The following is a 138,041-nucleotide window of genomic DNA, read 5'->3' as shown; positions in this document are numbered from 1 at the left end:
ACTGGGTCCAACCTGATTAGCTTGTAACTATTCCAGCACTTAGTACAGTGTCTGGCACATAATAAGTGCTTAACAAGTACCATCATTAGCAAAGACCTTTGAAAAGAAACAAATGGACAAAAAACAAACTTACAGTAGAGGATCAGGCCTTTTACTTGGATTGCGCTCTCTTAGTACAAGGGTAACGAGTGAATAAGTGGCTTGTCCACACAATTTGTACCAATCGTCATCCTGCCTTCCTTTCTCTTTTGCTCTGTCAGGACAAGTTCCCCCTCCACGACAGAGTGGGGAAGGATCATGGAACCATCTGGGGTTCTGTTTTTCTAGATAACGTCCCGGGAATGGGTGGTCATTCTGTTATTATGTTGGCTTGGGCCTCTCTCTATCTTAAGATGAGTGAGAGCGTCACATTAAAATGGCCAAAATATGCTCACAAAAAGGTTCTCATCTAATCAAAGCTATCACTCCCTCCCTTCTTCTCTCCCTGACCGCCATCTTCTACGGCCCACTTTTTAAAAAAAAGTCTACTTTTATTATCATTACTATAACTGGTATGGCATTTAGTAAGTGCTTTTTTATGGCATCGGTTAACTGCTTACTATGTGTCAAGCACTTTTCTAAGCACTAGGTAGATACCAGATAATCAGGTTGGACCCAATCCTTGTCTACATGAGGTTCACAGTCTAAATTGGAGGGAGGAGGATTTAATCCCCATTTTTTTTACAGTTGCGGTAACTGAGACACAGAGAAAATTTGCCCAAGGACAAACATCAAAGAAGTAGCTGAGTCAGGATTAGGGTCCAAGTCTTCTGACTCCCAGGCCCCACTGCTTCCCTTCCTTTTTCCAGCGGCTCTTTCCTCACTGGTTTCAAACATTCCTATGTTTCTCATCTTAAAAAAAACCCCTTATGACTCCATGGTTCCCTCCAGTTATCACCCCACCTCCCTCCTACCATTCTCCAAACTCTTTGAAGTGAGTTGTCTACACCAGCTGCCTCCACTTCCTCTCCTCCACTTCTCTCCTCCACCGCCGGCAATCTGACTTCTGCCCCCTCCGCTTTCAGAAACGGAACCCTTCAAGGTCACCAGTTACCTCCTCCTTGCCAAATCCAATGATCACTACTCCATCCTAATCCTCCTTGACCTTTCTACTGCCTTCGACACTGTGGACCATCCCTCCTTCTGGAAACATCATCTCACCTTGATTTAACGGACACTGTCCTCTCTTAGTTCTCCTTTGGTTGCTCTTCATCAGTCTCTTTCACAGTCTCCTCTTCCTCAGTGCACACTCCAAGTGGATTGATAAGAATCACACCATTTAAGCTTAAACTCGGAGGTTCAAACGAAATCCCCGGGAAGACTCTTGTGGATGGTGGATTCATTTAAAGTGGGAAGAATCAGTCAATTAATCAATCAGTGGTACTTTGTGCAGCACCGTCCTAAGCATTTGGGTAAGTGCAATACAATAAAGTTGGTACATACAATCCCTGCCTACAAGGAGCTCACACTCTACAAGGGGATTATGGAATTAAAATTAAATGTACATTTTAGGTTAGTAAGCATTTTGGAGGTGATGTACAGTCATATTACACTGTCAATGTCACTGTATAGAGAAGCAGCTTGGATTAGTGGAAAGAGCCCGGGTTTGGGTGTCAGAGGTTATGGGTTCTAATCCCGGCTCCGCCACTTATCAGCTGTGTGACTTGGGGCAAGTCACTTAACTTCTCTGTGCCTCAGTTATCTCATCTGTAAAACGGGGATTAAGATTGTGAGCCCAAGAGGGACATCCTAATAACCTTGTATCTACTGCAGTGCTTAGAACAGTGCTTAGCACATAGTAAGCGCTTAGCAAATATCATCATCATCATCGACCTATAGAGTAAGCTCTCTGTCAGATAAACATATTAAAAGCTCATTCATTCATGCAACCGATCATATTTATCGAGTGCTTACTGTGTGCAGCGCATTGTACTAAAAGCTTGGGAAAGTACAATGTAACATTAAATGGACACGTTCTCTGCCCATGGACACGTTCTCTGCCCACAGCGAGCTGAGTCTAGAGCGGGAGACAGGCATTAGTAACCATGATGTGTCAGTATTTCTGTCAATCATAATAATAATAATAATAATAACGTTGGTATTTGTTAAGCGCTTACTATGTGCAGAGCACTGTTCTAAGCACTGGGGGTAGATACAGGGTAATCAGGTTCTCCCACGTGAGGCTCACAGTCTTAATCCCCATTTGACAGATGAGGTCACCGAGGCACAGAGAAGTGAAGTGACTTGCCCACAGACACACAGCTGACAAGTGGCAGAGCAGGGATTCGAACCCTTGACCTCTGACTTCCAAGCACGGGCTCTTTCCACATAATGGCAGGATCAGCAGGTCATTTCAGATGTTCTCCCTCCTACTCAGACTGCGAGCCCCATGTGGGACGGGAACTGTGTTCGACCTAATTAGCTTGTACCTACCCCAGCACTCCGAACTATGTCTGACACACAGTAAGCGCTGAAGAAGTGCCATTAAAAAATGATAGATCCAACATGTTATAAGGACTCGAGATACAGAACTTCTTATAGTACTTAGACAGTGAGCCCCATGTGGGACACGGACTGTAACCCACCTGATTAACACATATTTGTTCCAGGGTTTAGAAAAGTGCTTGGCACCTGGTAAATACTTAACAAATACCATGAGTATAACTATCATCATTATTATTATTTCATATTATGCACTGGAACAGATCGGAATTCAGTTGTGATTGGTAACTGGGAGGACCTCCTGGAGGCTATGGAGGAAAAAACTGGAGGAATGTTATTGTTTGAGAAAGATGATTTGTCTGCTGTGTGTCCTTGGGCCAGTCACCTAACTTCTGTGTGCCTTAGTTACTTCATCTGGGTAGAATGAAGATTAAGACTGTGAACCCCACGTGGGATAAGGCCTGTCTCCACCCTGATTAGTTTATATCTACCCTAGTGCAAAGTACAGTGCCTGGCATATAGTAAGCACCTAATGAATACCATAAAAAAAAGGTGGTTCTGAATACGGCTAGATCGATATGTGCTCACCAAATCAGTGAGGCATATTTTACCTCTAAAATCAGACTTGATCCCAAACTGAATGACACCTTTTGACATTTCCCACTGTAGCTGATGTATGAATTAAAAGGGAGGAGGCAGAAATTGAGTCATTTTCTCTTGGATGGCAAGTCTTTCTGAATATTTTGGAAGGGAGACTATTGTGAACTCCTAAGGGCAGATCAGTGGCGGAGCTGGGCTTAGAATCCAGGTCCTCTGACTCCCAAGCCCAGGCCCATGGAAGACAAATGTACTAATCCTGCCTCTGCCACTTGTCTGCTGTGTGCTCTTGACCAAGTCACTTTTTTCTGGGCCTCTCTCTTCTCATGGGGAATCAATACCTGTTTTTCCTCCTTCTTACACTGGGAGCCCAGTGGGACAGGGATTGAGTCCGGAGGAGCGATTGATTGAAATGACCACTATAGGAGGAAAATGGCAACGAACAGTTCTTTTCATCCCCAGATTGACAAGAAACTTTATCCTACTATCTGTCATGTTAGAAAGAATTGACTGGGAAATTGACAATACGCGATTTACACAAATACCTCTCTGAGCAATCTTGAACACATTGCAAACACTTCACTCCAGGTGCAAACACGACTGGGAAAACTGCCCATTTCTTTGCTTTTGAAACAGGGAACAGAGATTTGGCCAAAAGCCCAGGAAGAAGGTGGGTCATCAACCCCAGCCCCACCCTTCCCCTCCAAAGACACTGAAGAGTTGTTCAACTCGCTCGCATCACAAAGCATGACACTGAATACATATTTTACTGCTAATAACATTCAGGTTAGAAAACAGTCTATATTCTTGATTGGTTTAATGGTATCTGTTAAATGCTTACTAAGTGTCAAGCACCGTACTAAGGGCTGGGATAGATACAAGCTAGTTAGGTTGGACACAGTCCATGTCCCATGTGCGGCTCACAATTTTAATCCCCACTTTACAGATGGGGTAACTGAGGCATACAAGGTCACACAGCCGACAAGTGGCAGAGCAGGGATTAGAATCCAGATCCTCTGACTCTCAGGCCTTAGCTCTTTCGCTAGGCCACGCTGACTTTCCTCAGGAGCATGGCTGTCCCTCTCTGAAGAGGTTAAATCTTCGAACAGAGCCCATGTCGGCAGGGGCAGCCATGTCAGAGTTACTGACTCAGGGATCGTGTTCTCTGTCCATTTACAGCGAGGCCTAGTGGTTCTGTGTCCACTCATCGCGTGCCTAGTGGAAAGCACACGGGTCTGGGAATCCGAGGACCTGGGTACTAATCCTGGCTCTGCCACTTGTCTGCTGTGTGACCTGGGACAAGTCACTTCACTTCTCTGTGCCTCAGTTACCTCATTTGCCAACTGGGGATGAACACCTGTGAAGCCCAGGTGGGACAGGGAATGTCCAACCGGACTACCTTATATCTACTCCAGCACTTAGAACAGTGCCTGGCACATAGTAAGCACTTAACAAATGCCACTGAACAAAATAAAAAACTCTGGAAGAGACAGGGTCCGGAGGTGGGTTTTTTCTTTGGCTTTACTGATTCCTCGTGGAAAGAAGGACTTTCTAGGTCAGCTAAGTCAACGGGGTTGACCGTGGCTCAAAGCTGGCATTAAGCAACCAAATAATTCATCGATCTATTTATTGAGAAGCCGCGTGGCTTTAGTGGAAAGCAAATGGGCCCGAGAGTTAATGATTTTTCTGTGGCCAATTTAACTTGTCAATTGTCAGCAGCGCCCAAGGCAGCCCCTGGTACTCCGGGTATAGAGAACAAAGACTTCACTCAGCAGCTTCGTAGGTGGTGATGGCATGTAAAAGTCTAAAATGACCAGTAACTTCAGATCCTAATGCATCTGCCAAGTCTGTTGTATCGTAATCTCCCAAGTTCTTAGTACAGTGCTCTGCACGTAGTGTTTCCTAAATACCATAGATCGATTGGTCTAACTGTCCCCTCAGTGCCACCCTAGAAGAAATAGGGAAGCAGTGTAGCTTTGTGAAAAGAGCACGGGCCTGGGAGTCAGAGGATCAGGGTTCTGATCCCATCTCTGCCACTTGACTACTGTGTGACCTTGGGCAAGTCATTTAACTTCTCTGTGCCTCAATTTCCCACATCTGCAAAATGAGGATTCAATACCCTGATCTACCCCTGATTTTCCCATCACTGTAGACAGCACCATCATCTTCCCTGTTTCACAAGCCTATAACCTTGGCGTTATTCTCGACTCATTTCTCTCATTCAATGCACATATTCAATTTCTCACTAAATCCTGTCTGTTCAACCTTTACCACATCATGACAATCTGCCCTTTCCTCTCCATCCAAGCTACTACCATGTTGATCCAACCATTTATCCTATCCCACCTTGATTACTGCATCAGCCTCCTTGCTGACCACCCTTTTCATTCATTCAATAGTATTTATTGAGCGCTTACTATGTGCAGAGCACTGTACTAAGCGCTCGGAATGTACGAATCGATAACAGATAGAGTCAGTCCCTGACCTTTGATGGGCTTACAGTTTAATCGGGGGAGACAGGCGGACAAGAACAATGGCAATAAATAGAATCAAGATGGCAATAAATTCCGTCTCTCCTGACCAGTCTACACTTCACTCTCCTGCCTGGACCCTTTAGTCCAATATTCAGTCCAAGGAGGGGAATTCACTCTCTGGGGACTGGATTGCTTTAAAATCCTAATTTGAAGCACCCCTAATGGCAACAAAAATCCAAATCAAAACAGTGGGGATTGAAAAAATACCCAGCTGCCAGCCTGATTTCTGTGACAGTAACTAGATCTAACTCATTAAATGGAGAACTGTAACTTTTTGGAATTTTCTGATCTTGGTTTGCAGTTGGAGACCCAGGAAAACAAATGTTTCCCAAAGAAAGGCAAATCCAAAGTGTCAACACTAGACTGGCCAGGTTGTTGTTGAGATCGGTGGTTCTAACGTTTCTAGGCAAATTCTATCCAGGTTCCCCAGAGAGATTAAGGGAGCAAATATGGAGGCTTTTGTCAACAGGAAATAAGTCCTCTCCAGGCTGAAGAATTGGGAATCTCCTTGACTAAAGCAATATCCCATGGAACATTAAATACCTCCAGTCTTTACGCAGCAGTAACCATTAACTCCTCAAATACCTGAATGCTCTCTCACTGCCAAACCGCCTAAGCCCTTAAATATAACCAAGCACTTTTGCACAAGACTAACTGGGCAGTGGAACGGATTCCACACTGCAAACATCTCTAAAGTTCTGCCACCTCCGATGCAACGAATATAGTAACCACACTCACCAGAAGCAAATTGCACCTGGGGTTGAAAATGAAAAGAAAGCGATAGTCCACAAGTACTTTACCTATCAATCAATCAATCGTATTTATTGAGAGCTTACTAAGGGCGGAGCAGTCAGTCAAACATATCTAATGAGTGCTAACTGTGTGCAGAGTTTGGTACTAAGCACCTGGGAGGGTATAATATAACAATAAGCAGACACATTCCCTGCCCACAGCGTGCTTACACTCTAGAGGGGAGACAGACATTAATATTAATAAATAAAGTACAGATATTTACGTAAGCGCTGTGGGGCTGGGGCTGGGGATGAATAAAGGGAGCAAGATAGGGCAATGTTGAAGGCAGTGGGATAAGGCTTAGTCAGGGAGGGCCTCTTGGAGGAGACGGGCCTTCAATAAGGCTTTGAAGGTGGGGAGAGTCGTCGTCTGTTGGCTATGAAGAGGGAGAACATGCCATGTCAAAGGCAGGATGTGGGCAGGGGGTCAGCAGTGGTCAGCAGTGGTCAGCAGGAGGTCGAGATCGAGGTAAAGTGAGAAGGTTGGGATTAGAGAAGCGAAGTGTGCAGGCTAGCTGGTGTCGTGAAGTGAGGTAGGAGTGGGCAAGGCGATTGATCGTAAAGAATGGTACAGTACTGTTCATACAGTGCTCTGCACACAGTAAGCGCTCAGTAAATAACATTAATTGATTGAGAGAAGCAGGGAGGAGAGAAGAGAAAAAGAGAATGTTGAAGGGAAACCTGAATGACGCCAAGTGAAGAAAGAATTTTTCCAAGGACCATAAGGATTATCAGTTTTTCCATTGAGTGACCTCAAAAAAGCCATTTGGCTTCAACTGATCATGGGGGTATTATATCAGCTAGAGGGAAGCGTTACTTATCGGCCTGCTATTCACAGGAATAGGTTACTAAAGGAAGATGCAAAAATCCCTTTCCCGTGATCTTTCAAAATAGGGTCGATTCTCGTACTCCTCTCTGAAGGCGGAGGGATAGACCTCATGACCCAGAAAAGACTCTTTCGCCTACCTAATTCTAGGACTCTGATTTTCTTAAAAGTGTTTTCACAAAGCAGAATACTTTAAAAAGCTTTTGTGGATTTACACGCCCCTTGGCACCCAACAGCTACATAATTAACCTGCAGAGGAGTTAAGCTTTTAAATATTCTGAATAATCACTTCTCCCTATAAGATCATGTTCCTTATCATGTTACTGTTCCAAACAGGACCTTATTTAAGTTTGGCTTCCTGTGCTGCTGCATAGATGTCACAGTTGCTCCTGGAAGCAAGAGGTGAGAAACGATAAAAAGGAGCAACCGATGCAACAGAGAGTGTGTATGCGTGTCTGTGTGTGTGCGCCCGTGTGCATTTGTGCAGTAAAGTGAATTTAATTTGAAAGGAGAAAAAAAGTGTTTATGGTAAGCGTGTTTAGCTTGGGAGTAGAAAGGAGTTTGTCTTTGTTTGCCCTTCAATTTTGCTTCTCCCAATTTATTTGGCCGCTTTATAGAAGAGTTTTTGAGAGTTTCTTCTTTAGGCTTCTTCTAGATGGGAGAATTGTTCTCGGACCAAAGAAATTGATGGACTCTGGCATAGAAGAGAGCTATTCTCCTTTTCCATTGCCTCAGCTCCTCTCTTTGTGTCCTGTCCTGTCCTCTTTTTTCCTCTCCTTTCCTCCTGTCCTGTCCTCTTCTTTCCTCTCCTCCTTTCTTCTTCTCTTTTCCCCCTTTCCTTTCCTCCCCTCTCTTTTCTTCTTTTTCTTCTCTTTTCTTCTCTTTCCTGTCCACAGTAAGCACCCAGTAAATATCATTGATTAATTGATGGGGAGAGCAGTGGTCTGCCGGAAGTGAAGAGAGTTCCAGGAAGAAAGGGGGATCCGAGCAATAGAAACAAGAAGGAGCAGGTTAGCTTGAGAGGATCAAAGCATGCAATCTGGGATGTAGAGGGAGAGGAGTGAGGAGGAGGAGCGGGGGAGAGAGCTGATTGAGGGCTAAGGTTCACCTTTCTGTTCGATGTGGAGAAAATCGGGCACCCATTTTGGAGGTTTTGAGGGTAGGGGAGCATTGTGCGGTTTGATGTTTAAGTAGAACACCAGGTAGCAGAAGGTTGTGCAGAGTGGAGAAGGGAAGTACTGGAAGCAGGGAGACCGGCGAGGAGGCTTTGACATAGTAGTTCACTTGGGAGGTCACAAGTGCTTGGCCCAGCATAGTGGTAAGTTTGAATGGAGAGGAATGGGCAGATTCCTGAGCTACTGTGAAGAAAGAACCAACAGGATTTGCTGATAGATTAAATTTTAGGGTTGGAAGAGAGAGAGGAGAAAGGATGAAGCCATGGTTGTGGTTTTAAGAGATGGGAAGAATGGTAGTTTTTAGAATGCTAGGGGAGGAGGGGATTTCCATTTGAAAAATGTTGCTTCCCTTATTAGCTTAAATTGTTTGAGAACAACTGTGTGCGGGGTTACCTTGGGCTAGTCATTTAGCTTCTCTGGGACTCATTGACCTCATCTGTAATCCGGGAATTAAGACTGTGAGCCTCCTGTGGGACATGGAATAAGTCCAACCTGCTTAGCTTGTATCTACTCCAGCACTTACTATAGTGCCTGGCACAAGGAATGCACTTACCGAATACCATTTTAAAAAATGAGCTTGGGAATGAATCTCACCTGAAGCAAAAATAATAGTTCCAGTGATCAAAGCAATGCACTATTTGTTACTTGTTTCCTATGTGCCATGCATTCTGCTAAACCCTGGGGTAGATGCAATACAATCAGATCAATCTAAGGGAGAGGGAGAACTGATATTTAATTCCCATTTCACAGATGAGAAAATTGAGTCACCAAAAAGTTAAGTAACTTGCCCAAGATCACAGAGCAGGAACATGGAGAACCCGGGAGTAGAACCCAGGTCTCACGCTTCCCAGTCCTTTGCTCTTTCCATTAGGCGACACTGCTTCCCCGATCATTGCTCTAAAACGATAGCTAAAATGACCTCGTGCCTACCCCAGCTTTTAATACAATGCTTGACACATAGGATAGCACTCAACAAATACCATTATTAGAATAATCACTGTTATCATTCTTATCGACGAGAAAATCCGAATGTTATTCAGCAGTATCTTTCACTTGGTTTTCTCTTCGTTCAGACCTGAGGACGAAACGCAGCCCTTTCTCAGAGGAGAAATAGGCCGAGGTTCACGAAGCCTCCAGGGGAGCCCTCCAGTCAGACACGGCTCCCACCCCCCGTCCCGCACGTCATGCCAGGGAAGGACGCTCTGCGGTTGGCGCTGTCCGTGATGCTGCTGGGGATGGTGTTGGGAGGGAATGTGTTGATCTGGCCCATGGAAGGCAGCCACTGGCTCAACGTGAAGATCGTTCTAGGCAGACTGGTGGAGAGAGAGCACAGCGTCACTGTTCTGGTCGCCTCCGGCTCCCTCTTCATCACACCCACCCCCGACTCCGCTCTCCATTTCGAGGTGTATCCCGTGGCCTTTGGGAAGGAGAGGCTCGAAGGAATGATCAAGTCGTTCGTCCTTACCTGGCTAGAGAACCGACCCACGTTGACCACCATCTGGCGATTCTACAGGGAGATGACCAAGGTCATCATGGACTTCCACGAGGTGACCAGGGAGCTCTGCGACGGCGTGCTGGCCAACCGGGAGTTGATGGAGCGGCTGAGGCGGGGCCGCTTCGACGTGTTGCTGTCGGACCCCGTGTTCCCCTGTGGGGACCTGGTGGCCCTGAAGCTGGGGATCCCTTTCATGTACTCTCTGCGGTTCTCGCCGGCCTCCACCTTGGAGAAGCACTGCGGGAAGATGCCGTTCCCCGCCTCCTACGTGCCTGCCGTGCTGTCGGAGCTGACGGATCGGATGTCCTTCGGCGAGCGGGTCAAGAACGTCCTCTCTTACCACCTGCAGGACTACATCTTCAACACTCTCTGGGCGCAGTGGGATTCCTACTACAGCCAGATTCTCGGTAAGTAAGCTCCGCTCTGGATTCAGGCCTGTTTCATTTCCGGGGCTCTACAGGGGCTCTGTGTCTGGGCCCCTCCCTCCGTTCCCGTCTTAGGTGATTCTCACAGGCTGGGAGCTGGTCTCCTTCTGTTTCTCTTGGTGCGGGTGAGCTCTTAATTTGAGTCACTGGGATTTCTTCTCTAAAATGAGGGCATCAGTGGCGCCGCCTCTGAGGGGATCAGAAGCAGCATGGCCTAGCGGATCGCGCACCGGCCTGGGAGTAGGAAGGACTTGGCTTCTCTCGGCTTCCCCACTTGTCTGCTGTGTGATCTGGGCAAGTCACTTCACATCTCTGTGCCTCAGTTTCCTCATCTTCAAAATGAGGATTAAGACTGTGAGCCAGGTGTGGGACCTGGGCTGTGTCCAATCTGATTCCCTTGTATCTACCTCAGCGCTTAGTACGGTACCTGGCACATAGTAATTGCTTAATAAGTACTATAAAAAAAGTTGGCGAAAGCCCCTGGCATTTCCACTTGTGGATCCTCTCCAAGTTTTGAGCTCAGCGGGGACCAGATAGACCCTGAGGTGATGGGGAGAGGGGAGAGAACAAAACAGAGAACAGCGTGGCTCAGTGGAAAGAGTGCGGGCTTGGGAGTCACAGGTCACGGGCTTGAATCCCGGCTCTGCCACTTGTCAGCTGTGTGACTGTGGGCAAGTCACTTCACTTCTCTGTGCCTCAGCTACCTCATCTGTAAAATGGGGATTAAGACTGTGAGCCCCATGTGGGACAACCCGCTTACCCGGTATCTCCCCCAGCGCTTAGAACAGTGCTCTGCACTTAGTAAGCGCTTAACAAATACCCAACATTAACACAAAAAGATCTGAACACCCCCAAGTAGGGGAGGAAAGAGCTGACCCCGTCAGCATTTAGACTGTAAGCCTCATGCAGGACAGGGACTGTATCCTACCTAATTGACTTGTATCTATCCCGGCGCTTAACGCAGTGTCTGACACGTAGTAAGCACTTAAATACTATATAAAAGAAATAAAAAAAAGAAAACAATATCCGGGTGTCATCTTCCTGTCCCTGAGACCAGTCCTACTCCGCTGCTGCTCCGCTTCCGGTTCTAACTGTAATTAGGGTTCTTGTTCAGTGCTTACTATGTGCCAAGCACTGTTCTAAGGACAAGGGAAGATATGAGTTAATCAGGTTGAACCCAGTCCCTGTTCCACATGGGGCACACAATCTAAGTAGGATGGAGTAGGATTGAATCCCCATTTTACAGAAGAGACAGCTGTTGTATGGAGAAGTGAATTGACTTAGAACCCAGGCCCTTTGACTCCCACGCCCGTGCTTTTTCCAACTAGGCCACGTTGCCGCTGGACCGGTTGTCCAGTCACGTCTGAAGCCAGAGAGTCACCAATGACCACCGCTGCTCCCGATCGTTATCTTGTATGTACTGAGCATTTCTGGGGTGCAGAGAACTGTGCTAAACGTTTGAAAGAGTAGGGGAGAATGAGTACACACTATCCCTGCCCTTGAGGATCTTACAGTCTCAGACAATAAAAGAATGTACCCACAGAAGGAAGGAAAATGGATATGCCCACAAGTTAGAGCTTAAGTAACAAGGGTGAAAAAGGGTGTAAGGTATATACATGCGTGCTAGGGGAAATTGTTAAATGCTTAGGTGGTTTGGAAGTGCCGAAGTTCCACTGGAGTTATATAAGATGAAGAGATTAGCAAATAATTAGGTAGGGCTTCCTGGAGGAGATGTAATTTCAGAAGGGCTTTGAATAGGGGGTGACCTGAGGTCTGCTGGGTACGAACGGGGAGGGAGCTCCAAGCCGGGAAGAAGGGTGTGAGAGAGATGTTGATGACAGGAGAGATGTGAATGAGGCCCCTTGAGAAGATGAGTTTGAGAGGAAGAAAGAGTGTGAGGTGAGATAGAGTGGGAAAAGAGAGTGGATAATTAAGATGGGAAGAGCCCATCGAGTGCCCTAAAGCGGACGGTCAGGAGTTTCTTCCCGATGTAGAGATTTCTGGAGGTTTCTGAGGTGTGGCGAGACGTGAACGGGATGTTGTTTCGGAAAAATCATCTATCGGAGTGAGGTATGGACTGGAGAGTAGAGGCTGGAGGCAGGGAAATCAGTGAGGAGGCTGATGCTGTAGTCGAGGCGGGACGTGACAGATGCTCGGACCAGCACGGCAGTAGTGTGGACAGAGAGGAAGGGGGTGGTTACAGTGGGACGTGGCCACCATTTTTCTCCCATTCCTTCTGCTACTGCCTCTTCCCATGGGGTTTTCCACTCGGTAATTGGCTTTGCATAACCTCGAGGAAGGCCGACCCAATTTGGGACCATGAAAGGACCCTCCGATTCCGTGGCATATCTCAGAGGCGTTGCCGGCAGCCTTCTTTCTCCTCCCATCTCACAGGGGCCTTGGTGGCTGCAAATTCTGGTTTGGTTTTGTTGTCTGGTGTCTCTTGGCTCTGGCTGGCTGGAGTCTGAGGAGTTTATGGAATCCTTAACAACAAGTAGGAATCCCTCTAGTTCTTATGAGCTTATCATCTGTTCTTTCTACAGTGCTCTGCACACAGTAAGGGTTCAATAAATTCGACTGAATGAATATTGAGTCCCTTGCTAATCCTCAGAGTGCATCGGTATTTTGAAATTCATTCCGGAAGTTTCTTGAAGCGTTTCAAAATTGAATAACTCCCTCTACAGAATACCCCGAGTAACAAAGCTACTCGTAGTCTTGACTTTTTTGCAAGATTTTTATAAATAGTAGTACCTGCATACTTTGCTCCCCTGATGCCCACCTTCCGACTGTACCTCCTTCTCGTCTATCTCGCCGCCGACCTCTCGTTCACGTCCGCCTCTGGCCTGGATCGCCCTCCCTCCTCGGATCCGACAGACACTGACTCGCCCATTCTTCAAAGCCTCACCGAAGGCACAACTCCTCCAAGAGGGCTTCCCTGACTACGTCCTCGTTTCCTAATCGCCCTGACTTGCTCCCTTTTTTTAATCCCCCCCCTCAGCTGCATGCCTCTTAGCTCCATATCTGTAATTTGTTTATTTATATTAATGTCTGTCTCCCCTTCTAGACAATAAGCCCATTGTGCACGGGAAATCCATCTGTTTATTGTTGCATTGTACTCTCCCCAGCGCTTAGTGCGATGCTCTGCACATAGTAAGCTCTCAATAAATACAACCGATGGACTGACTAACAGTCCAGCCTCTGTGTGGCAGCAAAACCCAAGCAAGACACAGCCTGTTGCTCACCCGGCAGGAGAAGCGTCCTTTTCCCAAGCGACTCCATTCCTCTCCTCAACCTCCTGAGGCCGCAGCTGGAAAGAGCTTCCAGGCAGGCCCCGGTCAACTCAGTGGCTGTGAAAGAAGAGACAGTGTCCCAGGTGAAGAGTCGTGTTTCTTCCTCTTTTGATGGGATGCTTCCCAGCTGCCTTTGTGGTCAATATTCTGGGGATTTCCAAAACATTCCACCTATCCCACTGGGAAGAGTCTGATTTTCAGCTGGCCTGTCCCCGTTCACGTACAGATTTGGTCACGGGTGCCTTTAGAGAGAGAGAAATAACACAGGACTGGAAGTCAGGGGGCTTGGGTTCTAAGCCTGCCCCCGCCACTTGTCTGTAGTTTGACCTTGGGCCAGTCACATAATAATAACAATAATAATAATATTACTATTATTAATATTACTTACTATGAGACAAGCACTACACTAAGCCAATGGGTAGATGCAAGGTAACCAGGTCAATCCCTGTCTCGCAAGGGCTCGGAGTCTAAGTAGCTGCTCTCAGCCTCAATTTCCTCACCTGTAAAATGGGGATCTATTATCTGTTCCCTCTCCCCCTCATATCGTCAGCCTCGTGTGGGACAGGGGTTGTCCAAAAATCATTTATTTCTATTAATGTCCGTCTCCTCCACGAGTCTGCAAACTCACTGTGGAGTGGGAACGTGTCTCCCAACTCTACTATATTGTACTCTCCCAAGCGCTTAGTACAGTGCTCTGATTGACTGAATTATTCTCACAGACAGTGTTGAATGAAGGCAAGTTGTGAAAGTGACAAGGTGTAGCGGGGAGAAGATGGGGAGTCATCCAGGCTCAACAGGAGCTGGAACTTTCCACCCTCCCATATCTATAGGATACTGAAATTGTGGGCAGGAAACATGTCCACCAACTCTGTCGTATTGTGCTCTCCAAAGTGTTTAGTACAGTGCTCTGCACACAGCAAGTGCTCAGTAAATATCATTGATGCTGATGATGAAATTGAGTTGAATTGGGTGCAGGGCAAACAGGGCTTCTGATCTCTGAATCCCTGGAGGAGCAGTGGCCCAAAGCTTCGGTTTTGGGCTGACAAAATTTTTGGTTTATTGTTTATTGTTCACTAGCAGTAGATTGCCATAGAAACTAATGTTTTGAAACCAAGAAATTATTCCTAAGGTAGATGAGGTTTCCCCGTGTCAATCGGGGGACTTGGGGACATGGGGAGGCTCTGCAGGGCATCCTGAAATAGCTGGTTAACGGAAGCAGTGAAGAGTGCCATGGCAGCTGTGGAGGTAGTCAGGGAGGGTCTGACCATGTCTGATTCCCTACTGTGGAGTAATAATAACAATAACTGTGGCATTTGTTCAGCGCTTACTATGTGCCAGGTACTGTACTAAGCGCTGGGGTGGATACAGGCAGATCGGGTTGGACACGGTCCTTGTCCCCCATGGGGCTCACAATCTGAGTCTTTCCCAGAGTGCTCTGTACAATGTTCAGCACACAATAAGTATTTAATAAAGCCTGTTACTAGTACTGCTATCACAGGACAGAAACTTGCAGCTCTAATTCTCTCTTTCTCTCTCTGTGAAAATATATATAGAGAGAGAGATCTGTATTATCGTTATTATTAAGTGCCGACAAGTCATTTCTGATTCATAGCGACTCCATAGATATACTTTCTCCAGATCGCCCTGTCCTCTGCCGTAATCCCCAACCTTTCTGCTGGTTCTTCCGTTATCACTGTTATGGTCCATATCCATCTAGCCGCCGGTCTGCCTCTTCCATGTTTTCCCTGGACTTTTCCTAGCATTAGTGTCTTCTCCAGAGAATCAGTCCTCCTGATGATGTATCCAAAATATGCTAATCTAAGTGGAGTAATTTGGCCTTCCAAAGATCACTTTGGTTTAATTTTCTAAGTGGAGTAATTTGGCCTTCCAAAGATCACTTTGGTTTAATTTGCTCTAGAATCCATTTGTTTGTCTTTCGGGCAGTCCACGTATATATCGATAAATATATATTTCCATTTCTCTCCCTTTTTCTCTCCAGCTCTCTCCCTCTCTATCTATAGGGAGGGAGACAGAGACAGAGACAGAGGTGATATGCGCTAAGCGCTTCTTATGTGCCAAGCACAAGATAATCAGGTTGGACCCAGTCCCTGTCCCACATGGGGTTCACAGTTTAAGTAGAAGGGAGATATTAACTCTGTCCTAAACAGGGGCGTAGATACAAGATAATCAAGTTGCAAACAATTTCTCTCCCAGTGGGACTCACGTGTTAAGGGCTTACTATGTGCCACACACCTGACCAAGCACTGGGGTAGATTCAGGATAATCAGATTGAACACAGCCCTTGTCCCACATGGGGTTCACAGTCTAAAGAAGTTCCTGCCCCAGAGAGAATTGCCTGCCTTCTCTCGTATCATTATCAACACAAGTTTTTGAGAGTTTAGGCTTCAGAGTAAATACGGCAATTAAAGCAGACTGACCTTTGGAGAATGGCCTCCGTTACACGATTAGAACTGTGCAGTCAAGCTTATGAAAGACCCTATTAGGATCAGAGCCACCTAAGATCGTGTTTTCCGGTCATGTTTCTCTTCCTCATAGAATCATTATTTAAGACTGATCAAACAGGCTCAGTTTTCTGATCCTGCTCAGGGTAGGAAAACTACAGGAATGCTAAGAGGTAGGAATAGTGGAACACGGTTGTATAAGATCTTCTGAAACCAATAGGGTGAAAGAAGTGACTTCACAGAATGTGTCTGCATTATGGTACTTATTACTTGTATTATGGTACTTGTTAAGCATTAACTATGTGCCAAGCACTCTTCTATGTCCTGGGGTAGATTCAAGAGGATCGAGTTGGACACAGTCCCTGTCCTACATGGGGTCCACGATCTGTTAAATGATCACCATCTTGCAGTTGAGGTAATTCAGGCGAAGAGAAGTTAGAGCAGGTGAGTTTCGGAGCTGGGTTTAGGACCCAGGCCCTTCTGACTCCTGTGCTCAATTTTCAGTAGGCCAAGCTGCATCCCTAATGAAAAACCTTATCTCAGGTCAATTTGAGACTTGACCGTTGGGATTTTCAACTTCTATTACTGCTGAGCTCTGTGAAAATGAAGGGGCCATTAAGGGGGGTCTGCTCTTTGGAAGATAACCCTAGGGTTCAATCCTTCCTTCAAATTCCGATGTCACAAGACAGTCACACGAATGGTCAACTAGCTCAGGAGGACTCCTTTTAGCTAATTGTTAACCACGAGGCCTAGCAAGATACCTTCAGAAGCACCATTTTGCAGAAGTTCATCCGAGTCAAAAAGAACCTGGAGGGCTTCTCTGTGAGGATATCTGACCGGCTCACTGGCTCTTTAGCTATTTATTGCATTTCACTCCCAGGCCTCTCTGAGCCCAGACCCCTCTTCTGAGCCGTGGGAGCTGGGACAGAGGAAAGCTAAGACTGTAAAATAAAAATTCTGGACCTTAAGGTGTCCAATGCCAAATCATATCCACGCAGGGGGCTGACCAGCTGACCACCCTATAATGGGGCAGAACTCCTGGCAGCAGGAATAAAAGCACCAAGCGGGGCTTTGAGTTGGGCAGGTTGAACTGGGGTAATTCACCTGGGCCGGAGATTCCGTCCGGTGACCAGTGGAGCCACTCGATGTGGGACGAAATCAGCCCCGGAATCAAAAACGTAGAGACTTGCTGCCAAGGGGGAATGATTTACCAGCAGAAGTCCCGGAAGATAGTGTGACCTAGGGCTGGGAATCAGGAGACCTGGGTTCTAATCTCCGCATCGCTGTTTGCTTGTCATGTGACCTTGGGAAACTCATTTGTTCTGGAGTCGAAGAGGGCTGACCATCTGGGGGACACAAGGCCCGGGTGGAGCCTACACACTCTACCAAGGGAGGAGACTTGGGTCCGGGTGCCACCCCAACTCCTTCATGACCCTCGGCCCGGAGTCCACCCACACATTAATCCGGGCCTCGAGGCACTTTGGTGCCCTTCCAGACTGCCTATTCTGCCCACTCAATTCCTGTGTCCATCCCCCTTGGTTCTCCCAGAGAACTCAGGGCTCCACCCTCTGACCTACCTCGCCTCTCCTCAGCAGCTTTCCCCAACTCCGGATGTTCCCGATCAGAGCCTCCTCTGACCTTCCTCTCTGACACCGACTCTCCCTGAGTACCCTGATGGCTCCCACCTCACCCATGGGGGGTGGGGGAGGGGACCAGAGTTGACCGTTGGAAAGGTCAGGACCAATGGGATTCCCAGACAGCAGGGGGCCACATTCCAACTGCCTGGCGGGCGTGGCCAGGAATGAAATTACAGCCCGGCCCAAGCACGGGAAAGTTGAGGCAGGTCTGAGGGAGCCAGAGATCATGTAACGTGAGATTATCCTTCTTTTCTTCTCACCCCTACTTCCCTCTCTCTTTTATCTCCAAGTGGATGTTGAGGTGCTCCCGGTTCTGGATAGGCAGAGTCAGTGGCTCCCTGTTCCTTGGTGATCGGTCACCAGAGAGCATTATCTGCACATTGGACCACTGCTTCCTCCTTGACCCCAAGCTCTAAACGCTTCTGTCCCGGCTGCCACCAGGGCTCACGGGAGCTCTCTGTCCACGGCAAAGAGATTGCTCCGGCTGATTTCCTCCTCTCCTCTGTTGCAAAATTATCAGGTAAATCTGATTTGATTTCTCAAAGAGCTGCCGTAGAGTGACTGTGGGCACAGGAGGATGGGGGGAGAAGACTGGGGGGAGAAGGCCAGAGGGAGGTGGGCCAGAGGGAAGACTCGGACACGTTCCGTCCCGCGTTGAGTTGGAAATTTGGGTTTTTGCCAGAAGTGGGATCTTCACCCACGATTGGGTCCCATGGACTTTCAGTGGAAGCCGGATTTTGAATAAGGAACTCGAGGCATTCAATAGCATGGGAAACGACCGAGGCTTCTCCAGTTGGCCCGAATGCACTCTGGAGGATGCTTGTCGTTCCCATGGAGACAGAGCAGGTGACGGGGTAGAATGGTCCATGGAATCTCTTTCAGGTGAGATTCGTCTGCCAAAGCAATATGGAGGGCAGGGTCTACTCTCTGAGGGATGCAGGTAAATCCTAAAGGACCCTGTGTGTGTGTTTCAGAGTGCCCTGGATAAAGGGGAGTCTTGCCCCAGATGGGAGAGAAAATCAATCAATCAATCAATTAATCAATTGTATTTGCCGAGCACTTACTGTGTGCAGAGCCCCCTACTATGCACTCGGAACAGTACAATATAACAGAGTTGCAAGACACGTCCCCCGCCCACAACGACCTTCCAGTCTAGGGTAAACATGGACTAAACGTAGATTCAGAGGCACAAAATCTGGATGCATTTTAGCACTGAGAGAAGCAGCATGACCTAGTGGAAAGAGCAGGGGCCTGGGAGTCAGAGGACCTGGGTTCTAATCCCAGCTCTGCCATTTACTTGCTGTGTGAACTTGGGCAGATCACTCAACTTCTCTGTGCCTCAGTTCTCCTGTTCTCCCCCCTACTTAGACTTTGAGCTCCATGTGGGTCAGGGACTGTGTTCAACCTAATTAACTTGTATCTACCCCAGCTGTTAGAACACTGTTTGACACATAATAAAGACTTAAAAATACCATAAAAATTATTATTGCTTCTTAAAAGCAGAAAACCCTTAACCTTTTAGGTACAGTTGGTTTCGAAATTACCACAGCTTGTCACCATCTTCTACGGACTGTTAATTCACATCAATAAGATCTCTTGGTTGATTACTATTGTTAACAAAAATGTACATTTTATAAAGTATAAGATAATTTTTTTTTGGTGTACTTCTAAGGTCCCCCCGCCCCGTGAAATTCATCACAGAGCAGGGTTCAAAATGCCTGGTGTAAGTCTCTGATGAAAATCAATCATCAATAGTATTTATTGAGCATTCTCTTTGGGTGCAGAGCACTGTACTAAGTGCTTTGGAGAATACAATAGCTTACAGTCTAGTGGGGGAGATGGACGTTAATATAAATCAATTATGGATATGGACATATGTGCTAAGGGGCTGAGGGTGGAGTGAAGAAAGGGTGTAAACACAAGCGCTTATAGAAGTGGGTGGGAGAAGGGAAAATGAGGGTTTAGCCTGGGAAGGCTTCTCGGAGGAGATCTGATTTTAATAAGGCATAGGAGTGGGGGAAAGCGGTGCTCTGCCAGATATGAAGGCTTGGAGGACCCAAAGCTTCATTTTATTGTATGCATCTTCCCTCATATTTCCTTCTGGGTCTTTGTCACCAAAAAGCTACGGAAGATATCTTAAACTGAGGCTCACCACGTTGGATTCAACGAATGTAGGGAGGATTTTCCTTGTCGTGAGCCCCGTGTAGGACGTGGGACTGTGTTCAATCTGATTGCCCCAGCGCTTAGAACAATGCTGAGCATTTAATAAGTTCCTAAAAAATACTACTATTACTACTATCATTATTATTACTACTACAAAATAATAACGAGATCAGACACAATCTCTGCCCCACATGACAGCTACTGACTCCCCATTTTCCAGATGAGGAAATTGAGGCATAGAGAAGTTCGGTGACTTATCCAAGACCACAGAGTGGGCAAGTGGCAAAGCAGGGATTTACCTGCTATGTCGAACTCTGTAGCAGGGTTCTACCCAGGTCTTCTGATTCCCCGGGCCTGTGCTCTTTCCGCTAGCCCGCGTGGCTTCTCCAGTCTTTGTAACAGACTGATCCTGAGGTCAGTGAAGAAATCCAAAAGTCATACGTTCTGGAAATATCATTACACAGTCAGAACCCTAGCCCTCTGTGGCCTGTCCAGCTTACTAGATTGTAAGCTCCCGAAGGGAAGAAACTGTATCTTCCAACTCTTTTGTATTATAACCAATCAACATCTGTGTGCAGAGCACTGTACTAAATACTTTGGAGAGTACAGTACAACAGAGTTAGTTGACATGTTCCCTGCCAACAAGGAGCTTGTAGTCTACAGAGGAAAACAGATTTTAAAATAAATAAATGAATTACAGGTATGTTCATAAGTGCTGTGGGGCTGACGGTGGGATGAATATCAAGTGCTGAAAGGGTACAGATTCAAGAGTATTCTCCCAAGCATTTAGTACGATGCTCTGCACAGAGTAAGCGCTCCGTAACGACCATCAGTTGATTGATTCGGTCCCTGAGAATGACTCAGTGGCAAACTGAAAGAAGAATCATCAATAATAGGATGTCATCTGGTCCTTATGGAGTGTCATCTTATTTATGCCTATTCTTTTCTCTGCTTACCACTGTTGCATGGAATTTCCCTCTTCCACGGTGTCAGTAATCCTGTCCAACTTAATATCACCTCAAAATTGAATGAACACCTTGCCCAGGAAACAATATTCAACGTGCCTGCCCCTGCTGAGGGTGCCTGCCCCTGCTGAGGCTGAAGCTGTGCTACACATTCCGACTGGGTTTCCCCCACTCCAATTGCGTTGACCCCAGTGATCGCTCGGTTTGTCGACGAGACTAATATGGCTGGGACAAAGTCAGAGGTCTTTCTTGTTTCTGGCTTTATGATATTTACTGTTTAGGTGGCCCATCAATTTATCAGGTAAAGAATGCACCCTCTAGTTCACTTGAGGTACTTCACTGTTAAACAAGATTTCCCAAATAGTTTGAATTGAGATTCCTGAGTGGCATAATGACTTATCTCCTTTTTTTTCCACTTTCTGAACCTTCCAAATTTGAACAATAAAACTGTGGCCTTACTGATCATTGACATGGTCCGCGATCCTAGACTAGAGTTCTAATTCCAGACTGTAAGCTCTTTGCTCTTTGTATCTACCAACTCTGTGGTACTCTACTCGCCCAAGGTCTTAGTACGGTGCTCTGCACGCAGTAAGCACTCAATAAATACGATTGATTGGTTGATTAATTCTAGATTCTTGACTGAGACTTTGGAGGAAAGGACTCAGCATTAAAGGATTTATTAAAGAAGTTCGATCTAGTCCTCTGTTGACTGCCAAGAACTGGGCAAGTGAGTGTGGATGATTCCCCACAAACCCTCACCACTATTGAAAACCAATTCAAGCATGTGTCCTAGTGACAATGGGTAGTGGATTTCACTGGCAGTGGTGTCACACATAACAATAATAATAATAATAATGATGTTGGTATTTGTTAAGCACCTACTACGTGCAGAGCACTGTTCTAAGTGCTGGGGTATACAGGGTAATCAGGTTGTCCCACATGAGGCTCACAGTCTTAATCCCCATTTTACAGATGAGGTAACTGAGGCACAGAGAAGTTAAGTGACTTGCCCACAGTCACACAGCTGACAAATGGCAGAGGTGGTGGGATTCGAACCTATGACCTCTGACTCCCAAGCCCGCGCTCTTTCCACTGAGCCACGCTACAACCAATACAACCACGCTGCACACATGTGACACACACCTCACTCTCTATAAAATTAGCTGAAGTCTTGCCCATCAAATCCAAGGTTTTATTAAGGGGAAAAGACGATTATTGCTTAAACTCACAGCGCTGATAAAAACGATTAAAGTTAGCGTCCCCTTTGCATTTTCTGTCTCCTTTTTAATCTAGAGAACTAAGGCCTGTCGATTGAGGTGCGAGCACCGAATAAACACGGTACCTCCTTGGAGAAAAACTAACAAACCACAGTTCACCAAGTGTCCCGGCCTAAGATCGTTGTGAAAACCCCTTTGGCCTGTAGCAGGAGAGCCGCGGCGGCTTTCACAGGGGGTGACATCATGTCACAGAAGCGTGTTCAGCTACTGGTCCTTCACCTGACTCTTGTAGGCTCGGTCCTCTGTGGGAACGTGCTGATTTGGCCCACTGAGGGAAGCCACTGGCTGAATATTAAGATCATTCTAGAAGAGCTGATTCAGAGGAACCACACTGTTACGGTGCTAGTTTCCACAGCTCCCCTCTTCATCAACTCCAGCGCCGACTCCCCCGTAACTTTCGAGCTGTTCCCGGTGCCCTTTGGCAAGCACGAAATAGATTCCGTGATCCACGATATGATCTCGCTGTGGCTGAGCCACAAGCCCACCTCCCTGACGCTCTGGAGATTCTACAAGGAGCTGGGAAAACTGTACGAAAGGTTATTTAAGATCAATATGCAGCTCTGTGACGGAGTCCTTGCCAACCAGCAGTTGCTGGCTAAACTGAGGAGGGGGCGTTTCGACGTGTTAGTGTCGGACCCCGTCACGATCTGCGGGGACCTGATTGCTTTGAACTTGGGGATCCCGTTTCTGTTCACCCTGAGATTCACCCCGGCCTCAACCGTCGAGAGACACTGCGGGAAAATCCCTTCTCCCGCCTCCTATGTGCCGGCGGCTCTGTCAGAACTCACCGACCGCATGCCCTTCGGGGACAGAGTGAAAAACGTTTTATCGTACCTTCTGCAAGACTATATCTTCCAGTCCTACTGGGGACAGTGGGATTCCTACTACAGCAAAATCCTGGGTGAGTCTGAGGATCCCTCCTTGCGTTTCTCATCCCATTTTATGTCTCGAATCCAGGACTGGAGGGTTGCACCCTAAGCAGGTGAGAGTTTTCTCACGGAGAAGGTCGACGGAGGGTTTAGCGCTTTGCTTCTTTCTGAAAGTGGTCTGGGAGGGGGCTGAGGAGATCAGGTTTAAAATAATCGGCAAATAATTGAAAACAAGAAGCCAGGCTCTGCTGAACCTGCACTTGGGGGGCTTGTGAGAAACCAGAGAAGGCTATGGGAGAGGTCTGAGAAAGATTCAGCGCCCAGCGTCTATCCTTTGGACTCCCTTTCGCTCGGTCTCGGGGGAGTCTGTCAGGGCGGAGGAAGGTCCGGGACCCGTTTCAGACACTGGGCCCCTCGGCGGTGGGGAGAAGTGGGCTGTTCCGGGTCATCTGCCGAACGACACCGTAACGGTACGATGCACGCGTTTCACCAGATACACGTTGCAACCTGATGGCATCACGCAGATTTCCACCCAAGCCCTGTGCCACTCCTGGGGGTCACCCAGACCCCCTTCTCCTTCCAGAGCCATTGCTTTACCCTCCCAAGTCTCTGTTGACACGGACAGTAACGATAACTGCGCTAACTCCCTCTCCTCCGCGTCATCTGTACACTTGGATCCGGCCCCTTTTAAGCACCCGATATCCGCCCCACCCTCGGCTCGTCAACGCTCCCGTGCCCATCTGTAATCGGTTGATTTATATCAGTGTCTGTCTCCCCCTCTAGAATGTAAGCTCGCTGAGGGCCGGGAACACATCTACTATCTCTGTTGTGTTTTCCTCTCCCAACGCACAGAGCAAGCGTTCAATGCGTACCACTGATAGATCGATCGACTAAATGTTTGTCGAACACTTACTCCGGGTCACGCGCCATGCTACGCACTAGGGTAGAGACCAGATAATCAGGGCTTTCAGGGGCTGCTTCGAGCTCGGGAAGAACGAGACTAGCACCGCCAGACTTTCAACCCTCTCTGCCCTCAGTGGCCCTTCTGAAAATTAGGGTATTTGTTAAATGCTTCCTCGGATACCGCCGCTTACTACTCTCTGTCCCACATGGGGCCAAGTAGGAGGGAGAACGGGTATTTTACTCCCATTTTACAGATGAAGGAACTGAGGCGCAGGGCAGCGACTTGCCCAAGGTCACGTGGTCTGCTGTGGGACCTTGTCTACCGTGGTCTTGACCGCCACCTGTCTGCTGGGTGACCTTGGGTAAGTCACTTCACTTCTCTGGGCCCTAGTTACCTCATCTGTAAAATGGGGATTAAGAATGAGCCCCTTGGGGGACAGGGACTACATCCAGCCTGATTCTCTCTACACCAGCGCTTAGTACAGTACACTTAACAAATACCATTAAAAAAAGAGTAGTGGAGCTGAGATTAGAACTCAGGTCCTCCAACTCCCAAGGCCTGTGCTCTTTCTATTAGGCCATGCTGCTTATGAGAAGCAGCGTGGCTCAGTGGAAAGAGCACGAGCTTAAGAGTCAGAGATCATGGGTTCGACTCCCGGCTCTGCCACTCGTCAGCTGGGTGACCGTGGGCGAGTCACTTCACTTCTCTGTGCCTCAGTTACCTCAGCTGTAAAATGGGGATGAAGACCGTGAGCCCCACTTGGGACAACCTGATGACCCTGTATCTACCCCAGCGCTTAGAACAGTGCTCTGCACATAGTAAGCGCTTAACAAATACCAACATTATTATTATTATTCTGAAATCACCTTTGGGAAAGCGAAAGGGGTAGGGGGGGGCTTTGGTGCGTTGGCTATGAAGGGTCATGGGGAGCAGTGGAAGTTGGTTAGGTTGGAGGGGAAAGAGAATCAGTGGACGAGCACATTTTCACATTTCCTCGGCCCACTGACTCGAATCGTCTCCGCACGGCTGAACGTTATAAGTACAGAGCGGGACGATTGCCCGGAGATGTTTGCTTCAGGCACTTTCAGAACTCTGCTGAAAACACTCCGAATCGGGGGCTCGGTTTTGCTCTTCCCAACGGCTAAATGCCTCAGGTTTTCCCAGCTTCCCATAACCTGGATACTTGGCATCGATACCAAAATGAGGCGGCTCAAATAACACCCCGGTGACATTTACGTAATGCCCTCCTCCACCCCTCTGGCACTTTTTCCCAGGACCTGGGTTTTTTCTATTCATTTACGGCATTCGTTAAGCGCTTCCTATACGCCGAGCGCTGATCTCGGAGCTGAGGTTGATGGAAGTTAATTAGGTTGGACGCAGTCCCCGACCCACACGGTTCGCAGCCTGAGGGAGAGAACGAGCCCCATTTTAGAGTTGAGGAGAATGAGGCACAGAGCAGTTAAGTGAGTTGCCCAAGATCTCACAGCAGCCAAGCGGCAGAGCTGGGAACCCAGGTCCTCTGACTCCCAGGCCCAGGCTCTATCCACTAGGCCACACTGCTTCTCTTTTGAGGGCAGAATATCCGGCTCGGCTGGTGTGTGTGTGTATGTTGGTGTTTGTTAAGCGCTTACTATGTGCCGAGCACTGTTCTAAGCGCTAGGGTAGACACGGGAATCAGGATGTCCCACGTGGGGCTCACAGTCTTAATCCCCATTTTACAGATGAGGTCACTGAGGCACAGAGAAGTTAAGTGACTCGCCCACAGTCACACAGCTGACAAGTGGCAGAGCTGGGATTCGAACTCATGACCTCTGACTCCAAAGCCCGGGCTCTTTCCACTGAGCCACGCTGTATGGGGGGGGGGGGGGGGGGCTCTCTGGAGTGGGAACAGAGAGTCCTAGTAGTAAATCATAACTTAAATCGAGCAAACTCACGAAGCTAAACTCAAGTTACCTGGACTAGGTTGCGTTACGGGAAGTATATTTAGAAGAGGTGAAGGAGAAGGTGGGAGGAGTAGGGGTGGTAAGTCATCACGGGTGGTAAATCTCTCGTGAACCGTAGCAAGGACATGGGTTAATTGTCAAAAATTCCCACATGTGTGTCAGGAAACCTGACCAGTCCGCAGTGTGGCCTAGCGGCAAGAGCACGGAACTCGGAGTCGGGTCCTCAGCCCGGCTCTGCCTCTGACCCGCTGTGTGAGTTTGGGCAAGTCGCTTGACACCTCTCTGGGCTTCACCTGTCGAGGAGCATAGTAATACCCCCTCTTTCTTATCTCAAAACAGTGTCCTGAGGATAAAATTCAGATAACTGCTGGGAAAACTCTTCGGAAAAATAAAATCACTCTATAAAAAACAAGGCATTACTATTTTGGATTATACTGCCTCCCCTGTCCCCGAGTGGATTCTGGGAGAAAGCCAGTCCAGTGGCTGGTTCACTCTGGCTGTGACCGCCAACACCTCCCACCCCACCCTGCCCCAGCTGACGGCACTGGGTGACCTCCCCCAGCCCCTGCTCTCACACCTCCCCCCTTATTTGTGGGGTCCCTTTGGAGACTATCCCAAGAACAAGAAGCTCCGTCCGTTTCACTCTCTTCCGTGTGCCCCTGCTAGTCTCAAGACCAATGCTCAGCACAGAGTAGGCGCTCAGTCAAGGCCGTGGATCCGATCTCGGCACTGATTCTGGAATTGATTTGGAGATTAAGGGGCCCTACTTAGTCAATAAAGGTCAGCTCTATAATTAGGCAATCTGAAACCTCTTTCGGCGAAGTTTAAAAATTCAGGACTAAAACCAAAGAGCGGGAGAAGCTTCAAGTTCCCCGCCGCCTAAAAAATGTAAATACCTTTTGAAATCAGAGTCCTTGCTACCCTCCCAGGCCAAGGAAAGCCAAACATTTTGTTTTGGTCTTTTTCTCTACCCAAACATTGGCCAATAATCATCAGTTTCCCAATTATGAGAAGCAGTGGGGCATTGTGGAAGAGCCGGGGCCTGGGAGACAGAGGACCTGGGTTCTAATCCCAGCTCTGCCACTTGTCAGCTGTGTGACTGTGGGCAAGTCACTTAACTTCTCTGGGCCTGTCACTTAACTTCTCTGGGCCTCGGTTCCCTCATCTGTAAAATGGGGATTGACCGTGAGCCTCACGTGGGACAACCCGATGACTCTGTATTTACCCCAGCGCTTAGAACAGTGCTCGGCACATAGTAAGCGCCTAACAAATACCAACATTATTATTATTATTACCTGCTTGTGACCTTGGGCAAGTCACTTCACTTCTCTTAGCCTCATCTGTGAAACGGGAATTCGATCCCTGTTCTCCCTCCTACTTAGACTGTGAGCCCCATGTGGGATCTGATGATCCCGTATTTACCGCGGGGCTTAGTACAATGCTTGATTACTAAGTGCTTAACAAATATCACAATGAAATATCACAATGGTAGTGATGATAATCCATCAACCCGCTGTGAGTTCTCCGTCAGCACAGGTGTTTTGCCCACAGGACTTTTGTCTGGAAGTGCTGGGGGAAAAAAAAAAAAATCTATTCGATCCTGGCCCCTACTTCCAGAAGGCAACACAGACGCAGCCCGACACTGAGAGCCCATACTTTAGTGCGGCAGGTATATATCATTTTCCAGCCCACGAGCACAACAGGTCCAATCATTCGTGGTGAGTTTACAGGCTGTTTCCTGCTCAGGAGGTGTTCTCCTGTGTGGGGAACAATGACCTGGGAGAGTTAACAATAATGGTATTTGTTAAGCGCTTACTATCCGCAGAGCACTGTTCTAAGCGCTGGGGGAGATACAGGGGAATCGGGTTGTCCCACGTGAGGCTCACAGTTAATCCCCATTTTACAGATGAGGTAACCGAGGCACAGAGAAGTGAAGCGACTCGCCCACAGTCACACAGCGGACGAGCGGCAGAGCCGGGAGTCGAACCCATGACCTCTGACTCCGAAGCCCAGGCTCTTTCCACTGAGCCACGCTGCTTCCCATTGAGAATATTCCCAAGAATCTAATATCACTGGTGGAGCCCCATGAGAACATCAAAGTGGCTCGGGTGGAGCGAGAAAAATCGGCCGGGGAGAACCACAGGGAGAACCACAAAAGAGACCATAAAGAAGGTTTAAATCGAGAGGATGGAGATTTACCCAGGGTCAAGGGCAGGGATCAGGTCCGACAGGTGCTACCGAAAGCAGGTGGTTTCAGATCTTCTGCAGAGAGAACGCCGCTGTCGTAGCCATTCGGAGCGGGTCCGGCTTCCCGCGGGCTTGGCCGCTGTGAAAATAACAGATGTTGCATCCTCTGCATCTCCCAGGTGACACGTTGTACCGTAGGGACTCCATGTGGAAACTTTTCTGGAAATTTACAGATGGCGCCACTGGAGGGGGAGGGCACCTGAGCCTTGAGGGGGGGATCAAAGACTTTGTCTTGGTCACGGAAGTCCATTTAGGGCTGTAGTGTCCTCTAGATCTCAAGCTCCTCCTCTAGAGGGAAAGCTCCTCTTCTAGACCGAAAGCTCCTCCTGTGGAATGTGAGCTCCTCCTCTTAGGTTGTAAGCTCGTTGTGGGCCAGGACCGTGGGGATTGTGTCCAGGCCTGCTTATCTGGTAGCCACCCCAGTGCTCAGTACAATGCTCAGCACGAAGAAAGCGCTTAACAAATGCCCCCATCAACATCCTTATGCAGAGCTCGTGTGTCAGTCGCCCAATTTATCTGGCAGCCCCGGAGACGAGTCAAGCTCAAATATCCCTTCCTTCCCGTCCTTTTATGGTAGTCACTAAGTGCTTACTCTGGGCCAGGCACTGTACTAAGCGCTGGGGTAGATATGAGCTAATCAGATTGGACACAGTCCCTGTCCCACCTGGGGGGTCCCAGTCTTCATTCCTATTTTACAGCTGAGGAAACTGAGGCCCGGAGAAGTAAACTGATTTACCTAAGGTCACACAGCAGACGAGCGGCAAAGCAGGGATTAGAACCCAGATCCTTCTGACTTCCAGGCTCTTGCTCTATCCACGAGGCCACACGGCAACCCTGGGGCCAATGTCCCCAAATCTCAGCCACAGCGGGGAAAGGCCCCTCGGGGCTCCCCCATGTCGGCGCAGGGGCCCCGGGGCCCCCTGGGTTCCGGAGGGACGTTGAGTCCCCAGCCGACTTTGCCTTTCCCGTTCGGCCGAGGCGACGGCCCAGGTCCGATCCGCTCTGCCGTCCGCTCCTTTCCACCTCTTCCCCGACCGAGTTGCCTCGTGCAATTTTAATCCCACATTCCAATACCACTCAGCGGGCGCGGCTCCCGGGGAACCCCCCGGCTCTGCCGTCCGCGTCCTCCTCGTCCTCGCCGTTCCCCTCCCTCGGCGGCGGCCACGACCGTGCCCATGGGGAGGTTCGGGGGGCCGGGGCCGCCGGTGGTGGGGATGGTGGTGGTCTCCCCGCTGGCCAGGGCCATCCCCGGCGGGAAGGTACTGGTCTGGCCGGCGGAATTCAGCCACTGGATGAGCCTGCGCCGCCTGAGCGAGGAGCTGGTCCTCAGGGGCCACAGCCTGACCGTGCTGGTCCACTCGGCCTCCCTCTAGGCCGACGCCACGCCGAAGGCCGGCCTGCTCGCCGAGTTCTCCGAGGTGGGGCTGACGGCCGAGGAGCGGCACGTGCTCCGGCAGAACTTTCTAGACTTCCGGGTGTCGGCCGAGCGGCGGGCCCCGTTCCGGCGGCGGTCCGGGGCCTGGCGGGCCCCGTCCGGGGGCGCCCGGGGGGTCCGGGACCTGCACCGGCGGATCTGCGAGGGGGCCGTGGGCAACGGGCCGCTGCTGGAGAGGCTGCGGCGGGCCCGGTTCCAGGTGCTGCTGGTCCTCCCCAGCGGGGAGCTGCTGGCGGCCGTCCCGGGGGTCCCGCTGGTGTTCGGCCTGAGGTTCTCGCCGGGCTTCGCCTTCCAGAGGCTCTGCGGGGGGGTCTCCGCCCCTCCCTCCTACGTCCCCCCGCCTGCCCGTCCCAGCTGCCGGACCGCATGGCCTTCCTGGAGCGGGCGCAGAACCTCCTGCTCTACGTCCTGCACGACCTGAGGCAGGTGCTGCTCTGGAAGGAGTGGGACGCCTACTGCAGCCGGGCGCCGGGTGAGTCTCCCCCCGCAGCCCCCTCGCCGGAGGCGGGGGCCGGCCCGAGACGGCCGGTCCACGCGAGGGCTTCGGGGAGGCTTCCCAGAGGCGAGGGGTAAATGAGGCTCGACGAGGAACGCCTTCCTCATCCGCTGCTTCTTTGGAGAAGCAGCACCGCGCAGTGGATAGATCAAGGGCCTGGGAGTCAGAAGGTCAAGGGTTCTAATCCCGGCTCCGTCGCTTGTCTGCTGTGTGGTCTCGGGCAAGTGGCTTCACTTCTCTGGCTCTCGGCGACCTCATCTGTAAAATGGGGAGTTAAACCGCGAGCCCTACTTGGGACGGGGACCGCGTCCAAACCGGTACGCTTGAATCCACCCCAGTGCTCAGTACGGCCCCTGGCCCGTGGTTAGCGCTTAACAAATACCATAATTATCATTATTATTACTCACTGCGATCCTTGAGCCCCCACTGAGAGCGGTAAAATAACATCGGTCAGCATCACCACCATCAGCATCGTAACGACCACCTTTTTTGTTAAGTGCTTATTAAATGGGGCCAAACGGTGCAGGGATTGTTTCCGATCTGATTCTGTTGCATCTCACCCAGTGTTTAGCACAGTACTGGGCAAATAATAATAATGATGACAGTGGTACCGCTAATAAAGATCACTCATTCATTCCTTCAGTTGAATTTATTGAGCACATACGGTGGGCAGAGAACTGCATTTAGCCATCGGGAGATTATGATATAACAATGAACCGACACATTCCCTACCCACAGTGAGCTTACAGTCTAGAGGAGATAATAACAATTGTCATTACATGTCTGTAATTTTCTTTACTTGTACTGAGGTCTGTCTCCCCCACTCTAGCCTGGGAGCTCACTGCGGGCAGGGAATGCGTTTAGTGTTGTATCGTACTTTCCCAAGCGCTTAGTGCAGCGCTCTGCACACAGTAAGCGCTCAACGAGGAGCGGCCTGGCTCAGCGGAAAGAGCCCGGGCTTAGGAGTCAGAGGTCATGGGTTCTAATCCCGGCTCCGCCGCTTGTCGGCTGTGTGACTTTGGGCAGGTCGCTTCACTTCTCTGTGGCTCAGTTACCTCCTCTGGAAAATGGGGATTAAGAGCGGGAGCCCCACGTGGGACCTGGTTACCCCGTAACTGCCCCAGCGCTTCGAACAGTGCTCGGCACATAGTCGGCGCTTAACGAATACCAACATCATTATTATCATTATTATAAATACGATTGAATGAATGAATGAATTTTACAGACGAGGTAACCGAGGCCCAGAGAAGTGAAGCGACTTTCCCAAGGTCACCCCATAGACCCGTGTCGGAGCCGGGATCAGAACCCAGGTCCTTCTGACTCCCAGGCCCACGCTCCATCCACTAGCAGGGGAGAGTTTCTGCGTCCTCGGGAGCCGCAGACCTGAAAGCCGGGTTCATTATTAACAGCAGAATAAATAGTCCCAGAAGCTACGACAGAAATGCCTAACCGTGTGCTCCGCACGTAGTAAGCGCTCGATAAACACTACTGAAATACGACTGAATGAATAACCTGGAATAACCTCCCTGTTCCAGGCAAACTCTCCTGCCCTCTTATCAACTCTCTTGCCCTCTAACCCTTTCCCTCCTCGTGTCTGATGGAAATCGCGATGCGGCATCCCGGCGCGAGGCCGGATCTCTCTCTCTCACGGAGCGTTTTCCTCCTGTGTTGTACGGCTGCTTCTGGGCTCCCGGCAGACTGGCGGCAGGCGGGCTGAGGGGCGCAGGCTGAGCTGCAGATGGCAAGCAGGCCGACTCCCAGACGGTCAGGAGGTCCAAGTCCTCAATCCCAGTACTGGGCCTACGTAATGATAATAATGTCGGTATTTGTTAAGCACTTACTATGTGCAGAGCATATCTGTTAAGCGCTTACTGTGTGCAGAGCACTGTTCTAAGCGCCGGGGGAGATACAGGGTGATGAGGTCGTCCCCCGTGGGGCTCACAGTTAATCCCCATTTTACAGATGAGGGAACTGAGGCACAGAGAAGTGAAGTGACTCGCCCACAGTCGCACGGCTGACAAGTGGCGGAGCCGGGATTCGACGAGCTCCTACCCCGCCTTGCAGCTGACCTCTTAAACCAGGGCACAGAGCACAGCGAGGGGGCACGGGAGGAGAAGAAAGGAGTGACTCTTCCCTCATCTGGGGCCAACTGCAGGTGTGCCTGTGGCCACGGAGAAGCAGCGTGGCCTAGTGGGTAGAGCACAGCCTGGGAGTCAGAAAGACCTGGGTTCTAATCACAGGTCTGCAACTTGTCCGTCATATGACTTTGGAAAAGTGACTTCATTTCTCTGTGCCTCAGTGACCTCATCTGTCAACTAGAGATTAAGACCGTGAGGCCCGAGTGGGACAGGGATTGGGTCCGATCCGATTGGCTTCTATTTACCTCAGCACTTAGTACGGTGCCTGGCACAGAGTAAGCGCTTAACAAACACCACAATGATCATCATCATCATAATGATCTCCTCCCCACCTCCCCTGGCCTGACTTGGCCCGAGAGATTCATGCTTCTGAGGTCACAGCCACTCAAGCCTTTCCCAAAAGTCCACTTCACCTCTGCCCTTAGTGGGCCAGAGAGACGGGTCTCCCTTAGTCAGTCATTCGTATTTACTGAGCACTTTCTGCGTGCGGAGCACCGGACTAATGTTTCGGGAGAGTACGACATAACGATAAGCAGACGCATTCCCTGCCCACAGCGAGCTTTTAGTCTAGAGGGGGAGAGAGACATCAGTAGAAAAAAATCACAAAGAAGGACATTCACGCTGTGGGGATGGGAGGGAGGATGAACAAAGGGAGCAAGTCAGGGTGACGCAGAAGGCATTGGGAGAAGGGGAAAGGAGGGTCAGTCAGGGAAGGCCGCTTGGAGGAGATGGGCCCTCAAATACAGCTTTGAAGCGGGGGAGCGTAATTGTCTGCGGGATTTGAGGAGGAAGGGCTCCCGAGGCCGGACGTGGGCTCCAAGTCGACGCCGAAATAGACAAGAGATGACCTCGGCCCGGGCATCACCAGCATTACCTGCATCGTTCTGTGGTGGGCATCCGGCCTGACCACTCAAGAGGCTCTCCGTTCCGTTGGCGGCGGCCCCGGGCGACTCCAGCCGAGCGCTCCTTGCCATTTCTGGGATTCCTTGCTGAGGGCGGCGCCGGGACCTACATCGTTCCAGCTCTCTCTCCCAGTGGCACCGGAGTCAGATCTGCAGGGGTCTGGACGGTTGGACTGATTCGGCCCGGGGTGGCCTCGAAGGCACTCTGCTCGATGGCTCTCGGGGCCAGCTTTCAGGGCCGAGGTCTCGGGCGGCCGATTCTGTCCGGAGCTCATTCGATCGCCCGCCCCTCTGTCACTTGTCAGCCGTGTGACTGTGGGCGAGTCACTTCACTTCTCTGTGCCTCAGTGACCTCATCTGTAAAATGGGGATTAACCGTGAGCCCCGCGGGGGACGACCTGATTACCCTGTATCAACCTGATTACCCTGTATCTGATTAGATGGGAGGTCTTCAAATTAACCATATTTAGAGCGGTTACAGGCTAGACTGTAAGCTTGTTGAGAGCAGGGAATGTGTGTGTTAGATTGCTGTACTCTCCCAAGCAGTGTTCTGCAGCCAGTAAGTGCTCACTAAATACAACCGAGTGACTGACTGACAAGGTATTGAATCCTCATTTTACAGAAGAGCAAACTGAGGTGCGGAGAAATTAATGACTCGCCCTAGGCCACACGACGGATAGGTGACGGAGATTTTGTTGGATTTCTGCGAGGTTGACTATGCAGACCTCGGTGTGGTCTAATTCCTCTGGATCGATCTAAGTTAGGCACTTAGCATCTAAGGGACTCTTGACCGGAGGATGGACGAGAGAACCTTTCCCGGGCTTACGGACTTTCCGAAGCCGGCGCCAGGAACCGAGTGAGGCATTCAGACCTCGTTCCGCGCACCGTTCAGGGTTGGAGAGCCCTTTTAGCCTCATCGAAGATCACCCTTTGAACTTCGGCCTTGCCTCTCTGGACCTCTCTCCTCTCAGTCCCGAGCCACAGTTTATTGATTTTTCAGCCCTCGGAGCGAAGCCTCTGCCTTTAGCCTGGCTTGTTCTAAGTTAATGGTTAGATGCGAAATAATCTTCTTCCCATGTTCCCTGAATTCTTTGCTGAATTCTAGCAGTCATTCGTATTTACTGAGGGCTTACTTACGCAGAGCACCGTACAGAGAGCTGGGCAGGGTACAGTTCGACAGAGGTGGTAGACACGGTGAGTGGCTTGCCCGAGGTCGCACAGCGGGTGAGTGGTGGAACCGAGATGAAAACTCAGGTTTTCTGACTCCCAGCCCCGTGCTCTTTCCACTTCATGACCATACCCGGTACCTTTGGCATCGTTGAACAGATCAGTATTAAGAGAAGCCGCGGTGGCGTAGCGGATAGAACCCGGGGCCCGGGAGTCAGAAGGTCATGGGTTCTGATTCCGGCATCCGCTGTGTGACCCTGGGCAAGTCACTTCTCTGGGCCTCAGTTACCTCATCTGGAAACTGGGGATTGAGACTGTGAGCCCCACATGGGACAGGGACTGTGTCCAACCCCATTTGCTTGTAACCACCCCAGCGCTTAATAAGGTGCCTGGTATTTAGTAAGCACTTAATAGCGATACCATATTTTTTAAAAAATTAATCAGTGTTCCTGTCAGGGGCAGAGTCCTGGACTGGATCAATCGATGATTTTTTTTTCCGTAATCAATCAATCAATGGTGTTTATTGAGCACTTACTATGTGCAGAGCACCGTACTAGGCGCTTGGGACAGTACAGTGCGACAGATTTAATAGACCCAATCCCAGCCTACAACAAGATTACAGTCCAGAGGGGGAGTTGGGCATTAATGCAAATAAATAACTTACAGAAGTTATATAGATGGATGGGACAGTGTTCTCACGTAGGAGGTCACTGCTATGGAATGATTGGGAGGCTGAAGTAATTGGACACTGGGGATTCTGGTTTTCCCAGGCAGCTCCAAATCCCTGTCCATTAATAATAATTATGGTATTCGTTAGGTGCTTACTATGTGCCAAGCACTGTTCTAAGTGCTGGGGTAGACACAGGTTGAACACGGTCCCCGTCCCACATGGGGCTCGCAGTTTTAATGTTCGTTTTGCAGCTGAGGCAACTGAGACACAGAGAACAATAATAATAATAATAATAATAATGGTGTTTGTTAAAGCACTTACTATGTGCCAAGCACTGTTCTAAGCACTGGGGAAGATACAAGGTAATAGGTTGCCCCACGTGGGGCTCACAGTCTTCATCCCCATTGTACAGATGAGGTCACTGAGGGCACAGAGGGGTGAAGTGACTTGCCCAAAGTCGCACAGTTGACAAGTGGCGGAGCCGGGATTGGAACCCACGCCCTCTGACTCCCGAGCCCGGGGCTCTTGCCTGGCAGGACCGAGCTACTCAAGTTGGAATTCCTATCTTCTCTCCCTACCTGGTTGAAGCCTACCGGACCTCACTCCTTAAGCTTCCCTTTGTCCTCCGAGGCTCATCTCCCCGCCACGGATCCCTTGGCATTGACCACGTGCCCGTTTCCCCGACGGATGGGTGCATTTTGTGCCACGAAAGGCCATCGGGTGAAATCCTTCAGGACCATCCCTCCGAGGGGCGGTTTTATGACGCCTCCCGGCCGGCTAGCTCCAGATTTTAAATCATCAAGTCGCCCGAACTTCCGAGCCCGGGGAGGGACGGCGGGGAAGAGGGAGGTGGGACTTTGCACCGGAGCTGACCCCTGTGGGAGGATCGGGGGGACGGAGTCCGGCCGGGGATACGTCCGGACCGTTGGAGGAGGATGTGGGGGCGGAGGGGAGCGGGAGCGGGACCCCCTTTTACAATCCCTCCCGGTGCGGGCTTACTTACACCGCCACTCTGAACTGAAAGGAGGAGGAGGAAAAACAGAAGCGGCTCTGTCCCTGTTCTGTCCCGGCCCTTTCCGTGCCCTGTCCCGGCCTTGTCCGGCCTCGTGCCGGCTCTGTACCAACTCTCGGGGAGCACAGCGTTGCTACCTTGGGAGCGGGAGCGGGACGGGACAGATCCGCTTCGATTTTCCCTCCGCCTCCTCCCGGCCCTCGCATCGCAGACGTGTGCGGGTCGGGGCCACTAGTGTACGTGGCGCGGGGAGGGCCCGGCCGGCGTCAGATCGGGGCATTCGACGGGCATAAGGGAGGTGATGCTACGATGGCTCGTAGTTCAACCCTTTCTCCTCGGAATCGGTAGAACTAACAGGGTCCCCGGGAAAACTGGGAAAAGCCGACCGAACCCCTCTCACGCACACTGCATCCGCATCGCGGATCCGATGTACGATCTCCAATTTAAGGGACCCGTCCAGAAAGATCCCTCGACGGGCAGCTCTTGGGCCGGGCAGACAGCTTTTCTGACTCCCGGCATCTTCCCCTTCTTCTCTTCCCCGTCAGAGTTAGGTGGGATCAGGAATTGTTTCGCTGGGACATTTCCGGCTCTGCCACTTGGCAGCTGTGTGACTGTGGGCAAGTCACTTCACTTCTCTGGGCCTCAGTGACCTCATCTGTAAAATGGGGATTAACCGCGAGCCTCACGTGGGACAATCTGACGACCCTGTGTCTACCCCAGCGCTTAGAACAGTGCTCGGCACATAGTAAGCGCTCAACAAATACCAACATTATCATTATTATCTCCCCTACGCAGTTAGGCAAACTCACTCAGCAATGGAAAACGTCGACCCACTCCCCTCGTCGGTCTCTAACCCAGTCCCTGAAATCTCAGGGTGTAGACTCGCTAGAGATTTTTAGAAACTTTTTTATTTCCTATAAAGTTCACTGCAGCAGGAAATCTGTGATGACTCACTTTGAGAATGAATAGCTCACGCCGGAGTTTGAAGCTCTGGTTAAGTCTGTACTTATTGATCTTTGAACCACATCTCTTTGGTGGTTATCACTGATTAACACAGAAGAGAAGAGGTTCAGGTTTACTTGTTTTTTCCTCTGTTCTTTTTAAAATGTGATCAGGAGACTGTTGTGGGACACACAGGCATCTTTAGAAAAATACCGAAGACTCACCAACAACTGAAACATCCCCAGTTCAGAGCTCTAAACGAAGAGCATCGACAACAGTCTTCCTCAGGACCGAGCACCGGCCCAGGGTCTCAAAGGTTTCCCTGTTTTTCCACAATGATGAAAATTGATCAAGGTCACATGGGTGGCTCTTTTTTTTATATCCACAGTATTGTCTAAGTGCCTAAAATGAGTCAGGCACAGAAAAGCAGCGTGGCTCAGTGGAAAGAGCCCGGGGCCCGGGAGTCAGAGGTCGTAGGTTCGAATCCCGGCTCTGCCACTTGTCAGCTGTGTGACTGTGGGCAAGTCACTCCTCTGTGCTTCAGTGACCTCATCTGGAAAATGGGGATGAAGACCGTGAGCCCGACGTGGGACAAACTGATGACCCTGTATCTCCCCCAGCGCTTAGAACAGTGCCCCGCACATAGTAAGCGCTTAACAAATACTAACATTATTATTATGACTAAGTGTAGATACAGGACAGTCAGGTCAGACACAGTCCATGTCCCATATTAGGCTCGCCATCTTAATCCCCCTTTTCCAGATTCATTTATTCATTCAATAGTCTTTATTGAGCGCTTACTATGTTCAGAGCACTGCACTAAGTGCTTGGACAAATCGGTAACAGATAGAGACAGTCCCCGCCCTTTGACGGGCTTACGGTCTAATCGGGGGAGAGGGACAGACAAGAACAATAGCAATAATAGCAGATGAGGTAACTGAGTCACAGAGGTGATAAGAGACTTGCTCAAGGTCACACGGAGTGGTGGAACTGAGATTAGAACCCAACTCCTTCTGACTCCCGGGCCCGTGCTCTCTCCACTAGGCCCCACTGCTTCTCTAAGTGATCCTAATGAGGCCCCCGACCAGGGATCCTCCCAGAGAATCCAAAGTCAGGTCATTCAGCTTCTTAAAATCATCTTCTCTTCCGGGTGATTGGCTGAATAAAACGCACCAGCTGGATGGAAATTGGCCAAGGTAGAAATCAATCTTTAACTCACCGATCGATCGTCCCCTGATAAAGTCAAGCGCTCCCTGCAGGCAGAAGGGCTCCGTTTGGGAGGTAGAGATGGTCGTGATGTTTGAAAAGTGGGTTTTGGCTCTGATCTGGCTTCAGCTGAGCTGGTCGGGTCCTGGGTCCTGTGGGAAGGTGTTGGTCTGGCCCATGGATCACAGTCACTGGATCAACTTAAAATTCATCCTGAACGAGCTCGCTTCCAGGGGCCACAATGTGACCGTCCTGGTGCCTTCCATGACGTTTCTCATCGACCCCACCGAACGGTCAGCCCTGAACTACGAGGTTTATCCTTCCACGTTCCAGAAAAATGATTGGTGGGATCTTTTCGAATCCTTCATATACTTGGTCACTAGTGAGATGCCTAGGCTTTCGTCTTGGCAGGGCACGGCCAAGCTCAATGAAATCTTCTTATATTTTGCTCAGAAGATTAGGGAGGTCTGCAGGAGTGTTGCGTTGAACCAAGAACTGAGGAAAAAGCTTCAGGAAGCAGACTTTGACGTCCTGATTACTGACCCCGCCATTCCTTGCGGTGAACTGATAGCCGAAATTTTGGAGATTCCCCTCGTGCACACTTTAAGATTCTCCCCCGGCAACAAGATGGAGAAGTACTGCGGAGGGCTTCCGTCCCCCCTATCCTACGTCCCCAGTATTCTGACGGGCTTGACGGACAGGATGTCCTTTGTCCAGAGGCTGATAAACACGCTGCTTTCCCTTTACTTTGACTTCTGGCTTGATCAGTTGGGAGAAAAGGAATGGGATCAGCTTTACAGTGAAGTGCTCGGTAAGACATGGGGAAGACGGGTGGGGGGGCAGAGGAGAGGTTGCCGGGGGGCGGGAAACTCTCCCTTCACCCCAGGGACGGAACAATCCGCTCCTAAGATCAGGAACGTGGGAAGGGAGAAGCGGCGCGGCGTAGCGGATGGAGCACGGACCGGGAAGTCGGGCGGTCACGTGTTCTAATCCCGGCTCCGCCGCCTGTCTGCTGTGTGACCTTGGGTAAGTCAGTCTTTTAAAGAAGCTTTCAATAGCTACGAGGGCCCTGATATAATAGCCCTGGATAGAAGCAGCAAGGTGTGGTGGAGAGAACGTGGGCCTGGGAGTCAGAAACCGAAATCCCAGTTCTGCCGCACCTCGGATGGATGACCTTGGGCAAGTCACTTCAGCTTTCTGGGCCTCAGTTACCTTATCTGTCAAATGGGGGTGAAGAGCGTGAGCCCCCTGTGGGACATCATGATTAACTTGTATTTACCTCAGTGCTTAGAACGGTCCTCTGCAAACGGTAAGCGCTCACTAACTACGATTGAAAGTGCTTAACGAGTACCGTGATTATTATGTTTATTGTTATTACCACGCGATATACAACCATTCCAAAGACTATCTGGATAGGTTTTTGCCTCACCCCACGATTAACGTGTATTTACCTCAGGGCTTAGAACGATCCTCTGCAAACGGTAAGCGCTCACTAAATACGATTGAATGAAAGTGCTTAACGAGTACCATGATTATTAAGTTTGTTATTATTACTACCCCCTATACAACCATTCCAAAGATTATCTGGATAGGTTTTTGTCTCACCCCATCACACACCCAAGTGCCCCAATTTTCTGGCTGTGTTGCACGTAAATAAAATCCCCGTCCACCCTGTCTTCACTGAACTGAGATGAAACAGTTGACATGCTGGAGTCTGGAGAAAGCTCTGCTCCCACTCCGTCAGATTTTCAGAGCGATAGGTGGTAGACACAAGATGATCAGGTCGGCCCCGGTCCCTGTCCCACATAGGGCTCGCAGTCTTAATGCCCATTGAGCAGATTAGGTAACCGAGGCACAGAGAAGTAAAGTGACTTGCCCAGGGTCACACACCGCAGGCGGGGCTGGAATTAGAGTTCCAGGCTCACGGGTGTTCCCCTAGCGCACACTGAGAGCTACGAACTGAGACAGAAACTAGAGAGGCAGTTTGGAAATGAAACCACGATTCCCGGCCGTCCGAAAATAGGTCGATTTGATGGTATTGCGTTGAATTTTATTAATCCCGGTGATGAGTGCGTGGAAGAGAAGGAACTGCGGGACAACCCTAAAATGGAAAAGGACACTAATTCCCAACCTCTGTTGGACGCTGTCCAGAAAAACGTGACTCTCAGCTCCCCGCACACTTTAGGAGAGCAGACTCAGCATGACGGGGCGGGGGGGGGAGGGAGGAATCCGCTACCAGATGTGATGTTGGGAAACCACTTTTGACAGGCAGAATGTGGCCGTGCCTGAAAATGGCCAACCGAGGCCTCGAAAATCCATCCGGCACCTCTGTTTCGGGTTTTACCCGGCCCACTTGGCCACTGTTCCTAACGAGCGGTTGTCATCGTAACTGGAAATGCTCGGGGTCCGTACGGGACGTACAAACACACCGTTGTCCTCAGGGCGGTGAGGAAAGAAATGGGGGGGGGGACAAAGGGAGGGAGCCACTTCCTCAGCCAAACAATCAATCAATCAAAAGTACTTATTGAGCGTTCTCTGTGTGCAGAGCACCGTGATAATGATAATGTTTGCGGTATTTGTCAAGTGCTCACTATGTGCCCGACACCGTTAAACGCTGGAGTCGATATAAGCAAATGATAAAAACAATTAATAATTACGGTATTTGTTAAGCGCTCACTATGTGCCAGGCGCTTGTCTTAGTGGAAAGAGAACGGGCTCGGGAGTCAGACGTTGTGGGTTCTAATCACCTGTCTACTGTGTGACTTTGGGCAAGTCACTTCACGTCTCTGGGCCCGTGAGCCCCACGTGGGGCAACCTGATGACCTTGTATCTACCGTAGCGCTTAGAACGGTGCCTGACACATAGTAAGCGCTTAACGGATGCCACCATCATCGCTGTGATTATTACTAAGCGCTGCGGTAGGTCCAAGAAAATCAGGTTGGACACAGTCCCCGTCCCACGTGGGGCACCCAGTCCCTGTCTCCATTTTACCGATGAGGAAACGGAGGCCCAGAGAACTGAAGTGACTTGCCCAAGGTCACATGGCAGGCAAGTGGCGGAGTGGGGATTAGAACCCAGGTCCTTCTGACTCCCAGACCCGTGCTCTAACCCCTAGGCCATGCTGCTTCTCTGCGGAAGAGAGAAGCTAAGTGACTTACCCAAGGTCACTCGGCGGGCAAGTGGCAGAACCAAGATTAGAACCCAGGTCCTTCTGACTCACAAGCTCCATCCACTAGACCGTGCTGCTTCTCTACTGAGCGCTTCCGTAGTAAGCGCCAGGAAGAGTGCAGTACGACAGAGTTGGCAGACGCAGAGATGGCTAAGGGGGAATAGATGGATCCTGGGATTTTGCACCGATTTGGGGAAAAAAAATATAGAATTTTTATAGTACCCCTGATGGTAATATAGGCCGATTTAATGGTTTATTTATTTTTGCTGAATTTACTTAGCCTCCTTTCCTCCTGCTCCTTAATGGCAACTTGTATTGGGAGGGAAAAAAGGGTCAGAGTAGCGATTTCTCCTCTGGCTAGAGGAAAACGATGCCTAAAGGAGAATGTGGATGGAAATCGTTCCAAAAATCTCCGTGTGAGATGAAAGAAACCACTTTCTCTGTCTGGATCTCCGGTCCGAAGCGGGATTCAAACCACTTCCTTTGTCCCGCTCACAAGAGTTTGACAGGCAAGATGACGCTCATGGACAGGGTGAAAAAATGAACCACCAACCCTGGTCTTTGATATCCAGTTGAAATGTTTTCTTTCCAAAATATGTGGGCTCCCCTTAGAGTGATCTGTCAGGTAAAGTAAGGTGAGAAGTCAGTCAGTCAGTTGCATTTACTGAGCGCTTACCGTGTGCGGAACACTGTACTAAGAGGTTGGGAAAGTACAATACGACAGTCAACTGACGTATTTCCTGCCCACAGTGTTTACAGTGTAGATTTTAAGGTGAGAAGTAGGGTGGCCTAGTGGAAAGAGCAAGAGCCTGGGAGTCAGAGGACCTGGGTTCTAAGCTCAGCTCTAGTACATGTCTGCTGTGTGACCTTGGACAGGTTATCTACCTTCTCTGTGCTTCAGTTATCTCATCCGTAAAATAGGGATTAAGACTGTGAGCCCCACGTGGGACGGGGACTGTGTCCAACTGGATTATCCTGTATCTACTCCACCGGTTAATACAGTGCCTGGTACATAGTAAGTGCTTAATAAATAGCATTTTTAAAAAAGCCCAACCAACCCCGCTTTATTCGACAAGATCGATCTAGGGTTGACGGCCTCTTTTTCTACTCCTATTGCTGCCGTTGCTCTTGCTCATAGAAAGTTGCCCAAGAAGTCCCAACGCAGGAAATTCTGGTCTGCCGAGATTTAGACAGAGCTCTCCTGTCGGATTTGACTTGGATAACATCAATAACAACCTTAATACCCGTGAAGCGCTCACTGTGTGCCAAACACCGTTCTGAGCACTGGGGTAGATTCAAGTTAACCCAGGCTGGACACGATCCCCGCAACTCAAGGGGCGCACGGTCTAAGGAGGAGGGAGTACGACTGAATCCCCATTTTTGAGAAGACGCAGCTGAGTGAAGTGACTCGCACAGGGTCACGCAGCGGACCCGCGGGAGAGGATCAGAAGACGCATCCTTCTGACTCCCAATCCCGTCCTCTTTCCTCTAGGCCACGCTGCTTCAGGATTGGGTTGGAGTTTGGGTGGGATTGGGTCAAAATGAGGGGTTTTGACGAGGATTTAGTTCGTGAACACAGGAGGCGAGGCGGAATGAGGGTGTTCACTAACCCCCACGATGATGATATTTACTGAGCGCTTGGTATGTGTCAAGCACTGTTCTAAGCGAGCGCTTAACAGATACCACGACAAAATGAAATGATTCCCGAGGATGCCCACGCACGGGTTTTTGTGGAAGTTAGGGGAACCTATATGGCCGTTGAGCATCCTGTCAAATACTCACCTTGCTCCAGGGTGATCCCGTTCCCTCCCCGGTCCCTGCAGACAAGGGCATCAGGTCTGAGTCACAGGCCTGCCTCCATCGGTAGTTTTTATCGAGCGCTTACTGTGCGCACAGCGTTGTTCTGTCGCGGGATCCGAGGCAGAGACACGCGAGCTCTTTCCGACAAGAACCGTATTACTACTGGACTGAGGGAGAGATCAGCTGAAAAACAAGCCAACCGGTATAAAACTGGGCGGTGGCCGTTCATTCATTCAATCGTATTTAATAATAATAATAATAATAATAATAATAATAATAATGTTGGCATCTGTTAAGCGCTTACTCTGCGCAGAGCACTGTTCCGAGCGCTGGGGGAGATACGGGGTCATCGGGTCGTCCCACGTGAGGCTCACGGTTAATCTCCATTTTACAGATGAGGTAACTGAGGCACAGAGAAGCCAACAGTCACACAGCTGACAGGTGGCAGAGCCGGGAGTCGAACCCATGACCTCTGACTCCGAAGCCCAGGCGCTCTCCACCGAGCCACGCTGCTTCCCCTGAGTTCTTTATTGAGCACTTACTCCGTGCAAAGCCCCGTAACAGTAATCGCGGTGTTTCTTAAGCTCTTAGCGGGTACCAGGCGTTGTGCTAAGATACACACAAATCAGGTCGGACCCAGGCCCCGTCCCACCTGGGGCTCACGGTCTCAATCCCCATTTTACAGAGGAGGCAACTGAGGCACAGAGAAGCGACGCGATTTGCCCGAGGCCGCAGCAAGACCTCCTTGCTGGAAAAGCCTGGCTCAGCTCTCTAGATCACTGCAAGATGAGCCGGGATAAGCGGTTGCGGTTTCTCCGCGGAAACCCGGCCAGGTTGTGATTTCTCTGTGCGTACCTGGCGAGGGCTGCTCCCTAGATACCGGGGACGGAGTCGACGAAAGGACCCGGTGACTTCAAAAACTGAATGGGTTTCAAAACGATTAACCCAGTGCCCGCGGGGTAAGTGACTTCAACAGAGGCGATAAGGAAATGCTTTCCCCTTTTTAGCGGACAGTGAACCAACTCCGAGAGTTCCGGGAAAAAAATCTAAAACGATTCTCGGCTGTGTGACTTTGGGCGAGTCACTTCACTTCTCTGGGCCTCGGTGACCTCGTCTGGAAAATGGGGATTAAGACTGTGAGCCCCACGCGGGACAACCCGATCGCCTCGTATCCACCCCCGGCGCTTAGAACAGTGCTCTGCACAGAGTAAGCGCTTTAAAAATGCCATTATTATTGTTTATTAATATGAAATGACATTTAGGGGGAAAGGAGGGCATTAAAGATTTGGACCCAAGGGTTATGGGGGGGGGGTTATTTGAGGATCCAGAGTGCTTAGGGAGGGAGAACTCAAGTGTCAAAGTCCTTCAGGAGCGGGGGAGAGAGGGAGGAGAGATGAGAGATCAGTCAGGGAAAACCGCCTGGAGGAGACGTGTTTTTAGGAGGGCTTTGAATGTGGGGAGAAGGGTGACCCGTGTGTTGGGGGAGCACAAGGGAGAGCTTATTTCAGTGTTTTGCACCCAGCAGGGGCTCCGCAGATACCCCCGAAATAAGCGCGGGCTAGTGGAAAGAGCCCGGGCCCGGGAGCGGGCAGACCTGGCTTCCGATCCCAGCTTCGCCACTCGTCAGCTGCGCGACCTCGGGCGGGCCGCTGAACCTCTCTGTGCCTGGGGGTCCTCGTCCGTGACACGGGGGTCAAGTAACCGTCCTCCCTCCTATTTAGACGGTGAGCCGAGCGTGGCGCGGGGACCGTGGCCGGCCAGAGTCTCTTTTCTCTACCCCAGAATTTAGCACGGTGCTCGGCCCGTAGTGAAAACGCTTAACGGTTACCGCTATAATTATTATCGTGGGCGCTTGTAGGTCCCGGAGCGACCCAGAATGCAGGGCGGCGAACTAGTCTTACTGATCCCGTCCCCCTCTCGCCCCACCTACGAGGTTTTATAGCCTTCCCTGACTAAGCCCTCCTTTCCTCGCCTCCCACTTCTGCGTCGCCCTCGCACTTTGAATTTGTCCCCTTTATCCACCCCACCCTCAGCCCCACAGCACTTTATGTGTCCAGATCCCTAATTTATTTATTCATATTAATATCTGCCTCCCCTCCTAGACCGCCAGCTCCTTGCGGGCAGGGAACGTGTCAACCGACTCTGTGCTTGGTGCAGTGCTCCGCGCGCGACACACACTCAACGCCGCGTGGCGTAGTGGATAGAGCACGGGCCCGGAAGTCAGAAGGTCACGGGTTCTAATTCTGCCACCCCCCCCCCCCCGGTCTGCTGGGTCACCTTGGGCAAATCGCTTCACTTCTCTGTGCCTCAGTTACCTCATCTGTGAAATGGGGATTGAGACCGTGAGGCCTGCGACGGGACAGGGACTGTGCCCAACCCCATTTGCTCGTATCATTCGTTCGACTGCATTTATTGAGCGCTTACTGTGTGCGGAGCACTGTCCTGAGCGCTTGGGAAAGTACAGCACAGCAACAGAGAGAGACAATCCCTGGTATCCATTCTGGTGTGTCGCACAGCACCAGATAATAATAATCATAATAACGTCGGTCTTCGTTAAGCGCTTACTCTGTGCGGAGCACTGTTCTAAGCGCTGGGGGAGATCCGGGGTCGTGGGGCTGTTCCACGTGAGGCTCACAGTCTCAATCCCCATTTTACAGACGAGGCGTAGAGAAGTTAAGTGACTTATCCACAGTCACACAGCTGACAGGTGGCGGAGCCGGGATTCGAACCCATCACCTCTTAGTAAGCACTTAACAAATACCCCCCTTCTGCTCCGTTCCCTTCCCTTCCCTGTCACCTTGATTCACTCCCTTTGCTCTCCCCCACCGCCCGCCCCACAGCACTTGTGTATATATATATCTATCTATAATTTCATTTATTTATACTGAGGCCTCTTTACTTGTTTTGATGTCTTTCTCCCCCTCCTCTAGACTGTGAGCCCGCTGTGGGCAGGGATTGCCTCTCTTGCTTGCTGAATTGTATTTTCCAAGAGCTTAGTAGAGCGCTCGGCACACAGTAAGCGCTCAGTCAATACGACTGGATGGGTGAATGAAATACCACGATCGTGATTCTTAAAAATAATAATTGCTATTAGAATGATTAATCGTTATAATAACGAAAATCCAGGTGAGGGAGCAGCGTGGCGCCGTGGAAAGAGCCCGGGCTTGGGAGTCAGAGGTCATGGGCTCTGCCGCTTGTCAGCCGGGTGACTGTGGGCAAGTCACTTCACTGGGCCTCAGTTCCCTCATCTGTAAAATGGGGATGAAGACTGGGAGCCTCACGTGGGACAACCTCATTACCCTGGATCTCCCCCAGCGCTTAGAACAGTGCTCTGCACAGAGTAAGCGCTTAATACCCACATGTTTTGGTCCATGCCAAGCGCTTTGTCCATTCCAAGCGCTTAGCGCGGTGCTCTGCACAGGGTAAGCGCTCAATAAATCCTATTGAATGAATAGATGAATGACCTGACCCCGCCTAGGGGCTCCGGGGGGCCCCGGGGCAGGATTGGGCCCGAGCTTTAGCGCCCCCTGGCGGACGCCGCCCGGCAGCTGCAGCGCCCCCTGGTGGGCGCCACCCGTAAGCGTTCAGGCTGCAGGAACCCAAGATAACACCGCTTGGGGTCAGCGCTCAGTCATAATTACAATAAAAAGAAGAATAATAATAATGATGGTAGTTGTTAAGCGCTGACTATGTTCCAAGCCCTGTTCTAAGCGCCGGGGTGGATACAGGGTAATCAGGTTGCCCCCCCCTCCCCCCCCGTGGGGAAGCAGCGTGGCTCAGTGGAAAGAGCCCGGGCTTCGGAGTCAGAGGTCATGAGTTCGACTCCCGGGCTCTGCCACTCGACAGCTGGGGGACCGTGGGCGAGTCACTTCACTTCTCTGGGCCTCAGTTCCCTCATCTGGAAAATGGGGATTAACCGCGAGCCTCACGTGGGACGACCCGATGACCGTGGATCTCCCCCGGCGCTTAGAACGGTGCCCTGCGCGTAGCGAGCCCTTAACCGATACCAACATTATTATGAATCCCCTTTTCACAGATGAGGTAACTTGGGGCCCAGAGAAGTGAAGTGATTTGGGCAAAGTCACACAGCTGCCAAGTGGCGGGGCCGGGATTAGAACCCACGACCTCCGACTCCCAAGCCCGGGCTCTTTCCACTGAGCCACGCTAGCCAGGGAGGCTAGGGACAATCCTGGAAGGCCCGTTCTTCAGCCGGTCTGTAATCCCCTGGCCGGTATTAAAACAGTACCACTAATAATATCGTAATAACAGCTGTGGTATTTGCCTTTCAATCTTATTCATCGGGCACTTCCCGGGTGCGGAGCACTGTAATAATAATAATAATAATGTTGGTATTTGTTAAGCGCTTACTATGTGCCGAGCACTGTTCTAAGCGCTGGGGTAGACATAGGGGAATCAGGTTGTCCCACGTGGGGCTCACAGTCTTAATCCCCATTTTACAGATGAGGGAACTGAGGCACAGAGAAGTTAAGTGACTTGCCCACAGTCACAAAGCCGACAAGTGGCAGAGCTGGGATTCGAACTCATGAGCCCTGACTCCAAAGCCCGTGTTCTTTCCACTGAGCCACGCGCCCGGGAGAGTACGATGCAACAACAGACACGTCCCGGCCCACAACGAGCTCACGGTCGAGAGGGGGGCTTGTTGAGCCCATATTATGGGCCAGGTCCCGTTCTAAGCGCTGGGGTGGCTAAAGGCAAATCCACGTGGACACGGTCCCCGTCCCACGTTGGGCTCACGGTCTCAGGCCCCATTTTACAGACGAGGTGACCGAGGCGCGGAGAAGTGAAGTGACTTGTCCAAGGTCACGGAGCAGACAGGTGGCAGAGCCGGGATGAGGACCCGGGTCGTCTCCAACCACTGCGCCGTGCCGCTCCTGGCAGCGCTTGGGCTTAGCGCTCGGGCGAATACGAGGTCATCAAGTCGGGGAGGGGGAAGAGGAGGGGCTGAGCGTTTCTACGACCCAATCTCGCCGCTCCGACAATCCACGCTACCCTGTTGAGATTGGCTCAGGGCCAGGTTGGAAGGACATTCCTCTTCTTCTCTTCCCTCTCCCTATTCCGTTGGGTCGGTTCTGTTTATCGTCGTATTCTACTTCCCCAAGCGTTCGGTACAGCGCTTTACACACAGGAAGCACCCGATAAGTACAGTCGAATGAATGAAATGAATGAATACGACTACCGTCTAGTGAGGGGTTGGTTCTCGATGTCTCTGTGGTATTTCTAGTGAAAGCGTCCCGCCTCCCGTCACCCGATCTCCGCCGGCAATTTCTTTGACTCGGAAGTAGCCCCGGGGTGAACGAGGACCTGGGAAGGGAAGGGGGGGTGGGGGGGTGTGTTTTTGGTGCGGTGTTGGGAAATCAGGACCCCTCTCCCTCCCGGAGAAGAACACTCTTTAGAGTGTTATCCCGGTGGCCCGGGGCAGATTTTTCCCATCACGGTGCTAGGCCGAGACGGTGGAATTATGCTGTGTAGGTGTGAAACCCAGGTGGCATCATGCGTGTCCGGAATTCATTCACGCAATAGTATTTGTTGAGCGCTTACTATGCGCAGAGCACCGGGCTAAGCGCTTGGAATGGACAGTTCGGCAACAGACAGAGACCGTCCCTGCCCACCGACGGGCTCGCGGTCTAATCGGGGGAGACGGACGGACCAAAACAACAGCGATAAATAGAATCAAGGGGTGTGCGTCTCGTTGACAAAATGAATAGGGTGGTAAAAAATCTATACAAATGAGCGGACGAGCACAGTGCCGAGGGGCGGGGAGAGGGGGAGGAGCAGAGGGTAGGGGGGAAAAGGGGGGCTTAGCTGAGGGGAGGTGCAAGGGACAAGAGGCAAGATTTAGAAAGAGAGAATGAGAGAGAGAGAAAAAGAGAGAAGGAAACAGTCCATTCTATCATTGAACGCTTATCGTACGCCAGACACTACTAAGCGCTTGGGAGAGTACACCGTAACGATAAACAGTCACGATCCCTGCCTGCGACGGGCTCACGCTCTAGAGGGGGAGAGAGGCATTGCTACGAATGACTAGAGAGCGTGTCGGTACATTTAGTCCCCACACCTGAAATACCTTCCTTTCCTGCACAAATTGACACCCTCAACGCTCCCCTTTCCACTGGGCTCAACTGACTGGCTCCCCTGTCGCTCTGCCGATCTCGTACGACTAACCCACAGCCCTGGGCGTCTTCCCCAGTCCACTTCCTCCTCCGCTGTGCGTGAGCCGCGGAGTGCCGGCGGAAACCTAGACGTCGGACTGACCTCATCCGTCTCCGATCCGTCCTCGCCCGATTTACTTCTGCCCTCTCCTCCTCCCAGCAATAGTATTTCTCCAGCCGTGTCGACTCCCACGCCTACCGCCCTCACCGGTGGCTTCAGACGTTTAACCCCCCCCCCCCCAAACCCTCTTGTCGGCCCTCGCCCCCCCCCCCCCCCCGCCCACCGATCTCTTGCCCCCAGTGACCTGGACGCAGACTTCACTGAGAAGACTGAAACCGAAGATCTCGCCCTCAACGAAATCCCCCCTGCGCCTCTCCGGTCCTCCCTGCCTGTCGCCGAACTGTCCATTCCGAGCGCTCGGTACGGCGCTCCGCACATAGCGAGCGCTCAATAAATGCTATCGAATGAATGAATGAAGCAGCACGGCGCAGGGGACGGAGCACGGGCCGGGGAGTCAGAGGGTCATGAGTTCTAGTCCCGGCTCCTCCGCCTGTCGGCCGGGTGACCTTAGGCAAGTCACTTCGCTTCCCCGGGCCTCAGTTCCCTCACCGGCAAACGGGGATGGGGACCGTGAGCCCCACGGGGGACCCGGACTGCGTCCGGTCGCATTAGCTCGTGTCCGCCCCAGCGTCTAATACGGTAAGTGCCTAACGGATGCCGATGAGAGCCAAGCAGAAAAATGACGAGGAGGAGGAGGAGGAGGAGGACCGCCCCACGGATCACTCCACCCGTGGGGTGAGGTCAGGGCGGGAACTCTGCTAAACCTCCTCCGGTCAACGACGTTCCCTGAGCTTCCAGAGCAAAGTGCGCCCAGGGAGAACTCCGGGCTAACCCAAGGCCGCCAGCCCGCCGTTTCCGGGGACGTGGCCCCCCCACCCCCGGCCCCCTTCTGGAGTCCGTGACCCAGAGCGGCGCCCAGGTCCGAGCTCACGGAAGCAACGGAAAGCAAAGGGTCACTGAGGTTCGCGGCCCAGAAGGTTAAAATCCCAATCCTTGCTCTCGGTGGCCGGAGGCGCTTTCTTTCATCACCGCGATGACCGAGTGGGAATTAAACTTTAACCCGCCTATCGACTTTCTCTTCATAAAGCCCGCCGAGCATCGGTCATCTTGCGGAGAGCGGTGGCGGGGGGCGGAGAGGGGGAACCGCGATGGCTCCGAAGTGGCTTTGGGCGCTGGTACTGCTCCAGCTGAGCTGCTCCGACTGGGGGTCCTGTGGGAAAGTGCTCGTCTGGCCCATTGACCACAGTCACTGGTTCAACGCAAAGAACCTCCTCGAAGAGCTGGCCCGGAGGGGCCACGAGGTGACCATTCTCGTGCCTTCTAACTCCATCCGCGTCAACACCAGCCAGGCGTCGGCGATAAACTACGAGGTCTTCCCGGTGTCCACTTCTCAGGGACACTACGAGGCCGTGATTCAGGAGATGATCTATCTGTGGAGTTACGAATTACCTTCTCTCTCTGTCTGGGAATACACCGTGAAAATGAATGCTCTATTCCATAAATTTTTCGTTCTGAGCCAGCAAGTATGTCAGAGCGTCATCTTGAACGAGGCCCTCGTGAAGAAGCTTCGAGCGTCCGGGTTTGACGTCCTGGTGGCGGACGCCATCTTCTTCGGCGGGGAACTCGTAGCGGAGTCGCTTGGCATCCCTTTCGTCTACACGCTCCGGTTCTCGTCCGGTTATTATTTGGAAAGGCACTGTGGGAAGCTGCCGAGCCCTCTCTCGTACGTGCCCTTGCCCATGGGGGCCTTGACGGACAGGATGGACTTCAAGGACAGGGTGAAGAATGTGGGACTGGCCATTCTCTTCGACTACTTCATCCCTCAGTTTGATAGAAGTGTTTGGGATGGATTTTACACCGATTTATTGGGTAAGCCTCATCTCCTGTCTACTGATTTTTCTCGTGGGGAGGGGAGGAGTAGGGCGTAAAGGAAGGGGAGAAAGAGGAGAAGAGGAGAGGATGGGGAAGATAGATTGGAGTGGAGAAAAATCATAATAACGATTGTGGTATTTTTTTCAGGCAGAGAAGGGGAGGCAGAGGGGAGAAGGGAGGCGTGGGGAAAATGGAGAAGAGAGGAGGAGGAGGAAGAGGAGGAGAAGGACGAGGAGGAGGAGAGAGGATTAGGGGAGGAGGAGGGGCGGAGGGAGACATAGGGCGATGAAGAAGAGAGAGGGAGAAAACCAATAATAATAGAGGTACTTTCCTTATAAGTAAGTACATCAGAGAAGGGGAGGAAGAGGAGGAGGAGGAGAATGAAACAGAGGAAGAGGAGAAGAAGAACGGTGTAGAGGAGGCTATATCTTGGTGAATGCCTTCCTTTTTCTTCTCTCCCCTCCAGCCCCCACAGCTCTCTCGCCCCTTGCCCTCCTTCCCTCTTCCTCCACCCCTCCTCTTTTCTCTCTTTTCATCTCCACCTCCACTCTGAAAACCCCAACTACCCTCCAAAACCCCCCTCCCAAGCCCACCTCCTTCCTCAAAATAAAAGGTGGTCTCCCTTCCGGGATCCAGAGAATAAGGCCTTGCAAACAACACCTGGAACGCTATCCACGACGCATCTGTCGTTCACTTGACAGGGTCTCTCCCACTTGGGCTGCGATCCTTTTCCTCTGACCGGCGAGGGGTGAATAAATCGCCAGGTCTTTCAGACCACGAGAAAAATGCGGTGGAAAGTCCATCAGTGGAACGCCTTTAAACTCAGGTTCCCTGATCCAGTCGGTGAGTTCAGCTGCCTTTACTCAGATAGTCACCAGAGCCGACTCGGTATTAAGGGCTTAGAAGGATACAATTAAGTTTAACGGACACGACCCCGGCCTTCCAGCTTATAATCCAGGTCGATGAGGGGTTTAGAAAAATTCCTGGATAATTCCTCCCCCCAGATAATAACGCCAGCCTAGATCGGGGCCGTCGACGTGCTTCAGCGGCCATTCGGTGGTCGTCGCCATCAGAGTCCACCCCTCCCGGTGGGGCAGGTCAGAACCGGTCATCTTGTGTCTGCTGCCACTGTGCGACTGGGGTCCGGGGAGGGAGAGCTGGGCGGAGGCGAGGCGCCGGGGCCTGAGCCCCCCGCGGACTCCAGGGTTCACGGTGTCAGAGACCCGGTCCCCTGTCCGCCGTGGGGAGTGGGAGGGGAAGGAGGCACCCGGGGAGGGTCAGGCCAAGCTCGGTCTGGTTGCTGCCTGGATCATTTTTCTACTCCAAACCTTCGGTCCGTGTCTCCCCACTTCTCAAGAATCTCCGGTGGTTGCCCGTCCACCTCCGCATCCAACGGAAACTCCTCGCCGTGGGCTTTAACTCCCTCAATCACCTTGCCGCTTCCTTCCTCGCTTTGCTGTTTTCCTACTACGACACGGCCCGCGCACTTCGCTCCTCTAATGCCAACCTTCTCACTGTACCTTGAACTCATCTGAATTGCCATCGACCTCTTGCCCACTTCCTGCCTCTGGTCTGGATCGACCTCCCGCCCTCCCTCCACTCCGACAGTCACTCTCCCCTCCTTCGCAGCCTTACCGAAGGCCCGTCTCCTCCAAGAGGCCTTCCCTGACTAAACCCTCCTTTCCTCGTCTCCCACTCCCTCTATTCATCCCCTCTCCCGGCCCCACGGGACGTACGGACGTATCTGTCATTGTTTTAATCTATATTAACGTCCGTCTCCCCCTCTAGGCTGTAAACTCGTTGCGGGCAGGGAACGTGTCTGCTTCTCGTTATACGGCACTCTCCGAAGGGCTTAGGCTAGGGCCGCGCACACGGTAAGCGCTCAGTGGATAGGATTGACCGACTGCTCGACTCTCGAACCCGTCGGGTGGGGGAGAAGAGGGTGACGGGGGGCCGGAACCGGGGCTCGGATCTCCGGCGAGGGGGCGAAGGGGGAGTCGGCGCCACGGCAGCGACGGCCTGAGCCGTCGGAGCGGTGGGCGCCTCCGCCCTCGTCCCGGACCCGTCTCCCGCCCTCCGTCCGGCCTCCGCTCCCCGGCAACCTGGACCCGGCAGAACCCGAGACTCCTTCTGAGTCCCCGGTTCCTGCCGCCGTCACCACTCTCCGGCAGCCCAGGAAAGTTGGAAACTCCCCGCTCCTCCCGGGACCGCCCCCCAGGGCACTGCTGGGGGGCTTCCGGCTGGGTTCCTGGGCTCGGCCCGAGCGGAACAACGAGCCCACCTGAGGCGGAGGGCTCCTGCCTCCCTCAACATCGGGCGGGGGGGTCACCCAGCCAGAAACCGGCTGCCGGGCTGACGACTGTCCCCGCGGGAAACGCGACCGGACGCCGTCACGCCTTCCCGTCGAATCAAGGGCCCGGGCTCTCTGGGTTGCCGGATGAACTGAGCTCTCCTTTCCTCATCCCTCCAGGGAGACCGACCACGCTCTGTGAAATTATGGGGAAGGCGGAAATGTGGCTGATCAGGACCTACTGGGATTTCGAATTTCCTCGCCCCTACCTGCCCAACTTCGAGTTTGTCGGAGGTCTCCACTGTCAGCCCGCGAAGCCTCTGCCTGAGGTAACCGTGATCGGCTTCCACCTTCCCGTCACGGTAAAGACGGAGTAGAGAAGAACCACCCTCGACTCGCAGCACGGCCCTCTGTCAGGTCCCCGGGGACGATCCATCCGCTTTGGGATCGACTGGGGCTGGTGGAAAGGGACAGGAGGGGAAGAGAATAATGGCCAACATTCCCGATGTTTCCTGACTTGCGCCACCGTGGCCTAGCGGAGAGATCACAGGCCGGGAAGTCAAAAGGACCTGGGTTCTAAACCCGGCTCTGCCAAGAATCTGCTGGGTGACCTCGCCCCAGTCACTTTACTTCTCTATGACTCGGTTTCCTCAACTGTAAAATGGGGCTACGTGTTCTCCCTCTTAGATCCTCAACCCCATACGGGACGGGGATTGGGTCCGCTAATTGACCCGTGCCCACCCCGGAGCTTAGAACGGTGTTCGACACACAGTGGGCAGTTAACGGATACCATAAAGAAAAGCCAAGCGGACCCCTTAATGGCATCCCACCCTCTCCAGCTCGTAATCACGACGGCTTCCCGATTTCCGACGGGCGGCCGGGGTCGGCCGGGGCCCAGAGCGCCCAGGACCCTCCCCCGTCGGCAAGCGGAGCCTCCGCCCCTAAAGCGTCTCTTTCCCTTCCTCCTGCCAGGAGATGGAAGCGTTCGTGCAGAGTTCCGGGGAGCACGGCATCGTGGTCTTCTCCCTGGGCTCCATGGTCAAAAACCTGACGGAGGAGAAGGCCAACCTGATCGCCGCGGCCCTCGCCCAAATCCCTCAGAAGGTCAGAGGGCCGGGGACCTCGGGGAGCCCTTAGGAGGGGCCTGTGGGACGGGCAGACGGGGCCGGCTCGGGGCGGGCTGGGTAGGCGACTGAATGTTCCCCGATAATACAACGCTCCAAATCGTCTGTCGGCTGCGGGTGGGACTTCCTGGAATGGAAACCCGGTAGATTGTAGTTCTGGGAACCCCGTGGGCCGGATTCCGGCCTGCTGGGCGGATGACGGGGGCCGTTGGGTGTCGACACGGAACTGAGCGGCCCCCAAAAGGCAGAGTGGAAAAGCGGGTGGACGCTATGAGATGCTCTATCACGTGACCCAACCTGGGCAGCGGGGACAGAGGGATTCTCGAGCTCCCTCCCGCTGCGGGGACGGCTGACGGGCTACGGGCTCCTCTCCGGTGCTTGCTTGTGTGACAGCTGGAACGTGGGTGACGACCGAGTGACCCACGCTATGCGCTCCTCCTGGCGGATCGGACACCTCGGGGCGGTTGGAAGCTCATCCCCTTGCGGAGAGCGTGAATTCAGCCGACTAGAAGACCGCTAAAGACGACGGGACTCTGCTTCACCGGAAGATGATTGAACCCAATCATCCGGATAATCCGGATTATCCAGTCCGAGGCTCTCCGGAGAGACCTGGAAAAGAAAGCCGTACAGTTGCTCACTTTACCCTCAACCGTAACGGCGACCTAGCGGAAAGGGCGCGGGCCTGGGAGTCGGGAGATCTAGGTTCTGATCTCGGCTCCGCCACTTGCCTGCCACGTGACCTTAGCCGAGTCACTTAACTTCTCCGGGCCCTCGGTTTCGTCATCTGTAAGGTGGAGATCGTCCTTGGGTTTGCGCTCTTCTTTTAACCTCGGCCTCCACGACAGTCACGTGCGTACCCGTAATTTATTTACGTTGCTGTCTGTCCCCCCTGCTAGACTGTAAATTTCCTGGAGGGAGGGAACGCATCTACCAACTCAAAGTTCTACTGTACTCTCCCAAGCGCCCGGTACGGCGTTCTGCAGACGTAAATACGACCGACAGATTCGATCCTTCTTCTTCCTCCTTAGTGAGTCCAGTGAGGGACGGGGACTGGGTTCCACCTGATTAAACCCAGCGCTCAGTACAGGGTTTTGACACAGAGTTAGCCCTTAATGCCGTCATCATCGTCGTCACCGTCGTCGTCACGCGTAGCGCAAATGCCTTTTCTGGATTCTTACAGGTCCTGTGGCGATACAAAGGAAAGCAGCCAGCCACTCTGGGGCCGAACACTAAGCTCTACGACTGGATTCCCCAGAACGATCTCCTCGGTGAGACTCGGGGATGAAAGTGGGATACTGTTAAATTATAAACTTGAGTACAAGAACCCTCCGCCGGATAGAGGGGGGGGATGGAATATTGGGGGGTGGGGGGTGGGGGCTCCTGTCCCATCTCCCCCCAGACCCCCTCACCAACCCTCCCCACAGTCCTTTTGCCCCCCAATTTTGACGGCCCAGAAGCTCCCAGATATCCACAGAAGTCCTGGCAGAGCCTCCCGCTTCCTTGCCTTGGTGCATCCTTAGCCTTATCCTTCCCACTTGGCCCAAGTGCTTGGTACAGGGAATGGCACAAACTAAGCGCTCAATCAACACCATGGATCGATAATATTTACTGATGATCGACTGTGCGCAGAAGTGTTCGGGAAGAATGATAATGTTGATAATGTTGGTATTTGTTAAGCGCTTACTACGTGCAGAGCACCGCTCTAAGCGCTGGGGGAGATACAGGGGAGTGAGGTGGTCCCACGTGAGGCTCCCAGTCTTCCTCCCCATTTTCCAGATGAGGGAACTGAGGCCCAGTGAAGTGACTCGCCCACGGTCCCCCAGCTGACGAGTGGCAGAGCCGGGATCCGAACCCATGACCTCTGACTCCCCAGCCCGCGCTCCTTCCACTGAGCCAAACTGCTTCTCTGAATCCATCGATCGTATCTGTTTTCCCCCTCGAGACTTGTCAGCCCCACGGAACCTACGTCCCAATCTGTAATTTTGCGAATATCTGTCTCCCCGTCCAGACCGTAAGCTCCTGGTGGGCAGCGGACGTGTCGACCGTCTCTGTTGTAGTGTGCTCTCCCGACCGTTTAGCACAGTGCCCCGCAGAGAGTAAGCGTTCAATCAATATCACGATCGATTGAGCACTTACACTGTGTGCAGAACACTATACTAAATGCTTGGAAGAGTACAATGTTAAGTAGAATACTCTACAAGATAAGGCAATATTCAGAGTACACTCCTAAGCTCCGAGGGGGCGGGAGGGGGGACGAGGCGGGGCATAAGATATTCATTCGTTCAATAGTATTTATCGAGCGCCTACTATGTGCAGAGCACTGGACTAAGCGCTTGGAATGAACAAGTCGGCAACAGATAGAGACGGTCCCCGCCGTTTGACGGGCTGACGGTCTAATCGACAGAACCGAGAGACACGATCCCTGCTCTCAAGGAGCTCGCACTCTATGGGGGGACACCCGCCCTGAAATAATTCCCAAACAAGGGGGAGGAAAGAAAAGTAGTTTTACGGGTAAGTCCTTAAGTCACTGGGTGAGTATTTTTGAAGTCAAATATGAAATTTTTACTTCGCTGATAATAATGATAATAATAATGTTGGTATCTGTTAAGCGCTAAGTGCCGAGCACCGTTCTAAGCGCTGGGGGAGAAACGGGGTCATCAGGTTGTCCCACGTGAGGCTCACAGTCTTCATTCCCATAATAACGTTGGTTAAGTCTGTTAAGCGCTTACTATGTGCACGGCACCGTTCTAAGCGCCGGGGGAGATACGGGGTCATCAGGTCGTCCCACGTGAGGCTCACGGTTGATCCCCATTTTCCAGATGAGGGAACTGAGGCCCAGAGAAGTGAAGTGACTCGCCCAGAGTCACACGGCTGACCAGAGTCAACACCCCAAGGCAGGGAGAGAGACGTCTCAGATCACGGGAGTGTTTGCGGGTAATGAGATACTGCAAAGAATCAATCGCCCGAAAGGAGAGGGCACTGGTTCACGGTGAAATTCTCCTGTGACCCTAAAAATATAAAACCCATTAGTAAAGAGAATAAAACGCTCCCGTACAAAAGACTGGACATTCACAGAGAGATTAGGTTTCTAATAAGTAACTTATCTCAATCAGGGAAAAAGGGGATGGGGGGGGGGGGGGGGGAAGAGGGTGGGAGAAAGGGAGACGGGGGAGGAGGAGGAGGAAAGAGGAATCGATTATTCAGTCAGTGATATTTACTGAGTGCTTACTGTACGCACAGCTCTGTCCTAAGCGCTTGGGAGGGTACAATTCAAAGGAGGCGGTAGACACGCTCCCCCGCGCACAGGGAGCTTACGGTCTAGAGTGCGAGACGGACGTTAAAATGAACGACAGATACGGACATGGGTGCCGTGGGGCCGAGGGTGGGTGACCATCAAGTGCCTCAAGGGAAGAGGGAGGGTAAAAGAAGAGAAAGGAAGCCGGAGATGGAAAGAGGGGGGAAAAGAAGAGAGTAGAAGGAAGGAGGAAAAGAGAGGACGGAGGGAGAGGAGGGGGAAAGGATGAACAGAAGGAAGAGAGGAGTGAAATGAGACGGGGAGGAAAATACTCCTCTAGAAAAGCAAGCCCTTGGAGGTGGAGAGAGACAGAGAGAGAGAGAGAGGAAGAGAGAGAAGGAAAGAGAGGAACGAGAGTAAAGCAGGTGACCTAATGGACAGAGATGAGTCCGGGAGACGGAAGGACTTGGTTCTAATCCCGACTCCGCCGCCTGCCTGCTCTGTGTCCTCGGGCAAGTGGCTTCACTTCTCGCCGGACCCCGGTCACCTCATCTGTAAAACGGGGCTGAAGACCGTGAGCCCCACGCGGGAGAGGGGGCCGCGTCCAACCCGATCACCTGATAACGTTCCCCAGCACCTAGAGAAGGGCCCGGTACATAGCGAGAGCTCAACGGATACCATCGCTATCACGATTATCCCTTCGGGGTCGGCCCGGGCCCTTGGCCGCGATCCCCGGCCGAACGCTTCCGCCTCCGCCCCTAGGACACCCCAAAACCAAGGCCTTCATCACCCACGGAGGCACCAACGGGATCTACGAGGCCATCTACCACGGGGTGCCCATGGTGGGCATCCCCATGTTCGCCGACCAGCCGGACAACATCGCCCACATGAAGGCCAAGGGGGCAGCGGCGGAGGTGGACTTCAGCAGCATGACGACCGACGACTTGCTCGGGGCCCTCGACGCCGTCATCAACGAGGCTTCGTGAGTCCCACGGTCGGCCCACGGCTACCGCGCGCCCGGCGGCCGACCCGTACCCGCCGACGGTACCTCCCGGGCGCTTACCGCGTGCGGGGCGCCGTCCCGAGCCCTCGGGAGAGTACGGCCCAGGAGAGCGGGGCGACGCGATCCCGGCGCGCGGGGATCTCACCACCGACGAGAAGCGGCCCGGCCCAGGAGATGGCGGGGCCCGGGCCTGGGAGTCGGAAGGTCGTGGGTTCTGATCCCGGCTCTGCCGCCTGCGGGCTGCGCGACCTCGGGCGGGTGGCTTCACTTCTCTGGGCCCCGGTCACCTCATCCGTAAAATGGGGATTAAGACCGTGGGACGGGGACCGCGTCCGACCCGGTTTCCTTTCATCCGCCCGAGCGTCTAGCAGAGCGCCCGGCACGTAGGAGGCGCTTGACGAACGATACGATTGTTGTTATTATTACTGCGAGGCTGACCGGCTCTCTCTCTCTCTCCCCCCTGGGGCCGACCTGACTCGCACTTACCACTCCACCCGTCTCTCGGGAGTCATCGCCACCGCGGCGAGGGCCGACTGCCCCCCGGGAGCGATGGGGTGATGATCCGGGGGCCCCGGGAGGTGAACGGGGCCAGCGGGAACCAGTTGTGGCCAGTTGGCTTCCGGGCGGGCTTCTTTAGGAAGGGGCCTGAAGCAGCGTGGACAGAGCACGGGCCTGGGAGTCAGAAGCGCCCGGGTTCCGATCCCGGCTCCTCCACGTGTCTTCTGCGTGACCTCGGGCGGATCACGGCCCTTCTCTGGGCCTCAGTTCCCTCATCTGTCAAAGGGGGAGAAGAGTGGGGGCCAGGGATCGGGTCCAACTTGATTCACTCGTCTCTGACCCAGCGCTTGGCACAGTGCTTGGCGCACAGTAAGCATTTAAGAACAATAACAACGTTGGTATTCGTTAAGCGCTTACTACGTGCGGAGCACCGTTCTAAGCGCTGGGGTAGATACGGGGTCGTCGGGTCGTCCCACGCGAGGCTCACGGTTCATCCCCGTTTTCCAGATGAGGTCACCGAGGCCCAGAGCGGTGAAGTGACCCGCCCGCGGTCACCCGGCTGACCAGCGGCAGAGCCGGGAGTCGAACCCATGACCCCTGACTCCGAAGCCCGGGCTCTCTCCCCCGAGCCGCGCCGCTTCCCTAAGAAGCCCGGTCTTACGGCGCCGAGTCGTCCGCGACCCGCAGCGACACCACGGACGCGGCTCTCCCGGGACGACCCGCTCTCCATCCGCGGTCGCTTCCGGTGGTGGATCCGTAGAGTTTCCCCGGTAGAATTCCGGAAGCGGTTTACCATCGCCGCCTTCGGCGCGGTGAACCCGAGCCTCCGTCCTCGACTCCGTCCCGTGCCGCCGCCGCCCGGCACGGGGTGGGGTGGGGGGGGGGGGTTTCGACCCGCGGCGGACGGTCTAACCACTCGCTAGCCGCCGGCCCAGCTGGGAACGGACGGGCCTCCGCTTGACCCTCCCTCCCTCCCTCCCCTAGCCGAGACCGGTAGAGTCCCGGAAGCTACCCGGGTGCGACCCTGAGCGGGAGATTTAAGAAGTGCCGTGATCGTTACCGTCGGATCGTTAGCGGCCGGGTTGCCCGTCGACGTACGTGAACGCGCGCGTTTTTCCGGTCGTCCCCTTCAGCTATAAGGAGAGCGCCCTGCGTCTGTCCCGGATCCACCACGACCAGCCCACGAAGCCGCTGGACCGGGCGGTCTTCTGGATCGAGTTTGTCATGCGGCACAAGGGAGCGAAGCACCTGAGGCCGGCCTCCCACTCCCTCACCTGGTACCAGTACCACTGCCTGGACGTCGTCGCCTTCCTGCTCGGCTGCGCCGCCCTCGGCCTCTTCGTCGTCGCCAGGTGCTGCCTCTTCTGCTGCGGGAAGCTCGGGAGGACGGGAAGGAAGAGGAAGAGGGAGTGAGACGTCCGAGAGAGGGGCTCTCGGTCCCACGCGCCCCCGCCGCCCGACCGGGACTTGGGCGGGGACGCGACCCGGCCTCCGCCCGGGCATCTTCCCCGCCGCCCCCCGATTTCCTCCCCGCTGCCCGCGGATCCCCGGAGGTCAGGCCGTCCGTAGCCCAGGTTCACCCTCCGCGTCTCCCCCCTCCGCCGTCGGGGAGGCCGGGCAAGCCTTTGCCGCCAGCGTCCGCGTCGCGTGGCCGCCTCCCGCCTCGGATGCGTTCGCCGCCAGGGACGAGGACGGAGTTCCAGCGGAAGCTCGCCTTCGGCCCTCCGGCCGGGCAAGCCGACCTCCGGATCCTCGACGTAACGCGGCACGGTCTCGCTTGGCGTTTGAATCGATAGCCTTGGTTTATTCCCCGCCCCCCCCCCCCCCCCCTTAGACCCATCCGAAGAACCGACGTTGACTCGAGCGGTGGCCGCCCTTGGCGTTTACACGGGGGCGGGGCGGTTCCGGTCTCTCGGTATTCGATGCTTTGGCTTTGGGTTGTGGGTGTAAATCACTTGAGGGGCAATCGGATCAAAATCAAATAAAATGTTAAAAAAAAAAATCCCACGGGAATGTCCGGCGTGTATTTAGAGGGGTTTTTTTCCTATGAAGTTGGGAATAGAAAGCGTTTGCCGCTTGCTCCTCACCTTCAACTTACATTGCACTCTCCCAAGCGCTTAGTACAGCGCGGTGCACACGGCGAGCACCCAGGAGTGACCGAAACGATCGATGGAGAGGAGCGAGGCCAGGTCACCCCGCGGATAGATCGGGCCCCCCTCCGGAGCGGGAGGTGGGGGTGACGGGAGGTGGGGGAGAGGGGAGAGGCCATACGGAGAAGGGAGTCAGAGGGAGAGACTCTTGAAGACGGGGGTGTTTGGGGACGCGGGGAGAGCGGGGGTGTCCTCGGAGAAGGGGGCCCCGGGGGGCGAGGAGGGTGGAGGGAGAATCGGGGCGGGGGGGACGGGGAAGTCTCTACCTTTGGAGAAGGGGGTGTTGGGGAGTGTCGGGGGGAGAGTGGGGAGCAGAGAAGCCCTTGAAGAAGGGAGAGTAATGATGACGTTGGCATTCGTTAAGCGCTCCCTATGCGCAGAGCGCCGTTGCAAGCGCCGGGGGAGATCCAGGGTCATCGGGTCGTCCCACGTGAGGCTCACGGTCTTCGTCCCCGTTTTCCGGATGAGGGAACCGAGGCCCGGAGAAGCGAAGCGACTCGCCCGCAGTCGCACAGCTGACGAGCGGCAGAGCCGGGAGTCGAACTCACGGCCTCTGACTCCGAAGGCCGGGCTCTTTCCACCGAGCCGCCTTAGGGGACAGAGGGTGTGACGGAGCGCTGAGGAGGTGTGAGGGGGCTTCTTCTTCCTGGTTGGGAGGCCCCTCGCCAGTGAGGGGCGGGGGGAGGCGGGGAGGAGAAGGGGTTTGGGGGCCGTGGGGGGCTTTCTTTCCGCTGCCTGCTCTTGAATCCAAAGTAACTGGGTTCGGAGACGTCAGCAAGGAACTCGGCTTGTCTCAGTCTGAAACTGTAGCGAGGTGGCAGTAACGAGAATAATAATAATGGTGATACTATAATAGCGGCGTTTATTAAGCACTTAATGCCAAGTGCTGGGGTAGACAGAGGATAATCAGGTCCCGCGTGGTGCTCAGAGTCGGTAGGTAGGAGAACAGGCGCCGAATCCCCATTTGGCAGGTGAGGGAACTGAGGCACAGAGAACTGAAGTGACCCGCGGGATCAGAGGCCAGGTCCTCTGACTCCCAAGCCCGAGCTCTTTCCCTCAGACCACACCGCTACGACGACTCTCTCTCTTTGGGAAATCGATGAACTTCGAGCAGACGTTCACACAGAGGAGGGGGACTGTCATAACACGCCGCGGGGGTAGAGCGGAGGAGAACGCCGATTCTGAAAGAATACGGAAAATCAGATGAGCTTCTCTTTAACCGAATAAGCCTACAGATAGGAATTCGGGATGCGGGGTAAACGGCTTTCTAAACGCCCCTTGGTTTTAAGGGTCGTCTTGTTTTACGCTGCTGCCGGAAATCGTGAACACGGCCGGAAACCGCTGGGGGTATTAAAAAGCTCTTGAAATTCAAAACGGAACCTCTGATTTAGCCCCACATTAACTCGGAAAAGGCCCGGTTGCCTTGGTAGCCCTTTTGAAACTGATCAAGTCGAGATCTTCTTTTACTTGTCCTCTCCAGAGGAAATCAATCATATTTATCATTCAATGGTAGTTATTGAGTGCTTACTATGCGCAGGGCACTGTAATAATAATAACGTTGGTATCCGTTAAGCGCTCACCACGTGCAGAGCGCTGTTCTAAGCGCTGGGGGTAATAATAATAATAATAATAATGATAATAACGTTGGTATTTGTTAAGCGCTTACTATGTGCAGAGCGCTGTTCCGAGCGCTGGGGTAGACCCGGGGGAATCGGGTTGTCCCACGTGGGGCTGCCGGTCTTCATCCCCATTTTCCAGATGAGGTCACCGAGGCCCGGAGAAGTGAAGTGACTGGCCCACAGTCACACGGCCGACAAGTGGCAGAGCTGGGATTCGAACTCGTGACCTCGGACTCCAAAACCCGCGCTCTTTCCACTGAGCCACGCAAAGCGCTTGGGAGAGTATAACACCACAGCACCTCTAGAAGAACAAGTTAAAGTTCTGTCGGACTTCGGCTTAGACTCACCTTAGGAGTTCCAGAGAACGGAACACATTGAGCTGGGAAGCTGGCAAGTTTTGTTGGGAAAAGAAATCAAACCGAAGTCACATAAAGCAGCGTGGGCTAGTGAAAAGAGCCTAGGCCTGGGGGCCGGAAGACTTGGGTTCTAATCCCAAATCCGCCGACTGCCTGCTGCGGGACCTTGAGCAAGTCACTTCTCTGAGCCTCCATCTCCTCCTCCGTAAAACGGGGATTAGGCACCTGCTGTGAGCCTCATGCGAGGCAGGGACTGAACCCCACCTGAATATCTGCCCCAGTGTTCGGTGCAGTTCCTGGTACATAGTAAGCACCCGAATACCAGGATTACTATAAAGGTCGCACCTGGCGCCCTAAACTTCGGTCTTCTGGACACGGTTTTAACCGACGCGCGCGCTGTCGACTTTAATTCCATCTTTTCTTTCGGTCCCAATTCCTACATTTGGGGAAAGAGCAAGGCACGACGGAGAGAGAATGGGCCCGGGGATCAAGAGCCCTAGGTTCCGGTCCCGATTTACGAGCAAGTCACTCTCTATCCCTCAGTTTCCTCATCTGTGGAAATGGAGATCGTCCGTTCATTCATTCAATAGTATTTATTGAGCGCTTACCACGTGCAGAGCACTGTACTGAGCGCTTGGAATGGACATGACATCTGGCAGCAGAGACAATCCCCGCCCAATAATGGGCAGCGATAGCTGCTCTCCCTCCCCCTTGCACTACGAGCCCCATGTGGGCCAGGGACTGGTCCAGACCTGGTGATCTAGCCCAGCGCTTGGCATAGAGTAAGCGCTTACTCCACTCTTAACCGCCATTAAGATGCTGGTGGCCACGACGACCGGTGTTCTCTGCTGGCTTAGAGAAAATGTGCAAATTCAGGGCTTAGAACAGCGCGTGACATAGAGTGAGCACTGAAATGCCCTAATGATAAAATCCCCAATCCACTAAATAACCAGAGCCCGCAATTCCCGTCTGAAAACGAAATTCTGGATTTTGCCCGAAGGCGGTCCCCGCTACTCCTCGCCCTCTACCCGATTGGGCCTCTTCCTGCTAGTTGAACTTGGCCAAGGTGCGGTTTTGAAGTACTGATCCAAGTCGACGCCTAGACGCCTTTCAAATATCATCCGTGAAACGGGCTTCCGCTTCCTTAGGTGTCGCGTCTTACAGAGGACCTCGACCAACCTCCCGGCAGGGAGGGGCTGAACCCAGATTTCCCCCCAGAACACACTCCCTGGGCCCACAGTCGTATTTATCGAGCGCTTACCGTGTGTAGAACTATGCACCCGGGGGAGTACGATCCAACGGAGCTGGTAAACACGCTCCCCGCCCGCGATGGCTTTGCGGTCTGATGATGTCGGTATTTACGCGCTCGCTATGGGCAGGGCACCGTTCTAAGCGCTGGGGGAGATACAGGGTCATCAGGTCGTCCCACGTGAGCCTCACGGTGAACCCCCATGTTCCAGATGAGGTCACCGGGGCACGGAGAAGTCGAGCGACTTGCCCGCAGTCACACGGCTGCCGAGCGGCAGAGCCGGGGATCAGGGACCAGCTGCCTGCTTTCACTCCTCAGGGTTTGACTCTCACCTGTGCGTTTTGTTTTTACGGTATTTAAGCGCTTACCACGTGCCAGGCACCGTCCCGGACGCCGGGGTAGAGCCGAGCAGGTCGGGCCGGACAGGGACCCGGTTCCACACGGGGCCGAGTGTCTTAACCTCCGTTTTACGGCTGTATCTTCCCCCAGTATCCAGCTCCCTGTAGGCGCCTAAGTACCGGGACGGTTACCGTCGAGCGGGAGAGTCAGACCGGGGGGACATCATTCGAGTCCCGAGGACTATCGACAGCATTTACGGAGAACCCCACTCCGTGCAGAGCACCACGCGATGAACGCTTCGGGGACACGACAGTTGGCAGACGGGATCCCTCGCCCTCAAGGAGCCGCAAACGGGGGAGAACCATCGAAGGACCGAGATACCTGAGCGGCGGCGTGGCTCGGTGGAAAAAGCCCGGGCTCGGGAGGCAGGGGTCGTGGCTCCGAATCCCGGCTCCGCCGCCCGCCAGCTGTGCGACTTGGGGCGAGTCGCTTGGCTTCTCCGGGCCTCGGTTCCCCCCATCTGCGAAACGGGGATTGAAACCGTGAGCCCCACGTGGGACGACGCGATCACCTCGGATTCCCCCCGGCGCTCAGAACGGCGCTCCGCACATAGCAAGCGCTCGCCGAATACCGCCACCATCCTCTAACCCGGCAACCGAGACGCCCTTCTACCCTGCTGACGCTGAACCGGAGGGCAGAAGGCAGGCGTGGACGGGGTCCATCTCTCAACCGTCCATTAGCTGTAGCAAACCAGGTCACCCCGCGGACTCGAAAGCAAACCGCCCCCAGGGACGACGATAACCATCAAGTGCCCCTTGGGACGCGGCGGTGAGCAGTTGAGAGAGCGATACCGTGTGTGCCGCTAAACCCGCTTCTTAATAATAATAGCAATAGTAATGATGATGTTGGTATTTGCTGAGCGCTTACTATGCGCACCGTTCTAAGCGTTCGGGTCGATACGGGGTAATCGGGATGTCCCACCTGAGGCTCAGAGTCTTTATCCCCATTTCACAGATGAGGTCACTGAGGCCCAGAGAAGTGAAGTGACTCGCCCACAGTCCCCCCAGCTGACGAGCGGCAGAGCCGGCATTCGAACCCACGACCTCCGACTCCCCAGCCCGGGCTCCTTCCACCGAGCCGCGCTGCACGGGAGGCAAACGCGCCGTCCCTGGCGAGGCCGCGGCGGGACTGACGGGGAGAGTGAACGAGGGGTTATCGCAGCGAGTGCTCGGTCTGGTTTAGGAGACTCAACTGTGTCACTGACCTGCACGCCGCCTCCTCGCCGTATCGAGAGGCCACAGTACCGACTTCATCTCGAGGCCCGTTTCTTTTCCTAGACCGCAGAAACTTAGGCTTCACGCGTTCACCGCCTCAAAGAACTTGGAATACGCACACGGGACAACCAAGAACGTTCGAACGTGCTCTAAACCCACTTCGAAAAGCCCGGGCCGTCCGAAGTAACCCGGACGGTGTGGCCGAGGGGTTTTGGGGGGGGGGGGGGGGGGGTGTTCCCTAGGGAAACTGAATCGTCCACGACTCCGCCGCTCAGCCGTGGGTGGCCTCGGCGACCGACCCTGGCTCGGAGGAAGCGAACGGAAGCGGGGCCCCGAGGGGAAAAGGAGTTTCCAGTTGACCGCATTCGTCTTTACGGACGCCGAGAGGGTTCTCGAAGACGATCGCTCGGATGGACCGGAGCCGCCGGGCAGGCCGGGGGGGAGCTCGGAGGGCGGATCACCCGGCCACCGCAAACTTAAATACGGTATCTGTTCCACGTTTTAATGGCGTCTGTCAGGCGCCTGCTACGTGCCAAGCACCGGGGTAGGTACGAGTCCAGTCCGGCGGGACACGGTCCGGGATCCCCGACGTGACGGCCGCCGAGACTCGGGACGGGGAAAGGAGGAGGAGGTCGGGGTGACCGGGCTGGGAGGGCCGGGGCGGAATTCTGAATACCTGACAGAGTAGAGGAACGGTAGCAATCGGCAGGATGAAACTCCCTGGGGAGAGAACGATGATAATCACGCTATCGGTTCAACGTTTTTTTAATGGCATTTCTTAAGCGCTTACTATGTGCCAGGCACTGTACTAAGCGCCGGGGTGGATGACAGGTCAATCAGGTCGGACACGGTCCATGTCCCGCGTGGGGGCTCACAGTCTCAACTCCCCATTTTACAGACGAGGGAACCGAAGCCCAGAGAAGTGAAGCGACCCGCCCAAGGTCACACGGCAGACAAGTGGCGGAGCAGGAATCGGAAGCCGGGCGCCCCCCCCCCCCCGCCGACTCCCGGGCCCGTTCTCTGTCCTCTAGGTCACGCCGCTTCCCGGAAAGCAGGAGCCACAGGTGGACATCTACTACGTGCCGAGCATTCTACTAAGCGCTGGGGTGGTTACGAGATCGTCGGGTCCCACGCGGGGGCTCCCGGTCCCAAGCAGGAGGGAGAACGGGTATCGGGATCCCCGCTGTGCAGCTGAGGGAACTGAGGCACAGAGAAGTCAAGTGACTCGCCCAAGGTCACAGAGCAGACGGGCGGTAGAACGGGAATTAGAACCCGGGTCCTCCGACTTCCAGGCCCGTGCCTCCCCCGCCAGGCCGGGGTGCTTCTCGGCGGGCGCGGGGAGCCAAAGGGGAAGTCTCGCGGGGTCTTGGGGAACCACAAGCTAAAGGGACTCTACGGTGGGAAGTTTCCGAATTAAAAAGGATCAGGCACCTGAGCGCTAAGCACGCGGGCGAGCACGACGGAAGCGAGACGCACGAGGGCTGGGAAGAAGCGATTCTCGAGGTCGCTCGGAAAGCTGGAAAAGGGGAAAAAAAAAAAAAAAAAAAAGAGTCCCATCCGCCTCCCCAAGTTCACCTGAGAAAACCCTAAGACCTCGACGGCCGCTCGGGGCTCGGCGGCCTCCGGCCCTCCGATTTACGCACGCCCTCCCGGCGGAAGGAAAGCGCGGCTTTCAAAGAGTCGAGAGGCAACCAGAGGGTCCATCTTTACCAGTTTATTTTTATACAAAAACGGTAGCAATGTAGGATGCGGGACTGTCTTCGGTGACCACGCGCGGGTCGGGAACATTCCAAACCGACGTGTACATCTCTGAGAAGGCCAAACGACGGCCTCGGCCGAAACGCTATTCCAACAGAGGCGGGTTCTCTTTAAAAAGATTAAAAATCTGGTATCCGTCGCGTCTTCGTAATATTGCTTTCGTCATTGAAGACTGGAAAGAGTAAAAAATAAATGAGTTTACAGGGCGCTTTGAGGAAAAAAAAAAAAGAAGAGGGGCGGGGGAAAGAATCTAAGAGGCTGCTATAACACCGCCATCCCATCAAACCATCCTACTTCAACGTTTTGCATACTTCACAGCAGCATAATTTCCATAGAACCGTGGGGCGGCTACACGTGGGAGAACATCAAAGCAAAACATTACGGCAGTTATCTCATCGATCTCCAAAAACCAGACGGAAAAAAATAAATCCCTACACGCCGGAGGAACGCTCACGGAAAAGGAAGCGGTAATCTCCGTTCTCTCCCGTCTCCCATCCTGCCCCGATAAAAGCGTCGACTCCGACGTCGACCCCGTGCGTTGCGGTTTTTTGTCTTTTTCCCCTTTCCTTTTTTTTTTTTTTGGCTGATCTGAGATTTTTCTTTTCCAGTTCTTAGTATACTGCATGCTTGGAACAGAGAGGGTCATAATAAATCCTTCTACACAACGAACTCATAAGGAGACAGCGGAAAATAAATTTACTACTTGTAAACACACAAAAAAATACAAGATCTGTTGTTGCTCCGAGACGACGGGCGGCTCCGGCTGGATTATCTCCGGTATCGTCCTCTCTCCCCTCGGTCTCTGTCCCGGTCGCCTAATCGCTCCCTTTCCCTGTCGCGATCGCGGCCTCTGTCTCGCTCTCTGTCTCTCCTGTTGTCCCGCGGCCGGTCGCGCTCCCGCTCCCTCTCCCGCTCCCGGGGTCGGCTCCTCCGCCCGCTGACGACCGCCTGGGTGCGGCGCAGGAAGTCGTCCACACGCATGTCGTAGTCGTGCTGAAGGGGAGAGACAACGGGCGCCGGTCAGGGGCCCGGCGGGACGCGCGGGCTCCGTTAGCCGGCCGACGGGGAGGCGCGGGGAGCGAGGGTCGGGGGGGGGGGGGGGGGAAGGGGCCGGGGGCCGCCTCGGCCCCGCCGCCCCCGCCGGTCGTCCCCCCCGGGGGCACCCGCCCCGGGCCAGCCCTCGCGATCCCTCCGAGGTCCCAGACGGGCGGCTGCCTTGCCACGATCCCCCCTCGGTACGGCTGGGGCGGAGGGGTCGACTGAAGCCTCCGGCGGCCCAGCTCCACACGTCCCGCGCCCCGTCTTCTCCAGACCACGCTTCTAAGCGCCAGGCCCGGGCCGTCGCCCCTTTCCCGGCTCTCAGAGATCCGTCATTCGGGTCCACCCGACTCCGGCCCGTCCTCTCCACCCCCGCTGCCCGGGCCCCGGCTCTCCTGCGACCGGTCCCATCTTCTTTCTGCTACACCGGACCCTGTCTTTCGCCGGCTCTGCCCCGAAACCAACCCCCACGGCCAAATGCCACCGGTGGACAACGGCGACAACGGTAACAAGCGCGGGGTTCGTTCAGCGCTTGCCGTGTGCCAGGCGTACGTACTGAGCGCGGGGGTGGAGACGAGCAAACTCGATTGGACGCGGTCCCCCGTCCCACAAGGGGCTGGCTCACAGTCTCCGTCCCCATCGGACAGATGAGGTAACCGAGGCACAGGGTGGTGACTTGTCCGAGACAGGGGGCAGAGCCGGGATTAGGACCCAGGTCCTCTGACCCCCAGGACCGTGCTCTCTCGGCTAGGGTAAAACGCTCCGCAGACGTACGGAGAGGGTGGACGGGAATGCGGAAAAGATGAGGGGCGGGAGGCGTGCGTATACGTGTTTCTGACTCAGGCTTACACCGGTGAACCCAACTGGCGACATTCACCAACGGGGACGTTCGATCCCTTGTGTTTAAGGCCCCCTGAAACGTGCAAGCCAACCTCCTCTTTCCTCTCAAAGGTTACAGCCTGCCAAGACAATCCCCAGCTGCCCATTTCCCCACCCGGGGATCGCGCATTCCCTAGGAAGCGTCCGCAGGCCGTCCAGCCTTTGGGTCGGGGAAGGTGGACGCGACGGTTTCTTTTCAAGCGAACCACGGAACGGCTGAAGAGTCGTTCAATCGAGCCCTCTCGGCGGCGTCACCAACGCGGGCTTCTCCTGCAGGACTGGGCTCCGAAAGGCTCAACGGCACAGGAAGGACGGCCACGGGCTAAATCCCGAAGACGCACGACAACTCTGCCGCCCGCCCGGAGCAAGGCGTTCGATCTCCGACCTTTCGGCGCTAAGGAGGTGCCCCGGCCCCGCCGACCAAACCCACTCGGAATCATTATTCACCGGTGAACGGTCGTAGAAGCCACCGGATCGCGCCCTGCCGTGGACCCCTTTTTGGAGGGTGTCCAAGGGGAGGGCGGCTAGAAATCGGGAGGGGCCCTTTAACCCGCTCCGTTCTGGCTATTTGAAAGAAGCTCCGGTAGAGAGTTCGGGGACCACTTCATTTTTCCGGGCAACCCGCACAACAGAACTTGAGCGTGTCGGATAGACGGAGACGGAGCAGAGGAAGAATGACATCCCCCCTGCTCGACTGAGAGACGCGCCCCCGGGGGAGAAACCACTGCCAAAAAAACTGAGGGAGAGACTTCTTGGGGAGGAATTTTAGCGGGGCCGAAAAGAAAACCCAGTGGGGATATTAGGATTAAAGTATTCAGAGAGGGGAAAATTCACTCCCAGGCAAAGCCCGCAGAGAAAACAGCAGGTGGTCCGTGCCCCCCCCCCCCCCCCCCCCGGCCCCTCAAACCCCTCGGGGGCGGCTTCCTCCGAAGAATTCTCCGCCGTCCGCCCCCCCCGTCCCCCCCCCCCCCCGTCCCCCGGGACCCGGTGTGCACTTACTACTCGTTTGTCCCGGTATCTTGCTTCGTGGGGCACCGGGTGATGTCCAGAATAGGGGGGGTGGGCTTGAGGGGGCGGGGCATGGTGTTGATAGTAAGGGTGATGAGGAGGTTGTTCCATTCCCGGATACGGGGGCTAAAACGAAAACATTTTGAGTTTCAGTCAGTTGAAAGACAGTCACGCCAGATCCCTTGACTGCAACCAAATGGGGCTTCATCCAAAAAAGAAAGAGAAAAAGAAAAAAAAAAAAAAAAGAGGGGGGATGAGCACTCCGCCTTCTTCCAAAGCATACACTTAAATGGCGAGTGCGTCAAGACAGTGTTCACCTTCAGAGGGAAATCCTTTCCCCTTCCTCCCTTTGACATCGTTTTGAAGGGTGATCTCCCCACGGATCCAGCTTCGGGGGGGGGGGGGGGGGGGGGGGGGGGGGGGCGCGACTGAAAACAGCGACGAGACTCGGCTCAAAACGGCTGGAATCCGACGACACGAGGACGACGGACTGGGATTCCAATGGGCCGGATTCCTTTCGTCTGCCTCGGTTAGGAGATCTTTCTTCTCCCCCCCCAAACGTCCACCTTCACTAGCGGGCCGGGCGTACATTCGGCCGGCACCTCAGGCACCGGGTCCGGACGCCTTCCGGGACTGATCCGGACAACCACTGAGGGCGCGGAGGAAGAAACCGTGGCCGGATACGCCCGAGTCTTTATACATTACAAATGATTTAATCGTAATTTTTTTAATGGTATCTGCTGGGCACTCACTACGTGCCAAGGCACCGCTCTAAGCACCGAGGTAGACGGGAAGCAATCAGGTTGGACACTGTCCACGTCTCACGTGGGGTTCACGGGGCTTCACGGGTGCCGTAACCGAGGCAGAGAAGCTGAACGACTCGCCCGAGGCCACGCAAAAGATGAGCGGAGGAGCCGGGATCAGAACCCAGGTCCTTCCAGCTCCCAGGCCACGCTGCTTCGACGCCTCCCCCTGTAAGGCGGTCGGCTCGTTGAGGGCCGGGAACGTGTCTGCCGGTTCCGATGTGCTCTATTTTCCCAAGTGCCTGGAACAGCGCTCTGCACATCCGAAGTGCTCAATAAGCGGCGTGGCTTAGCGGCAAGGGCCCGGGCTCGGGAGTCAGAGGCCACGGGTTCTAATCCCGCCTGCGCCACCCGTCCGCTGCGTGACCCCGGGCGAGCCACGTAACTTCTCCGAGCCCCCGTTACCTCATCTGTAAAATGGCTATTAAGGCCCGCGTGGGACAACCTGACGACCACCTCTATCTACCCCAGTGCTTATACAACAGTGCTTGGCACATAATGATAATAATGATAATAAATACCACCGATGATAACGACAGCATCGGCCTCCCCGGCCTAGCCTCCTTTCAAATTGAGCTTTAGCACGAATGACGTACGGTCTCCTGCCCGCTGGACTCGCTCGTTCCGGTCAGGACCGTACCCGTCCTTGGCCCGGAACCGGCCAGAGGTGGAGGAGACGAATCCCTTAGAGGAACTGATTACCAAAAGCCCACGCGGCCCGGAAGGCGGATACGGTCCGGGAGCCGACGGCATCCGGGAAAGCGGGCGGAAACCCGAAACGCAATCGGCGGAGCAGTTTGGGCGAAATACTCCCGAGGGGAGCAAGGGCACAGACAATACCAACCATTCCCTGCCATGGCGGCGGCGGTCCCATGTTGTGAAATTCTCGCACGTAATCATTGTAGGACTGAAACGGAAGAGCGGAGTCAATATCCGGTAGAGCGCCCGCCGCGGCATCAGAAACTCGGTGCGGATCCCCCGTGAGAAATGCACAACACTTACCCCGTTTAAAAACACATCCCGGCGGACTCCTGAAAATCGTCTGTTGGGAATAAGATTGGTGAAACTAAATTCAGGTAATGCGTAAGCCAGTTCCCAGAATGAAGCGCAAAGGGAATCGAAACGAACCCAACTTACCTATCGACTTCTTGATACCGTGGATCCTTTATATACCCTGTTCAAATATCAAGTATTTCGGTAAATCAAGTTTAGAAAAGGCTGGCATAGCAAGATTCCTCTTACTAATCCTCTGCCGTCTCACTCCTTGCGGTGAAATCCCCACTACTCGCTCGGTGTCTAGTCTAGCTTCGACGGGTTCTCTGAGCTGCCCCGATCCTAGGCGGTAAATAAGACCGGTACGCATAACCTCTCCGGGCGAGGGGCAGCCTACGGAAACGCTGGTTCCGAAGGAGCTCTTGGGTGAGGATTCACAACGGGGTGAGAGAAACCACCGACCTCTCTCTCGTACGGGAGCTTGGGGTTTTAGAAAACAGAAGCACCGATAGCGTGCGCTCGCTCCGGGCGGGAACGCGCCTATCGTCGTCCCGTACTCTCTCAAGCCCTCGGTACGGCGCTCCGCACACGCTAAGTGCCGAACAGATACGAAGGGAGGAACAGAAAAGTCTACGCGGAGTACGGGATCGAACGTTCCAGGAGAAAAGCTGCGGCTCTGCGGCTGTACCCTAAGCCGAGCCGACTCAGAGCCGACCAAAGGCGAAGAGGACCGTTACGGTCGAGTACACGTCTCGTTACACCGGCCCCGGGATGCGTCCCTCTGGATCTCTCGTTGCCCCGACCGGCTCTCCAAAATCCGTCCCCAAGATTCCGTGTCCTACAGCTGACTACGCTGATTCAAATCTGGAGATCTTCAGAGCCCCCTACCAGACGTCAGAGCCTCCGCTAAACCTGGGAGACTACCCGATCTTCCAAAATTTGCAGCGAGTCCCACCTCGCTCCCCGCTCCAGAATACCCCCGGTTCGAAAACGTGGCCTAAAACAAGTAAACGGGGTGGCTCCATCAGCTCTCTTAACGTTGGGTTTCGTTCCTCATGACGCAAGACCATCCCCTCTAGCCCCTAAACTCCTCGCGGGCAAGGAACGAGTAGCCGCCCTGCTGCAGCGTGCTTGCTCAAGTGCTCGGTACGGTGCTCCGCACCTAGTAAGCGCCGGATAGATGCCACCGACTAAGACTCCCACTCTTAGAAGAGCTAGTCTCGTAAACGATATTAAGAAAAGAAAAAGAAAAAAGCATCGCATCTGCGTGATCGCGAGATATTAACCTGGTCTTTGGTGAAACTCAGGGGGATAGTCAATCCTCGGTTTCTTTCTGCTGTTATGAATATCATAATCTTCTGGTCGACGCCTACACAAATTAGACACATTAGACATTAAGAAGAAAACCGCAGGGAAAATGGCACAGCAGAACATCTGAATGAGAAGAAGCGCGACATCCGGCATCCCCCCCCCCCCCCCCCCCCCGCCCCCCGCTAGGGATCGCCTCTCCTGCTCCCGGCGGCCCCAAGCCAAGCCGACTAAACTCTCGGACTCTCGTCAGCTTCTCCGAGCTCCTCGGCTACCACCGCCAGCCAACCCGCCCTCCGATCTGACCGCCGGAACCGGCCGGGGCGAGTGGCCCACCGCTCCGCTCCCTTCCCGCGCCGGAAAGGGCGGCCGGCCCAGGGCGCGCCTCGACCCATTTTAGTTCCCGAAAAAGGGCGGCCCCCGACCCTGCGGCCCGCAGTCGCCTTTTCGCCCCCAACTCTCATGCCGCCGCATCCTGGCTTGCTTCCCCCCGCCCGGATGGCTTCGTCTGTCCGGATCAGAACTCTCCGCTTCACCCTCCGGGCCCGCCGACGCCGGGACGGGGTGGACGCGATCGCTCCGTTGCCCGGCAACGGAGCCCACGGCCTCACTGGCTCAACCGGGGTCCCCGATGTGAGATTCCGTCACCTCGGACTCGCGCTAAAAAGCCTCCCTTAACGGAACGGAACGGACGTTCCGGGAAACGCGTCGTCGCCCTCTCCGAGCGGCGGGGACGGACGGGCGCCGGCTCGGGAGGCAGACCCGCTCGCGGGCGGGGGCGCCTCGCGACAAACCCCGGCCCACGCTAGCGACTGACTGATGGGCTCGAGACGCGGCAGGGCCTCCGACGAGGCCGCAGGCACCACCTTACGCTGCTGCGGGACGTCCGGACTTCCGGACTGAACACACTTCCACTCTAGCTCCTACGTTAACCACTCTTCCTAACGGGGCATCGAGTCCGTGGATACGGCCCGCCGGGAGAAGATGCGCCGCATCGGGCCGGCGGGGACTGTTAATGAGAACTCAGTGGGGGGTGGGGGGTGGGGGGGGGGAGAGACATAAAAAAAAAAAAAGCAACCTCACACTCGGCATCCGAGATACAGTCCGATATTCCCGCGCCCGCGTCCGGGTAACCAAAGCAGTTAACAATATTCCAAACTCGTACTATTCGAGCCACAGAAGCTCTAGCACGCTCAGCGACGCTCCACCGTCCACCGGGGTGCTTCCTTTCATCCGGACTAGCTCCCCGTCCCGCGCCCCCGATCCCGACCTCAAACGGGAACCCGGGTCCGGTTTTCTTCGAGAGGACCCGCGCCTCGCCCGCCTCTCGCCGGCCCTCCCTCCGGCCGCCTCCCGCCCCCCGGCCCCGGCTTCCCGCCGACCGACCGAAGCAGTCGCATCCACGGCAGAGGAGGTGAAGAAGAGGAAAAGCTGGCGCAAAGGATAAACATACCGCTTTCTTGTAGTTTGGGGAGGGCATTTACGACCGGTATAAAACATGAGAGTGACACAGTTCACATAGCAGTCCAACTACTGACTTTTAGGCTGAGAGCCTCCGCCGTGAACGGCTCGGAGGCCCCGGCGGGCTGGAGGAGGTGTGGTGGAGTTAGAGGTATAGTTTGCAGTCCATTGCAAAACTGAGGTCAAAAAAACTTCACGGGTACATACTTTTATTGCACTGGAAACCTCTCAGCTTAAAACTTCCAAAGACATCTCGGTGCTCAGTCCTTCTGGGCCAAAGGTAAGGGGAGGGAGGGGCGGGGCAGGCAGCCGGGTTTCCCTCCTACCCGCTCCACGGAGCGGCCCGGATAAGCTCAAAGACACGGGGGAGGGGCTCCCGCCGGACCTCGGAACCTACCACCGGACGTCGCCACCCAAAGGAGACCGAACCACGGGTCTCGGCCCCTCAAACCCCACATCCGACAGTCTTTAGCGGGAAACGTTAGGTTTAGCCGAATGAGTGGAGGAGTGGGGCCGGGGGGAGAGGTGTTTTTGGCAGAAGGGCTTATATCAGTCCAATTCTGTAACCGGTCATCCCCCCTTTTCCTGGGAAACGCGCTTTAGTTCATAGAGCAGTGGTCAGTGACCGTGGCGATCCTCTAAAAGCACTTTTTTTTTTTTTTTTTTTTTTTTTAAAAAAAAAACCAGTCCACAGGTGCAGCCGGAAAGCTCGGAGACACAGACACAGCAACAGCCATTCTTTAGGGTTGTTGCCGGGTCTCCCAGGGCCACTCGCTCCCCTCTGCACAAGAACCTACTGCTTTCAGGAGCTCAGCCCGATGTGTGCGTTCAGCGGTTACACGTTAGACAATATCTGGCCACGGGGCGAACGCGTCCCCCGCTGATTTAATGGCAAACAGTCCCAATAAGGATCCTCTTGAAAAGCAAAATAAATTTAAAATATCGATCCTCAAAATGAGGTGTCATCTTCGGAAAAAAGGATTAGCGCTCCTTTATAAGAGTCCCATATCTGATAAGGCTTATCCAGAGACACACCTAGAAGAAAAGGCTCGGGACAAAACGTTAACACATTTTCGGCATTTAGACACTTCCTCTTCCTCCACCTAGCCTGAGATACGATTTCAACGAGCCTACCTCCCGGCACATTTACACACCGCTCGGTCTGGAAGCTAGTCTAAGCGGACACTCCTCATCGACTCCTCGGCCTTTATTTTCTGCATAAGGCAAGATCCCCATTTTCCTCTTGAAAAAAATGCCCGAGACTGGGAGTGACCTTGGGAAATCCTCAAGGAAGCCACAAACCAGTCCATGCGGCTTGATTTGAGGATTTGGTTTTTTTTTTTTCTCTCTCTCTCTCTCTCTCTCTCTCTCTCTCTCTCTCTCTCTCTCTCTCTTCTTGACCGCAGGGCAAAATTTTGGCGAATCTTATTCCTCCATCACGTTATTCTGACACGAGCGCCTATTATCAGTCCAAAGAACGTTTCTAACCTTCCCACATCCCGGACTGGGTCTCGGCGGGACGGACGTCCTCTTGAGCGGGGCTGAGAATGCAGTCTTCTCTTGTGACGCATTTTATGAATGACCTGATACAAGTCAATACTTTCATCGGGGGGGAATAGAAGGCAGAGCTGGGTCCCACATTCGAGTTCGATTTCCTGGAACGGGAAAGTCACGGTTTTACACGCGGGGAAAGGACGGGGCCGCGCCGCTGACGGATCTCTCCCCCCGGGGAGGATGGAGACGGGCCTCCGGGGGCCGGCCGGCTCGGTTGAGAGTCGCCCTTCGTGGCCGACGGGCTACCGTCGCGCCGGGCGCGGGCCGGCCTTCTGCGGCCGCCGCGTCGAGGGGCTGGCCCCCCGGCGTCTTGCTCGGCTCACCGCGCCGTCCGGGGCCGGGAGCCCTTTCCGGTCGTCGAAACCGGAGCCAACGGGGCCGAGAGCCGAGAGACAGAACGCCAAGGCCGGGGCCCCGCCGCCTACCAGCAGCAGGAACGATAAAGGCTTCCGCCGTGACACGGCGGATTCATCTACCGTCATGCGAAAATGGTCTAGCCGGCGAGCGGCGGGGCCCCGAGGACTTCCGGTGCGCTCGCTCGGCATTTATACGTCGATCTCTCTGTACTAAGCTTTGGCAACTTTTACGTACCGTAATTAGATCTCCTAGATCAAGTGGAGACAAGAGGCTCGGGTTTCGCCCTTTCGGATAAGGAAAAATCGTACACGTTAGCCGCCTCTTTGTCTTACCCTTTTTGAATTCATTTGGGCACGTCGGGTAATTCAAATGACAAACATGAACTCAGGATGGCCGAGCCACTGGAACTCGCAATCTTCAAAACGAACGGAACAACTCGATTCTTTCGGCCGGGTTTCTCCTTCTAAAAATATCCTTCCCAGAACTCACGGGCAATATACACATTTTGGCCAGTAGCCACGATGACGTTCAAGAGTCTAATCCAGAAAATGTCCCATTAGGTTCTTTATTCTAAGAGCTCATTCTTTATTTCACTCTCGGTTCAGACTCTTACAGCTGCTCTTCCCTTTAAAACAATGGCAACGAGGCCAACGGGAATGGATTTTTAAGGCGTCAAGTTGAACGGTGACCATTTCCGCTTTCTTCCCCCCACGACCCTCAGGAAATTAAAACTGACAAACCTGTCCGTCGCGCCCGATCTTCACTGGTTTGTGTTCATTCCAGGGATTGGTGAGGTGAGCGGATTTAGTGAAGGGCAACTCACGCCTAAATACGAAAGTATCATTTTTATTATTTCGCACACGGCACCAGCGGAAGACCTAGGACTAACGGTAGCGATAACAACGGTCACAACAATAATGATATTTCTTAAGCGCGTTCTATGAGCCGAGCACCGTTCTCAGCGCTGGGACAGACACGAGGCAGGCAGGTTGTCGCACGTGGGGCTACCCAGATGTAAAGAGTTCTAGCAGTAAGGACCCACCGCTCAGGACAGGGAAGAAAAAAGTAAGCACTCAAAAAATCCCACTGATGATAAAGGAGAAAAATCCAGTGCAAGAGAAACCAAAAACCCTTCATTATTTCAGTTCGAAAACACAAGAGGTGATTGCAATGTTCAGATTTTCTGTAACGTTCCACAACTGGAGGCATCCTCGCATTCGTACGCGGTCTTTAATTCTTACCGATCGCTCTGCGAGCCATAACCCGTTTTTCTTCTTCAAATTGCTTTTCAACACCGGACAAGGAAACGGTGTTTTAAAACGTAAAGGCTTTCAGTAGGTCCAGCCTGAAAGAGTTTTAAGACCAAGATCTCTCTCTCTCCTTCTTCGGGGTAAAATAAGAGGGGTTGGGAAGAACCTTAAATTTTTAAAAAAAAGCTAGCTGAATTTGCTCTCGAAAGGGTGGGGGAAAAAAAAAACGCGCACGCCTTGAAATAATAAATCGGGGTGCTTATTCTACAGTTAGGAACCAACTTCTCTGGGCCTCGGTTACCTCATCTGTAAAATGGGGATGAAGACTGTGAGCCCCACGTGGCACAACCCGATTACCTTGTATCCCCCCAGCGCTTAGAACGGTGCTTGGTACATAGTTAGCGTCTGACAAATACCATCATCATCATTATTATTATTACAAGCTTTAACGCTAAGCGTCCTGATGTACCTCCTCACTTGCGTAAGGCCGCCTGATTTTTACCTATCCTTGACATACAAAACCGGTATAAAGAAGGGCCACGGCCTGCAAGTCTTCAAAAATCACTACTAAATGTTGTAATAACGAGAGTATCAGCACCTGCCGTGTGCACAACGCTTGGGGGAAATTCTAAAAGAAGACACGGTCCCTTACACATAAGGACCTTACCAACTTTTGGGGACGACGGGACAAATTGTGCTCACAAGCAACGCCCCCCCCAAAACCCACTAATTTGCCAGCGGATACGTATCTTTCCACATTCTTCTGATTAAAAACCGCAGCGTTGCCACAGTTCTGTAGGAAGCCTCATACTGAGAAAACACAGCCACTGTCTGATGTTCCACAGGCGAGTGAATGAGGGAAGGAAACAATCCCCTCTACTGCAAATAATTCCCTACCCTCCAACGAACCCGACAGTTTCAATTTCCTTCCTTACCGAATCTTTAATCGGAGAAAGCCACCGAGGGGGAAACTGACTTGATTCTTGCCTCCTCTGCTAGTCCAGGGTGTTCACTGGAAGGGCAACTGAACCGGGGGCGGAGGGGAGCCGGCATCTCTCGGGCAATAGGAAACTGCAAATAAGGTACTCTGGGGCCTGTGCTTACGCTCGCCGGCTAATTCGTGCTAGTTCTGTTTTCTCCTTTAGATGAAAAATCGCCCCGTACAGTGAGCGGGTCCAGCATCCTGCTCGAGACGGAGGGGCCACATCCTCACAGGAGGAAGCAGTGCTTTTCCCTCCCCTAACTTAAAAAAACCCCCACAGAAACCAATTCAGACTTCCAATATTTCTTCTGGCATAAGAATCGGACCTCTAAAATGGGGTACAGGGAAACGGCTGCAAGTCTGAGCTGGGGATGACAGGCTCTCACACGTGTCCTGTTTGGCAAGGAGTCCGGGGACCCCAGACCTCGATCACGCTCCCTCACTGCACTAGGCACCAAGTTGATGGCGGGGGGGGGGGGGGGGGGGGGCATTTAACTTCACTACATTCATTCTTTTCCTCCCCAAAAACCTCTTCCAAAATGACGCCCCACAGATCCAGAGTGTAAATATCCCAATTGCCAGTTAACGGTACTTGGCCTATCGTGTCTTCTTCCACTGTACTCCCCTAAATGCTTAGTGCAGTGCTCTGTACCAGAAGGTGCTCCACAAATACTCCCGACTGTATGTATGTTTTCCCACCCAGATGGGAATACGGGGGACAGGGGAGATTCAAAACTTTATCTGTTTCTCTTCGAAAGTCTGGGTTTTGTGATCAGCCCCGTGGGGCATGGGGGGGGGGGGATATCCGTTTTCTGGTTCCCGCTGCTTGTTCTCAGAGGTGTATTTCCAACTCAAAGTTAGCTTCACGGATTTGGGTCCACAGATCGACGAGCGGCAGGTAACTCACACGAGGCCTCACCAAAACTCCCCTGTGGACGGAGGGCTCCGAGAGGGCAAGACCGTCACGTCTCTGGGCAACCGCCGGGCAAGCTAACCGGGGAGAAGGAGCTTTAACTTCAAGAGGGGAGTTAAACTTTTGTTCCTTTCCACCTGGGTTGACCTCTCTCCTCCAAGACTGTTCCTAATGCCGACCCAAAGAACCGGCAGCTCACTTCCTGATTCCGGGCACCGGGCCCAGAGTCCGGATGGTGAACGTAAAGGCGTATTTGCATTTTCAGGGCGAGCGGGGATCTGATTCACCTGCAGATCCAGTCGATTTTAAAGACACCTCCGAGCATTTTGGCATTCATTCCGGCAGGCAGAACCCAGTGTATAGGAGACCCTCCGTGGTGCGATTCTGATGACAGTCTTGCAAATCCTAAGAAAAATCGAAAATACCCTCGTGACGCGGTCTCGGCTCCCAGAGGACGGGTAGTTCCCACCTGCCGGGAGTCATTCCCTTACCTTGAAATTTTCCACTCTCTCTCACGGAAAATATTAATATAACACTCCTTGCCGATCGGAATGCCGCATTCAACTTCTTCTCGTTTACCGGCAGCGTGGACCACACACCCTTTCAAAATAACGGAAAGGACGGCCAAGCGTTATTCATTCCCCGTCTTTTAATTCACGGCCCGTAAGGGACGAGAGCAGGGCTACGGATTTTGCAGAGACGCCGAGGGTCGTTCAACTGGGGTCTGGATTCAGAACTAGCCTTCTGAAAGCAGAGAGAGATGGACGCCTCAGGGGGAGCGACCAGACTGCGACGCAAAGATAGCTTCGAAGTTCAGGAAAACACGGAGAGACTATTACAGTTGAAGCTGAATTATTTTCACGTTAGACGCGGCCCAGTCGGGTATACCCTTGCACATTAACACTGTACACTGTACAGAGTGGCAGCTCGGTGCGTCTGTCTATTGCTTTACCGCACTCTTCCGAACGCTCAGCATCGCCCTTTCCACACAGCAAGCACTCATATCCAGGACTGCCTCGGCTAAACCAGGACATGACGTCGGGTTTCACCGACGGCTTTAAGGGGCCGTACAATTCGCCGCATTAGCTGATCGGCGGTTTGGCCCGATTCGCTTTCGGCGCAGCCTCCCGTCTTCTGCGATCTGCTTTTGAGAAGCGATCAAATGCAGCAAAGCCCGATTTGGATTACTCTCACCTCAAGACACAAAAAGGGCAATAATCTTCCAGAAGACAAGTGACAGGTCTCAGGGGATAAGACGCAACGTGGCTGACGCTCAGAACCGTAAACGATACACGGATTCGCCTGCCGGGTGAAAAAGATCTCCAGTCCTCCCACCTTCGGTGCTCTTCTCATCCACTATCTCCCAAAACACTCCTCTTTAAGTAGCACTGACTTCTGAATACATTGTTGGAATCTTTTGAAAGCGGTTTCTGCCTTCGGTTTCTTTGAATTCCCAAAAGATGGACAGAGGAATGTCTGTTTCCTGGGAATTCCATTATTCCGGGGCATCCCAGGAAAGACCTCAAGTAAGAAGAGTGCGTGTGTGCAGAGAACAGCGAGGGCGAAGGAAACAACAGGAATGGCGTTCCAGGGTCTGAGGGCAACCTCGATTCCTGACTTCGGCACGACTTGGCCACCTGTTCTGCCACAGGCGGTCTGGAGGTCTGGGCGGGACGGTTTCACGCCTCTGGCCCCACTCACGTCTTCCCCCTCCCACGCTTGTTCTGGCCACCTCCCTCTCCCCGCAGAGGAACGCTCACCCGAAGCGGGAAGCGGGACGAAGAGCCGAGCAGGCATCACGAGAAAACTAGTTCTAGCGGCCTCAAAGACAACTACGGCTTGCGACGGCGGCACCTCCCACCCGCCCCGGGCCTCCCGGCGCTTCCATTTTGACTGCCGTAACAGCCGTCCTCCCTCCGGAGCTCGGAAATGCTTCAGGAGGGCCCGCGGGCCGTCTCTGCCGTACGCCCGGGGTGGATTCTCCCCCCGCTGCCTCCAGTGGGTCCCGGCCGATCGGAGCTGGGAGATGCCAGCCGGGGCCTCGTCCCGGGACACCACTCCTCGGTTCACGGGCGGCCGCCGAAAGGCCTTCTCGGGCCCGTCGCACCCTCCACCTCAATTTGACAGACGGCCCCGCGATTCAGGAAGCGGCTTGGCCGTCACGGGCGGGAGTGATGGGAGTCCCCCCCGCCCACCGCCAACGGAAACGGGAGGCGCCTCCTCTTACCCTCGGCAGCAGAAGCCTTTTTCCCCTCCCTCCGACTACCGACGCCAGCCCCTAACGCGAAGAACTCGGACCGTCGGGAAAAGGCACGGCGCGGAGACCCGACGATCCAACGCCGTGCTCCCTTGATGCTCCCAACGGCTTGGAATCAACGGAAGACTATAACTAGAACGAATTATCTCTTTTTATCAACGCCCGTTTTCTCCCTCGGGACGGTTAGCTCGTACGGGTAGGGACCGTTGCCCGCCAACTCTCATGTCGTATTCTCCCGAGTGTTCGGTACAGCGCTCCGTACCAAGCGTTCCATAAATTCCGATTCATTAATCGATGGACGCTGATTCTTTTCGAACAGGCCAAGCGGCACGGAGGGATCCGGGCGCGAATACGGTCTAGTTCCTGAAAACCCGACTGCCTATCAGGATGGGCCTGAAAGGGGGCCTTTAGACCTCGTCTCTTCTTCCGTCACCCTTTCTACATTACGCTTCCAAAATACGGCTTCTCTGCAGGAATCTTCAGTTGTTCGAGCCTTCCTAAAATATACATTAGCCATACTTAATGGGCCCACTCTTAGCATGAAAAATGATCTGCTTCCACAGACTACTATTTGTCTTTGGAGTGAATCCAGATGTTTTTCATAAAGTTCCCAACTCTCTACAGTGTAATATCTTACACAGATTCGTTGAAGTGAGACCTTGTGCTCCTTAAAGAAAAAAAAACAAAAAAAAACGTAGGCTACTGTAATTTTAAAATCATACACGATTAAAGCTGTAGATTTTCTCGGAAAAAAACACCTTATAGACGGAGTATTGATTAGCATCCTGGATGATACCCTATTTTCAATCTTCAGTGATAATTTAAGATGTTTATTCCCAGTTCCCATTACGTGGTCTCCTAAACCTAGGGCCCGAAGTCGAACCTCACCTACGTTCTCGAGATTAAAGATTCATTTTAACCAAACTGTTCTCCTACCTTGGCTTTGGCAAGAGACACATTTTCATGGTTGTTACTCTTTATGAGGAAAAATCTTGCATCCTGGAGGACATATTTAAGTTTACTGGTTTGATCTGAAAAAAGAAATCCCAAATGGATTAAAGTTAAATCACCAGCCCACTGAGATCCTCGCCCTCCTGTCCCCAGGTAAAACATATATACGTACATACACACATTTTTTAAAAAACAGTTCAATCACCCACTCAAATCTCGATTCTAGGCAACAGAAAGAAAAAAAAGCACAATGCCAAGCTGAAGACAAATCAAGAGCAATTTCATACAAAAGCCGATGCAACCCAGTGATGTTCCAATATAGAAATATCCGGTCTCCCTTCAATAGCTCACAGGCGTCAGAATAACTTGTTTCAATGCTTCTGCTTTTTTTTTTTTTTACGGCATTTAACGAAGCACTTGCTACGTGCCAGGCACTGAGCTAAGCGCCGAGCTAAACCCATGCCGATCAGGTTGGACACAATCCACGGCCCACTTGGGGCTCAGAGCCTTAACCCCCGTTTTACAGAGGAGGGAACTGAGGCCCAGGAAAGTCCAATGTCACTCAACACCTAAGTGGCGGAGCAGGGGCGAAAACCCAGGACCGTGCTTTCTACTAGGTCACAACGCTTCCCCATAAAACACACACTCTCTCTCTAAATATATATATATATATATATATATATATGTACTCAGAGAAATACGCACAGGTTCACGTATAGCTCTGCATGTACATCTGTCTACGCGTAGACAGATGAATACAGCCGGACTGAAAGCTCCTCCTCTGGAATGGAAGCTCCTTGAGAGCAGGGAGCGTGCCTACCAACTCTTCTGTATTGTAATAATGACGACGTCGGTATCTGTTAAGCGCTTACTATGCGCAGAGCACCGTTCTAAGCGCTGGGGGAGATAGAGGGGAATCGGGTCGTCCCACGTGAGGCTCACGGGCAACCCCCGTTTTCCAGATGAGGGAACCGAGGCACCGAGAAGTGAGGCGACTCGCCCACGGTCCCACAGCTGACAAGCGGCAGAGCCGGGAGTCGAACTCATGACCTCGGACTCCGAAGCCCGGGCTCTTTCCGCCGAGCCACGCCGCTTCCCAACCACCTGGTACGATCGATCAGTGGCACTGATCGCACGCTTACTGCGCACGGGAGAGTAGAGAACAACAGAACTGGCAGACCCGTCCCCCGCCCACAAGGAGCTCGGAGTGCTCGGCACGCTGTGAGCACTCAGGTACCACGGGCGGAGCGCTCCACCTCCGTAAGAGACTTCACGCAAACGCACCCCGGCAACCCGACGCCCACCGAGAACCCCGCGACGCTGGGCCGCGATTCCGGATTTCAGGCCCAAAGCGTTTCCGTCGCTACGTTGGAACATGACCGGGTTCCGGACCTCCGCGGCCGGGGGCCTACCGGGCAACACGGCCATTTACGCTGCGGCATGCATTAAAGAGTTGTCAAATTGAAATGATACCTTTTCGGACAGCACGAACGGAAGATGATAATTTCTCATGCTTCTTTTCTGAACCTGCATTTAGCCAAAGTACATTTGTTCAGATTGAGCCTTAGGAAATAAGATACAGTTTCTACAGCCTCGTCACGTATTATTCGCACCCATGACAAATTTCCCTCCCTGGCGCACACCCGCAGGCCCCCGCCCCCCAAAACTACTGCTCAATGTGCGTGACTGTTTTGCTTTTTTAGGTCGGTATGGATTTTGGTTGGTTTTTGTTTTTTTGTTTTCTATCGTTTTGGGTGGTTTTGGTTTTTTTCACGTTTACATTCGTACGGTTTCCCCACTCAGAAAACTAGTCACTGAATCATCATCTTCCAAAAGGAAAAAAAAAAAAAAAAGGTGAAAATTCCACTTAAGCAATAACGGAACGGCATCAAAATAACGGAAGAAAAAGCTTAGACTCTCTCAGAATCGTCACACCGAACATGCCGAAAATCGATACTGATCGACAGTTGCCACCCCGGGCTCGACCGCAGCCTCCGCAACACGGGGTGGGTTCCGAGAGCCCGCTGTAGTCTCACCCCCCCAGCTCCCACCCTGATCACAGAGTCGTGCAACCCGGCCTAATCGGGGCGAGGAAGAGAGGGACGGATACCTGCATAGGATTCGGACGCAGAGCTTCCGCTTCTATCGAAAACAATCGGAGAAATGCCTCTAGCTCTCTTCCTCTCCTTCTTTTTCTCATCTAAAAAAAAAAAAAAAAAAGCCAAAAGAAACAGAAACTAAAATGCCGTTCCTCCTGGCAGAGACGCCGCCGAGGACACGGACTCTCAGGGGAAAGGGAAGACACTCTGTGTCGGACGTAGCCGTCGCCAGCCCTCAGTCGGAAGGCGGGGTTCGAACCCCTTCCCCGGATCCCGACACCTCCCTCCTCCACCTCTCACCCAAGCAGCGCTGCCGTTTCGCGTAATTACAGTTGGCGGTAGAAACAAAACGGAAACCTCCCACTCCCCGCCCCGCCCCTCCAAAAAAATCACAATCGCGTGAGGGTATCCTCGCTGTTCCCCGTGGGAAATCGGGGCAAGCTGATTCACCCAAAGGGTTACCAGAACTCCTTTTTAAGGCAGTCTTCCCACCCAGTAACCAAACGTGCAACTGGGGTACTGCCCGCCGAGCGTCCGGCACCGCCTTCCGAGGCGCTAAGACTCATTCATTCAATCGCATTTACCGAGCGCTTACGGCGCGCAGAGCACGGTACCGACCGCTTGGGAGGGTACGATACAGACGACGCGTTCCCCGCCCGCGACGAGCTCGCGGACGGCACCGAAAACAGGGCCGAGAGTGGAGTTTTCCGTTTCCGTGGGCTGCCGTGACCGGCGAGGGACTGGAGCTGGACCGCAAGCTGCCGACGGGAAGCGGGCCTACCGGCTCCGCTCTCCGAAGTGGTCGGTACGGCGCTCCGCCCACGGTACGCCCTCGATAAACCCCGCCGTCCGATTAGAAGCCGGCCTCCCCCCTCCACCTCGCCGTGCTAACCGCCGCCCGCTCGGCCGTCACCCGGCTGATACAGCCGCCTCGAGCCGATCCCGCTCGCCCCTCCGATTCTCCGTTCCTCTCGGCCCCTCGCCTTCGGCTCCGCTAGCCACCTCCGACGACTCCGAGGGCGAACCGAAATCTCGTTCGCCCGGAAAGCGATCCAGGGCGGGGCCCGGGCTACGGACGCGGCTGCGCCGCGGACCGTCCGACGGTTACTTTCCGCTTCCCGCTGACTTGCCTCACATCACTTCTGCTCCGCTGGGTCTAGGGCCCTTCTCGATCCCCACGTCCCCCGAACGTGATTCCCTCCGCCCGCCGCCCGCCGCGGCCAGCCCCTCTTCCGGCACAAAAATGGCAAAACAATGGGAAGGAGGGGCGCGGCGAGGGGTCCCGCCCCCCCCCCCTCCCCGCCCCGCCCGGCTCGAGTCCCTCTGGATCCTCTACGGGCCGAGCCCGGCGAGGGAGCCGTGGCGCCTCTCGTCGCCACGGCGGCCCGTCGTCCCTCGAGCCCAGAGGCGTGAGGCCTCTCCGGCGGCTCGGGAGCTCGCGTCCGGGACCGAGGGCGCTGACCACCCCGTCTCGGGGGAACCTCGGGAGTCGGGTCGAGGACCTCACCGGGGCCGTTACGTCGGCCCGTTCCACCGACCGAGCCAAAGGAATCTGCCGCTGCGGTCGCTGAGCTCGCCCCCTGTATCGAGAGTTCCTCTTCCCGGTGGTTAATTAATCGCTTAAAAAGAAAACCCAAAGAAAATCAACCCCCTCCAAGACGGTCAGACCATCAGCTCCCGGGACGGGGAATCTGAAAGAGCTCCACCGCGACGGCCCAACGGACCGTCCCGCCGACCGGAGCGATCTTCCGCGGAGAGGAACGGAGTGATCCGAGCTCGGGTCGTTCCCCGACGGATCCCCCGGTTCCTCTGCAAGATGGGAACGGAGAAGGGAAACCCGGAGAGAGCGAGCGAAACGGTACGAACTCCTGGGGCGTGACGCCGCCGGGCTGACTTCCCTCCGCGGCGGCTGGCGCGTTTCGATCCCCATCTGCCATCCCTTCGCCGCGGGGCTCCGCGGCCCACGGCTCCGAGCGGCGACCGTCCGGTTGAGTTCCCGAGGTGCGGCTTTGGGGGGGGGGGGGGGGGGGCCAGAGATCGGAAAGCGGAGTCTCCGTTTCGGGGTTCGCGCCCGCCGGCCGGGCTCCCCCGACTCGAGGGAGCGGAGGACGATCCGGGAACTCGTTCCGTCGAGCGGCTCCGGGCAGCCGGCCTGACTGGACGGAGACCCGCCCGCCGGGCCGCATCGAGCCGTCCGGGGAGTCACTCCCTCCTCCGGGCCAGTCGGCCTCCGAGATGACGGACGTGATCCCGCGGGGGACAAGAGGCCCTCTACGCGCGGGACCGACAGGTCGGAGGTCCGAGTCCAGCCCTCGGTCAGCCGAGTTCGCCCAGGCAGGCGATCGTCGAAACGGTTCCTCAAATAACCGACTGTCTCAGCGTCCAAAGCGGCCACGCCGCGAGCGGCTTCCGGGCCGGGACCGATTCTCGGCCGAACGCGACAGCGTCTTCCGGCGCGCCGGAGACCCGGCCGCTCGAGTCTCTCCCCCGTAACGCCAGAGAGCTGTCGGCGAGCCGCGGGGGACGGTCGGCGCCGTCACGACCGCGGCGCCCGGGACGGACCGGCGCCGGGGGGGGGGGCGCCGCGAGCGCCGCTCCAGCGGGGCTCCCGGTCGAGGCGGGGGCAGGAGACGCCCCGCCGCGGAAGCCGAGGGAGCGGGGAGTCGGGCGACTTGCCCGAGGTCACACGGGCAGGAGAGCGGCGCAGCCGGGGTCGGACCCCGGGCTCGACTCCCGGGCCCCCGCCCCGGGACCCGCCGCTTCCGCGGGCGGTACGCTGGAAAGGAGGCCCTCCGACGGAGGCTCGTCCGCAGGCCGGCGCGTCCGCCGCGTAGACGTCCACCTACGGCGTCCCTCCGCGGAACCCGCGGGACGACCGTCGGTCCAGCCCCCGCCCCTCCGATCCCGCCCCCCGCCCGCCTCGGACGGGCCGCCTCGGGGCCCCGTCGGCCCGGACCGCCGGCGCCCCGCCGTCCTCGACCGGGGGCGGGCCCCCTCCCGCCGAGAGCCGCCCCCCGCCCCCTCCCCGCGACCCCCACCGGAGCGACCCTGCCACCGGATGGGATTCGGGAGGTCTACCTGATGCGTCGGAGCCCGAGCCGGAGCGGACCGACCCGTCGGTGAAGGACACCGACTCCGAGTCCGAATCGCTGGCCTCGCTGCGCGTGTCGTAGTCGTGGCCCTCTTTCTGGTCTCGCTCGTCCTGTTCGTACTCCTCCTCTTCCTCCTCCTCCTCCTCCTCCTCCTCCTCCCCTTCGTCGTCGTCCTCCTCCTCCTCCTCCTCGCCGTCCTCTTCCGCCTCTTCGTCTTCCTCGCCGTCGTCGTCGTCCTCCTCCTCCTCGTCCTCTTCCAGGCCCTCCTCCTCGTTGTCGGTGTCGTTGCCCCGCTCGTCGGAGGAGCCGCTGCTGGCCGACTCGCGGTCCGACCCGAACTCCTCCGAGTTCGCCTCTTCTTTAGAGGAGTGACTGGACCGGCTCGGACGTCGGTCCGCGTCGGGCCTGATTCTCTGATGTTTAAAGAGAAAGGGAATCAGCGGTGACACGACAACACAACACCGTCCGGATGCATTAACGGGGCCACTCGACGCCCGGGGGCCTCGGGAAAGCCTCGGAGGGCGGCGCTCGCTTTGGAGACGGGCGAGAGAAGGCGTACTACCTCGGGCCCGTCCGGCGTCGGGGGCTTGGCTCGCCGCTCGGGATCCCTTTTCCGGGCGCAGGTCTTTTCGGGCTGCCCCTTGTACGGCTCCCTGGCGCCGGCGCTCGACAGACGGCCCTTCCGGTCGCCCTCCGGGCGCTTGGTCCTCTCCGCCCGCTGGTACTCCTCGGCTTTGTACTCCGGGCCCGCTTTGCCTTTGGTGCCGACGAGTCTCTTGTTGTTGCTCGCCGCCGAGCTGGCCGGCTTGGGCCCCGGCGGCCTCGGGTGCGCCGACGGCTTGGGACGCTTGCTCTCGGTGCTCTCGAGCCGCTCGCTTTTTCTCTTTGAGCCTTAAAGAGAGAATTTTGCAGAGGTGAGACCCTTTTCAACGCGAGGCTCGGATCCTCTCCGCGGCGGGGCGACACCCGACAGAGAGAGGGCTGTTCTGGTGGCAGAAACGGGGCGGTGGTATCCTCTAACGGGGCACGCCGCTTGGAAACTATTATTATCTAGCACACGGCACGCAGGGCGTCTTCTAAATGTATTTATGGTTGCCCGTAAACTCGTCTCCGTTCGAAGACCTCCTTTCCGGAGCGTAGCGTGCATACGGTTTTCTAGCGTTGAGTGCACGTGTGTGAATATATATATATATATATATATATATGTATACACGTGTGTGTTAGTGATCATAATAAACGTATTCTTTAAGCGCTTGCCACGTGCCAGACACCGTACTGAGCGCCGGAGTGGACACAAGGTGATCAGGTGGGACACGGTCCCCGTCCCACACAGGGTCCACGGTCTCCATCGCCGTCGCCGGACGAGGTGACGGGCACGGAGAAGCCAAGCGACTCGCCCGGGGCCACGGCGCAGACGGGCGACAGGGCGGGGATTAGAACCCAGGTCCCCTAACCGCCGGGCCGCTGCTCTTTCCGCTAGGCCGCGCCGCTTCCCGGTACTAACTAAACACCGGTCACCTTGTTCCGCGACTCACCTGTACGGTTCGGCGACGGACTTGCCTCCGGTGACAAAGTTCGGGCCGAGGACGCGGAATTTTAGCTAGCGGACGGATCTCCACCGGCCCGCCCCGGGAGGTTAGGGAGCTCAAAGGAACGGACGGAAGCCGTCGGCAAACAGGTCTCCCCGCTCGGCGCTCCCGCCCGTGACGCCCGGGCCCCTCGGGCTCGGGAGTCGGGCGCGCGCCGGCCGGAAGACGGCGCGGCTCCCCGGGGTCCCCGGGGTAGGGGCGGAGGCCTCCCTGACCAGGCCGGGTGAGGCGGGAGGAGCTCCGAGGGCCCTCTGAGGCCCGATCCCCGGCCTCGCTTGCTCCGCCGCCGTCCCCGGGATCCCCTACTCTGTGCCTCCCCTACTCTGTCTCCGGGGGGGGTCGCCGACGGCCACGGACTCGCCGGCGGGGCTCCCCCCCCCCCGAGGCTGCGAGGAGGCGAGGCCGGCCAACGCGGAGCCGACGGAGGAAAGGTCTTCCGGGAAGGCGGCCGCCCGCCCCGGAACTCCCGCCCCGAGAGGGTGACCTCCGCCTCTCTTCCGCCGGGCTTCGACGCGCCGACGTGCACCGCGGAAGGGACGTCTCCGCCGCGAGGGCGGGAACCGACCGCCCCCGGGGCCGCTCGGGCATCTCCCTCCCCGGGCGCCGAGCGAGGGCGGACCGGGGCCCGGCCCGCGAGGGCTCTCCGTCCCGGAGCGTGAGCCGGGCGGCTCCGGGCGGGCGGGCGCTCGGGGCAACTCGGCGCTTCGCCGTCCCGGGAGAACGCGGCGGGATCGGGAGCCCCCGGGAGACGGCGAGATGGGACGTCGCCTGCCGCCTTCGAGATTCTACGCTCGGGTGCGATGATAGAAGTGGCATTCCTTAAGCGCTCGCTACGTGCCACGCACCGTTCTAAGCGCTAGGGTAGATACAAGCGGCGTGGCTCAGTGGAAAGGGCCCGGGCTTTGGAGTCGGAGGTCACGGGTTCGAATCCCAGCTCTACCACTTGTCGGCTGCGTGACTGTGGGCGGGTCACTTCGCTTCTCTGGGCCTCGGTTCCCTCCTCTGTCAAACGGGGATGAAGACCGCGAGCCCCACGTGGGACGGCCCGATTCCCCCGCGTCTACCCCGGCGCTCGGAACGGCGCTCGGCACATAGGGGGCGCTTAAGGGATACCAACACTATTATTACACGAGGTGAGCTGATCGTCCCACGTGGGGCGCACGGTCTAAATCCCCGTCTGACAGATGAGGTGACCGAGGCACAGAGAAGTTACGTGGCTTGCCCAAGGTCACGCAGCCGACAGCGGCGGAGGCGGAATTAGAACCCACATCCTCTGGCTCCCAAGCCCGTGCCCTCTCCGCTAAGCCACGCTGCGTCTCGTGCCTAAGGACCCCTCGGATTTGGGGAGGGCGGCGGAAGAGGCGGGGCGGGGGGGAGAGGACAGGGAGGGGGACGGCTACCTCTGTGGAGGGAAACCCGAGGACCGGGTGACCGGGTCCCTCTCCTCGAGCCCTCTCGGCGACCCCTCGGGCTCCGGGGCGGGCCCGCTCGGAGACCATCCTTTAGACCTTCTCCGACCCCACCGGCGGTGGCGGGGAGGACGGGAAAGCCATCTCTGTTCTTTAAGAGCTGGCCACCCGGTAGAGAGTCCGGAAGCCCCCCATCTCAGGCTGGGGATCGGTACCCGCTTGGGGCGCCAGGCGATCGGGGGCAGAGAGCTCGGCCGGGGCCCCGGGGGGGCGGCACCCGAGGCCGCCGTCGGAGAGTCCGCGGCCCCGCTCACCGGCAGCAGAGCCCGAGCCAACGTCCGCCGCCTCCGAGGGCAAGAACAGCTTCACTTGCCATTCCCAGACGGTCCCCGGGTACTGGGGGAAGGGATCACGATAATAATAATAATAATAATAACAGTGGCATTTTTTAGGCACTTACTGGGTGCCAGGCGCCGTTCTGAGCACCGGAGGAGATACAGGCCCATCGGGGGGGGGGGGGGGACGGACGGACAAAGTCCCCGTCCCACTTGGGGTTCCCAGTCTCGATCCCCATTCTACAGGTGACGGAACCGAGGCTCAGAGAAGTGAAGCGGACTTCAATTAGAATCCAGGTCCTTCCGACTCCCGGGCCCGTGCTCAATCCACTAGACCTTCGAGTCGCAACTCTCCCTCTCTGCCGTTCCCCTTTCCTCCCCCCCCCCCCCCGCTTTTCTACGACATACCCTTTTTCTCATTTTTATCTTGTTCGCTTTCAGGGTTATAAAGTTCATCATCTTGGTCGGGAACTTCAGTCAAAATGTCATCCAGGACATTAAGTTCTCCATCTGAAAACAAAAGAGAAGAGAAACGGGAGAAAGGCATCAGTGCTGCCGTTTTTATGTTTATCGCCGCTGGAATGCTGAGCGCTTACAGCGTGCGAAGCCCCGCAGCTAAGCAAGCTCTCTTTAGGACCGATATTTTTCAATATTATTTTCAAGCTGAGAGAGCTCGTAGAAGCTCGAAGAAACTCCGCGTCACTCGTGCGGCCGACGTGTCTTCCCCTCCAAAATACTTGGAAAATGTTATACGGTCGCCATTGCGGAGTCTCCCGCCCGTGCGGACAACTCAGTCGGACCAGCTCGCTGTTTTCGGAGAAAACGCTAGTCCGGTCGGCCTCGCCGAGATGCTTAAGAACAAACACCTCTCAGAATGGAATGTTAAAACTACCTAGACGGAAGCGTCGGGCGGAATTTACGATCACCACCTACATTGCGCGTCCGTCAAGGAGTACAGGGTGAGTTCCGGAATCACAATTAATCTCCAACTTTGAGAAATATATAAACCTGTGCTTTGCACCGATTCAAAAACCCACCGGTCTCTCAGGTGGGGAGTCTTCGAGAGAGACCAGGCCCCGGATCCAAACGGTCAGCCCCCTCACGATGCCACAATGCGACTTTCCTGAGAGAATCCGGTCACTCCTGTTAGCGACATACTTAAAAAACGTTTCTTCTTAAAAGTCAGTGTTATATACGGCAAGGGGAAAAGAGGAATGTTACGTTCCAAGTGAGAACCCATTTGCGGGCACCTGGTTGAACTTGTTTTCTACTCTCCCAAGGGCTCAATCCAGTGCTCTGCCCAAGAAAGCGCTCAAAAAATACCACTGATTTAACTCTGATCAACCGGGGGGGGGGGGGGTCCAGAAGTGATAGGAAGAGTCATCTTCTTACCTGGAAGGTACCTTTCTAAAAGTAAAAATCAAGTCACTAACCTGCCTTTCCTTCAATTTCCAACGCTAACCTCTCACGAGGCCGACTACATAATACTTTTCGATAACGGGCTTCAGGATCTGACGGCCCTTCTTCGGAGCCCAGCAGAAATGGTGTTTATTGAGGGCTCGTGGATGAAACGGGAAAGTACAGCAGAAATCGATCGACCGAAGGATTTACTGAGCGCTCACTTGCGCAGAGCGCCGTACTAAGCACTTGGAAGAATACAACAGAGTGGGAATACATGCTCCCTGCCCACGGAGGAGAAACGAGATGTCGCCAAGTCGTTATCGGGGCCTCCTGTTGAGAATGATCTATGGATCTCAATCTCGAAAGTAACCAAGAAATCAAACACCATTCTGCCATGATATAAAATGACGGACGGACCGTAGGTTGGATCAGGGAGTGGGACGATCGACCTCAAAAAAAAGTTAAGCACTCAGTCCGGCGCTCTGCCCAAGGCAGGTGCTCAAGACCGCACGCTCACCGTGGGCAGAGGACCTACCGACTCTGTCACTCTCCCAAGCGACTGGTACAGTGCTCTGCACACGGTAAGTGCTCAACAGATGCCACCGATTAATACCCGGGACGGATTAAAAGTCCGGTGGGCAAAGAAGCAAGCCGAGAGAGGCGGGATTGAAGTTTACAAAACCGTGAAGGCGGCGGACCCGTCGAGCCAGGAATTCTAGCGGTGTGGTCTAGCGGACAGAGCACGGGCCCGGGAGTCAGAGGGACCTGGGTTCTAATGCCGGCTCCGCCACTCGTCCGCTGGGTGACCTTGGGCAGATCGCTTCGCTCCTCAGTTCCCTCATCTGTAAAATGGGGGTTAAGACCGTGGGTGAGCGAGCCCCGTGGGGGACGGGGACCGTGTCCAAACCCTACTATCTTGTGTCTAACTCCATCGCTCAGGACAGTGCCTGGCAGATAGAAAGCGCTTAGCGAAAACCGTTACAGTTGTCAGCTGTGTGACCGTGGGCGAGTCACTTCACTTCTCTGTGCCTCAGGTGCCTCATCTGTCAAATGGGGATTAACTGTGAGCCTCGCGCGGGACCACCTGACTACCCCGTATCTCCCCCAGCGCCTCGAACCGCGCTCTGCACACAGTAAGCGCTTAACAAATGCCGTCATCATCATCATCATTTCGACGCAGGAACTTCCGTTCATCATCGCCCCGTGATTCGTCATTAACTCCTACAAAGGTGAATTGCCCGGAGAAAGGTGAAGACAGAAGAAGTTTTACCTACGCAGCAAGAACCCGGCAGAGTCTCATTCATTCCGTATTTGTTAGGCGCCGAACGGGAAGGGGACCGAGAGGGGACGGGCCTCAAGAGCAAGCAGGCCAGAAGTTAGGAACAAGATATTTAACAATGCTGTCGGTATTTGTTAAGCGCTTACTAGGTGCCGAGCACTGTTCTCACGCACTTTTAATCCCTATTTTCAGACGAGGGAACCGAGGCACGGAGAAGTGAAGTGACTCGCCCACGGTCACACAGCTGCCAGGTGGCAGAGCCGGGAGTCGAACTCGTGACCGCTGACTCCGAAGCCCGGGCTCCTTCCACCGAGCCACGCCGCTTCTCCAATTTACCGACAGAAAAACCACAGGAGAGCCCTGACGACTGAACGGAAAATGGAACCAACGCGTCCTAAGAGCTGTATTAAGAAGTCTCCGGGAAACGAAACGGGGGGCAGCTATCGTGCCGCCATAACCTACCGGCCAAGCTTAATCGTTTGAGAAAAATCCTCGTTCTCACCATCGAATGATGATAATGCCGGTACCTGTTGAGCGCTTACTACGTGCCAAGCACTGTTCCAAGCGCCGGGGGAGATACGGGGGTCATCAGATTCTCCCACGTGAGCCTCACGGTTATTTTCCAGATGAGGTAACTGAGGCCCGGAGAAGCGAAGTGACTCGCCCCCGGTCACCCGGCTGACGGGTGGCAGAGCCGCGATCCGAACTCATGACCGCCGACTCCCAAGCCCGGGCTCCTGCCACTGAGCCACGCTGCTTCTCCGCATCGAATCCGATCACGGGAGTCTTCACTCTTCTCCACCTTACCCTCCTTCCCCCAAGCACTTTGCCACTCATTCCTCCCCCACGGCACTTAGGGACGTATTTTTGTCCTCCGCTACTTCCATCTGTCATTTATTTTAACGGCCGTCTCCCCGGCTGGGCCGGATTTTAAGCTCCTCGAGGGCGGGGATCAAGCCGAGGAATTCTCGCGCACTCTCCCAAATGAGGCAGCCTGGCCTGGTGGCTAGAACCCAGGCCCGGGAACCAGAAGCACCCGGTCCATTAATCCCACCTCCGCCGCCCGTCTGCCGAGTGACCTCGGGCGAGACGCTCAACTTTTCCGTGCCTCGGTTCCCTCGTCCGCGAAAGGGGGATCGAGACGGTGAGCCCCACGTGGGACGCGGACCGTGTGCGACCCGAACGGCTTCTATCTACCCCGGCGCCCGGCACGGTGCCCGGCACGTGGCAGGCATCTGACGGGCGCCATCTCAAAAACAAAAACGCGCTCCAATACCCCCGGCAGGCGGAATATACGCTCGGAACGATTCCGGACGCGCCGGTCCGCAAAACGGGCGTACCGTCTTCAGCGGAGCGTTTCCGTGTACGCCGACAGGGGAGGGATGGTCGGGTCTGCGGTCCTCGGTGAGCCCCCCCCCCCCCCCCCCGCTCTCCTCACCCCGAGGGCTCACCCTCGATACAGAGAAGCAGCGTGGCGGAGCGGAGGGAGCCCGGGCATCACCGGAACCCGGTTTCGAATCCCCGGCCCCGCCCCTCGTCTGCCGCGTGCCTCCCCGGGCCTCATCTGCAAAGTGACGATTGAGACGGCGAGCCCTAGGTGGGACAGGGGCCGTCTCCGAGCCGATCCCGTACCCACCCCGGCGCTCGCACGGTACCCGCTCATCAGAGACCGCAACCGTTGGCCGGGGGATCGCGGGCAGGTCTGAACCCGATCCCTCGGGTAGGGGAAAACGGGGCCGGCGGCGAAGCCCAGCGGACCCGATCGGTCTCGGCTGGCCGATCGCTTAGTTATAAGGCTCCACCCCGGCCGCCCTCCTCCCCGGAGGCTGAGCCGCACACTCTCGGGGCAACGGCGCCGACTTGGCCACCCTCGCGGGACCGTGGCAGAGCTGTGCCATCTGAGGCAGAGGCCCCCGTGCCAGAGGGGGCTCGGTCTCAATCCCTCGTACCTACCGAGCGCTCGCTGCGTGCAGAGCACGGCACCGAGGGCTGACGGAGCGTATCGATCCGTAACGACGCTCAGGCTGTCCGTCAGGCCCTCCGGGTGCCAGCCACCGTTTCCGGCGCCGGGGCGGACACGAGAGTCGGACACGGTCCCCGTTCCGCGCGGGGCTCCCGGTCTCCGCCCCCGTTCCGCGGGCCGGGGAACCGTGGCCCGGAAGAGCCAAGTGACTCGCCCGAGGTCACGCGGCAGGACCGCGGCGGGGGGCCGGGATTAGAACCCGGGCCCCCCGCTCTAACCGATGCCGCTCGGAGGCGGCGCTACCGCGTCCTCCTTCCGGGGCCTCCGAGGTTTCACCTTTGTACTCCGAAACCCCGGTGACGGTATCCGGGTAATTACTAGAGCGCGCTCTGGGTCCGGCTCAGGTTTCGCCCTGCGGACGTTTGTCGCACTTTCTTAGATTCCGTCTCACCGGGGGCGTATATAATCCGAGTAAAACCGCCGACTGTCGGGAATCGGGCGACCTGGGGCCCGACGACGCCGGCTCTACTAGTGTGACCTTTCTCTGGGCCTCAGTTTCCTCGCCCATAAAAGGGGATCCTGCTGAGTCCCCTGCTTCGCCTCTGAGCCCCGAGTGGGGCGGGGACCGATCACCATCCACCCCGGGGGCTTAGTGCGGCGCGGGGCCCGCGCCGAACGGAGACCAGCGTTGTTCCCCCCAGGGGTAAAATCCCCCGGGGCCCGGATCGTGGCTACCCTTCTGCGGTTCCGAGCACCGAGCACGGCGCTCAATAAATACCACTGGATCACTGAAGAACGGGGTCTCACGGACAGGCCGGCGGTCATTCCCCAAATGACCGTCCCCCGGCCGCGCTCACGGGCGGCTTTCGAAGAGAAGTCGCCCGGCGCACCGCGAGGGTTTAATATCTCCTGACCCCCTCCACGTCAGGCAGCCCACCGCTCTCCCCACCTTCGAAAGCGGGAAGTAGCGTGGCTCAGAGGAAAGAGCACGGGCTCTGGAGGCAGGGGTCATGGGTTCGAATGCCGGCTCGGCCACCTGTCGGCCGGGTGACTCCGGGCGAGTCGCTTAACTTCTCGGCGCCTCAGCGGAAAACGGGGATTCCCCCGTGTCTACCCCGGCGCTTAGAACGGCGCTCGGCCCACGGTAAGCGCTTAACCAATACCAACGTTATTATTACTCGGAGCCCTCCCCCAGATCACACCTCCTCCCAGAGGCCCTCCCCGACCAACCCCTCCGTCGCTCCGAAGCGCTTCGACCCTCACCCCGCCCGCTCCGCCCTCACATACGCAACTTTATACTCCGCCGTCTTCCCGACCCGAAACGGATTTTAATGCCCGTCTCCCCTTCTACGCCGTAAACTCCCTGTGGGCGCCCGGTAAGCTTTCCAACTTGACTGTACTGCATTCATGGTCGTCCGCCGCTGTACCGTACTCTCCCAAGCGCTCCATAGAGTCCTCTAATGATCACCGTCATAACGTCGGTATCCGTTAAGCGCCTCCTACGTGCCGAGCACCGTCCTAGGCGCCGGGGGAGACACGGGGGAGTCGGGTCCCACGCGGGGCTCACGGTCTTCATCCCCGTTTTCCAGAGGAGGTGACCGAGGCCCAGAGAAGTTCAGCGACTTGCCCGAGGTCGGTATCTGTTAAGCGCTCACTACGTGCCGAGCACCGTTCTGAGCGCCGGGGGGGGGGGGATACGGGGTCATCGGGTCGTCCCACGTGAGGCTCACGGTCAATCCCCGTTTTACGGAGGAGGGAACCGAGGCACGGAGAAGCGAAGTGCCTCGCCCGCCGTCGACGAGCGGCGGAGCCGGGATGCGAACCCGTGACCTCCGACTCCCGAGCCCGGGCTCTCTCCACTGAGCCACGCTGCTTCTCGAGCCTCACCGTGGGCAGCGAATCCCGATCACCCCGTTGGTACCGTACTCTCCCGAGCGCTTACTAAGAATAATGCCGGAGGTTTTAAGCACTCGCCCCGCGCCGAACCCCGAGGTGGAGACAAATCGAGCGGGTCGGACCCCGCTCCCGCCCCGCGGGGGGGCTCGCGCCGTCAGCCCCCGTTTTACAGATGAGGGAACCGAGGCCCCGGGAAGTTCGGTGACTCGCCCCAGGTCGCCGCGGACCGGGCGGAGCCGGACTCAGAACCCGGGACCCGTCGACCCCCAGGCCCACGCTCCATCCGCTGAGCCGCCCCGCTTCTAAACCGCGCCGCCCCTCCGTTCCGCACGCGGGAGGCTCCCGGTAAATACGGAACCCATCGATTGGCTTCGCCAGGCGGCTCTCGATCGACGCCCCCGAGGGATTCGGGGGGGGGGAGTGGGGGGGGGGGCGCGACGCGGCCGGCCGGCGAGAGCGCGGAAATGGGAGACGGGGACCCCGAGTCCTAGCCCCGGCCCTGCCCTTCGCCTGCCGCCCGCGGACAGGTCACCCGACCTCCCCCGCGGCTCAGTTTCCTCTTCCGTTTAATGAGGATCCCTCGCGCCTCGTGAGCCCCCCGGGGGGGGGGGGGGCCCCCGCAACCGCCCCTACCGCTGCGTCGAATCCGGTGCTCGGCACACGGCCGAGCAGGAGAGGCCCACGACGGGATGGGCCCTCGAGTGCCCCGGCGATTACCACGCGGCCCACAGACGGCCCGGCCCCGGTGGAAAAGGCGGGGCCCGGGAGTCGGAGGACCCGGGATCCGATTCCGGCTCCGCCACCGGTCTGCCCCGTGACCCGGGGCGAGTCTCCGCGCCTCGGTTACCCCATCCGGGAAACGGGGATGAAATCCTTCTCCCACCGACACCAAGCAGCAAGAACAATAATAACGTCGGTATCCGTTAAGCGCCCACTCTGTGCCGAGCGCCGTTCCGAGCGCCGGGGTGGACGCGGGGGAATCGGGTCGTCCCACGCGGGGCTCGCGGTCTTCATCCCCATTCGACGGATGAGGGAACCGAGGCCCAGGGAAGCGAAGCGACTCGCCCACGGCCACGCAGCCGACGAGTGGCCGGGCCGGGATTCGAACTCAGGAGCCCCGACTCCAAAGCCCGTGCTCTTTCCACCGAGCCACGCTGCTTCTCCATCCCCCTCCCAGCGACTCGGACCGGGAGCCCTACGAGGGACGGGGATTACGTCCGACCCGGTTATCTCCTATCTCGTCCAGAATTTAATCCAGTCCCCCCCAACGCCGTGAACACTGAACACGGACCAACGGAAATAAAAAAAAGGGCCGGGATCGGGAGGAGGCCGGCCGGGCCGAGACACGGGAAACGCAGCCGACCCCGCCCCGTCGGTCCGTCCCCCTCGTGACGGTCACGGCATTCGTCGATAGTAATGTCGGCATCCGTTAAGCGCTTACTATGTGCAGGGCACCGTTCTAAGCGCCGGGGGAGATGCAGGGTCACCGGGTCGTGTCGCGTGGGGCTCAGAGTTCATCCCCGTTTTACAGACGAGGTCACCGAGGCCCAGGGAAGTGAAGGGACCTGCCCATAGGCGCTCACCACGTGCCCAGGCACCGCACTGGCCCGGAACTCCGGGCGGGAGCCCCGTTTTAGACCGTGAGCCCGTTGTTGGGCCGGGATTGTCTCTGTCGCCCAACTGCACATTCCAAGCGCTCAGTACAGCGCTCTGCACACGACAGGCGCTCAATAAATACGCCCGAATGAATGAATGAATGAATGGGCGGGGGCGGGCAGACCAGAAGCAGTCGCATTCTCCCCCCGCACCACAATCCCCTCGGCTACATTTTCAATCGTATTTACTGAGCGCTTACCGTGTGCAGAGCACTGTACTAAGCCATCGGAGAGTACAATACAGCCATAAAGAGAGACAATCCCTGCCCACAACGGGCTCACGGCCCTGGGGGGGGGGAGACGGACGGCAATACGGAAAACCACGAATCAATAGAAATAAATAGAATTATAGATATAAACGCGAGTTCGGGGGGGGGGGGAGCGTTCGTTCATTCATTCAATAGTATTTACCGAGCGCTCACTATGCGCAGAGCACTGTACTAAGCGCTTGGAATGGACACATCGGAAACGGAAGCAGCGCAGTCCCTCCCGACGCCCCGGTCCGGACGCCAGCAGAGCCCCCGAAGCAGCGTGGATTAGTGGAAAGGGCCCGGGCCCGGGAGTCAGAGGACGTGGGTTCTAATCCTGCCTCCGCCACTTAATAATAATGACGACGTTGGTATCTGTTAAGCGCTTACTATGTGCAGAGCACCGTTCTAAGCGCTGGGGGAGATACAAGGTAATCAGGCTGTCCCACGTGAGGCTCCCGGTTAATCCCCGTTTTACGGACGAGGGAACTGAGGCACCGAGAAGCGAAGCGACTCGCCCACAGTCCCCCAGCTGACGGGTGGCCGAGCGGGGATTCGAACCCATGACCTCTGACTCCCCAGCCCGTGCCCTTTCCACTGAGCCACGCTGCTTCTCTGTATTTGTTAAGCGCTTACTACGTGCAGCGCGCCGTTCCAAGCGCCGGGGTAGACACGGGGGAATCGGGTCGTCCCACGCGGGGCTCACGGTCTTCATCCCCATTTTCCAGATGAGGGAACTGAGGCCCAGTGACGTGACCCGCCCACAGTCACACAGCCGACGAGCGGCAGAGCCGGGATCCGAACCCCGTGGCCCGTGACTCCGGAGCCCGGGCTCTCCCCTCTCGGCTTCCCTTCGTCCCTTCCCCGCTGCGTGACCTCGGGCAGGCCGCCTGACCCCTCTGGGCCTCGGCTCCCTCATCCGGAAAACGGGGATGGGGACGGCGAGCCCCGGGCGGGACAACCCGACGACCCTCCCTCCATCCCGGCGCTCAGAACAGGGCTTGGCCCGTAGCGCACGCTCGACGAGAAACCCTAATCGTCACGAGGGACGAGGAAGGGGTCCGACCCCGTCGGGCGCTTGGGGCAGTGCCCGGCCCGCCGCGGGCGCCCCACGGCTACCTCGCCGGACGGGCCCAAGAGACGCCGGGCGGGGCCCGGAGGGACGGGGACCCGGAGGGTGGCTGCGTCTCCGAGGGGCAGGGGGGCTGGGCCGAAAGATCCCGCGCCCGGGGGTCACGGGCGGTGGGTTCGAATCCCGGCGGCGCCGCCTGTCAGCTGGGTGACCTCGGGCCCGCTCTGTGCCTCGGTGACCTCGTCTGGAAAACGGGGATGAAGCCCGGGAGCCCCACCTGGGACAACCTGGGTACCCTCTATCTACCCCAGTGCTTAGAACGGTCTATCATCACCATCATCATCATCTTAATGATAATAATAACATTAACGTCGGTATCCGGTAAGCGCCCACTCTGTGCCGAGCGCCGTTCCGAGCGCCGGGGTGGACGCGGGGGAATCGGGTCGTCCCCCGTGGGGCTCGCGGCCTTCATCCCCGTTTCCCAGATGAGGGAACCGAGGCACCGGGCAGCGAAGTGGCTCGCCCCGAGTCACCCGGCCGACGAGCGGCCGGGCCGGGATTCGAACCCGTGACGCCCGACTCCCCAGCCCGGGCTCCTTCCACTGCGCCGCGCCGCTTCTCTACCACGTGGGGATGCGGCCGGGGATCCCACGTGGGCCGACCCGATCATCTCGTATTCATTCAACCGGATTCACCGAGCGCTTACTCTGTGCGGGGCACCGCACTGAGCGCTTGGAATGGCCGACGAGGCACCAGACGGAGACCGTCGTCCGTTCACTCGTTCAACGGGATCCATCGAGCGCTTACTACGTGCCGGGCACCGTACTAAGCGCTCGGAACGGACGATTCGGCAACAGACAGAGGCCGTCCCCGCCCAAGGACGGGCTCACAGTCTAATCCCCCGCAGAGCTCGGAGTGTTTGGCACATAGTGAGCGCTTCGCAAACGCCACCATTTTGTTATTATTTGGGGGGGGGCAGCGGGGGGGGGAGGCTGCAAGCTCGGGGTGGGGGGGGGTGGATTGGGCTCCCCGAGGAGGAGACCAGCTCCGAGGCCATGGGTTCGAATCCCGGCTCTGCCCCTTGTCAGCCGTGGGACCGGTCACTTCGCTTCTCTGGGCCTCGGGGATCTCATCCGGAAAATGGGGATGAAGACCGGGAGCCTCGGGTGGGACGGCCCGATTATCCTGCATCTACCCCAGCGCTGAGAACAGGGCTCTGCCCAAAGTAAGTGCTTAATACCGATGTTATCATTATTCTCTGTGGCTCAGTGACCTTATCTGTAAAATGGGGATTAACCGTGGGCCTCACGGGGGGGACGACCCGATGTCCCTTTAGAGAAGCGGCTCAGCGGCGAGAGCCCGGGCTTGGGAGTCGGAGGTCACGGGTTCGAATCCCAGCTCCATCTGTCAGCTGGGTGACTCTGAGCAAGTCACTTGACTTCTCTGGGCCTCAGTTCCCTCATCTGGAAAACGGGGATGAAGACCGGGAGCCCCGCGGGGGACGACCCGATGACCCCGCATCTACCCCAGCGCTTAGCACGGTGCTCTGCACATCGTAAGCGCTTAAATACCAACATTATTATTATTATTATTGTTCTCGGGGCCTCAGTGACCTCATCTGTAAAATGGGGATGAAGACCGGGAGCCCCACGTGGGACCACCCGATGACCCCGGATCTCCCCCAGCGCTTAGCACGGTGCTCTGCACATCGTAAGCGCTTAAATACCAACATTATTATTATTATTGTCCTCGGGGCCTCAGTGACCTCATCTGTAAAATGGGGATGAAGACCGGGAGCCCCACGTGGGACCACCCGATGACCCCGTCTCTCCCCCAGCGCTCAGCACGGTGCTCGGCCCCTGGGGAGCGCTCAACAAATACCAACATCATCATTATTGTTCTTCTCTGGGCCTCAGTGCCCTCATCTGCAAAACGGGCCTGGGAGCCTCCCGTGGGACGACCCCGTCTCTCCCCCAGCGCTCAGCACAGCGCCGGGCGCCTAGGGAGCGCTTAAGCAATCGCCAAAGGACGATGTGGGGCTGCCCCCCTTGCTTCTTCCCTTTGCCCCGGGGCCCGCCCGGGCTGGCGGAGCAGAAAGTGGAGGAGGAGGAGGAGGAAGAGGAGGAAGAAGAGGAGGAGGAGGAGGAGGCCTCCGCTGTGCGGGCGGAGCAAATGTGGCGGCCCCGCAGAGCAGCGCAGAGCAGCGCAGCGCAGCGCAGAACGAGGCGGCGTTCCCGGCCCCGCGGGCCTCCCACCTTTGTCCTCCCGGCTGTCTGCCGCCATGGCTCCCTCTGTGCCTCGGGCCTTGGCCCCCGGGCCGCGGGTCTGGGGTCCTCGACGGGGCTTCGGCTCCTGAGGCGGCGGCGACGGCGGCGGCGGCCGCGGCGGCAAAATGGAGTCCGTCTTCCCTGGTCCGGCCCGTCCCCCTCCCAGCAGGCCTTGCGCCGTTCGGCCTCCGGCCCGACCCGACCCGGCCCGGCCCGACGTCGGCGCACGTCACAGTGCCGGCCTCGGGAGGAGGGGGGGGGGGCGGAAGGGGGGGGGGGGAAGGGGCCCGCCGTGACGGCATCGCGCACGCGCGTCCCCCGCCGCGCGCGACGCAGCGCCCGACGCTCGGGCCGCCATGTTGGCTGAGGGCGGCCCGTCCTTCCGCCCTCGGGCGCCGCGCTGCTGGGCCCCGATCGGGCAGTCGGTCGGTCGGTCGGTCGGTCCGTCCGTCCGTCCGTCCGTCCGTCCTTCGGTCGTTCGTTCAGTCAGTCAGTCAGTCAGTCAGTCAGTCAGTCAGTCAGTCAGTCAGTCATTCGTTCCTCAGTCATTCATTCAGTCAGTCAGTCAGTCTTAAGTTCATTCAGTCAGTCAGTCTTCCATCCATGCATTCATCCATTCATTCTGTCAATCATTCATTCTGTCATCCATCCATCCATCCATCCATCCATCCATCCATCCATCCATCCATCCATCCATCCATCCATCCATCCATCCATCCATCCATCCATCCAACCATCCATCCATCCATCCATCCATCCTACCAGTCATTCATTCTACCAGTCATTCATTCATTCTACCAGTCATTCATTCATCAATCCATCCATTCATTTAGTCATTCATCCATTCATTCATTCTACCAGTCATTCATTCATCCATCCATTCATTCATTCTACGAGTCATTCTTTCATCCATTCATTCAGTCATTCATCCATTCATTCATTCTACCAGTCATTCTTTCATCCATTCATTCAGTCATTCATCCATTCATTCATTCTACCAGTCATTCATTCATCCATCCATTCATTCATTCTACGAGTCATTCTTTCATCCATTCATTCAGTCATTCATCCATTCATTCATTCTACCAGTCATTCATTCATTCATCCATCCATTCGTTCATTCACTCTACCAGTCATTCATTCATCCATCCATCCATCCATCCATCCATCCATCCATCCATCCATCCATCCATCCATCCATCCAGGCAGTCAGTCAGTCAGTCAGTCGTACTTACTGAGTGCCACCTGCCAGCTGGGTGCTGCCCTTGGCTTTGGGGAAAGTACAACAGTGATAATTACAGTTTGTGTTCAGTGCCTACTAGGTGCAAACACTGTTCCAAACCTAGTAGGCACCAAACACTGTTCCAAGCACTGGGGTAATAAGGATGATGATGATGATGATGATGATGGTGGTGGCATTTGTTAAGCGCTCACTATGTGCCAAGCACTGTTCTAAGCACCGGGGAGGATGCAAGGAGATCGGTTTGTCGCACGTGGGGCTCACGGTCTCCATCCCCATTTTGATGATGATAACGCTGATGATGATATCTGTTAACCGCTTACCATGTGTCAAGCACTGTTCTAAGCACTGGGGAGGATCCAAGGTGATCAGGTTGTCCCCCGTGGGGCTCACGGTCTTCATCCCCATTCTACGGATGAGGTCACGGAGGCACAGAGCGGTGAAGTGACTTGCCCAAAGTCACACTGCTGACAAGCGGCTGAATGGGGAGTAGAACCCATGACCTCTGCCCCCGAGCCCGTGCTCTTTCCACTGAGCCGATCAGGTTGTCCCACGTGAGGCTCACGCTTTTAATCCCCGGTTTACAGATGAGGTCACTGAGGCACAGAGAAGTGAAACGACTTGCCCAAAGTCACCCGACGGACAGGTCGGGTCTAATCTCCCCCGATCAGACCGTGCGCCCGTCAAACGGCAGGGACCGTCTCTATCTGTCACCTATTTGTCCTTTCCAAGCGCTTAGTACAGTGCTCTGCACATAGTAAACGCTCAATAAATACTACCGAAGGAATGAAGGCAAGGTGGCAGAGCCGGGATCGGAACCCGCCTCCTCCGCCACCCAAGCCCACCACGCTCTTTCCCCTAAGCCGCGCCGCTCCCAATAACACTCCGAGGGCTAGTCCAGTGCTCTGCACGTAGTAAGCGCTCAAGAAATACTAATGAACGAATGAATGAACGAACGAACGAAAGACCATCCCAGCCCAAAACGAGCTCTCGGTCCTGAGGGAGGGGGGGAAAGACATCAGTAAAGATGAACGGACGTCACTCGGAATAAATTAGTTGACGGACAGATACTTAAGGACGGTGGTGGGGGAGGGAAAGGGGGAAGAGCAAAGGGATCGAGGCAGGGCGACGCAGAAGGGAGTGGGAGATGGGGAAAAGTGGGGCTTAGGCTGGGAAGGCCTCTTGGAGGAGGTGGGCCCTCAATAATAATGATGGCGGTATTTGTTAAGCGCCTACTATGTGCCGAGCACTGTTCCAAGCGCTGGGGTAGATACAGGGTCATCGGTTTGTCCCACGTGAGCCTCACAGGCTTCATCCCCATTTTACGGATGAGGGAACTGAGGCAGAGAGAAGCAAAGCGACTCGCCCACGGTCACCCAGCTGACAAGGGCCGGAGCCGGGATTCGAACCCGTGACCTCCGACTCCCAAGCCCGGGCTCTTTCCACTGAGCCACTGAAGACGGGGAGAGTCACTGGCTGTCGGATTTGAGGGTGGGAGGCCGTTCCAGGCCGGTCAAGACGTGGTAAAATCTACCGTGAGCCCCCCGTGGGCCACCGATCTTGCTTCCAGCCACCCCGCCGCTTAGTACAGTTCCCGACACACAGTAAACGCTTAACAAATACCACAGTCATTATCCTTGTTGTCATTACGAAGGCAAAATGACCCACAGCGAAGATCTGCGATGTAGGCAATTTCCTAGCACTGGAACCCGAGTTCACTTGAGTTCCGCCTTGCTGGGTGGGACGCGTGAGGACAAGGAACCGATCGGTCGTATTTCTTGAGCGCTTACGGCGTGCAGACCTCTGTACTAAGCTCTTCAGAGGGGGCGACCACGACGGGGATTGTCTCAGTCTGCTGCCGGGTCGTCCATTCCAAGCGCTTGGTGCAGTGCTCTGCGCGTAGTCAGCGCTCAATAAATACCACGGAAGGAACGGTGTGACCGACCTCTTCCCCGCCTACGACGAGTTTAGAGTCCAGGAAGGGAGGCACGCATTAATATAAATAAATAAATTACGGTATACGTACGCGAGTGCGGGGGGCTTCATTCATTCAACGGTATTTAGCGAGCGCTTACTCTGCGCAGAGCGCTGGACTAAGCGCTCGGAACGGACAATTCGGCAACAGACGGAGACGGTCCCTGCCCGGTGACGGGCTCACGGCCCGATCGGGGGAGAGAGACGGACAGGAACAAGACGACGTAACGACGACGAATAGAGTCGGGGTTAAGTAGAATCAACCGCCACCTGTCTGTCGGGTGACTCCGGGCGAGTCGTTTCACTTCTCTGTGCCTCAGCGACCTCATCCGTAAACTGGGGATTAAAAGCGCGAGCCCCGCGTGCGACGACCCGATCGGCGTGGCCCAGTGGAAAGGGCCCGGGCTGGGGAGTCGGGGGTCACGGGTTCTGATCCCCGTTCAGCTGCCTGTTGGCCGGGAGTGAATAAAGGGAGCCAGTCAGGCGACGCGGAAGGAAGCGGGAGAAAGGGAAGGAGGGCTCAGTCAGGGAAGGCCTCTTGGAGGAGATGGGCCCTCGATAAAGCTTCGATGGGCGGGGGGGGGGGGGGGAGTCATCGTCGGACACGGGGCGGGAGGGCGGTGCGGGCCAAAGGCCGGACGCGGGCAGGACGTCGCCGATACGGTAGATGAGATCGAAGTACGGCGAGGAGGCTGGCGGTAGAGGAGCGCAGCGTGCGGGGAAGGTTGTAGTAGGAGAGTAGTGAGGCGAGGCTAGGCGACGCTGCTTTCAAGTCGATGGTTTGGTGTCCACCCCCTTGATTCTATTCACTGCTCTTGTTTTTGTCCATCCGTCTCCCCCGATTAGACCGCGAGCCCGTCGACGGGCGGGGGTCGTCTCCGTCTGTTGCCCAATTGTCCTATTGCAAGCGCTTAGTACAGCGCTCTGCGCGTAGTAAGCTCTCAATCGAATGAATCGGATGCGGAGGTGGAGGGGCAACCCCTGGAGATTCTTAAGGAGTGGGGAAACATAGACTGTAGAAAATCGATCCGGTTAATAACGATAATGACGATAATGATGTTGGTATTTATGAAGCCGCTTACTATGTGCAGAGCGCTGTTCTAAGCGCTGGGGTAGATACAGGGCACTGTTGAATGAGTGAAGGAATAATCCCAACTCCGCCGCTTGCCTGCTCTGAGATCTCGTGCAAGTCACCTAACTTCCCTGTGCCTCGTTTTCCCCATCTGTGAAATGGGAGGTGAGCACCCGTCCTTTCCACTCCGTAGACGGACCCGGTGCCTGACCCGGTTGAGTCGTCTCCCCTTCTGAACGAAAACTCACCGTGGGCAGGGACCGGGCCAACCAACCCCTATCACGCCGTGGTCTTCCCAGTGCTCCGCGCTCCGGAAAAGCCATCGGCTGAGCGATCGGTCGATTGATCCACCCACGCTTAGTACAGTTCTCTGCACGTAGTCGTGGCTCAGCGGAACGAGCCCGGGCTTTGGGGTCGGAGGTCACGGGTTCGAATCCCGGCCCGGCCACCGGTCAGCTGTGTCACTGTGGGCAGGTCGCTTCGCTCCTCTGTGCCTCAGTTACCTCATCTGTAAAACGGGGATGAAGACCGTGAGCCCACGTGGGACGACCCGATCCCCTTGTGTCTACCCCGGCGCTCAGAACGGGGCTCTGCCCAGAGTAAGCGCTTCACAGATACCGACGTTATTACCGTCACTGAGCAAACACCGCCATCACCAAAGCCTCGGTAGGACTTTAGCCCGGTACTTTCCGTTCGTCCCAGCTAACTGGGACGGCAGCGTTCTGCGTTTGATAGCCCTGCGCTGCCGAGAGACATCTCCGGGGAGGAGGCTAATGGCCGCTCCCGGGTATCCGTGAAGTTTGAATTCACGGAGAAACGACCTGCAACTCCGGGAAAATTAGCGCGGGGCTAGACCTGTCTAGCTGTGGGTCAGGCCCTCTCCGTGTTTATACCCCCGCCGTCTTCTCCCCTCACCACTTCCAACTCCCTGCCGTCCGCCTCCTCTTTTTTCCGACGCCCTCCTCGTCTTTCTTTGCCCCCCTTCCCCCCACATCTGCTCCTGTTGGGCCGGGTGCGCCCCAATTTCCTCGGATCCACCCCGGTGCTCCGTACGGTCCCCGCCACCGCGTAAGCGCCGAACAGATACCGCCGATGATAACATCATCGCTGCTCGGTCGGGCAGTCGAGATATTCATTGAATACGAAAGTCATTTACTCATGTGTGCACGGCACCGTACCGGGAGCACGGGAGAGCCCACTAAAAATAGCAGATAATAATAATGATAGTGATGATGTTGGTATCTGTTGAGCGCTCACTACGTGCGGAGCGCTGTTCTAAGCGCCGGGGGAGACACGGATAGGAGAGGAGTTGATGATCAGGTGTGGGGAGATGGGCTCCCGGCCGGCCCTTAGGAAGTGCTTAACAAGTACCCCCCAAAAAAAATAAAATTTACCTAGAGATGCGCACCTCGATGCGACTGGGGAGGCGATGGGACTGTACAGATCCTAAAATGGTAGGGAGGGAGAGGAGAGGCTGCCATTAAACCAGGTGGAGTAACTGGGCCCATGGTAAATGAAACGATAACTGTGCCATTTATACTGTTGTACTTATTATACTGTACTCTCCCAAGTTCTGCACACGGTAAGCGCTCGATAAACACGATCGATTAATACGATCGACTGATACGTTCAGTGCTTACTGTGTGTCAAGGGTTGTGCGAAGTTGATAATAATTGCAGCATTTGTTAAGAGCCTACTATGTGCCAGGCACAGTTCTGAGCGCTGGGGCGGATGCAAGATAATCAGTTTGGACACAGTCCCCGTCCCACCCGCGGCTCACAGTCTCAATCCCCATTTTCCAGGCGAGGGCCCGGAGAAGCGCAGTGACTCGGCCAAGGTCACCCAGCAGACGAGCGGCAGGCAAATCGCTTAACTTCTCCGGGCCTCAGTTACCCCATCTGTAAAATATTATGATGATTATTAAGCGCTGCGTCCGACCAGGTGACCTTCTGTGTTCCCCAGGGCGGAGAAGGGTGCCTGGAACGTAGTAAGCGCTTCACAGATATCATTTGAAAAATACCATCGATTGTTCGATTCTGGCATGAGGGTTTGAAACCGAAAACCGGTTTCACTAGGTGGTTGGAAAAGGCGGGAGGCAGCTGGTCCCGTCGTTAATTGAACACCCACTCCAGAGTAAACGAGACAACATCCAGTCCTCCTCACCCCAGAGACTAAACGGGAAGATCTGCTACTTTGACCCGTAGGTGGGGAGTTACGGAGATAAAGAATCCAGAGAGGAGGGATTTAGGAAGGAGGTTGGGAAACAAGGCTACTTTCTCTTTCAAAGACTGACCACGTAGCTGTTAACTCGTTCTTCTCTTTCATTCCCAACGCGGACGGTTTGGAAAGAATAATAACAATGCTGGTATCTGTTAAGCGCTCACTATGTGCCGAGCGCCGTTCTAAGCGCCGGGGTAGACGCGGGGGGAGTCGGGTCGTCCCACGTGGGGCTCGCGGCCTTCATCCCCATTTTCCAGAGGAGGGAACCGAGGCACCGAGAAGCGAAGTGACTCGCCCACGGTCACGCAGCCGGCGAGTGGCCGAGCCGGGATTCGAACCCGTGACCCCTGACTCCAGAGCCCGGGCTCTTCCCACTGAGCCGCGGGAGAAAGGAATGAATGATAACCAGCCCTACAGAGAAGTGGTTGGCGTCGAAGCCTAGAGATTTCACTCACCTCCGGGCGGTTTGGAACGGGAGAGGAATCTCATCTTCCCCGATTAGACTGTTCTCCCCCGATCAGACCGCGAGCCCGTCGAAGGGCGGGGACCGTCTCTATCTGTTACCCATTTGTCCATTGCAAGCGCTTAGTCCAGTGTTCTGCACGCAGTAGGCGCCCAATAAATACCGCTGAATGAATGAATGGACGAATGAACGAGCCAATTCCGAGACGATTAGAAACCTGTTCGCATCGGGGTTGGGTTACTGGATTTTGATTCGTGGCCCAGCTGTCCATCGATGGATGGATGGATCGGTCGGTGCCATTTACTGAGCGCGTACTGTGTACAGAGCACTGTCCTGGGAGCTCGGGGGGATACAGTGCAACAGAGAAGGAGCGTGGCTCGGTGGAGAGAGCGCGGGCTGGGGAGTCACAGGTCATGGGGTCGAATCCCGCCCCTGCCGCTTGTCCGCTGGGTGACTGTGGGCGAGTCACTTGACTTCTCTGGGCCTCGGTTATCTCCTCCGTAAAATGGGGAACAAGACCGCGAGCCTCCCGTGGGACGACCCGATGACCCCGTATCTCCCCCGGCGCTTAGAGCGGTGCTCGGCACCTAGTGAGCGCTTAACAGATACCGACGTCATCGGAGTCAGCAGCCGCATCTCCCGCCCGCAAGGAGCTTGAAGTCTAGCCGAGGAGCTTCAGATTGAGTTTTCCAGTCTTCTGACACGGAGCGAGGCTTGCCGGCGATTTTGCTCGCCCGAGGCGCTTGCTTCGCGATGGCGGCTTTCGTCTGTGAGGGAAATGGTAAGAAGCACCAGATCTTCCTTGAAAATGTCAGTTTACCCCATCTGTAAAACGGGGGTTAACACTGTGAGCCCCGTGTGGGACACGGATTGGGTCCAACCTGATTATCTACCTGCTTAAATGACGCCATATAGCTAGAGAAGCAGCACGGGCCAGTGGGTAGAGCACGGGCCCGGGAGTCAGAAGGACCCGGTTCAAATCCCAGCTCTGCCACTTAATAATAATAACGATAACGTTGGTATTTGTTAAGCGCTTACTACGGGCAGAGCGCTGGGGTAGGACACGGGGGGAGCGGGTCGTCCCACGTGGGGCTCACGGTCTTAATCCCCAATTTACAGATGAGGTAACGGAGGCCCGGAGAAGTGAAGCGACTCGCCCACAGTCACACGGCTGACAGGTGGCAGAGCCGGCATTCGAACCCATGACCCCCGACTCTAAAGCCCGTGCTCTTTCCACTGAGCCACGCTGCTTCGCCTGTCTGCTGTATGACCTTAGGCAAGTCCCTTCACTTCTCTGTGCCTCAGTTACCTCATCTGTGAAACGAGGATTAAGACCGTGAGTCCCACGCGGGACGCGAACTATGTCCAACGTGATCGGCTTGTATCTACTCCAGCGCTTAATAGTATGTGCTTTACGGGTATCATTTTTAGAAAACCAGGGCGGCCTTGTTGTAAGTATGGCCCTCGGTTAAAAAATCCGGACCACGGAACTGCCCCCCGGGGAGAACGTCTCCGACCCTCTGACCTGCCGGGGGAGTGGGAACCCGATTCCCTGAACCAGATACTTGCGAGGACTTAGGGGGGGTTAATAAAAACAGATTGAAGTGGCTCTTCCCACACCTCTGTAATTGTTTCGTAACAGTGTATCCTTTTAAAATCATTGTGGGAAAACAGGGGCATAATTCTTTAACAACCTTGTAAACACAGAACTAACCCAAGTGAGAACCTGTCCTTAAATTCATTAGAGGTGGCGAGATGGAATTTTCACGCTTCGCCCGCAGTCAGGCCTTAAGGAAGATGCCTCTCCTCCAAGAGGCCTTCTCTGACTAAGCCCGCATTTCCTTTTCTCCGACTCCCCTCTGCGGCACCCTTGCAGCTGGATACGTTCCCTTTCTTCGCCCCTCCCTCGGCCCCACGGCGCTGATGTCCATAAATCGGTCATTATTTATTTCCGTTAATGTCCGTCTCGCCCTCTGGACTGTAAACTCCTTGCGGGCGGGGAATGCGTCCTCCAACCCCGTTACGCTGTACTCTCCCAAGTGCTTAATTCAGCGCCCTGCCCTCGGTAAACGCTCAATGAATACCACTGATCGATTGATCGGACGGGGATTCATCAACATCGGGAGAGTTCCAACCCGGTGAGAGCGAGACTATGTGCTATGTAACGATAACAATAATCACGGTGTGTGTTCAGTCATTCATTCATTCGATAGCATTTATCGAGTGCTTTCTATGTGCAGAGCACTGGACTAAGCGCTTGGAACGGACAAATCGGTAACAGATAGAGACGGCCCCTGCCCTTCGACGGGCTCGCGGTCTGATCGGGGGAGACGGACAGACAAGGACAACAGTAATGAATCGAATCGGGGGGATGAACATCTCATTAAAACAATAGCGAATAAATAGAATCGAGAGCAAATTAACAGAATCAAGTGTCAAGCTCCTACCGTGAGCCAGGCACCGTTCTCAGCGCCGGGGTGGACACAGGATAATCGGGTTGGCCACAGACCCCCCGGCCCACACGGGGCTCCCAGTCTTAATCCCCATTTTACAGATGAGGAGACTGAGGTACGGAGAGACGATTTGTCCGAGGTCACGCGGCGGACAAGCGGCGGAGCCGGGATTAATGACTACGTTGGTATCCGTTAAGCGCTCACTGTGCGCAGAGCACCGTTCTAAGCGCCGGGGGAGATACGGGGTCATCGGGTCGTCCCACGGGAGGCGCGCAGTCTTAGTCCCCATTTTCCAGATGAGGGAACTGAGGCCCCCGAGAAGTGAAGTGACTTGCCCACAGTCACACAGCTGACGAGTGGCAGAGCGGAGATTAGAACCCGAGACCTCCTGACTCATCCATTCGCTCGGGCCCAGGCTCTAGCCACTGCTTGGAGCAGGCGGTGCCGTCCGCGGTCGAGGAGGAGGAGGAGGATTCATGCGTTCGTTCCATGGTATTTAGTGAGCGCTTACTACGTGCAGAGCACCGGACTAGGCGCTTGGAATGAACAAGCCGGCAACAGATAGAGCCGGTCCCTGCCGCCTGACGGGCTGACGGTCCGATCGGACTGGAAGGATGAGGATGAGGAGGGGAAGATGTGGGAGAGACGAGAGGGCCTGGAGGAGGCCGCTTTCACTTTCAAGGGCCTTTACCCCCGCAGAGAAAGGCAGGGGAAGTGAGCCACATCTGAGCCTCGCGTTCCAGTCGGTTTCTCAACGAGCCGCCTCCGGTTTCTCCTTTCTATTCTCTTACCTCCCCCGTTAGGGGTCTGCTGGAACTTCCTTCTCCTCGTACCCTGGCCTCTTGGCCTCAGGTGGACGTGTGCGCGCCAAAGAGAAAGGATCCCCCCTCCGAACGCAAACGCACCCAAGCCCGGCCTGACGGCTAACCTCTCGTTACCTTCCAGTCACCCTCTCGGCGTGACGAGCGCCACGGGTCCCGCCTCGTGATAGTCCCCGGCGATGATCTCGATAATCCGGCCAACGCGAAGCCGCGGTCGAACTCGCGGATTTCAGCGAGTCGGCTCCGGGCATCGATCCGGCGCCCGGCTCGCCGGCGGGTGCGGGGGCCGAGGGGGAGGGTTGAGGGAAGGGGGGTCTCTCCCCGCCGTCGCCTCGTCCGACGAGCGTAACTTCATTCCGGGAGCGTTTCCCCGGGATCTGGGATCGATAAACCGTCCCCCCGACTCGCACGGCCCAATAGGTCGCTGATCGCCCGCAGAGAAGCGGCGTGGCCCGGTAGAGCCCGGGCCCGGGAGTCAGAGGGACCTGGGTTCCGGTCCTGGCTCTGCCTCTTGTCTGCCGTGTGACTGTGGGCAAGTCGCTTCGCTTCTCTGGGCCTCGGTTACTTCATCTGTAAAAGGGGGATGAAGGCCGGGAGCCCCACGTGGGACACGGACTGGGGTCTAACCCGATTACCTTCCATCCGCCCCGTGGCTCAGACCCGTGCCTGGCACAGAGTGTGAAGCAGCGCGGCTCAGCGGGAAGAGCCCGGGCTTGGGAGTCAGAGGTCGTGGGTTCGAATCCCGGATCGGCCACTCGTCAACTGTGGGACCGCGGGCAAGTCACTTCACTTCTCTGGGCCTCGGTGACCTCATCTGTAGAATGGGGATGAAGACCGTGAGCCTCCCGTGGGACGACCCGATGACCCCGTCTCTCCCCCGGCGCTTAGAACGGTGCTCTGCACGTAGTAAGCGCTTAACAGATACCAACAGTACTATGATAGAGTGAGTGCTTAACAGATATGTTAAAAAATCATGAAGAGCAGTAGAATGCAGCTGAGTACTTAGAGGAGGAAGGCTTCAGAGGTGTGGCTAATTCTCCTAGCTGTCTGTTGAAAGCAATCACTCCACTGTCAACAATAACAATGCTACCGCTACTGATTATCATTATTAACTATTAGTGGCTAAACCCTTACTGCGTCCCAAGCACGGGGGCGGATAAAAGATAATCGGGAAGCAGCGTGGCTCCGTGGAAAGAGCCCGGGCTTCGGAGTCGGAGGTCCCGGGTTCGAATCTCGGCTCTGCCGCTCGTCAGCCGTGGGACCGTGGGCGAGTCGCTTCACTTCTCTGGGCCTCAGTGACCTCCTCTGGAAAATGGGCATTAACCGCGAGCCTCCCGTGGGACGACCCGATGACCCTGTATCTCCCCCGGCGCTTAGAACGGTGCTCTGCGCCTAGCGAGCGCTTAACAGATACCAACATTATTATAATCGGGCCGGACGCAATCCCCGTCCAACCTGGGGCTCACAATCTAAGGCGCAGGAAGAACGGATATTTACTCTTTTTTTTTTTAATGGTATTTGTTAAGCACTTGGAATGTACCTGTCACTTAACTTCTCTGTGCCTCAGTTCCCTCATCTGTAAAATGGGGATTAAGACTGTGAGCCTCATGCGGGACAACCCGAGGACCCTGTATCTACCCCAGCACTCAGAACAGTGCTCTGCACATAGTAAGCGCTTAACGAGTACCAACGTTATTATTATGTGGGACAGGGACCGCATCCGATTTGCGTTTTATATCTACTGCTCATATCTACCCCGGGGTTTAGGAGAGTGCCAGGCACAAAGTGAGTGTTTAACGAATATCACAATTATTATCACTACTATTATCTTGGCTGAAGTCTGACAGTCAGCGAAAAGACCACCATCGAAGAACTCCAGTTAATACTAATAATAATAATGATGATGGCGTTTGTTAAGCGCTTACTATGTGCCAAGCACTGTTCTAAGCGCTGGGGGAGTTACAAGGCAATCAAGTTGTCCCACGTGGGGCTCACATTCTTATTCCCCACTGTAATAATAATACTAATGATGATAATGTGGGTATTTGTTAAGTGCTTACTATGTGCAGAGCGCTGTACTAAGCGCTGGGGGGGGGATACAGGGGAATCGGGTTGTCCCGCATGAGGCTCCCAGTCTTCATCCCCATGGTACAGATGAAGTCACTGAGGCCCAGAGAAGTGAAGCGACTCGCCCACGGTCCCCCGGCTGACGAGTGGCAGAGCCGGGATTCGAACCCCCGCCCCCCCGCCTCCCAAGCCCGGGCTCTTTCCACCGAGCCCCGCTGCTTCCGACGAAGCAGGCACCGAGCAGGGCGGGTCTATGCGATCGTCGGTAGTACTTACTGAGCGCCTACTAGGTGCAGAGCACTGTGCTAAGCATTTGGGAATGTACAATGGAGTGAGGAGACACAGTTCCTGCCCTGAGGCTTTTATCATCTCCCGGGGGAGACGGGCAGTGAAATCGACCGCAAGTAGGAGAGGCAACCGCGTATGTGGAAATGTCCATCGGAGCTCACGGGGTGAGGGTAGTGGGGAGAAAGAGGGCACAGGATAAACCGCCCTCACTCTGACTCTCCAGATCATTGGTATTTATTGAGTGCTGACTCTGGGCAGAGCAGCACCGTACTAAGCGTTTGGGAGAATACACCACGGCGGAATTAGCGGACACGTTCCCTGCCCGTAATGAGCTTACAGCCTAGCGCCGTCTAATCGTCAGGTCGGGATAATCGGACCGGAAATATTAGCCGTCAGCTCACTCACCGATGGATCGACGGATTCTGTTGAGCATCCGCTGCGGGCAGAGCGCCGTACTGAGAGACTGGGAGACTACAAGCGTGGCTCAGTGGAAAGAGCGCGGGCTTTGGGGTCAGGGGTCATGAGTTCAAATCCCGGCTCGGCCACTTGTCGGCTGCGTGACCGTGGGCGAGTCACTTAACTTCTCTGGGCCTCAGTTCCCTCATCTGTAAAATGGGGATTAAGACCGTGAGCCCCCACGTGGGACGACCTGATTCCCCTACGTCTACCCCAGCGCTTAGAACGGTGCTCGGCACATAGTAAGCGCTCAACAGATACCAACAAATACCAACATTATTACAAATCAGTAGAGTTGGTAGACAGTCATTCAGTAGTATTTATTGAGCGCTTATTATGGGCAGAGCACTGTACTAAGCGCTTGGAATGGACAATTCGGCAACGGAATGTTCCCTGTTCATTCATTCATTCATTCAATTGTATTTATTGAGCGCCTACTATGTGCGGAGCACTGTACTAAGCGCTTGGAATGGACAATTCGGCAACGGAACGTTCCCTGTTCATTCATTCACTCATTCAATTGTATTTATTGAGCGCTTACTATGCGCAGAGCGCTGTACTAAGCGCTTGGAATGTGCAAATCGGCAACAGAGACAGTCCCGGCCCACTGACGGGCTCACAGTCTAATCGGGGGAGACGGACGGGCAGAGACAATAGCAATACATAGAATCAGGGGGATGAACATCTCATTAAAACAATAGCAATAAATAGAATCAAGGGGATGGACATCTCATCGACAAAATAAATAGGGTGATGAAAATCTACATACAAATGAGCGGAGGAGCACGGTGCGGAGGGGAGGGGAAGGGGGAGGGGGAGGAGCGGAGGGAAGGGGGGGAAAAGGGGGCTTAGCCGAGGGGAGGTGAAGGGGGGGGGACGGAGGGGGAGCAGAGGGAGCAGAGGGAAAAGGGGGAGCTCAGTCTGGGAAGGCCTCTCGGAGGAGGTGAGCTCTCAGTTCACCCCTAGTTCACAGTCCAGAGGGCGAGACGGACCTGAATTGAAATAACTAGATTTCGGATGTGGACCTAAGTGGCGGGGACTGAGGGAGGGGTGAATAAAGGCAGGAAATCCAACTGCAGGGGCGACGCAGAAGGGAGTGAGAGAAGGAGGAATGAGGGCTTAGTCGGGGAAGGCCTCTTGGAGGGGGTGTGATTTTTAACAAGGCTTTGAAGGTGGAGTGACCAGCTGTAGGCTAGGAAGGAGAATAATAATAATAATGATGTTGGCATTTGTTAAGCGCTTACTATGTGCAGAGCACTGTTCTAAATCCCCATTTCCCAGACGAGGGAACTGAGGCGCAGAGAAGTTAAGTGACTTACCCACGGTCCCACAGCTGGGATTTGAACTCATGACCTCTGACTCCAAAGCCCGGGCCCCCTCCACTGAGCCACGCCGAAGAAGGGAGTTCCAGGCCAGAGGCAGGAGGGGGGGCGAGAGGTCGGTGGCCAGAAAGATGGGATCGGGGTTCAGCGAGTAGGTGGGCGGTTTGTAGCAGGAAATCAGAGTAGGAAGGTAAGAGGGGGCAAGGTGATTGAGCGCTCTGAAGCCGACGGCGAGGAGATTCTGTTGATGTGGAGGTGAAAACGCCGGTGGAAAGAGCCGTTCGTTCATTCATTCATTCATTCATTCATTCAATAGTATTTATCGAGCGCTTACTACGGGCAGAGCACTGGACTAAGCGCTTGGAATAGACAGTTCGGCAACAGATGGAGACAATCCCCGCCCGGTGACGGCTCACGGTCTGATCGGGGGAGACGGACGGACAAAAACGAGACAACGTTATCACGATGAATAGAATCGAGGGGATGGACACCTCGTTAACAGAATAAATAGGGGAATGAAAATATAGACAGATGAGCACGGTGCTGAGGGGAGGAGCAGAGGGAAAGGGGGCTTAGCTGAGGGGAGGTGAAGGGAGCAGAGGGCGGAGGGGGAGCAGAGGGAGCAGAGGGAAAAGCGGAAGCTCGGTTTGGGAAAGTTCTCCCGCCAGCCTTCCACGAGCAATACAGTTGGGGATCCAGACCCCTCTGTTCCGCCCAAAGAGGGAAGCCAGCAAGAGGAGAGGGGGGTGACCCTTCCATCGGTAGCATTTATTGAGCGCTTACCGTGTGCAGAGCATTGTACATCCCCTGCGTCGTCTTCTCTGGGAGGCGTCTCCACCCCACTCTCCCTTCTTCGTTTCCTCTTTGCCCAGGCATTCTTACCTCAGACAGAATTCCCCCGTCAGGAAGTTTCTAGATACGGATCTCTGAACCGAAATCCTAAATTACAGTGGCCAAGACCCTCCCCCACGGGCACTGTAATAACCACCTCATCACACCTTTTTAAATGGGTGAACGAACAGTTACCCAACGGCCGGGAATGGTGTCAACGACCGCCAGGTTCCCTAGCAAAGACAGATTTTCACGATACCTGCGCATGAGTGGGTAGATACACACGGATGAAGAAAACAGCTGGGTGGTTGGAGTCTATTTTTGAAAAGTGTAATTCCCAGGCCCCTGAGGCAGTGGTAGGAGAACTGTGTCACCATTATTAAGATGTTTGCTCAGTCTGAAAGAACAGATCTGATTCGCGGGGGAGGGGAGGGTGGCCACTGTTAACCTTGTGGATACCAGACAAACCACGTCACAGGAGTCACACGTCACACACACGTCACCCCACGAGTCACACCGGGGGACTCTGCTTGTGACCCTTTTTCTCTCTGCTCCCTCTACCCCCGCCCCCCTTCACCTCTCCGCAGCTAAACCCTCTTCTCCCCCCTCTCCCTCTCCTCCTCCCCCTCTCCCGGCCCACCCCCTCGGCACCGTACTCGTCCGCTCGACCGTATCTATCTTCATCGCCCTACTTATTTTGTTTAACCAGATGTCCACCGCCCCGATTCTATTTGTTTGCCATTGTTTTTACGAGCTGTTCTTCCTCCCGACTCTATTTACCGCCATCGTTCTCGTCTGCCCGTCTCCCCCGGTTAGACCGTAAGCCCGTCAAAGGGCAGGGACTGTAGCCGTTGCCGATTTGTACATTCCAAGCGCTCAACAATAATAATAATACTGTTGGTATTTGTTAAGCGCTTACTACGTGCAGAGCACTGTTCTAAGCGCTGGGGTACACACAGGGGAATCGGGTTGTCTCATGGGGGGCTCGCAGTCTTAATCCCCATTTTCCAGATGAGGTAACCGAGGCACAGAGAAGTGAAGTGACTCGCCCACAGTCACACAGCTGGCAAGTAGTACGGTGCTCTGCACATAGGAAGCGCTCAATAAATACTATCGAACGAATGAATGGCCGTATCCCTGCGGGATACGTGAATCCGGGGGGGGGGGGGGGGGGCCCGAGCACTCCCAACTTTCTCTGGAGCCCTTGGCTCCAACCTCCTCCCTCCAGCCCCCCCCCCCCCGAATAGAAATCTGCTCCCGAGCCTTGAGACTCGGAGGGGAAGGTGGAGGAAGACCGGGATTTCAAAAACAAAGGCATCCGGCTCCGGCTCCACCCTGGGCAGGGGGGTCACGGGCCGGAGAACAACTGCAAGCCAGACCGTCCGGTATAAAACAGGACAGTCGGCCACCGTAGGCAGAGGGACAAGGAACGGGAGTGGAGGTGAGTACGGAAGAGTCCTGCCGACAACCTCTGACAACTCTGGGGTAGATTAGACGCCGAGGAGGCCTCGGTGGGCAGGGATCGTGTCTACCAACTCTCCTGGATCGTGCCCTCCCGAGCAGTTAGGACAGAGCTCAGCACACAGTAAGTGCTCGAAAAATGACATCGATCGATCGACCGGCGGACACACAGATCCTGGCGCCCCGGTGGGTGCTCAGTAAATACCGTTCTCCTCCTACTAGGGAGAGTTCTCTCATTTTCCATAAAAATTCTATCCGAGCGAGGTCTGTAGCGCTAGGAGTTGAACTTTTCGTAAGCTCTCATCCCTCCTCATGAAGAGAAGCAGTGTGGCCTAACGGAAAGAGCACGGGCTTGGGGATCAGAGGACTGGGTTCTCATCACCCCCTCTGCCACTTACCTGCTGCGTGAGCTTGGGCAAGTCACTTGACTCCTCTGCACCTGCAGATGGGAACAAAATCCCTTTACTCCTTCCCTTTTAGACCGTGAGTCCCGTGCGGGACAAGGACTGGGTCTGGTCCGATTACCTAGGATCTACCCCGGTGCTTAGCGCCTGAGGAGAAAAAAATCAGAAGCTACTTCTGGGGCATAAATAAAGAAATGAACACGAGATTTTGTTGGAGCAGATCACTTTTAATTTTGGAAAATTATGTACCGATTGCAGATCGGCTGGCTATCAGACGTAGATTCCAACGTTCTCCCGGAACGGAGTCGATTTACTGAGTGCTTACCGGGTACAGAGCTGGGGAGAGTACAGAAGAAGGGAATCGGTAGACTTGTACCCCGACCACGAGGAGCTGACAGTCTAGACGCCCATACGGGGCCGTCGGTCTCCTCCTCTTCACCTCCCACGGACAGAGCCGATTCTCAAACGCCGGTCGCTGAGTACGTCTTCCCCTCTAGGGTGGAGCTTATGAACGCTGACAGTCGAGCGATCACTGTGATGGTACCCATTTCCCAATCCTCGGCGTGGGTGTTAGCCCGGGCCCTCGAGGCTCCCTCCGGTTGGAAGCTGTGAGAACCTTTGTCTCTGTGGGCGAGGCCCTGGTGTGGTCTCTCCCTGAGCTCTCTGTGGTTGAGCTTAGGAACATCTGAGGTGAGTTCCACCCGTTCCCAGTCTCCCTGGGGCTCTCCCCACCCCTCTGGGGAATGGCGACGGGATTTGGGCTCCCCGTCAGCCTGCCCCATGGCCTGGGCAGGGGCCCGCAGCGGTTGAAACACTCACCTGGGAGGGTGTGGCGAGGGGCGCAGGTTTCGTGAGGCCTCCCTGCCACAGGCTGACGGGACTGACCATTCGACCTCAGAGGGCAAGCGTCCGAGGTTGAGGAGAAGGGGCCTTACGGAGCCCAATCCCCCCTCCTGAGATAAGTCGGTGGTAACAGTGACAATAATAACGATTTTGTGGTATCCGTTAAGCGCTCACTAGGTGTCGGGCTCCCTTCTAAGCGCCGGGGTGGATACAAGGTAATCGGGTTGGACGCAGTTCCTGTCCCACCTGGGGCTCACGGTCTTTATCCCCATTTCACGGAGGAGGTAACTGAGGCAGTTCCTTGTCCCACGTGGGGCTCACGGTCTTATCCCCATTTCACGGAGGAGGTAACTGAGGCAGTTCCTGTCCCACGTGGGGCTCCCGGTCTTATCCCCATTTCACGGAGGAGGTAACTGAGGCAGTTCCTTGTCCCACGTGGGGCTCCCGGTCTTATCCCCATTTCACGGAGGAGGTAACTGAGGCAGTTCCTTGTCCCACGTGGGGCTCACGGTCTCTATCCCCATTTTACAGAGGAGGTAACCGAGGCACAGAGAAGCCAAATGACTTACTCGAGGCCACACGGCGGACAGATGGCGGAACCGAGATCAGGACCCTTGACCTTCTGCCTCTCAGGCTGGTGTTCTATCCGCTAGCGGGCCCATCCTCCCGTCCTTCTTTGGCTCCCTTCCCCGCTTCCCCTTCAGAGGTGAGAGAAGCCTGAGGGTTCCAGGGGGAAGGGAGGAACAGGATAAAAAAAGACGGAAACAAAGAAAGAAAAATAAGACATAAATAGGAAGGGAGACCGACCAAAGAATGCTGAAGTAAAGCTGGGCAGGTGGAGTAGGAGAGGACTGAAAGAGACTGAGAGGCTGGAGGGCAGGCTCCGAAAATAATAATCAACTGAATTTATCGAGTGCTTACTGTGTGTGGAGAGCACTGTCCAAAGCACTGGGGAGACTACACCGAGTTGGTAGACGAGTTCCCTGCCCATAGCGACTTTACAGTCTCGAGGGGGAAATAGAAGGGAAAGGCGGCACGGGAGTGGGAAAAGGCAGAGAGGAACAACCCGAAGCAAAGGAGATGGAGAGGAGAATGGGAAAGGGAAAAGAGAAATCCCAGGGCAAGGGGAGTAGGAAGAGGTGATTAACAGAAGAGTTGAAAGGCAAGAAGGGAAAAAGGAAGGGAAAAAGCCAGGGAAGAGGAGGAGAGTGATAAGAAGAAAATTATGAGAGAGAGAGCGCGAGAGAGAGAGAGACAGGGACAGCTTATGAGACTGAGAAAGCGAGTGAGAACAAGAGAGAGGAGGGGGAGGGAAAAAGAGAGAAAAGCGAGAGGACTGGTTTAGCCGGGCTCAGATCATTATTTTTCTTAGTATATAAAGGCAATCTGAAATCTCTTGACGGCCACTTTTCCAATAAGACTCCCCAAGAGATCATTTTTCTGAATTTTTTAACTCTTAGAAGGAAAGGGTGGCTCACAGAGACGGGTGCCAGGTCTGCTTTGTTTTGGAGAAACGTTTCTTCATCGGGGAGAGGGATTCTGGAAGGGATGGGGAGCGTTTCACGGTCAGGCAGTTTCTGGACTCGGAACGTCCAGATCTGCTCGGAGTAGAGGAAACTTTCTGAGGACACCGCAGTTACCCCTGAAACGACTGCCCTTGCCACACCGTGATCTGACTTGAGGCTCTAATTGTTATTCCATTTCGCCCCATTCAGTCGTGTGGAGAACGACAATATATTAGCTTTCTTTTTTCTGTTTTGGCTTTTCCCGCTTCCTGGAATGATGAGGAGGAGGAGGAGGAGGAAGATGATGATAACATTTATTATTATTGTCGGCGCATTTGTGAAGGGATTACTCTGTGCCAAGCACTGTCCTAAGCACTCGGGTAGATGCAAGATGATCAGGTGGGACGTGATCCCCTTCCCACGTGGGGCTTACAGCCATTTTACAGTTGAGGAAGCTGAGACACAGGGAGGTCAAGTGACTTGCAAAAGGATTTAACATTGCAGGCAACATTTCAGATGCCTTCCTGACTGGCGGTCAGGCAATCTACATTTACATTTAATTTTCTGATCCGAAGTCCCCATTTGCATTGGAGATTATTGGGCAGGTCTTCACACTTCCAGGAAGATTGGGAAAGTCTCAACACGAGAGCGGCAGCGGCGCCGCAACAGGCCGTCCTGCCTGGCACACGGGATCCTTGGCACGGATGCCCCTTGCCCCTTCTCGCCCCTTCTCACCTCACTTCCCTTCTCTCCTTCTCCATCCCAGCCCACACGCTCCACTCCTCTGGTGTCGCTAACCTTCTCGCGGTGTCTCCATCTCGCCCGTCTCGCCGTCGACCCCAGGCCCACGTCCTCCCTCCGGCCCGGAACGCCCTCCCTCCTCAAATCCGCCAAATTATCACTTCGAAGCCCCTCCTCCGGGAGGCCTTGCCAGACTAAGCCCCCTTTTCCTCCGCTCCCTCTCCCTTCCGCGTCACTTTGACACACTCCCTTTGCTCGTCCCCCCCTCCCCGCCCCACACCACCGATGTATATCTATATATATATCTATAATTCCATTTATTTATACTGATGCTCGCTTACCTGTTTTGATCTCTGTCTCTCTGCCGGCCCCCCCGGACTGTAAGCCCGTTGCGGGCAGGGATTGTTTATTGCTGGGTGCTCTGCACACGGTAAGAGCTCAATAAATACGATTAAATGAATGAATGAAGGAAGGAATGAATGAATGAATGTCAGCATCCTCCTCTTCTTCCCCATGTCAGAGGACTACATGGCTCCTAGCAATCTCCACACCACCTCCTCTGAGAGCGAGAGCAAGAGAGACAGAGAGAAGGGAGGGCACAGGTTTAACCTGGGCCGGAATGAGTATTTTTCTTAGTCTATAAAGACAATCTCCAATCTGTTGATAGTCGCTTTTCAGATAGGACTCTCCAAAAGATCATTTTTGGATCTACCTCGCTTTGGAGAAAATCATTCTTCAACCACTGGAACACCGAGGAAATGCCACAGGATTTCAAAAATGCCACCAGGAATGCTCTCTTCATGAAGAAAGAGAAGGGAGATGTCTGGAAATTCCTGTGGAGCCTCACCGCTCACTGCCAATCAAACGCTTCCAGAATTGCCCTGGGATTCAGGGCACAGAGGGCACAGCGGACATACTCTGTCTCGATGAAATAATAATTGCAGTGATAATAGTATCTGTCAGTGCTTACTATGTACCAAGCACTGTATTAAGCACTGGGATAATCAGGTTGGACACAGTCCCTGTTCCACCTTCTCTTTTAATGGCATTTATTAAGCAATTATTATGTGCCCAGAACTGTACTAAAGTGCTGTACAAGACGGAACACCGTCCCTAGCCCAGGTGGTACTCACCGTCTCAATCCCCATTTTCCGGATGAGGTAACTGAGGCATGGTGAAGTGAAGTGACCAGCCCAAGGTCACACAGCAGACAGGGGACAGAGCTGGGATTAGAAACCAGCTCCTCTGACTCCAAGACCCGTGCTCTGTCCACGAGGTCGCACATGCTGCTTCCCACAAGGGGCTCGAGGTTAAGAGTTTTGCTTTATAAAGAAGCAGCGTGGCTCAACGGGAAGAGCCCCGGGCTTGGGAGTCAGAGGGCATGGGTTCGAATCCCGGCTCTGCCACTTGCCAGGCGTGTGGCTTTGGGCAAGTCACCCTCACTTCTCTGGGCCTCAGTTACCTCATCTGCAAAATGGAGATGAAGACCGTAAGCCCTCTGTGGGACAACCTGATGACCTTGTATCCACCCCAGCGCTTAGAACGGTGCTCGCCACATAGTAAGTGCTTAACGAATGCCATCATGAATTCATTTATAAAGCCCTGTTTAACGTCAGGGACGTAGGCAATCAAAACCTTGATCCACTGTTTAACGTTAGGGATGTAGGCGATCGGAGCTCTCTGTGGGCAGGAGACGTGTCTATCGTTGTATCTCACCCTCCCAAGGGCTTAGTGCGCAGTAAGCGCTCAGCGTGGGCGAGTGAAGGAAAGTTTCCACTTCTGCTTGTTGTCAGGAGCCCGACACTCAGACCCCGGGGCCGTTGGCCGTGGCCCTCCAAGATTCAGCGGAAGTGTGGGAGCAGGTGATAAGACAGCGTCTGGCTTTACCAAAGGCTGATTTGCTTTTGTGTCTCCTCCTCTGGTGCTGTTTTCCACCAGAAGGGAGGCTTGGTTTTCATATCTCCGCAGGTGAGTGGTGGTCTGTGTCGTGGGTATATGAGAGGGGAGGGGATCGCGTTGGGAGGAGGGGCCTGGTGAACAGAGTAGCTGCGGATAGTGGTTCTCGTAGTTATCAACAGCTTACTGTGTGCAGAGCACTGTTCTGAACTCTGAAAAAAGGGTACGCGGGTGAAAATTTGTCACCGTCCCCGTCTCGCAGAGGGGTCACAGTCGAAAAAGAGCGTTCACAAATAAAATAACAATGTTGGCATTTGTTAAGCGCTTACTATGTGCAGAGCACCGTTCTAAGCGCTGGGGTAGTCACAGGGGAATCGGGTTGTCCCACGTGGGGCTCACGGTCTTCATCCCCATTTTACAGATGAGGTCACCGAGGCCCAGAGAAGCGAAGTGACTCGCCCACAGTCACACAGCTGACAGGTGGCGGAGCCGGGAGTCGGACTCATGACCTCTGACTCCGAAGCCCGTGCTCTTTCCCCTGAGCCCCTGAGCCATGCCGCTTCTCTCCTAAAATCCCTCCTAAATGCAGTCTCAACAGTCTTCCTTAACGGGAAATCCCGCTTTTATGAATTTCTATTCCTGTCTGTCTCCCCCTCTAGATTGGAAGCTCAGTTTGGACAGGGAACGTGTCTACCATCTCTGCTATGTTGTACTCTCCCAAGCCCTCAGTGCAGTGCTCCGCGCACGGCAAGCGCTCGATAATGCCATCGATTGATTTATTCTATGAGATTTCCAGACTAGAGGGGGACACGACCAGGTGGTACTTAAGGTGAAATGAGCTCTTCTCGGCGACGGTGGTAGATAGCCCATTCCTAAACGATAGCTTTTTTTAATGCCGGTATCCGTTAAGCGCTCACTATGTGCCGAGCACTGTTCTAAGCGCCGGGGGAGATCCAGGGGGATCGGGTTGCCCCACGTGGGGCTCACGGTCTTAATCCCCATTTTACAGAGGAGGTAACCGAGGCACCGAGAAGTGAAGTGACTCGCCCGAAGTCACACGGCTGACACGGGGCCGAGCTGGGATTCGGACCCATGACCTCTGACTCCAAAGCCCGTGCTCTTTCCACTGAGCCACGCCGCTTCTCGTTCGTTCGTTCATTCATTCGACAGTATTTATTGAGCGCTTACTATGTGCAGAGCACCGTACTAAGCGCTTGGAACGGACAGTTCGGCAACAGATAGAGACGACCCCTGCCCATCGGCGGGCTTACGGTCTAATCGGGGGAGAGTCTAATTTCTTAAGCGCATACTGTGTGTCAAGCGCTGTACTAAGCGCTAAGGTAGGTAAAAACTAATCAGATTGGACACGGTCCACGTCCTCCATGGGGCTCACGGTCTTAATCCCCATTTTCCAGACGAGGTGCCTGAGGTCCAGAGAAGTGAAGGGACCTGCCCGAGGTCACGCAGCGGACAAGTGGCGGAGCCGGGATTGGAACCCAAGGCCTCTCACTCCCGGGCCTGTGCTCTATCCGCTAGGCCGCACTGTTTCCCAACGAGGTCCACGAACAATATCTGCCTGAAGAGCACGGGCTTTGGAGTCCGAGGTCATGAGTTCGAATCCCAGCTCTGCCACTGGTCAGCTGTGTGACCGTGGGCGAGTCACTTCACTTCTCGGGGGCCTCGGTGACCTCATCTGTCAAATGGGGATTCAGACCGTGAGCCCCACGTGGGACGACCCGATCCCCCTGTGTCTACCCCAGCGCTTAGAGCAGTGCTCTGCACATAGTAAGCGCTTAACAAAACCCAACATTATTATTATAATACTGATGGTATTTGGTATCTGTTCAGCGCTTACTACGTGCCAAACACTGTTCTAATCAGCTTGACCACCCTGCTCCACCTCCACTCTGTTCCAGCCCCCGCGTTGGTGCCGGGGAGATTCTTCCTTCTCCGCTTCCTCCTCTTCTGTCTTCGCGTTTTCCTCTCACGCGGCGGCGAGAGACCTCGTTAAGGATCTTATTCACACCGCCGCCTCCCTCCCCTTGTGTAATTCCCATCTCCAAGTGGGTCTTCGAAAACCCATCCCCCAAATTCACCCCACCCATCCTTCCGTCAGCCAGAGCGATCTGGGATCTCCTCGACCTCGTCGCCTCCGGGTTACTGGATAATCACCGTCTTTCTCTACGGACGGGCTGACGACTGTTTCTTTCTCATCGCCCCTCCTCGGCCGGCTCGTCTCTGAGGGCCGGAGCGCGTCCGAGCCTTTCAACCGGTTTCCGTAGCGTCTAGCGCAGCGCTCCGTGCCTCCAAGGTGCGCAGCAAACTGACGCTCGTGAAGATAACGGTGACGGGTCGGTCTGGATAGTGGCGGTGGAGCCGGTGGCGGTTACGGCAGTGGTGGTTACGGGGGAGGTTGTGGTTTAGGCAGACGCCGAGGGCAGGGAACGTGTCCACCAAATCCGTTATACTGTGCTCTCCCGAATGCTCAGCACAGCGCTCTGCACACAGTAAGCACCCGATAAAGCAGCGTGGCTCAGTGGAAAGGGCACGGGCTCTGGGGTCGGAGGTCACGAGTTCGACTCCCAGCCCCGCCGCTCGTCAGCCGGGTGACGGTGGGCAAGTGACTTCACTTCTCTGGGCCTCAGTGACCTCATCTGGAAAATGGGGATGGAGACCGTGAGCCCCACGTGGGACAAGCTCATCCCCCTGTGTCTACCCCGGGGCTTGGAACAGTGCTCCGCACATAGTAAGCGCTTGACAAATGCCGACGTTATTAGTATTGTAAACACGGTCGATGGATCGACTGATTGATTCTCCGGCCGGCCTGCCGGCGGTGAGCTCGGAAGAGCCCCACGTACGGTGGTCCCGCCTAATCCAAGGTCCTGCCTCGTGCCGCTTGGCCTACGCTGATCAGCCGATCCATCGACGGTGTTTATCGCGCGCTTACTACGTGCAGAGCGCCGTACCGAGCGCCTGGGAGAGTACGATACAGCGGAATTAGCAGACACATTCCCTGCCCGTAATGAACTTACGTTTCGGTCGGGCCGCGGCTTTCTCTCCAAGGAGGGTCCGGGACAAGCTCTCCCAGCAGGGAGAGAGGGGCAGTGAGGGATCCGAGGGAAGTCCGCTTGTCTGCCATGTGACCTTGGGCAGGTCACTTCACTAGGCCTCAGTTACCTCATCTGTAAAATGGGGATCCGATCCCTGTTTTCCCTCCTATTTAGACTGCGAGCCTTGTACGTGACCTGTTAACCTTGTATCTACCCCAGTGCTTAGAGCGGCGCTCGACACAGAGCAAACACTTAACGAGTACTATTACGATTATTACTGTCGTGTGACTGAAAACACTACCGAGAATGAGAAGCCTTGAAAAATGAGGCTTCGATCAGGCGACGGACCCCACTTCCGCTTCTGGTCCGAGGTCCAGAAAGACGCTGGGAGAGGAGAGATTGGCACAGTACTCTGGATTGGCATGGAAAGGAAGAATGTCTAGACCCGTCTATTTCCCTTTCGACTGAAGAAAATAATCGCCCAGTGACGCAATGCCCTGGGTTGACGACTGGCCAGAGTTACTATGGCAACGGTAGCTCTTCTGGTTCTTCGCTAAAAACTCCTCGGGAAGCAGCGAGGCCTAGTGAAAAGACCCCGGCCCCGGGAGTCAGAGGACCCGGGTTCCGATCCCCGCCCCGCCACTTGTCTGTTGCGTGGTCTTGGGCGAGTCAAACGACTTCCGCGTGCCTCCGTTTCCTCATCTGCAAAATGGGGATTCCCTCAGAGAAGCAGTGCGGCTCAGTGGGAAGAGCACGAGCTTTGGGGTCACGGGCCGTGGGTTCGAATCCCGGCTCTGCCGCTTGTCAGCCGTGTGACCGTGGGCGAGTCACTTCGCTTCTCTGGGCCTCAGTTCCCTCGTCTGTAAAACGGGGATGAGGACCGGGGGGCCCCACGTGGGACGACCCGATGACCCCGTATCTACCCCAGCGCTTAGAACGGTGCTCTGCACATTGTAAGCGCTTAAATACCGACGTCATTATTATTATTAGGATTCTCTGGGCCTCAGTTACCTCATCTGTAAAATGGGGATGAAGACCGGGAGCCCCGCGTGGGACCACCCGATGACCCTGTCTCTCCCCCGGCGCTCAGCACAGTGCCCTGCACGCGGTAAGCGCTTAACAAATACCAACATCATTATTATTATCTGTAAAATGGGGATTAAATATCTTTTCTCCTTCCTCCTCCCCTCCGATTCCGAGCCTCGTCGGGCTTGCGTCTTGCATCTACTTTATCCGGGCATCTTGTATCTACTCCGGCGCTTCGCAGAGAGATCGAGGCAACTCATCGATTGACGGATCAGTGATTAGCGTGGATAATTGCTACTCAAGAGCGGCTACTGCAGATGGGCCTAGACACGGTACTCTTGCTCCTCTCTATCTCCGTCAGTCTGCCGGTCTGCCTCTGTCTCTCTCTCCTTTCCACTGAGCGTGAGAATTTCCGGCTCTCCTCACAGCTACCTCAGCAGAGGCACCTTGGCTACCTGTCGCCACAGGCCCGGGCCACCTACGGCGGCGGCTGCTGGTTCCAGGACGCGAGCCCAGTTGAACGAGCCGCTCGAAGGCCGGCCGACTCCGGAGCCTGCCTGTCCCCACAACCCTCTGGGGTTTTCTTTCCGAGCCGGGCCTTGCTGACACACGATTCCCACTTGGAGTCCCGTGAGTCAGCGGGACCGCGCCCCGCGGCAGAACCCCCGCCTTTGCCCGGAGCCCACTGAGGAAAACGTCACGGCCTATCCTGGATGGGGGAGACAGGAGGAGGGGGCGGTCGGCACCCCGGCCAGATGTGACGGTCGTGGGCTCCGGATGCGGGCCCGGTGGGCAGGCTGATCTGGATGAACATCCGTCAGTCATAAAACCCAGCCCGCACACTTTGCTACGCTAATGCTAACCTTCTCACCGTACCTCCATCTCCACTGACTCACCACAGACCCGTCGCCCACAGCCTCCTTAAAAACCTCCGGTGGTTGCCCATCAAACTCCGCACGAAACAAAACTTCTCACTCTAGGCTTCGAGGCCGTCCGTCCCCTCGCCCCCTCCTACCTCCCCTCCCTTCTCTCTCTCCACCGCCCGCCCCGCACGCCCCGCTCCTCCGCCGCCCGCCTCCTCGCCGTCCCCCGTTCTCGCCCGTCCCGCCGTCGACCCCCGGGCCGCGTCCTCCCGCCGTCCCGGGACGCCCTCCCTCCTCACCTCCGCCAAACTCACTCTCTTCCCCTCTTCGAGGCCCTGCTGAGAGCTCACCTCCTCCGAGAGGCCTTCCCAGACTGAGCTCCCCCTTTTCCCTCTGCTCCCCCTCTACCCTCCCTTCACCTCCCCTCTGCTAAGCCCTCTTTTCCCCCCTTTCCCTCCGCTCCTCCCCCTGTCCCTTCCCCTCCCCTCAGCACCGTGCTCGTCCGCTCCATTGTGTATATTTTCATCACCCTATTTATTTTGTTAATGAGATGTCCATCCCCTTGATTCTATTTATTGCTATTGTTTTAATGAGATGTTCATCCCCTTGATTCTATTTATCGCTACTGTTTTTCTCCATCTGTCTTCCCCGATTAGACCGCCAGTCCGTCAGAGGGCAGGGACCGTCTCGATCTGTTGCCGATTTGTACATTCCAATCGCTTAGTACAGTGCTCTGCACGTAGTAAGCGCTCAATAAATACTACTGAATGAATGAATGAGCCTGCCTCTGGCCTGGAACGCCCTCTCTCCTCACATCCGCCAGACAGTTACTCTCTACCACCTTTAGAGCCCTATTGAATGCCCATCTCCTCCAAGAGGCCTTCCCTGCTAAGCCCTCCTTTCGTCTTCTCCCGGTCCTTTCTGCATCAGCCTGACTTGCTCCCTTCATCCATCCTCCCTCCCAGCCCCCCGTTACTTAGGTGCATATCTCTAATTTTACGTATTATATTAATGTCCATCTCCCCCTCTAGACTGTAAGCTCATTTTGGGCAGGGAATGGGTCAGTTCTATTGTTCCGTTGTACTCTCCCAAGTACGAGTGTTCTTCACACGGTAAGTGCTCAATAAATATAACTGAGCGACTCGAATTTCGGACGTGCGAACTAGCTCCGGCCCCTGGGCCGGCTCCTGAAACGAGGGAGTCTGGCTGGGAAAATTCGGTCAGTTGTCTTATCCTTAGCCCGTCAAAGGGCAGGGACCGTCTCTGTCTGTTACCGATTCGTACAGTCCAAGCGCTTAGTACAGTGCTCTGCATATAGTAAGCGCTCCATAAATACTATTGAATGAATGAATGAATGAATAGAGCTAGCCCAGGGATCACCAGCCCTGCCTGGAAGTCAGACTCCCAACTTGTCACCGGGGAGGATGCCTTTCAATGAGCTGATTGTTAGAACCGATTGACTTCCCCGAGAGGCTTCGTTTTGAATGGCTACGTCCCCAAATCCTCAACCACCCGGGCTGCAGGTTATTGGACTGATTGTATGCTACAGAGATTTCATCTTCTTACCATTTCCTGTTGCCTAATAATAATAACAACAGTGATATTTGTTAAGCGCTTACTACCTGCCAGGCACCGTGCTAAGAGCTGGGGCAGATACAAGCTGATCAGCTTGGACGCAGTCCCCGTCCCACACGAGGCTCACGGTCTCAATCCCCGTTCTACGGATGAGGAAACTGAGGTAGGGAGAAGTGAAGTGAGTTGCCCGAGGTCACACCGTAGAGAAGTGGAAAGGTGGAATCTCGGCCGAGGGTCGGAAATATTGCCCCTTTCCTGGTGGTGGAAGCCTGACCATGTTGCTTTTCAGGCTGGAGTAAGGGCTGTGCTGGGGCTGGGCTGGGGGTAAGGGGGTGGGGGGTGGGACTCATTGGGGAAGCAGCCAGGAACGGGAGGAAACTGAGTTTTGTGGTCTGACGGGAAAGCGCGTTATGGACAGGGAATGTATCTGTTTATTGTTCTGCTGTACTCTCCCAAATGCTCAGTACAGTGCTCTGCACACAGTAAGCACTCAGTAAATACGATTGAATGAATGCATGAATGAATGAAATAGTTCCACATTATCCTGGTAATGAGTCCCTCAAGAATTTCCTTCTTCCTTTTCTTTCTCCTCCTCCTTTGGCCCTTTCCTTCCTTTCTCCTCCTCCTCCTCTTCCTCCTATCCCTTCCCCTCTCCCTTCTCCCCTCCACGAGAAGCAGCATGGCCTAGTGGATAGAGCCCGGGCCCGGGAGTCAGAAAGTCAAGGGTTCCAATCCCATCTCCACCACTTATCTGCTGTGTGGCTTTGGGCAAGTCATTTAACTTCTCTGGGCCTCAGTCACCTCATCTGGAAAATGAGGATTAAGACGGCGGAGCCCCACGTGGGACAACCCGATGACCCTTTATCTACCCCACGGCTTAGAACAGCGGTGGGCACATAGTAAGCACTTAGCAAATACCGCAATTATTATTATTATTACTTCTCCCCCACCTCCTCCAACCACCACTTGAACCAGCATACCCAGGCACACGGACCAGCACTCACACACCCACAGACATGAACACACTCACGCCCACACATCCAAGCACTGTCCCGTCTTGTAATAATAACGTTGGTATCTGTTAAGCGCTTCCTATGTGCAGAGCACCGTTCTGAGCGCTGGGGTAGATACAGGGTCATCAGGTGGTCCCACGTGAGGCTCACGGTTAATCCCCATTTTACAGATGAGGTAACTGAAGCACAGAGAAGTGAAGTGACTGGCCCACAGTCACACAGCTGACAAGCGGCAGAGCAGGGATTCGAACCCATGACCTCCGACTCCCAAGCCCCGGCTCTTTCCACCGAGCCACGCTGCCCGTACCTTTCGTGAAGAAAAGCCGGGGCTTTTCGTGCGGACCTGACCTCACCAACTGCCTGTTTCCATGGTTATTCCCTCCACCAGCCAGACCTCAGTCTGCCTCAGCCACGGAAGCTGAACTGGCTCATTCGTTCATTCAATCAAATTTATTGAGTGCTTACTGTGTGCAGAGCACTGTACTAAGCAACTGGGAGAGTACAATACAACAGTAGAGACACATTCCCTGCCCACAGCGAGTTTACGGTCTAAAAGGGGGGGGGGGGGGAGACAGACATTAAGATAAATAAATGACAGATATGGACCTAGGTGCTTCGGGGCTGGGAGGGGGGATGGATAAAGGGAGCAAATCATGGCGACGCAGAAGGGAGATGAGGAAAGGAGGGCTTAGTCAGGGAAGCCCTCTTGGAGGAGATGGGCCTTCGATAAGGCTTTGAAGGGGGGGAAGAGTAATTGTCCGTCAGATTTGAGGAAGGAGGCCGTTCCAGGCCAGAGGCAGGATGTGTGTGAGCGGTCAGCGGTGAGATAGGCGAGATCGAGGCACAGTGAGAAGGTGAGCGTTAGAGGAGCGAGGCGTGCGGACTGGGTTGTATTAGGAGAGCAACGAGGTGAGGTAATAATAATAACAGTGTTGGCATTTGTTAAGCGCTTACTATGTGCAGACCACCGTTCTAAGCGCTAGGAGAGATACAGGGTCATCAGGTTGTCCCACGTGAGGCTCGCACTCTTCATCCCCATTTTACAGTTGAGGTCACTGAGGCACAGAGAGGTCAAGCGACCTGCCCACAGTCACGCAGCTGCCGAGTGGCAGAGCCGGGATTCGAACCCGTGACCTCTGACTCCCAAGCCCGGGCTCTTGCCACCGAGCCACGCTGCTTCTAGGAAGGGGCAAGGTGATGGAGTGCCTTAAAGCCAACGGTGAGGAGTTTCTGTTCGATGTGGAGATGGGTGGGCAACCGCTGGGGTGTTTTGAGGAGTAGACTGAAGGTTTTTGTAGAAAAATGATCTGGGCAGCGGAGCGAAGTAAGGACCGGAGCGGGGAGAGACAGGAGGCCGGGAGGTCAGCGGGGAGGCTGAGGCAGTGACCTCGGTGGGATAGGAGGAGTGATCCCATTGAGGTGATAGCAGTTTGGCTGGAGCGGAAAGGGTGGATTTTAACACTGTGTCCCCGATCCTCACCCAGAAGCGGCTCCGTAAAAGCTGTTGAAAAGCTGCTACTTACTTATCGGTGACAGAAAGAAAGGCAGTTCCCAGGACGGCGAGGCCCAGATGCGGGACAGGATGTCATTGTCACTGGGAGGAGAAGCTCTGTCAGAGCCAAAGAAGGAACTGGCCCAAAGCTGTGCAACTGAAGACGTTTGGGAAACGGAAGGTCCGTAAAACGTTTAGCGATGGGGAGGTTTTAGAAACACCTGAATGGGGAGAACGAATGTTTGCGACATCTCTGAATTGGTAACAGCGGGCAGCAGATAGTTTCCATTTTTTTTTTTTGAGGGCGGGAGGGGCCGCTGCGTTTTACTTCCCCGGCTCCGAAAGTCTCTACCGCCCCAAGAACTCTCCCGACTGGTCACTTCCTGCTGGCACGGCAGCGCAAGGTAATTACGTGACTGACGCTCTTTGCATTCTCACCGAAAACAAAACCCCGAAGCCTGCCACGTTTGAAAGAGAGCAAGGGGAGAGCGAAGCCGAGAACAGGCTCCCTAATTAGCCGGGCTAATTAGTGCGGGCCCACGGGTGGACCGTAATGGTCACTCAGCCCAAACACAGATCAGGATGGGATCCGGTAAGAACCTGACACAAAGCCCTGGTCTTCGGTTGATGATCGGACGTGGCAGCATAGTAACGACAATAACGATAATAATAGTAATAGTAACAATAATGACGACGGTATCTGTTAAGCCCTCAAAATGTGCCAGGCACTTTACTGAGAGCCGGGGTGGATATAAACAAACTGGGTCGGACATAGTCACTGTCCCAAATAGGGATCACGGTCTTAATTTCACTTTACAGAGAAGGGAGCTGAGGCACAGAGAAGTGAAGTGACTTGCCCATGCTCACACAGCAGACAGATGGCAGAGCCGGGATTAGAACCCGGGTCTTTCTGACTCCCAGGCCCGTGCCCTATCTACTAGGCAACAGAGACGAGTCCCTGCCCACTGACGGGCTCTCAGTCTAATCGGGGGAGACGGACGGACAGAGACAACAGCAATAAATAGAATCGGGGGATGAACATCTCATTAAAACAATAGCAATAAATAGAATCAAGGGGATGGACATCTCATCGACAAAATAAATAGGGTAATGAAAATCTACATACAAATGAGCGGAGGAGCACGGTGCGGAGGGGAGGGGAAGGGGGAGGGGGAGGAGCGGAGGGAAAGGGGGGGGAAAGGGGGCTTAGCAGAGGGGAGGTGAAGGGGGGACAGAGGGGGAGCAGAGGGAGCAGAGGGAAAAGGGGGAGCTCAGTCTGGGAAGGCCTCTCGGAGGAGGTGAGCTCTAAGTAGGGTTTTGAAGAGGGGAAGAGAGTTAGTTTGGCGGAGGTGAGGAGGGAGGACGTTCCGGGACGGCGGGAGGACGCGGGCCGGGGGTCGACGGCGGGACGGGCGAGAACGGGGGACGGCGAGGAGGCGGGCGGCGGAGGAGCGGAGCGTGCGGGGCGGACGGTAGAAAGAGAGGAAGGAGGAAAGGTAGGAGGGGGCGAGGGGACGGAGAGCCTCGAAGCCTAGAGTGAGAAGTTTTTGTTTCGTGCCGAGGTCGATGGGCAACCGCTGGAGGGTTTTAAAAGAAGGGGAGTGACAGGCCCAGGGCGTTTCTGCAGGAAGATGAGCCGGGCAGCGGAATGAAGAATAGACCGGAGCGGGGAGAGACAGGAGGGAGGGAGATCAGAGAGAAGGTTGACACAATAATGCGGCCGGGATATTATGAGAGCTCGTACCGGTAAGATAGCTGTTTGGATGGAGAGGAAAGGCCACGTATATCTCTGATTTTATTTCATTTGTAGCGATGTCTGTCTCCCCCCTCTAGATTGTGAGCTCATCATGGGCGGGGAATGTCACTGTTTATTGTTGTATTTTCCCAAGAACTCAGTACAGTGCTCTGCACAGAGTAAGCGCTTAAGAAATAAATACAACTGAATGAATTCGATAGGCTTCGGATAAATGTCCTTTATATGCAAGGAGACATAAGGAGGCAGAATGGAAAACCGCACCAGGCACTACAAATATTAAGCACGAGAACACAACGGAGCACAGCCTTATTGTGTGCGCAGTGTGGCTGGGACCGGGTGGGTTCCACATTGGCCTTTTCGGCCACGAGGGCACTCAGAGGTGAAGTTCACCATCAGCGGCGACTGTTTTTGACTCTATATCCGTATCGCTCTGAGGTTGGAAGATTCAGAAAACAAAACCAAACCGTGGAACGTTTTCTAGGTTTATAAAACACTGAGTGGATGGGGAACTTTTAGAAACACTTGAACAGGCTGAATAACAGTTGTGACATCTCTGAATTGGCAACATCGCGTAGCCGGTATTTTCCATTTTTTTTGAGGGCGGGAGGGAGCGCTGCAGTTTATTGCTCCGGTTCCAAAAATCTCTACCGTTCCTCGTTGGCAGGGATTTGGGGGGATTTCCAAAGGCAATTTGTTGTGGGCAGGGAACGTCTACCAACTCGGTTGTATTGTGATCTGCCAAGCGCTTAGTACCGCGCTCTGATCTCACTGAATGTTATTATCAAGTGCCATCGAGTCGTTTCCGATTCACGGCGACTCTACGGTCGTATTTTCTCCAGGACGTCCTGTCTTCTGCCGTGATCCGTAACCTCGCCGAAGGTTCTTCCGTTATCGTAGTTAGGGTTTTTATCCAGCCAGTTGCTGCTCTGCCTTTTCCACGCTTTCCCTGGACTCTTCCTAGCATTAGCAGCTGGGGAAGCAGCGTGGTTCAGTGGAAAGAGCCCGGGCTTGGGAGTCAGAGGACGTGGGTTCTAATCCTGGCTCCGCCACTTGTCCGCTGTGTGACCTTGAGTAAGTCACTACTCTGGGCCTCGGCTACCTCATCTATAAAATGGGGATTAAAAGTGCGAGTCC

The 138,041-nt window shown here is 55.0% G+C and overlaps 3 protein-coding genes across 12 annotated transcripts; 2 read left to right on the top strand and 1 right to left on the bottom strand.

Moving 5' to 3' along the window:
- The first annotated feature begins 9,475 nt into the window (after window positions 1–9,475).
- Window positions 9,476–10,453, top strand: LOC100081856 (UDP-glucuronosyltransferase 2A1). The gene is made up of 2 exons (XM_029073696.1): window positions 9,476–10,306; window positions 10,413–10,453. The coding sequence occupies exons 1-2, from the start codon at window positions 9,589–9,591 to the stop codon at window positions 10,451–10,453; spliced, it is 759 nt and encodes a 252-aa protein (XP_028929529.1). The 5' UTR covers window positions 9,476–9,588.
- A 7,430-nt stretch (window positions 10,454–17,883) lies between these two features.
- On the top strand, window positions 17,884–61,273 carry UGT2A2 (UDP glucuronosyltransferase family 2 member A2). Of its 7 annotated transcripts, none has more exons than XM_029073459.2 (7): window positions 17,884–18,233; window positions 22,135–23,019; window positions 53,592–53,773; window positions 54,384–54,515; window positions 55,716–55,803; window positions 58,533–58,752; window positions 60,405–61,273. In XM_029073459.2, exons 2-7 carry the CDS (start codon window positions 22,302–22,304, stop codon window positions 60,682–60,684), a joined length of 1,620 nt encoding a protein of 539 aa, XP_028929292.1. In that variant the 5' UTR covers window positions 17,884–18,233; window positions 22,135–22,301; the 3' UTR covers window positions 60,685–61,273. The 7 variants fall into 7 exon arrangements, with proteins under 7 accessions (XP_028929292.1, XP_028929295.1, XP_028929290.1 ...); XM_029073462.2 differs by having other exon boundaries at window positions 17,890–18,233; window positions 53,592–53,740; XM_029073463.2 differs by lacking the exons at window positions 17,884–18,233; window positions 22,135–23,019 and adding exons at window positions 38,113–38,643; window positions 50,884–51,118 and having other exon boundaries at window positions 53,592–53,740.
- Window positions 61,274–67,957: 6,684 nt separating this feature from the next.
- On the bottom strand, window positions 67,958–104,245 carry YTHDC1 (YTH domain containing 1). Of its 4 annotated transcripts, none has more exons than XM_029073221.2 (17): window positions 104,064–104,244; window positions 92,703–92,804; window positions 89,524–89,852; window positions 88,948–89,374; window positions 85,881–85,970; window positions 85,244–85,297; window positions 83,756–83,850; window positions 81,054–81,162; window positions 80,850–80,967; window positions 78,158–78,242; window positions 76,995–77,161; window positions 74,024–74,106; window positions 72,882–72,918; window positions 72,747–72,810; window positions 72,589–72,651; window positions 70,933–71,067; window positions 67,958–69,009 (listed from the first exon to the last, which is right to left on the bottom strand). In XM_029073221.2, the coding sequence occupies exons 1-17, from the start codon at window positions 104,089–104,091 to the stop codon at window positions 68,785–68,787; spliced, it is 2,211 nt and encodes a 736-aa protein (XP_028929054.1). In that variant the 5' UTR covers window positions 104,092–104,244; the 3' UTR covers window positions 67,958–68,784. The 4 variants fall into 4 exon arrangements, with proteins under 4 accessions (XP_028929054.1, XP_028929055.1, XP_039769155.1 ...); XM_029073222.2 differs by having other exon boundaries at window positions 72,747–72,786; XM_039913221.1 differs by lacking the exon at window positions 85,244–85,297 and having other exon boundaries at window positions 104,064–104,245.
- Between the last annotated feature and the right edge of the window lie 33,796 nt (window positions 104,246–138,041).

The sequence above is a fragment of the Ornithorhynchus anatinus genome, chromosome 10 (assembly GCF_004115215.2).
Source record: "Ornithorhynchus anatinus isolate Pmale09 chromosome 10, mOrnAna1.pri.v4, whole genome shotgun sequence".
Taxonomy (NCBI): Eukaryota; Metazoa; Chordata; class Mammalia; order Monotremata; family Ornithorhynchidae; genus Ornithorhynchus; species Ornithorhynchus anatinus.
Note: the sequence above shows the minus strand (reverse complement) of the source record. Positions and strands in the feature narration are given on the sequence as shown.

Bases quoted from the DNA above. Each gene is read 5' to 3' on its own strand.
- LOC100081856 (XM_029073696.1), top strand. From the start codon at position 9,589: ATGCCAGGGAAGGACGCTCTGCGGTTGGCGCTGTCCGTGATGCTGCTG. The intron at 10,307-10,412 runs GTAAGTAAGCTC...TGATTCTCACAG, and splicing joins CTACTACAGCCAGATTCTCG to GCTGGGAGCTGGTCTCCTTC.
- UGT2A2 (XM_029073457.2), top strand. From the start codon at position 38,131: ATGGTCGTGATGTTTGAAAAGTGGGTTTTGGCTCTGATCTGGCTTCAG. The intron at 53,774-54,383 runs GTAAAGACGGAG...TCCTCCTGCCAG, and splicing joins GCTTCCACCTTCCCGTCACG to GAGATGGAAGCGTTCGTGCA. The intron at 54,516-55,715 runs GTCAGAGGGCCG...GGATTCTTACAG, and splicing joins TCGCCCAAATCCCTCAGAAG to GTCCTGTGGCGATACAAAGG.
- YTHDC1 (XM_029073221.2), bottom strand. From the start codon at position 104,091: ATGGCGGCAGACAGCCGGGAGGACAAAG. The intron at 89,375-89,523 runs GTAGTACGCCTT...TTTAAACATCAG, and splicing joins CGACGCCGGACGGGCCCGAG to AGAATCAGGCCCGACGCGGA. The intron at 77,162-78,157 runs GTTTGTCAGTTT...TTCCCGTTCCAG, and splicing joins AGATCGGGCGCGACGGACAG to GAAATCGAACTCGAATGTGG.